Source organism: Trachemys scripta, chromosome 7 (assembly GCF_013100865.1).
Source record: "Trachemys scripta elegans isolate TJP31775 chromosome 7, CAS_Tse_1.0, whole genome shotgun sequence".
NCBI classification, from domain to species: domain Eukaryota; kingdom Metazoa; phylum Chordata; order Testudines; family Emydidae; genus Trachemys; species Trachemys scripta.
In genome coordinates, this window is record NC_048304.1 from 102,643,277 (window position 1) to 102,787,455 (window position 144,179).

Here is a 144,179-nt window from a genome sequence, read left to right on the forward strand (position 1 = left end):
CTAAAGATAGGCTAAAGTGGAAACACCCATGGGAAAGTTCCAGCATGGGGAATGTAGGTCCCACATTTAAGAACATAAGAATGGCCATATTGGGTCAGACCAAAGATCCATCTAGCCCAGTATCCTATCTTCTGACAGTGGCCAATGCCAAGTGCCCCAGAGGGAATAGACAGAACAGGTAATCATTTAGTGATCCATCCCCTCTCGGCCATTCCTAGCTTCTGACAAAAAGAGGCTAGGGACACCATCCCTGCCCATCCTGGCTAATAGCCATTGATGGATCTATCCTCCATGAATTTAGCTAGGTTTTTTTTTAAAACCCTGTTATAGTCTTGACCCTCACAACATTCTCTGGCAAAGAGTTCCACAGGGTGATTGTGTGTTGTGTGAACAAATACTTCCTTTTGTTTGTTTTAAACCTGCTGCCTATTAATTTCATTTGGTGACCCCCTAGTTCTTGTGTTATGAGGAATAAATAACACTTCCTTATTTACTTTCTCCACACCAGTCATGATTTTATAGACTCTATCATATTCCCCCCTTAGTCGTCTCTTTTCCAATCTGAAAAATCCCAATCTTATTAATCTCTCCTCATACGGAAGCTGTTCCATACCCCTAATCATTTTTGTGGCCATTTGTGTTTCAAATTAATTGCCCATAGCACTCTCATTAAAACGAATGGGGTATAAGTTTGAGATATGTTGCGACTTAATAACTCTACAAACGATATAAACATATAAGTCTCAGAGTGCACAACAACCTTCACCTGTCCTGTGCAAGCCTCCCCAATATTGTTATGACCCCTTCCTAATGTTCTCAAGAGATAAAAAAGGTTGATGTGATAAAATACCTCTGGAAACTATTTAGTCATTTGCTAGAGTTAACAGATGCACAAATGTATCTTAAGACAAATGCACTGTGGACTCGGAACTGTCATCACACCAGTCCAAATCACATTTTCATCCGCTCATGTAGTGCACACCTGTGGCTTGTTGACAATGCAGAAATTAAACATTCTGAGGCAATTGAATACCCTGTGAATTCTTGCAGTAGATCAGCACAAAGGTATTTAGCAAAGGTGTTGCTATAATTGTGATCCATTATAAAAATTCACCCTGTTCTGTGGCACTCAAGGTCACACCTCTACTTGGGTGGTACGTAAGGTTGGCAGGAACAGGTCTGCAGAGTTTTAAACCCATTCATAAAAAGAAGGTTTGTAATTTGCCAGCACAACCAAACCTTTCAAGGCTCGGGTTTATTTTTTGAACAGTACTTTTAGAAGGGGGTGGTGAAAGAAGAAAATCTAAATGACCCTTCTCCGTCCTAGGGGCCAGAATAGACAAAAGACAAGTACAAGAAGCATCAGGAAAGTGCGTGAGCATTAACAGCCATAGTGCTTTCAAATCAGGATGGTTTTGTAGCTAAGGCAATGGTCTGAGACTCTACAGATCTCTGTTCAATTCCCAGCTCTGCCACAGATTCTGTAACCTTGGGTAAATCACTCAATCTCTAATCATAGTCCTTCCTTTCTCCTACTCTTTTGTGTGTCTTGTCTATTTAGACTGTAAGCCTCTTACATGTGTAGTACAATGGTGCCCGAATCTCAGCTGGGCCCTGTAGGTGCTACTGTACTACAAATAGTAATTCATAATTCTTGTAAATAAATAAATAATAAAAGTAGCTATGATATTGGGGTGTCACATTAAACAGGAGAATTAATATGAAGACTGGAAGTTGTATGATCAGTAATGAGCCGGTAGCAGGAGGTAGCCTATAGGTAGGGAGCAGGATTAGAGGTCTAGAACAAAGAACCTGTGCTTGGAGCAGAGCTTGGGATTCTTTTAGCAGAGACGAGCAGAGGCTGTTACACAGCTGAAGTGGAGCAGGGTGAGGAGTGCTTGGTTAATTTTTGCATTGCTTTTCAGAGGTTAGAATTCACTAGTAAGTTTCATTAACATTTCTTTGTGCTGGGAAGACTCTTGGCACTGGATGTACATCCCATTAACAGCACAAATACTGGCGGCAGCAGGACTAGCAGCATTGAGCTTCTCACTCATTCACTTCACACAATAGATTCAGATGAAGACAAAGCAGAAACCCATTGGACTGGCCCTAACAGTTTGGGCTGTGACTTTCTTTTTATTCTTCAGTGTACATGAAAGAATGAGAAACTGAGATCACAACCCAGGAAGCCCCAGAACATTATTTTATTCTTCACGAAAGAATGTATTGCTGCCAGCTATAGTTCTAGAAAGACAATCTAACACAAATCTCTCTGTAGCAAATACTTTTATAAAACTGAAGGACCAAATTTTCAGGTCCTTCATCTCAGATGATATGTGTTTACACTCAACACTAATCTGGGGATACACAGTGTTTTGTGAACCCAAAAATTCTGATTTGTGCGCAGGGACCACCCCGCTCTATAACTAGTTTCTCAATGTTAAAAATGAATACTGTATTTCCAATCAGTTGCTGCACTGATACTAGAATGTCTCCCTCTTCTGTGAATATAAATAACGCCTGTTTGATACCACTTTGTTCTAACTATTGTTAAATGTTGACTTTTTAATGTTGCCCATTGTACTTGATTTGTTCACGCAAATGCCCCTTGCACCCTGGGCAAAACTTGGGCTTCCCATTTTGGATGAAAAATGTAACTATCACCTTATATAATTGAGCCTTAACTTTTCTAACTTCTCAAAAAAAAAACCCCAAAACTCTCACAATAGTATTTCAAAATAGTTACTCATTGGCTTGGAGCCTGATGGGAAAGGCATACTGAAAAGCAACCACAACATTAGCCCAACATGTTTATATATAAGACTCTGTTTTTAGGGTGTTCTTCAATCTTGAAACTTAAGTTTAGAGGGAAAAAGAGAAAGAGAAAAAAGAGCCGCCTTTTCCCCAGAAAACAAAACTCTATAAATCAAGTCACTTCCTTCTGAAAGCCAGAGAATATGTGCAACATGCTAAACATATGGATAACAAGAAAGTGGTTTCTCCTGAATAGTAACTATGCACAAGCACTCCTTGTCCCCTTTCCCATATGGTGTTTTAGCTGCTCAGACAGTGCAGGTAGCAGAAGGAAGCACTAAGAATGCAGCCTGATGTTAAAGCACATGAATCTTGGGAGGGTCTGACTGTGTCTCATCTGTACTGTTTGCAAACTGTGGAATACCAGCAGCAGTGGCATCTTGTAATCCAGAAAATCAGTTGGCAGAGTTTTAATTTTTAAAGTAGTTTTGAACATTTTTTTCCCCAGCACCACATGGTGATTTTTGTCCTTCTGAGAGCCAAAGGCAAATACAGACATGCTCAACATACATAGTCAAAGGGAGTGGTTTCCTAGCAACAATAATGATATGAAAGGAGCTGAAGCTTCCTTTCCAATCCCTTATGCGATATTAAAGCAATCTGCAATATACAGGAACTGAAGAAGTAGTATCTAAGAGATCTGGCTGTGCATCTTTCCTGAAATAGAAAGGCGAATCAGGTGTCAAATTTTGCTAGTACTACAATTGTCCAACACTTTTAAGTGCAGTATAAAATACAGAAGTAAGTGAAGCAAATCCTGTAGTCTGCTATTCATCCTCTCGCTGAATAATATACTCTGTCTCACTCACTCCCCCTAAGGGCCATATACTGTCCTTGATTCAAATCTGAGGAGCTAAAGGCAACAAAATTCTCCCTAATGAGAGAAGAGCTATCACCTTTGCCATTTCTCACAGCTTGTTCTCAAGCTACCATAACAATTTGTCTTATCTGGATTAAACTGCAGGCAGTTCACTTTCATCCAAGCCCAATCCTGACAATATATCTGGAATGCTCAACTGTACCAGCTGGATTCTCCAATGAAAATAAAACATGGACTGGAGCACCCTCTACATAGAAAACACACTGAACATGCCACCTCAATAGCTCCTTTCACAGCATTACACACATCCAACAGGAGGGATTCAGAATGACAACCTTTGGTATGCTAAACAAGAGAGCCATTGTAGCAAAAAAGCAGTTCCATCTAAGGCCTGGCTCTGCAGCCATGTCAGCACACCTTGTGGTCAATGCTCTCAAAAGTGGCTGATAGATCAAAGAGAATCAGATGAGCACCTGATTTTTTTTCTATGGGCAGCAGTTCATCGGTCAGGAAAACAGGACAGGGTCCTTACAGGCAGTCCTAAAACCAGATTGGCAAGGGTCAAGGAAATAAGAGGACTTTTGCAGAATTGTTTTGAAACCACCTTCTCTATAACCCTCCACCCCCAACAAAAAACAACCAGGAAATTAGACACCAGGTGATAATTAATGAGATTATCAATGTCAAGAGATGTATAAAAATGCTTATTCAAGAAAAGCCAATACCCTGACCACACCAAGGAAGGCAAAGAATCCTCTCCAGTAATGCTCCAACTAGGAGCAGTACGGGTCCAAGGTGTCTCTGGTAGCCCAAAGTTTCCATGTACATCGTGAATCTAATACAGAGAACACCCAGCATTTGTCCTTTCCAGAAACACCATTGTTGGTGCAAGCCTCTCAGCTCTGGAATTTGCTGCCTATTTTCATCTACCAAGGCCCAGGTCCGTTTGTTTATAGGGCACAGTGCAGGATATCTGTTCATTCTGGCTTTTTAACTGAAAGGGGACTTATCTTTGACAAATGGGAATTTGGGTCAGGAATTGGTTTAAAAAAAAGAAGCAAATAAAATCTAATAGTTAACCAAGTTGTGTTGATGCTTTTGACAGATGAGCCCTTAAGTGCTCTCTATGAATGTAGCAGAGAGTAAGGGATTATCAAAAATATTGGCGGGATGAGACCTGACCAACTGCATTCCACGCTTGGCCAAGTAGGTTATTTTTGTGTGTGCCAACTACACTATATATCACCAGGACAGAATAGGCCAGACCAGCTGGTCACAGGGCAGAGGAAACCAAAATAAAAACATTGCTAAACCAGATGAAAATCTTGAAAAAGATTCAGAATTATTCTGGAGGATTTCTTTTTTTAAAAACCTGCAAATTACAGTGGTATTCATCTTTATACATATTTTACATATAAATATTTTAAGTTGACAGCAATAACTGTGCTAGCTCAGATATCACTCTGTATTAACTGTTGGTAGCTGCTGACTTTTTAATGGCAGCTACTGTATTTAGTTTGAATTGATATGAAACCATACAGTATGGGTACAGTATGTTGCCCAGATCCAAATAAATATAACTTTAATGTATCCAGCTTTTGAAGTTAACAAAATCAAAATGTATTCAAGAAATCTAAACATTTACTTTAATAAAACATTTACATTCATTACCAAGCAAATGTACTGCAAACAAGTCTGTATAAGCAAATTTAGTTTAACTCAGGAGCTGTGCAGGCTAATGACTATGCTGACCAGCTTCAAAACTGTATTAAGACTACTTATTATTTATTATAAAATGCTTGCACAGAGGGAGAGACCTAATTGTCTGATGAAGATCTCAACCCCTGTGGGTATCACAGCATACTATACCTGTAAGAGTCAGGGCTCATTAGCCTAATCACAAAGAATAATACTGGGAGCAGAGCTGTTGAAAACTACTGAATTTTTGCTTCCTGGGAGTTTCACAAAAACATCAGCTTTTTTATTTTTGGTAGAGTTTCTGACCAGCAGCAAATAGCCTTCTCCCCACAATCTTCACTGCAGACACCAGCAAGGCCATGAATGTTCAACATCTCCTACTGTACCTGATTAATAACACCCATCCCTCTACCACGCATGAAGCCATAGTGCTTGCTGAAGCAGTAGCAGATGAGGTTGGTCAGCAGATGGGTGGGTGGTGGGGCTAACGAGTGATCTTTTATTTTGCATTAATCTTCCACATATAGGCATTGATGCACTGTGGATTTCTCAGTCCCTGTAATATGTACCACTAGTTTATCAGACTAGAAGCCTCTCTGCTTTATTGGCTTGGAATATAAATACATATATTCAGTATGCATTTCTCTTTCCCTGTAATTCCTTGGTTCCTTCCTATTTGGAATGTAGATCCACGTGGTATAAGATCTATATGTCATTTTAATTTTTTCTATTTCCCTTACATTATGCATGAAGTTTTCAATATTCTCTAACAATTCCTCCTCCTCCTACCAGCCCTTTTCACTTTCTTCTACAAAGCAGCACTGGACAAAGGTGACAGCAACCTTTTGTAGCGAGAAATATTGCAAGACTTCTTTAATCAGGTCAGTTATATATTTGTGTGTAGGAAACATCAAAAATTGCATTTTGCACCCTTTCCAGCACAGAATTATAAATTAGAGATAGAAAATACCCATTAGGGCATCTAGATCACTACATTATCAATGAAGGATTTGTTCTCTACAAACAGATTTTACAGTGCTTTGTCCAGTCTAGCTTTTTAATGGGATAAAAAGTTGGGGCTTAGTTTTAAATGGCACAAGTAATAGACTCCCTTGAGAGACTATTTCATATCTTAAAAGATTTCACTGTCAGGAAGTTGTTCTTGACAATCAAAGAAAGCCTGTCCTTTCTTAATTTCATTCCATTATGCCTAGTTATAATCGTCCCTCCACCCCAGACACAAATAATTACTCTTTCCTTCAAATATTTAAAGACTTATGTCCTTTCCTTCTTCATTTAGTTAGATATCATTCTTCTTATCTTTCCTCAGAAAACAGCCCCCAGCCTTCACTTCCATAATCCTTTTTGTTTCCCTTCTCTGAACAACTTCCAATTTGTCAATACTCTTCTGCTGCCTAGAATATTCGATTTAGAGAGGGACTATTACCAGTACCTCTCAGCTCTGTAATGTGATGCATCTGATACGCATCACACAATCATCTAAGTTTCTCGTACCCTTCTGCATTGCAAACTCATTGTATGGTTGTCACTATCACCAAACCCTCAGTATTACTGTTTTTCAGGCTCCTCTCTGATAAATGGTATTTTGAATGATTTTTCAGCAGATGGAGTCACTTGTGTTTTCCCCAAATTAAAACTCCATTTGTTTCTTTTAATTGTTCTTCTAAGCTCTCTAGGTCCTTTTGTATTTATTCACTGCGATCAATAGATTTGGAACCTCTCTCAATTTCATAAGTTCTGTGAGTTTTGCTAATATGTTGTTTATAGAATCACAGGACAGGAAGGGACCTTGAGAGGTCATCAAGTCCAGTCCCCTGCACTCGTGGCAGGACTAATTATCGGACATTCCTGGCAGGTGTTTGTCCAACCTGCTCTTAAAAATCCCCAATGATGGAGATTCCACAACCTCCCTAGGCAATTTATTCCAGTGCTTAACAACCCTGACAGTTAGGAAGTTTTTCCAACCTAAACCTCCCTTGTTGCAATTTAATCCCATTGCTTCTTGTCCTATCCTTAGAGGTTAAGAACAACAATTTTTCTCCCCCCTCCTTGTAGTAACCTTTTATGTACTTGAAAACTGTTATGTCCCCTCTCAGTTTTCTCTTTTCCATATTAAAGAAACTCAGTTTTTTCAATCTTCCCTCACAGGTCATGTTTTCTTGACCTTTAATCATTTTTGTTGCTCTTTTCTGGACTCTCTCCAATTTGTCCACATCATTCCTGAAATATAGTGCCCAGAACTGGACACAATACTCCAGTTGAGGCTTAATCAGCGCAAAGTAGAGTGGAAGAATTACTTATTGTGTCTTGCTTACAACACTCCTGCTAATACATCCCAGAATGATGTTTGCTTTTTTTGCACCAGCGTTACACTGTTGACTCATATTTAGCTTGTGGTCCTCTATGACCCCCCAGATCCCTTTCTGCAGTACTCCTTCCTAGGCAGCCATTTCCCATTTTGTATGTGTGCAACTGATTGTTCCTTCCTAAGTGGAGTACTTTTCATTTGTCCTTATTGAATTTCATCCTATTTACTTCAGACTATTTCCCCAGTTTGTCCAGATCATTTTGAATTTTAATCCCTCTTTGAATTTTAATCTTTTATTCCCTCTTCTAGTTCATTATTGTAGCTGTTAGATAAAATGGGACCTAACTAGTTCTGGATGAATAACATTTTTTTCAGTTTGCTTGCAATTCCGAAGCATTGAAAAAAAAATTCAGTTTGGGATGAACCAAAAACAATTTTTTTTTTAAATGGGCAAACTGAAAAGTAAAAGAAAAAGTTAATTTTATGTTGAGCATTTCATTTGACCCTAAATGTTTCATTTTAAAAATGTCAAAACAAAGCATTTCAATTAAAAAAAAAATGGTTCAGTGTTCCCAAATCTGCATTTTCCACTGAAAAAAGTTTTGGATGAAAAGTTTCACCCAACTCTAGATCTAACCCCAATTCTGATAGTACCCTACTAAAAGATTTCTCTAGATTAGATTTGCTAATTTTATCCTCTATATTTGCAGATTACTCAAAATACACAAGCTTCCTTTCTGTATTTCCTGTCATTTCCTGTTCAGCTTCTGATTTACATTTGATTTATATTCAGAACCAAACACAAATCAAGTTCAGTATTTACTGCCTGAAAGTTTGTAGTGAATGACTCCATTTGGTGTGAGTTTTCATTTAAATACAAAATACAGCTCTACTGGCAAATAATACAGGGAACATAGTATACTTGCAAGGTAATGCAAACTGCATGATATACATTAAAAGCATGCATGTGCACGAGGCCTATAACATTGTGTTCAGAACAGCTTGAGAAGGGGCATGCAAAGATGGCCTGCACTGCTCACCAAACTAGAGCCACAAATTATGCCATCTTGCCAGCATCCCCAAGAGGTCAACATGGCAGCTGGTGATAAGCAGAGAGTAGGGGATAACTCTAGCAATAGCCTCTTTCCTCCAGCCTAGGGTGACCAGGTGGGTGTCTCAATTTTTGGGACAGTCGTGATATTTGGGGCTGTCTCTTATATAGGCCCCTATTATACCCCACGCCCGTCCCGATTTTTCACACTTGCTGTCTGGTCACCATACACCAGAGTAAGGGAGTCAGGTGTTAGATGGCATAAAGCTCATACACACTGGAGTGAGCCTCCTATGGTCAGAGATGCACTGGCTTCAGGGACAGTTCATACAGAGGATGTGAACCCATGTGGTGCTTTTTCACATCAGAAAGAGGAGACAGCACCAATGAACTGGTTTCATGATATATAAGAAGGACTTTATCAAAATTTACCCTGTCACTAAATCATTAAAGGAAGAAATTCAGAATAGGAATTTAGAGAATACAAAGATGAGTTTGGGGTTTTTATTTTATCTAAATTAGTTCAGCCAGTCAAACACAATCAGCCAATTTCATTAAATATATATCCTATTCATTAAATATATATCCTATTCAGCCTATTAAAATATCAGTTTGATGCTGTTTCCCCATAGCCCAGATAAACCAGCAACAGCTGATGTGCTATTTAAATTTTGCCAGTTGATCTTAACTAAATTCCATTTTAAAAGGAAGGCACCAATTTTATTAGTGACATGTATCATTCAATACTGTATGGATATCAGACCTCTGCTTTGACTCAAAATATATGCCCAGAGGCTTGAGGATATTGACATTAAACAATACTACTTAGCTCTTACATAGTGCTTTTCATCAGTAGATCTCATTAGCAACCACAGGTCTAGAAGTTGTGAAGATACATAACAACAATATTCAACCAGGACACATTAGAAATGCAAACGGCATATATACTCTTTTAGTTTTAAGATATAAGTACTTTTTACTCACAGCTTTTTGGAGTTCATGATACCCAGATTCATGGGGTAGCTATAGCAACATGTGACAAGGTTGTAATCACTGCCATGAAGTCATAAAAGCGAGAGTTTTTCACATATAGCCTGCTTGCAAATTCAGCTACCCTTAACATTTACAAAATGTAGGATTCGTTATCTGCCAGGAATAACTATGTGTGCACCTCACCAAAAAATACTGGGAGAAGAGGTATACTCACAATTTAAACCTTCCCAAAAACAGAGGAAAAAATAAACCAAGGCTGTCATCATTATTGAACAACTCAGAGAAACCAATACAAAATCATGCATACAGTCTGTGAGAGGGTGGACTAGGCTCAGAGGCCCCCTGCTGGAGGCCTTAGGGTCCTACCGCACCCTGTTCCAGAAAGGAGCAGAAGAGAAGTCCTCCAAGTGGCCTAGAGTGGTTGCAGGGAAGCAGCTGATGAGGGAAGCTGCAGGGAGCAGCCAATCAGGGCCCATCTGACTCTCATAAAAGGAGATGCAGGGTCAGAGTGAGTCAGTTGCTGCCTGGTGTTGGGGGAGTTAGGACTGTGTGCTTGCCTGGCTGAAGAAGCAGCAGGATCATGGACAGATCAGTTGCTGGCAGAGACTGGGGAGCAAAAAGAAACTCCTGGCTGGCTGCTGGGACTGAGCAAGGACTGAGCCCAGGGAGGGCTGCAGAAAGACGGTGTCTGCAGAGAGGAAGCTTTGGGGGTATACCCCATACCCAGGGCCAGGACTATGTAAGGACTGAGCCTGGGAAGGGCTACAGAGATACCATCACGGGGGTACTGGGATAAGTCCCTGATGGACTGCATATCTGTTTCACTTACAGACTATGTATGTGTAGACTCAGCTAGAGGGCTGAGCCACTGAAAACCCACCTGAGAAACCCACCACAAACTGAGAGAGTGCAGGCACAAGCACTTGACCAGAGGGTGCTCATGAGAGGTGTGTGCCACCCCATTCCACGGTCCCCTCCTTTAAATATAAATGAAAGTTGCTAAGAGATGTAGTTTTCTCTTGTTTAAATCTTGGTATACAAGATTACCATATTTTAGCAACCTCCAGTTGTACTCAAATTAACAGTTACATTAGAATGAGATAGGCTACAAAGACCCAATTCATTTGGACATCAGACTGGGACTCAGGAGACCTAGATCCTATGCCTGACTCAGACACTGACTTGCTCGGTGCATCGAGCTGAGTTATTCCACATGTAACCCTTCTGTCAGGAGTCAGCAGCAACAAAGGCCAGGTTCAATATCTAGGTGTTCCTCTTAACAATCTGGGGAAATGAGACACCACCCCTGGATGCCTATAAGAAGCAATACTTCCCCATTCACAAGCACTGAATCTATGTATAATAAAAGAACACTTTTATTAAAAAGAGAAAGGGAACACAACACAACCACATTCAAAAGCATGGAACCATAAGCAAATACCTACCCCACAGTATGTTGGGCAGCGTTCTTTGCCTCAGTTTGTCACCTAGTGGTGTGAAAGTCCAAGCAAATGTCCCTCTAACAGGCCACTTCCCTTTATCTCTGCTGCATCCTAGAGTTCAGATGTGTATTCAAATGGGTCCACCTCCAACTCCTAAAAGGGAGGAAGGTATCAAACAATGCTTCCACTGTTGCCAACAACCCTGTAACTGGCTCGCTGCTGCTGCTGTCTCTGCTGCTGCTCACCACTGCTGCTGTTCGCTGCTTGCTAATGGCGTTCTGTCTGCCCCCACTGTCCACTTGTTGCCACTTCTGCGATGCAATGTCCTGAGGTTTCCCCCACTTAGCCCAGCTCTTAGTGATTGTCTTTCACCACAACATTGTCCCCATACCAGGTCTCAGGTTTAGCCACTAGACTAGCGCTAGCAATCACGGAACAGAAACAATGATTCTCAATTGAGTCCAATCATCTTTAACACTTTAAACATTGGAGACTCAAATAGTGTCCAGGACTCTTTAGGCAGAGTACACACCATCATGTACAAATACCTGTCCCTACCCCCTTTTCTTTTCCATTGGCATTGGCATCCTTATCCTCTGCTTAGCAGGTGAAGTTTAGTTTAGGGTGACACCTCCATCAGGGCATACTAAGTACAGTTCTGCTGCCCTTTACTCGTACAATAAAATTAACAATATTTCATTATCCCTGCATTCAATACTAAAGTAAGTTGTAACCCAACACCAGACAAAATTGGTCATTTTGGCAAAGCAGGTCTGTCTGCTGAACACCTAGGCAAAGTAGGTGAGTCTATGGTCTGCTCCTGAAGTCTTTTCCCCCAGTGTATTGCTAGAGGTCTTGGGAGAGCTCACTCAGACCCTGCTTACACAAGAATAATTTGGTCCAAGTATGAAGGGTACAATGGGGACACATTCCCTAAGTAAGAAAACATTGTTAAAAAGATTTCAATAATAGGCCGTTTGCCAGGAGATGCAGAAGTCCCAAAGGTATTAGGAACATCTCCAACTACTTGATCCAATACCCATTAAAATTAATGGAAAAATTTTCAAAGCCTTGACAGGCATTGGATGGAGGACAAGGAGGCATCTCTGGCAAAATGAAGAAGTGGAAAGGAAGATCAAGGAAGACCATGCAATAAATCGACTCTATAAAAAGACAAGCATTTTCTCCACTGGTTGCCAGGAAGGCATCCCTTAGAGGTAGGGATTAATCTTGGTTTATAAATTCAGAAAAGCACCATGTACACTTGAGAAGGTGTAACAATATAAGTACCTAATAATTATTATCATCTCTATTTGTTGAATATTGACTGTTTGGTGCAATACGGAGTGCAGAGTAGTGCATGAGAGTTGATGTAGAATTTAGCAAAATGCTGCAGTTCTTACTCCTACTGAGTTTGGCACATGTAAGGACTGTAGGATCAGGCTTTTACACTACCCAGAGCTTGAAGGATGGTAGTGTGTACATTACGCCACCTCCTTTTGTGGAAGCAGGAGCTTATTAGTGTTTATTAACTCCTAATTAATCTACAAATACAACCTACCCTGATGGTCCATTTTAACTCAACAAGAGCCATATAATGCAAGGCCAGGGATAAAATTCTATCCATAATACCTCAGTGCATCTAGTTATTTCTACATGTGATTATATCCATGTGGTTTTCAGTGATGGCCCCCCAATAAAGTTGTTAAAAGATAAAGCTTCCACTTTAATGTTAAAAGCAACAGAGGGTCCTGTGGCACCTTTAAGACTAACAGAAGTATTGGGAGCATAAGCTTTCACGGGTAAGAACCTCACTTCTTCAGATGCAAGTAATGGAAATCTCCAGAGGCAGGTATAAATCAGTATGGAGATAACGAGGTTAGTTCAATCAGGGAGGGTGAGGTGCTCTGCTAGCAGTCGAGGTGTGAACACCAAAAGAGGAGAAACTGCTTCTGTAGTTGGATAGCCATTCACAGACTTTGTTTAATCCTGATCTGATGGTGTCAAATTTGCAAATGAACTGGAGCTCAGCAGTTTCTCTTTGGATTTTGGTCCTGAAGTTTTTTTGCTGTAAGATGGCTACCTTTACATCTGCTATTGTGTGGCCAGGGAGGTTGAAGTGTTCTCCTACTGGTTTTTGTATATTGCCATTCCTGATATCTGACTTGTGTCCATTTAACCTCTTGCGTAGTGACTGTCCAGTTTGGCCAATGTGCATAGCAGAGGGGCATTGCTGGCAGCAACCATTCACCAGCAACCACGCATCGCACCATAACAACTCTAACTCAGGAACCAACCCATGCAACAAACCTCGATGCCAACTCTGCCCACATATCTACACCAGCAACACCATCACAGGACCTAACCAGATCAGCTACAACATCACCGGCTCATTCACCTGCACGTCCACCAATGTTATATATGCCATCATATGCCAGCAATGCCCCTCTGCTATGTACATTGGCCAAACTGGACAGTCACTACGCAAGAGGATAAATGGACACAAGTCAGATATCAGGAATGGCAATATACAAAAACCTGTAGGAGAACACTTCAACCTCCCTGGCCACACAATAGTAGATGTAAAAGGGGGGAATTCCTACCTCAGCTGTCTCCACATGGACACTGTCCAGGAATTGCTCATGGATTCGGATGCTCCTGAACCTAGCCACCACCTCCTGTAGCTCTCCCACCTGCTGCCTGAGAGATTGTGGAAAAATTGGAAAGAGTCCAGCGGAGGGCAACAAAAATGATTCGGGGTCTGGAGCACATGACTTATGAGGAGAGGCTGAGGGAACTGGGATTGTTTAGTCTCCAGAAGAGAAGAATGAGGGGGAATTTGATAGCAGCCTTCAACTACCTGAAGGGGCGTCTGTCTGGCTACAGGTGCAGGTGGAGGAGACAGAAGCAGTGCTGGCACAGGTGTTGTAGTAAAAAGTATCTGAAAATTCTTACTAACACTTCATACTTCTATAACTGAGAAATATTCAGGCAGAGGTATACTCTTTAAAGAGGGGGGATGGTATTGCTGTGCACAGAAGTTGGTGTTACCCTCAATCATATTCATTTAGTGGATATACAAAGTAAATGGATCTGTTGGTACTTGGCTCTTGGGATAGGGATTTTCGCTTTTTTTAATATTTGTACAACACCTAGCACAACTAGGCTCAACCTGGTTGTGACTTTTATGCACTACCATAATAGATATGTTGAATATCAATGAGAGTAATAATAGGAGCCCATAACATGGGTGAAGGGGCTGTACAAATATCCCCATCCCCATGCAACTCTGACATTGCATCTTATTTCTGATCCAAATCACCAGTTAATCCAGTCCTAGTCCACTCTGGAAGCCAAAAATTGCTAACACAATGATATTTTTGTCCTGTGGACAAATATTCACTATCAGCCAAAATTAACACATGCAGAGCACTTGCACAAGGCTTATGTCCCACTCAGGGCTCTTTGAGTTTCAGTGGTACACAATGGTGCATTTCACCCCAAGGAGATGATTAGAGAAAGTACATAATGAAGTGGATTGCATCTTCTACTATCCATTAAAGAAAGCCAACTCCTGTAAACTTTAATAAATTTATCATTTGTTTCCTTCAACTATCATTCCCACGCACCCAACCCTGCAGAAAAAACTTCTGTTATCAGTCTTGCAACTTTGCCAGGCAGGGAAAATATATTTTTTATAAAAAGTAGACAACTTCAGATTTGACAAAAGTCTTTTTCTTCATATTGATACATCATTTATCTTACAAATGGGTATTGGCCCTACAACACATTCAGGAGATCACGGGATCTCAAATCCATTGGGAATCAAAATAACAGAACAATCCTCACCTGCTTCACTGATGATCAAAGATAACCAAAGACAGGGCAGCACAGCCTACAATGTATCAGAAATAAGAGATTTTCAGTATATTACACACACACACACACACACAGAAGCACCTTTAAGCTTATATTTTCAAAACTTAGAATTTAAATACATACATACATATATATTCTGAAAATCTCTTATTTGTGTCACACAGAGAGAGAGAGAGAGAGAGAGATCAGGATTTGTAGGTGCAGAACATGGGAGATTTCTGTATTATTTCTATGAATATTGTGTGCCTCAGTTTACCTGTTTGATATTATTCTATCTGATTACATGGAGGTTCTTATGGAGAAACAAACAGAAAATGACACAATGACCGAGTAAGAGATCTCCAGAGAGAATACCAAGGATTTTCAGCAGAATAATTGGGGCACTATTAAATGGGAAGTGCTCCAGCCCCTGCCAAAGCCGTATGGTCCCAGCTCCAGCCATGGCCGGGGCAGGGCAGGGGCACACAGCCCCAGCTGCAGCCCGGCCAAAGCCACAGGGGAGGGTGCACAGTCCTGGCTTCAACCCCAGCAGCAGCAGTAGGAGGGGTGCACAGCTCTGGCTCCAGCTCCTGCCTAGGCTTCAGCACTGACAGCTGAAGCTGAAGAAGTCACAGAGGTCCAATAAAGTCACAGAATCTGTGATTGCTGTGACCTCTGGGTCTAAATCGTATCCTTAACCATAGCCATAGCAGATCAACAATGCTTGGGAATTTGATATAGTTAGTTTGGCATATTGACCAATGACCTGAGCTTCTCTCCAGATTTTTATTGGGAGAACTCAAACATACTGATAGCTCAATCTTCAAATTGGCTTGTTCTGCAAAGCTTGAGTTGAAATTACATAATCTATATGCAGATCCAAATCACTGAAAGTAATTGCCTGATTCTCAAACCAATAGATACATTTTAAAATGGGTAATCTGTATTCCCTAGTTAGTAACATCAGAGAGATGATAAAAAACACCTCTTGACTCTGAAAGTAAACCCAATCAGATGTGGTTAGGGCATTTGACTCTGCCTTTGATGAAACAGCATTTAATGAAGAACAACTATGATAACCTTCTGACTCTAGAAAAATGATAAAATGAAGCTCAGCAAGAATTCCTGATTGTTTTACTTTACCTTCTGACTCAGGAGTTCAAAGCAGCAAGGTCTTTTCAAAGACAGATGAATATATTTAGATTTTGGTCAGTGATCATAAGTTTCCTGTAAGCTTACATATTCATCCCAATGGGGAGGAGATCACTGACAGCAGCTGTAATTGGTCTAGAGGCATTTTGATTAACTGAAGATTACCCACTTCCTAATGCGAAGAAGTATCTGTCAAGTTGCTCCACAGGATTCCAGAGAAGTTTGAGTAGGAAACTAGATATAGGGTGACCAGACAGCAAGTGTGAAAAATAGGGACGGGGGTGGGGGATAATAGGAGCCTATATAAGAAAATCGGGACTGTCCCTATAAAATCGGGACATCTGGTCACCCTAACTAGATATTATTATGAGGACTTCTGACACCAGATCTCATCCACCATGTCCACTTAGAACTATGCAAAGTCGTGGTCTCAATGCTTCCATGCCTTAATTAAATTTGAACTACTGAACAGAAAATAAATTGCTGAATACCATTTATTACACACAGATTTAGACCACAGTCCTAATTGCAAGGGTTATGCTAAGACCATGGCATCCTGCAAGAGTATTGCAGCTGGAGAAGTAAGGTGATTGAAGGTTCAGAGACTGGAATCATGAATCATATGCCATATTGTACTGGCTGTTCCAGTTTATTACATTTTAGTCTTTGGTCGAGTTTAACAAAATGGCTGAACGGTGATTTTCCATTACAGCATAAATCATTTTATCAACCTTATTTTTGTGATATTTTAAAATTTCAATACATTTGCTTTCTTCTGAATATTCAGATGCTTCAAAAGGTACCCAAAGGATGCAATTAGACCCTAGGGAAATATGCTATTATGTGCACATATCATGTTTTGCATAGGCTTTCCATCATCTACATAATTTATGTTTTTCTGCATAATTTTTCCTTTTTATGTTTTCTATGTGTTTGTGAGATAATGCAGAAGTCAGTTTCCTACCACCAAAAATACAGAAAGAACTTAAGTCAGTATTCTTACTTCACCCAATCTGCTTTACTTCCTGTGAAACCCTTGGAAAAACCCCTTGAGAAATCCTTTCATATGCACCAAACATCAATACATGAGGAAAAAAATTAGAAGGTTCAGGAAGCTTTCTGAAATGAAATAGAACCTTGTCCATTCTCATAATCATCTGGGTATTCAGAAGTGCCTCTGATGAATAATGTTAAAATGTTAACGCTTTTAAACTGTTTATAATCCTTTCTTTGGATTTGAAATATACAAAAAGTAATGCTCAAAAACTTTAAAGTTGTTTTTTTAACTTAGTGCAAGTTGCAAGTTTGTCTTTCATACAAAAAAAAGCAGGGAGAGGATATAAGTAATATTTTTGCTACATTACCCTTTATAAACTGTTAGGAAGTGGGGCTGGGAGGTTGTTTGTTCAGGGCTTATTTTAATACAGGAAAATTAAGATCTGGAAAAGTGTCCTCCCCACGTTCTCTTACTTAAGCAATTCAAATCATGCACTGTCCCACTGGTTTTGTGACAGAAATGTCTCATGGGACAACAGTGACACCTAGCAGTGAGGAATGAGCTGTTTGTTGGACTGCAGGGGTGAAATCTTGACCCCTTTGAAGTCAGTTGGAGTTTTGCCATTGACTTTAATGGGGCCAGGATTTCACCCCAGAACTCCCGTAGTTTTTTTCTACTTTACAATTAACATCCAGAAGAAATCCAAAATCTGGGGGGAAGGATAGCTCAGTGGTTTGAGCATTGGCCTACTAAACCCAGGATTGTGAGTTCAATCCTTGAGGGGGCCACTGAGGTACCTGGGGTAAAATCAGCACTTGGTCCTGCTAGTGAAGGCTCCAGGGTTTTGGCCGCCCCAAGCAGCCAAAATAAAACAACAACAAAAAGCCGCGATCGTGATCTGCGGCGGCAATTTGGTGGGAGGTCCTTCGCTCCCAGGTGGAGTGAGGGACCGTCCGCCGAATACCTGGACGTGCCGCCCCTCTCCGGAGCGGCTGCCCCAAGCACCTGCTTGACAAGCTGGTGCCCGGAGCAGGCCCTGAGGCAGGGGGCTGGACTCAATGACCTTTCAGGGTCCCTTCCAGTTCTATGAGATAGGTATATCTCCATATAAAAAAGACTAAATTCAGATTTCTTTACCTCCACTAGAAGAAATACTAACTTGATTTTAAACTAGAAACACAGCAATGATGGTTGATATATCAAACTAATCTAGTGTAATACAATATCTGTTTTCAGTTTAATACTCACTATATCCTCTAACATATGTATATTATGGAAATTGTGTCCTTTATCACCAGGGCAATGAACTACACTATCACATAGATCTTTTCTATTATTGCTGCCTCTCACAATTTTATCTTGAGTCTCACATTATTTAGGCTTTTTCATATATCTCCAGCTCCTGGAGTCACTGGATTGTGTGAGAACCTCAGCTCTAATCAAAAAGAAGTACATTTCTACCCTTCATGACTTCAAAGAAATGCTTGAGAATGTGAATCCTTAACACCCAAACCATTAAGTTTCATATAAAAGAATTCAAATTTATTATTTTACACTCATTATTTTAAGCCAGTCTCATGATTTTTTGCTAGGATAACTCATGATTTTTGAACACATGGGGTTGGCAATACTGCTTCTTTGATTTATAATCAAATGGGCCACTGTTTTCTTACAGATTTAATATGCATATAAATTGGCTAACATTATACAGATATTTGTTCGGGTTTATGTGGCTGTACTGTTTGGGAAAATATTTCTTTGCAAGCCCAAATATCTAAAAAACAGTGTGTGTGCGTGTGCGCGGGCGAGAGAGAAATGACCATCTAGATGTTCATATTTATCAAATCAGTGCTTCCTCCATCCCCTAAAAAAAATCCTATAAAGAGATATAGTCCCTAAAATATTCCTTGCAAAAGAAATCTGCTAGAAAGTGGGACCAGAGAGACCACTTCCTTTGCCACTTATCCTCACCCTCAATATCACAAAGTAACCCACTTAGGTAATAGCTACCCTTGATTTCATGGACCAGTAAGGAGAGGTTGCAATATGCTTTCCCCCTCATATCATAACAGCCCCCAAGAAAACAGAATATTTACTTTATGAAATGCACAGTATGAAATAGCAGGAACAAAACAATCTGATAAAATTTCAAGATTAAATTTTTTTGTAGAATACGTGAGAACACCTGCTGCTTTCCTTATTTTTTATTTATCATAATTAATATGTTTAAAACAAACAGCAGAAAAAATAATGAATACTTTTCATTAAAAAGTTCATCTGAAGTTGAAAAAAAATGTATAATCAACTGATCACAACAGAATCTTGCTACATAAAAGCCTATTGACATATGTTTTTAAATCATTCATATAGCAGTGTAACTACCAAGGAGGAGCTTTGACAATCAAAGTTATTTATAGTCCACACTAGAATAGTCTACCTGTGGTAATAAAATATTCTGCAATATTTTTTAAATCACCAGTCCTATTAAACAGGATGAGAGATATGTGGTGGTTGACTGGTGAGAGATAACTTGTATTAAAATCAAAACTACAGACCAGCAGAGAGCATTTTAGTTTCTTTCAATAACTCTATTTCTTTGTTAAAGTTAGTATAGCAAGCACTCTCTCTCTCCATACCTCACACCCACACAGTGTAACCAAACAAACACACATGTAATTAGATAATCATTCAGTATAATTAACTTAAACTTTGAAAACAAAGTTTCTATTGATGCAAATTAAGATATTCTTCCACTAAAAAGGATTTGGTATTTCGAATTAATGTTCTAATTTAAAATCACACACAGACTCTGGACAGCATTTTATACAAAAACAAAAAACAGAAAAATGAAACCCACAAACTCTGAAAGGCCATCTACAATACCATCAGAAATCAATGAAGTCAATGAGAAATTTGCCTGATAAGAGGATATGGCTTTTGTTTTGTTTTGACCTGTTTTGCTTTGATTGTTTTCGCTGAGTGAAGACTGCAGGATTTGACTGGGATAAAATTAATTGAAGAGAAATGGAAAATCTTTATGAAAAACTTAAGCATGCTGGGCCAAATTCTGTCCTCAGTCCGGTTAAATTTAGGTTAATAAATATAGGTGAGTTAAATATGCGAGATAACACTTCCTGAAAAATATAGACATAAAAAGATCATTTTGGGGCTCAGGTGGAACAGATATTGTGTAAAATGGGTCCCACAGATTAAATCATTTTGGCCCTCAAAGTATTTTCTAAGACTCGATGCTTAATTATAGGCAGCAGTCTTTAAAAATGCTTCTCATTGTATGCTGTGTAAGAAATAGCTTATTCTTCAGCAGTGCCTGGCATTTCAAAAGAGCCTAAAACCATTTATACTTAACTGTTCAGCCTCACCCTTATGTTTTTGAAAGGAATCATGCCTAGTTATGACAGCATTGATTCCTTCTGTCTTTATGATATTACTGCAATCTAGAAATTCAAAGAGGCTCTATGATACATATGCTGTGTCATTCTTCCCAGGGCAATATAAATATTAAAAGCAAAAACAAAAAAGCTCTGCAGGATAAACAGCCCCTTGCTCTCAATTTTAATTTCTTCATATTTAAGGCAGAGATGGGCTGCCCATCCAATAGCTCCAATTGAAGACATTTTTCACTGTGTGGGAGTGGGGATGGAATTAGGTAAAAAAGAATACCCTATATACAAACCACCTAAACATCTCTTTCAAGTACATATTTTATGATTAAATTAATCTTTAAAAGGCCATCTGCGGGCAACTAGCCCCAAATGTGTGAATCAGAGATCAATCTAATTGTGTTCTTATGAGAATGAACACAGCTTTGTTCCTTTCCCTACACTGCTTCTTGGGAAAATAGGGTCAAGGCCATAACATGCTGCTCTGTTGGGGGGCTCCCTGCACCCCAGTATACAAAAACAGACTAAGGGAGGAATACAGTCTGTATGGATCTAGGGCTATTTAGAGCCACACACCATTCTCTCTCGTGCCATGTGTGATGTAGCACATACCTGTCAACATTCTCAGAGACAAAACAAGCTTTTAGAATTTTCAGAATTAGAAATTCTGAATTTTAGAGCTTTTGGGATTATATAAAATCTGCATAAATTTGAATACATCTGCCTTGAGATACCGAGAATGGGAGACAATTCAAGGGAGGAGATTGTAAGACATTTAAGCATCTCCTTCCTTCCGCTTGCCAACCTCCCCTTTCAGAACATTACATACATTTCCCCCCATTGCAACATCAGCATTTCAAAGCAGTCCCCCAAACCAGCTTTGCTGCAAAACAAAAACAAAACAAAAAACAAGAAGGCAGCCAAGCTAACTCATGGAGGGAGTGGGGGGGGAAAAACCTATCAACTCCTGTTGCATAAAAAACACAAACCAACTCCACTGAAAAATTAAATAAAAATAAAACGCATGGGGGAAAAGTTTTAAATTTTTCATGAAAACTTTTCATTGAAATTTGTAATTAAAAATGCAACCCTCAGCAACGATATAAACTGGCCACACAACAAGGGATGAGGGGAGGAATCTCAAACAACTTCTGCAAAAACAAGTAGTCCAAATTTTTAAAACTCAGACATTTGTGGCCCACTCTAGTCTGCAGGAATCACTGAACGGTCCACAATAACAGCCTGAGACCTACTCTTTAGGTACTCCACAGGATTAAAAGAGGAAATCCCCAATACATAGCCCAGTTACTCAACTAGCCATTTGCCCCTCTCTCCCAGGCAGCTCTGCACAGTACAATTATTCTCCTCTCCCCTCAGCCCTCCTTCTTTCTAGGGCTCCATCACATTTACATTAAGATACTGAAGCCCTTTGAAAGAAGCCTTAATCACTTTGTTGCTGGTCCAGTACTCCATCTGTTTGGCTCTAAGCTGGCATCTGCTTGAATGAGTGGGTGCCATGCTGTACAAAGAGCATCCATCACGACTGAGGGGTATTTTAAAGTCCTGAGATGCGTCTGTCAGCACCAGAGTGCATTGTTACAGCACTGAGGTGTAGCAGTCAGCTTAATATTCCCAAAATGTTACCCTTGTCTTGGCAATATGACTTAGTCATATGTTTGTCTGTGGCCCACTGAATGCACTTTAGTCCTTTTGATACTGTTTCCAATCCATTTTGCTGGCTTTCTGAATTCAGTTCAAAAACCATAAGCAGCCTTGATGGGTTGGATTGCTGATTTGTTGCCCTCAAATGGAGCAGTCTGGGGAGGGAGGCAATGTTTTTAGTCTGAGTCCAGAGAAACAGAAAGGGCTAAGCATGAAGTATGACATATGACTGACAAAAAATAGTTAATGTGACAAGCTGACATACTGATTAATGGTACTTTGAAATGTTTCTCTTTTAAATCAAACACATTTTAACTGCTCATTTGCTCTCACACCTGGCTGGTATTCAGATTGCTCTGTGTTATGTTTCAATAGGTGACACTAGTTGCTGATGACACCGTAGTAAAATAATTCCTGTCTGCCTCAGTCTGAAAGCATAGCTGGAACTAATTTTAACTCTTCTTTTGTTATTCTGTTCAGATCCCTACTTCAGCAAGATTGAGCATTTTCTCCTCCTCAAAATGCTTTTTTTTAATGTTAAATGTAATTTTTTTGTCATTGTAGGCTAGGAGGCTGTTTTTTGATGGACTTTGTGATGGGCTAAATGAAAGGATCTCTTGGAAGACTGGTGGGAAGAGCAACCTGAGACTTCATATAGGGACAGTCAGGAAGTTCCATTTGGGAGATTGTATGCAGTTTCCAATCCTGCTCTATACCACTCCTAGCTGATCCTTACCGCCAGACTGCATGGAAAATCTTCTACTCATGCTCTCACCTTCCTCTATGTTGCAAATATCCTCCACCTCCCAGTGAAGTGGCCTGGCCCTTTCTCGACCCCATCCCAGCTGCAACTTTCCTTTTGCCTTCGCAAGGGACAGTTCCTTCCTGGGAGCCTGGAAAAAGCTTCATACAGGCAGACCTGAAGTTCTTTAATACAAATTTGACAGATCTGGATTTTTCAATACTCCCCTGTTCAACACTGTTTGGTTGGTGTGTTCCCCCTCTTCTTGAAATCAGAGGTACAGAATGGGTGTTTAATCCATTGGTGACAATGTCCATGGCACCATTGTATTGTGTATTTGTCATTTACATTGAACTTTACTGTCACGCTGCTGTGTACCCCGCGTGGCTGACTTAGTCTCTTCTCTGGCTCTCTACCATAGAAAGCTTCTTTGCTAAAGTCTCTTACAGAACATTAGAAGGTTGTTTCATTTATTACAATCTAAGAATGCATTATTGCAATCCTCCATCTGAAATGTGATCTTAAATAACAGCTTGTACAATAATTAAATGTAGTAGTGAGAACATTGTTAAAATCAATGACCCAGTGCATTAGCAGTTTAAACACATTTTAAGTTAACTTGATTACGGTGAATGTAATTCAGGAGAAGTTAAATAAGTGCGAACAATGTGTATGAATGTCTAGAAGCAGTATCTTCATAGTTCTGAAAATGGTCTGTGAACTTCAAGTAAACTGATCTCATATCTGTATTGTAGAGGTGCACCCAATGCTTTATCAGACTTGAGTTTGATTACAATTATCAGTTTAGTATTTCTGGAACACTTCACAAGTAGTACAAATACATAAAACTCATTACCACAAATAGTTTAAAGATAGTATGAAGGAGAACAACAACTTTACTCAATATTATGACACCTAAAGCACTGAAAATGGAGGAACACTGAAATATGGGGAATGTTAGAGTAGCTGATGAGCCAATTCAATTTGTACTAGTTAGGTGAATGCTGCAATATTTTTCTATGAGCGTTTTTCCTAATTCAAAAGTATTCCCTTCAGCCATGCTCACACTCTTTGTATGTTTCCTGACTGTGAGCATTCTAGACATTGAGTTTTATTCACACTAGTGCTCGCAGAAAATGAAAGTTAAGCTTGCATGCTTGGATATTTGCATGGAAAAGGGTACATTTTATATGGGCGGGCCACTGTTAGATACAGCAGCAGGACCGTGTTCCCAAAACCCCTCACCAGAGCCCTGGCTCAGAGGAAATTAAATTAGCCAGACGAGGATTTGGCCACATCCTTAATAATTATGGTCTCTGATACTATTGGGTTTTGATAACTGCAATAAACAAAGCATTTTCCTCTAATTCTTTGCAAACTCATTTTGGGGAACTTGTATGGAATAGTCACATAAAGGTTACAGGGCATTTGGTATTAACAGACTACTGTGAAAATGAGAAATGAAGTGAAGCCCCAAAGCTCAGATCAGTACACTTAGGTCATACAGTTCTTAAAATAGGCCAGCCCTTTCTTTAACTCTTTAATTAATGTGTATTCCACGGCACTCAAAGTGCTGTAAATAAAGTATGTTCACTATAGAGAAATAAGGCTAAGTGAGGGGGAAAAAAGCATCAACCTCAATCTGAAACCCAGAAGGAGGCAGTCTGTTAAATCTGTTTTGATGAAGAATTCCACTGGGTGAATATGCAACAAAACAGGCAACCAAAGACCTTTCTGAACCATTCAGTGGATGCTTAAGAGATTCTCAGAACTTGAACAGCATATTCATGGTAGAGAATAAGGTACCCACAGGCCCTGGAGTTATCCAAGATCCAGACCATGGAGAGCAAACTACAATACAATCGCTAATGCAAAACATAACCTGGAGCAAATGCAAATTCTGCATACTGAGGACAAGCATAATCCTAGTGAGAAAACAAGAGTTTTGCACAATTTTAAGACATTCCCATTTGACTGGTCTTTCCACAGGGCAAATTCAATTATTGTAGTCTAAGCATGAACAAAGAACACAAATCAACACTTCCAACTATCAGTTAGGCACTACTGATTTCAATATTCTTATCTTCAGATGCAAAATTATTGTTAAATACCTATACTATTGGGCCAAGTTCTGCCCTCAGTTACAAAGGTGCAACTCCCACTAATGCCAACAGGAATTAAATGCAAGTGCATGGGGTAGAATTTGACCCTATATTATAATTTCATTTCAAAGAACAACTGAGTTGATCCAAATTAGACAAAATTCTTCAGGGCTTTTCACCTTTGAGTTTAGGATGTCATGTCCCCAGGAAAGATATCAAAAGTAGAGCTGGCCAGGAAATGATGTTACTGTCCCTCTAAAGTTTCAGAGGGGGAGGGGAAAGAGGAAGTTTCTATCCAAAAGTGGGACAAAGTCAAATATCTCAAAAAAATTTCATGTACCAATAATCTGAATAAAAAATTTTGATTGAGTTAATTGAAACATTCTGGTTTGATAATTATTACCTCTTTTTAACATTTTTAATGTTCTGATAATGTTCAAACTTTTAACGAAAATTTGAAGAGGGAAACTCATCAAAACCAACCCTTTCTTGCAAATTATTTCAGTTTTAACAAATCAACATTTTCCAGCAAAAGACATTTTGTCACAAAAATTATAACAAGTGCTGATCAAAAATTAGTCTAAAAACCCAAAGAGTAAGAATCCAAAGATTAAGAATCAATGGCTATGACAGAATGCATTGGTTAAAGCACAGTTTTTGTATTTTGGACAACTGCCTGATATAGCAAATCCACTATTATTTAGGATATACAGAGGTATATCTACCATACACTTTATGTAGTATATAAATAACATTCTATTTGTTAAAGGCTTAGAAGGTTACAGGACAAATCCCAAACTTTCTTTACCTCTGCTATTTAGGGAGACCTTTGCTGGCTAAGAGCTTGATCCCATTTATGGTAAATAGATGTATTTTCTCACTCAACATTTTATTTATAAGATTCTCAAAAATAAATAATATGTTTATAAGACGTGTCACCATTTTAAAGGAACTCAAACATGATAAGTTTTGGACTCTATATTTTTAGATTTTGCCCTTATTAAAATACTGTTCCATAAATATATTTCTACAAAGAAAATAGAAAACTGTCACACAAACATCACAACCTAAATCTGTATCTTCCAAAAGTAAAAACTCACATATATGTGCCCTTTGAATTAATTGAAAGTCCTGGTAGATGTCAATTATATTAATAATGCCAAAAAGCACCTTTATATTTTGTACCAAGGAGCCAGATGTCATCACTGAAATTCCCTTCTTATCTGCTGGAAGCCGAGACTGTCTGAATACAAAAGAGTAGTTGAGTTAATAAGAACAAGTTCGTTCAGCAGATGGCAAACTATCATTACCCTTCTAAGCAGAGTATCAGTCATAAATTTGCCATGGAAAATAATAATGATATATTGTATTCATCTACTGCCTCTCAACCCAAAATTTTACAAGCTATATTTGAAGATAAATTATTGGTTCATCCACCCCTAAAATGTAGCCACTTCTGGGGTGGTCTATAGTACTGGTTAAAACAGCAAATATTTCATTTCTGTTTCTGACATATATTGAAGAATATTACTGTAGTCTACTGAAATTGCAATGGAAGTTTAAGTAATCAAAACATAATTTTAAACGGACATTCTTTAGAACACTAGAGTAAATTCCCCCACTAACTCTTGGAAAAAAAGCCTCATAAAAAAACCGATACCCACGAATGGGAAAAAACTTCAGCTCTACCTCTGATCCAAAAAACTACACTTTCAGCAGTGCATTGCCTCTTATCTAATAGATCATAAATAGACAGCTATTTCTCACCAGAATATTTATATAAGGAGAGGCCAAACCTACAAATATGAATATCTGCCTCTGCTCATCACTCGTTACTCCTGCTCCAATGCTTGGTCTTTCTGTTCTATTATTCTCTATTCTGAAAGCCACTGCTGCTGGGATTTTCACTTTTCTCCCTGGTAACTATGGTGACGGAGACTGCTGAGATCTTCACTCTCCACTCATGAAGACCACAAAGAGGGGAACTTCCAGTATCTTCAGCAGAGGACACTGAAAGAGAACTCAGGTCTAAGAACTCTTGCATCAGAGAAGATTAGTGGTGGTGGAAGACTTCTTGTCCTATCTGTTACTGGGGAGGCTTCTTCCTCAGAAGACAGTTTAAGGGTTCCTTCTCTTCTCTGAGTGTTGGGTAGAGGGAGAGTGCCTGACCTGTGCTGGTTTAAACACCACTGGCTGAGCCAGGCATAATTAGGAACAAATTGGCTCTGCCGGGTCTAAGACTCGAGCCCTGATCAATAAGTTCCTAGCTCAGGCCGGTTGTTGACAGTAACTTTTACTATCTGTAACAATAAGAAGCTGAATAATAGCATCACAAATATCAGCCAATATTAGCTACAGTTGGCAGAGCACATATGGACAATATTTGGCATATTCAGAATTTTTTAATTCATTTCATCCATTCCTTACTCTTCAAATGAAGCAACAGAGAGTCCTGTGGATGACATGCATCCAACGAAGTGGGCATTCAGCCACGAAAGCTTATGCTCCAATACATCTGTTAGTCTTAAAGGTGCTACAGGACTCTCTGTTGCTTTTTACAGATCCAGACTAACACGGCTACCCCTCTGATTCTTAAAATGAAGTTATTTTTTGCAATGGTCTTTCAAAAAATGCATTGTGGGATTCCATGTTCATTGTTTCTCTCTCTTAGTGACTCCAGATCAGATGTTCTCAGTTTGCCAGTTAAAAATGTTTTGTTTTGCTTTTCCTATCTGCCAGCCCTACAAACTCAGCCTGGGATATGAGAGATAACGTGTACTGTTTTTGACTTGCCCATCATCACAAGGAATAATGATTCTGCAAATTTGCCCATTTGGTATAATCAATGTCCAGTGCTTAAAAGAAAAAACACACATACTCGTGGAGACCATTTTGATTATATATCACAAATTGTAACAGCTCTTACCCTTCTGATTATTCAGTAAATCTTCATCTACACATGCTGGGTCATTCATCATTAATGACACACCTGATAGAAACAAACATTATGCAACTTTTTAATAGGATTCCACACTGACCATTATTATGCTCAAAAAAGCCTGTGCTAAGAGGTACTCTTAGCATTATCAGCATCAGTTGAGCCAGTTGTTATAAATGAGAGTGTGGGGGGGGAGGGAAAATAAAATCTTGTAATTGATTATTTAGTGCAAAAGAGGAAGAAAATTATCACAGGTGGTGATGGCAGATGTGACAACCTGGGATACTTGGCAAAATACAGAGCACTTTTGACTACTGATATGGATGTTTCTGTGGGGTTGACTGTTCAACTTGTTCTCAGTTCTTTCCATGGGAATGAGTTATACACTAAAAAAAATTCCAGTTAAGAGCATTTTTTCCCATTTTTAAATACCTAAATCATTGACATCAATAGCAGCTGCTGTGTGAAATTAGATGGTTAAGTAAGGCTATAAAATTCCTTCAATAAAACAATAGCACCAATTAAATGTTTAAAAACTGATCATCACTGTCAGATCTCAAAATGGATGCATGGCCACATGAAAGATAGCAGCCATACATGTTATAGTTGGCACAGGGCCAACACTACTGTATTTCCAGGCAGTGATTCAAAATGTTATTATTATAGTTAATTAGCGTATGCTAATTATTTTTATGAATTTTATAGGGGGCAGGGTTCTGCCTCCAATATTCTAAAATTTTGTCTGGTGGAATTTCAGCAAGAAGCACTTGTTCCCAGTCTGTATGAAATATTTACAGAGAGTCTGTCAGCAGCTGCTCCTATCCAGCCACCAAGGTAATTGGAAAGAATATTCCCAGACCCTGCTTTTAAAATGGAAGAGAGGGCAGTGTTAAACCACGGACCCAGTCTCAAATTAAATGGGTATGAAGATTACTTTTTGAAAAGTCAGAGTGGAGATCTATTTGTTTAAAGATTTTTGAAAAGTTACTTTGTGGGTGAGAGCAACACTTTAAGCATGGCTGGCAGCTAGTCCTCCTGAAAGGAAGCATTAACAAGAGTCTTCAATAATGGACTCAATTTTTCTCTGCCACCTTTAATCATCCATGAAGGACATGGATTCATCTCACACGTGGTTAGTCACACTCACAAAACCTTAGTTAGCAGAACTCTGTGAAAAACACAACCAGTTCCCCATTTCAAGCTTTATTACGGTCAGTGGATGACAATTAAACAGCATTTTCAAAGTGAGATAAAAGAGGTATAAAGTTATCTGTGCACCAGTCAATTGGATGGGTATATCTCGGCTATAGGAACATACAAATTGTTATGCTGGATCAGACCATCCAGTCCAGTATCCTCTCTCCAGCAACAGTCAGCACTACACATACTTTAGAGGAAGGTATAATACAGGATAATCTGCCCCCTCACACACTCCTCCTCATTAGGTCTCATCCTAATCTCTAATTATTAGAGATCAGTTTGAGCCCTGAAGTATGAGGTTTAATATCTCTTCCATATTTTTTGTTAGGAATAACCATTACAACTCTGGATAGTCCTGTTATCCATATAAATGTCCAATCTCTTTTTGAATCTCATTAAATTCTTGATTTCAACCAGTTCCTGTAGCAACGAGGTCCACAATTGGCACAATTGCCCCCACTACTGCAGATACACAGGACCATTTTGCAATGGAGCTACCCAAGCGCCGTACAATGCAGGAGTTTCAGCTGAGGGAGGTGCCTGAAGATCCATTTCTACATGGTTCCTTTGGTTCTTCACTATGTTGCCATGGACCTAGGGATGTAACCAATTAGAATAACATCTGCAGAGTGGCTCCACAGTTTAAGTAACTTGCTGGGCATTGGGCAAAAGATTTACCCCTCAGTGTATATATTCTTCAGTACAGTTGGGCAGGAAACCATTTTCCCATCCCACAAAAATTTGAGATATCAAATATTTTCCCCATCCCAAATCAGAGCAAAAGGTCAAAATCTCAAATGTTCATGAACAAAATATTCCCTCCCTCCCCCAAAAAATGTTGTTTTGATCAATAGAAACATTTTGATAATTTCAAAATGCTTTATTTAGATTTGACCATTTGAATATTTTATTATAATTAGTTTAAATTTCTAAACAAAAAAGTCATTTATAAATGGAAAAGCCAGATGTTTTTGTCTCAAATATCAAACTGAAAAAAAATGTGAAATTGTCAAAAGATTTGATGTTGAAAAATTCAGCAAAACTAACCCCATTCTTGTGAAAATTTCAGTTTTGACAAATCGGCATTTTCCAATAATAACATTTGGTCAAAATATCCTTGACCAGCTCTATTCTCCAATTAATTGTCTACTGTATACATTTCACTATACAGTAAATATTGGTATAGGTTTTTCCCATTATATGCAAGTGTATATGTGATTTTGGAATGTGTGATGCATGTGTTCATGGATTATGGATTATGTCCCCAAATATACCCCAGAAACCATATCCCTCTTTTGCACCACTTACAGACTTCCTGAGACATGAGCAGATGAAAACAAAATTTCTTTCAAGCCCCTCTTTAGACTACTTATTTTTGGGATTGCATAAATATTACCAGAAGATCATAGCCCAGAACTGAGGTAGAGACAAGCTTTTTCCGCCTCCACCCCCTCCTGCCCCCCAATTAATTTAACCAGAATTCAAAGACAGACATATTATTCTTTAAGAAATATCACCAATTGTACATGTACTGAACTCAAGATGTTGGCTGAAAAGGCGTTATAATGATTTAAATGAAGGCAAAATATTCACCTGGGGTATGTAAGGGAGATGGAAATGTAATCTGTATGCTGGTGCATTTGATCTAAATCTTGGGCTTGGGAATGTGGGGCGCACTGGCAGAAAAAAGGGGCATGGCTTTTCCAAAGGGTCATTCATACAGAGGTGATTTAAGATGCAGTAAGGGCAATTAAACTCAGTGTCTAAAAGTATCACTTCACACACACACAATTTAACTTGGACATAGCACTGCCTTTCAGGAAGTAAGTAGTGTCTGCACCAGCAATGTAAAGCTGAGAACACAACATATAGATTCTTTGATGAAGTTCCCATCCATTGTGTGCTGCAGTTGAAAAAAAAACAACAACAATAAAAACTATGGGCATTGTTCAACATTTCATACGACTTAGTAGATAAACAAGATTTATGAGGCAGATTGACTACAGAAATTTAATTGCTTTCAGTAATGTGCCTTATTTAAGACCAGTTTAACTAGATTAATTAACTCTTCATACACCCTATTTATGTATCTGCATGCAGAGTTCTGTAACTTTCAAAGTTTCATATTCAAGTGTGTATATTATTACATAATGTTAATATAATCATTTTGTTATTTTAAAGGACACTTTTTTGGCTCGTAGATTGGCATAGATAGAGCACATATCCAAAGCATGAAAGCATCCTGCAAGCAGTAAAGGAGACTTAGGCACAGAGAATATAGCACAACAGTCTCATGGTGAGATTAAATATCTGGAACCTCACATTTTAAAGATAAACAAAGAAAACAAAGAAACCTAAAACCACTCCCACACATGCACACAAACTTCATTTATTAGCACCCACATAAAGAATGAATTGCTGCCCCATATTAACCCTCCCAGTTCTACCTTCACAAAGATCGCAATACACACAAATGTCACTGGTATACAGAAAAGCTCCCACAGCTACATCAGACTCAGTAAAAAAATTTGTTCTGTCTGAAAGAGTTCATGAATGGCTTCCATGCCTCATATCAAATCTTATACAAATCTCCTTATATTGAGGGCCTTTAGACAAAAACAGTGGATTGAACACCATAAATCTCCAGAGAGAGACAGAAGGTGGATTGTCCTGAATCCAATATTAAAAGCTACGTGGTCAGAGATCATAAAGGCCCATGCTCGCACCCTTTTTCACTGAGAGTCTCTATTTGGTAATTAAATGGGACCATTCAGCAGTATGAAGAAATGGAGATCTGGAATAACCATACTGAAGCAATTAGATTGTTCTAAAATAATCTGGGCCCATGAGAATCAATCCCTCTGTGTTCCCAGTAAGCAATCCCGTCCTTGCATTTTAAACTAGAACTAGACCTAGAAACAAAACTATTATATTAAGCTGAAGTGAATTTCCTATGAATCTATTGCTTCAGAAGCCTGATCACACAACTGTTAGGAAGCTGGCCAAAGAGAGTGGTGAAATGCAAAGAAGATGATGGTTTATAAAAAGGGTGGGCAAACTACGGCCCACAGGCCGGATCTGGCCCACGGGATTGCCACCCCTGTGGCACCGCAGGGCTAAGGCAGGATCCCTGCCTGCCCTGGCCCCACGCCACTCCCAGAAGCGGCTGGCACCACATCCTTGCAGCCCCTGGGGGAGAGGAGACAGAGGGCTCCGTGTGCTGCCCTCGCCTGCGGGTACCTCCCCCGAAGCTTCCATTGGCCGCAGTTCCCCTTGCCCTGAGCCCTATCGTGTACCTGCACCCCTCCTGTGCCCCAACCCCTTGCCCTGAACCCCTTCCTGCACACCACACCCCCTCTCACAGCCCACACTCCCTCCCACATCCCAATCCCCTGACCCAGCCCTACATTCATGGCCCTGCATGCAATTTCCCCACCCAGATGTGGCCCTCTGGCCAAAAAGTTTGCCCGCCCCTGGTTTATAAGGTAGCCATCCCCCAAACTTTGTACAGTGTTTTATAGATTAAAGATGGTTCCTTGAATTGCATCTGGAGACAAACTGGTAATGAGTGCAGGCTGCAGAACCCAGGGGTAATATGGTCCACATAGGAGGCACCAAAAACTAAACAGACTGATGTGTTCTGCACTAGCTAAGAATAAACCCATGTAGAGCATATTGCAGCACTTACAAAGACATAGATAACAGTGGTGAAGTCTGCATCTGTGAGGTCAACATCAGAGAGGAGATCTTAAATCTCCTACCGAGGCACAGATGAAAAACAAAAACTCTTGGCTACTCAGCTGTTCATGGATTTTCAGATAGCAGCAATAGAGGACCCACAGATTGAGAAATTCAATAGCAAGGGAGAGTTACGTGCCTTCATTAAAAAGAGACGTTATCACATCTTTACCATATCTTCTAAATGTTTCCCTTTCCCCACATCATCACCTCAATTTTGTATGAATTGAGCTCACTGCTGCCTAATTCAGTCAAATACTGAAAGCAAAGACACATCACTGTCCAACCCCCAGGAAATGAGGCAAGGATTATTGCCACTTTCTCAATGCCGATGGTAGGGGAAAGAGAAAACTTAACAGCATCAACAAGAATTAAGTTCCTCTAACTCATGCAACGCCAATGCAAATCAATTAGAGCCAATGTTTAAAACCAAATTTAAAATACTTGTACAGAAGGAACTTCTCACTAGCATTAACAATGAGGTGAATGGTTCAGAATAAAAACTGGTCTGAAGTTCAACTGAAATGAATGGATCATGAAACATTTGTAAAAGATGATGTAGTCAGAAAAGTAACTTGGTGAAAAAGAGCTCTCATTACTGCAAACATTTTCCTTCTGTATGGTGTGCAGCACTAGATAGGTCTCTTTAATTTGCTATCAAAGGGAGGATTGCAATATTGTTAGGCCTGGACAAAAAACAATCAAAACAGTTCTCTCATGCATTATATTCTATGCACTGTTCTCTGTCAGCATCTTGAACCTGCATTCTATTCTGTCTTCTGGTACCTACATTTTGAATCGAACATCTTTATGGTTGTTGAAGATGTAAGAAGGTATTTGCAAATACCAGCTTGAGTTTGCAGTTAAGAAAGTCTTGTTTTGCTCTATGAAGTAAGGCATTTTTAAAGGGAAGTATTGCGGTGGGGGAGGGGAGAGGAATAAATATGGAACCCAAACATGTCATCATTTTTATAGCATCACTTTTCTGACCCTAACTGCACTTTAGGTTTTTCATTTTACTTATTTACAACTTTGATCGTTTGCACAGCCTCAGGAGCTACAGATCTCAATTTGTGAGGGACCCAGGGGGACAGCCCTCGTACCATGTTACTCAAGCATTCTTCTGTACAATACAAACAGTATAATCAGGACAGTCAATCTAAACTAGAAGACAACCAACAACAATGAGCAGTCACAATTTCAGTTGATTTTAGACCAACAAGGCTTCTTAAGCTAAATGATTTAGGATATCTTTAAACCAGATAATGTTGGGTGCCTATTTGCAATGGAACAGGCAGATCATTCCAGTTGTTGAAACTTGAACAACTTTCACACATCTCCACCTCATCCCCAACACCTTTCCTGATATCCTGACAAAATCCATCAATAGATCTTAAGCAGGCTATGCAATGTTAGCTGATGTCTTCAAATCTAGTGTACTGTGGAGCCTCCCTGATATCAGGGTTGTAATTCATTCTATGGCACCCTTTACATTTGAAAAGCCATGGGAACACGAAAGAGTTAACTGAAAAATCTCCTGAGATAATGTAATAGACACAGAGATAAATAAGAACTAGACAGACACCACATTTATCAACAAGGAGTACAATACTGTGTTAAACTGTTATCTTTTCCTATACTTAAGGCACATGCTTGTAAATATTATCCAGATACTGTATGTTTAATAAACCAAGAGCATCACTTAACTTTGTTGCATTTGTCTAATTTCTGCCATATTTTGCTTCCAACTATATCTAATGTATTCACGTACATACTTATTCAATAGATAAACATTTTGTGATGGAAAAGCAATTTGATACTAATGGATATGTAGTGAGTGTTAAGTGGACACACTAGAAATAGGAAATGTTCAATCACATTTACAATTAGTTGAGAAATGGCATGAAACTATATAGTAATCAAATCAGTGCTTCAGCAGGTTCTGTACATTGTTAACTAAGTGCTCACAGAGAGAGAAAAGAAAGAAAACAAGTAACAAATTTCCCTTGTATATGAATAAACAACCAGTTTTCTACTGCCCACACTATGAGATACAATTCTGTGCTGTTAAATTGCTATAATTGACATACAGTGTCTTAGTAGGAAGTCAATTGGGTTGAATTCTACCAGCCATTACTATCTATTTGAGTAAACTTCCCTTTCTGATGCTTCCAAGTTGACTACCAGCTCCCTGAAGTATAAACTTTTCCGCGTGCCTATTGCTCAGTGCACCTATTTCAGAGACAAGAACAGCTGGGTCAAATCCATTTAGTAACAAGGCAAAAATTATTGCTATCTATTAAGACTATATTCCTACTCCCTGTCACGAATTTCATGTGGAGAAAAAGAGAGCAACAACTTTTTTTTCCCTTACAATGCAGACTTACAACCTGCCATTTCTGCCCAAGCTTGTCATTGTCTTAAGAACTCCCTTGCCTGCCTGGGGACTTTATTGTATAGAAGCAGAGGTAGTCCTTTCATTCCTCTATAATTCCTCCTGCATACCTGCACTCTGCTAGGCACTATTCTTCTTACTCAGATGCCTTTAAGAAATCCTTGAACGGATTAGCTTAGTAATACACATCAACATGGATGCTGACATTTTCTAAATACAAATTCTTGTATAATCTGTTACATGACCATTTCAACAGGATTTTTCCCCATCTATTTTGAAGTGATTGTGTATATATCTAATTCTATATCTATTTACAGTTTAACATAACAAAATTCCTCAGAGGGAGGTAACAACATCCTATGATCAAGCAAGTCCATTAAAAAGTCACCATTAGGTAGCATCCAAAAGGGCTGTAAACCCTTATTAACTCCAGGCTCAAGAACATAAGACTGTGAATGACATACTCTAGATTTTGAATGACATACTCATTGCAGAAGCAAAAAAAAAATTTCAATTTTGCTTCCTTTTATACAGGGTGTAGTGTATATTTACTCTTGTCCTCCCTGACCCCACTCCCACCCATTTTACACAGGAGATTTCCAGGCTGACCAGTAGGCCAAGTATTATGGGAAGATCACCCTCCAGCCTGGCCAACACATCTGGTAAATTTTGACATTTTAGTTCCATAAATGCAGTGATGCTTTGCAGAAAACTTCCTCAACATACACGACCTGAGAGGTTGTGAAGAGACTCAGATGAAAACTAGACCCCAGTAGTTGCTCTCCCCTTCCTGTTTCCAGTGAAGTGAGTTTAATAGTATTAACATAGTATGATATTGGACTATCATAATTTAAATCCTATAAATATAATTCTAATTAAAAATACTATTAAGACAAACTGAAATACATTGATTTATATTCCAACCCAATGCATCTTCACCAACAAATCAACAATTAGAAATTCTGAACACTACTGTAATCTGACCACTTATGTTGATTCAGTAGAGACTTAGTTAGCACAGGGGTTGTAATTAGTATTGTGGACCTGATTCTGGCTGTAGATGGCCAGCACAGAACTTCCTTTTGCAAAGGCATATACCTGGTGGTGGTTTTTGTGCCAGCCATCCCTTTCATTTCATTATAGGAGACAGGGAGCGAGGTGAGGAGTGGGATGATGATGTGGCAGACCTGCACTCTGTTAAACTGATCTCTACTGGCGTAAGTTAGAGCATCTCCCCGAGCTGTTCTCAAATTGCTTCCAAGGCCAAGTTGGTGCTAAATCAGGGACCAGTAACCAGGCTTTTGAAGCCCTACAACGTTAAACCCTGTGCTGAATGGAGATTGGACACATATACAGTTATTTCTGAGTCACCATAATAATGCTTAGCATTTATATAGCATGTTTCATCTCCAAAGCATTGAACAAACATTCATCTGCTTAATCTTTAGAACTTCAATCCTTCATAATGCAATGGAGAAAATTAAGCAGAAAGATGAAATGACTGCCCAAGGCCACATAGAAAATCAGTGGCAGAACAAGATTAAAACTCAGGACTTGGAGACTCCTAACTGTGTGCATATTGTCCTAGATGATGTTGCCTCTTGTTTTGTAACTGAAATCATAGAACACTATCTGCATGTATCAGGTCTGAATTTCACTCAGAAAGATTTGATCTGAGGAATGTTTATACCTAAAAATGTCCTATACTGTCAATTGTCTGGGAGCAGAGCTGGGCAAAGAACGGCAAAAAGTATTTGCAAACATTTATCAGTATTGCCAATTTTCTGATCTATCATGAGTCTTATGATAGAACAGATGCTAACTGCATTTTGGGCTGTATAAGTAGGGGCATTGCCGGCAGATTGAGGGACATGATCGTTCCCCTCTATTCGACATTGGTGAGGCCTCATCTGGAGTACTGTGTCCAGTTTTGGGCCCCACACTACAAGAAGGATGTGGAAAAATTGGAAATGCAAAATTGGATTCTATGAATTTGAAATGCAATTCAGGATTAGCAGTATTTGCCAACCCCAAGCGTTCAAAAATCATGAGTCAGGGCCTGCAAAATATGAGATGGGTTAAAAATCATGAGATTTTTAAAAATGTGTTGCTTTTTTTATTTGCCTTCTGTTTTTTGAATATTTAATGTGCACAGGGATAACATTTTCAAGCTTTTTTTCCTGCAAACATGATGGCTAGTAACTTACTTTTTTAAAATGAAAGATGAGATTCTCATGTAACTGCTTGCCTTCAAGAGCTGGAACTTTATGAAAAATACCTAATATCATAGAATCATTGAATATCAGGGTTGGAAGGGACCTCAGGAGGTCATCTAGTCCAATCCCCTGCTCAAAGCAGGACCAATTCCCAACTGAATCATCCCAGCCAGTGCTTTGTCAAGCCTGACCTTAAAAACCTCTAAAGAAGGAGATTCCATCACCTCCCTAGGTAACCCATTCCAGTGCTTCACCACCCTCCTAATGAAAAAGTTTTTCCTAATATCCAACCTAAACCTCCCCCACTGCAACTTGAGACCATTGCTCCTTGTTCTGTCATCTGTCACCACTGAGAACAATCTAGATCCATCCTCTTTGGAATCCCCTTTCAGGTAGTTGAAAGCAGCTATCAAATCCCCCCTCATTCTTCTCTTCCGCAGACTAAACAATCCCAGTTCCCTCAGCCTCTCCTCATAAGTCATGTGCTCCAGCCCCCTAATCATTTTTGTTGCCCTCCGCTGGACTAATGTTGGCATCCATTCCTCTTCATTTTTCTTGAAGTGAAGTTTTAGTCATACAAATGTTCATGAAAAGTAAATTTCATACCCAGAGCCAAAAGTCACTTAGTCGAGAAGCCAAATTCATTTACAGACTAAATTTCAGGCAAAAGCTGAAGTATTTTTTAAAAGGTTAGGTTATTCAATCAGGAACCAGAAACATTACTGTGAGACTTAAACAACCAAATTCACAGCTCAAATAATGAATACTAAATATTATTCACTTACTATGCCCACTTTGATGTATTTTCAAACAACCTGTTGGCTGAAATTTGTGTGCATAAAACTATTCAATCAATTTCAAATGGACAATTGAGAACAGAAAAAAGGAAAATTCACCATAAGTACTGCTCACAAAGAATAGCCAAACAATTCTTTCTGTGGAATGATACAAGAAAGGTGGTGAAGTGTACTTCGCACAAGAATTTGTGGGAGAATATTGGGGTGGGACTACTGTGGTGGGAATATTATGAATTGGGGTCGTTGATAATTTTGGCATGAAACTCAATCTCTCTCTATCTCCCCCTACATCCAGATTTTAGTTTAGAAGATGGAAAGAAAAGAAAACCCAACATTTGTCTGAACAAGAGATTTCCAGATTTTAGATTTGGACATGGAATATGTGACTCAAAACTCATGTAAAAAGAACAGATTTTGGTACGCACAAATACTGAGCTGCCTGAGATGGCCCATAGTGAAAGATGAAGCCAACCTATCTCAATGTCTATAGAGTTCCCAAATTTTTTATTTAACAAAACATCATAAAGTCCATATTTTGTATCTAGGACTGTCAATGGGAAGCACATAAGCACATAAGCATTCATGAGAATAAAGAGGTCGTAGAGAAAGAGGCAGAGTGAGCGTGACATGGACTGCATGGACCGGGACAGTTACTAAAGTAGCTTTGGATAAAATGATAGAATATTACACACTGTGCATTGTTTTGTTACTAAAAAAAGAATCATGATACATACAAATGTAAACAAAATTAAATTAGTTTCTATTGTAATAGCACAGTGTCTAGGAAACCCTTAGAAACCCTGCCTGCTCAGGCCCAACTCTATGCTTGTCCTGAACAGGCACTAGGGAAACATGGGATGGAGCTCTGTTAAGCACAGAAAGCTTAGTTGTTTCAATGACTTTTCATGTAGTGCTGGCAGGCTTCTTGCTTAATGTATACTGCTATGCTTCCTGGGATCTGAAGTGGTACATCAAGACCAGCTCTGATAATTCAGCCCCAAGGATTATAGGTATTCCAGAGCTGGACACCAAGAGTGCCAAAAATCTCTTCTTGCCGCCTATGTATCTTGGCTGATTCCTGAATGGCTGAACTAAAATGTCTTGCCCTTTTTTATCTTTTTTTTTTTTGTCTTTATCAATTCATAAATTCTACAAATCATACATATTTGCAAGGCCCAAGTGACAAAAACCCTTTGAACGAGCATAGTTGTGTGTTCTGCCAAGTCATCTCTGTGTGGGCATTCATCAGCAGTGGCACAGGCTGGTTGGATGTCAGGGGAAATCTAAATTTGGAGACTGGAGATGCCTGGAAGTCATTGCCTCCTGGCTCACCTCCAGTAATCCACTAAAAATCAGTATTGGTAAAGTTCACACCATGAGCACTGAGATGTGTTGTGAAATGTAAGGAAAACATGGGAAATGTTATATCTGTGGGGAAGTAGTTTAATAAATGTTTAAGGAAACTATTGCTGTTGGGATCCAGTTCCTCTTCATAAAATTGTGATTTTTAGATTTTTGTTATTCAACTTGTTTGTTCTAAAACTGGAGCTGTCTCTATGTATTTGTGTGGCCATGTGTGATTTTCACGTGTTTATATATAGTGTGTTGATGACATGTTGCAATGTGATTTATCTTGAATCCTCTCTAAGCTTCGTCTATTGTCCCTCTGCAATGAACATGGAAAACATTTTTAGCTGAATGACATGTATTTTAAATCAGAGTAAAGTTGAGTGGTTCTGATGACCCCATTCAAAATGCAAATGGAACAGTATTTTTGGAGATGCCTTTTATATCTTCTTCTTGAAGTATAACTACACTACACTATCTGCACAGCTTTTTGTCTACAAATAAAGAGACATAAGAGTTTTGTTACATTTGCTAGTAAATGATGCTCTAAAATCCACAAACACATCTGACTTGTGTACCTGATGCAACTCCACCATGCACAATAGCCTGGATGTATTTGATTTGAGAATATACAGAAAAAAAGCTGAAAACCCCTGGCAACAAGTTAACCCATGGTCTATTCATTTAAATTGCTCATACACAGATTGTGTCTCTCCCTCCACTCCCCATCTTGAGAACTTTCACAATAGGATTTGTATGAGCAATACAAGAGAATTATCGATCTCACAAATGTCTCCTCTCCAATTATCCCATCATAGAGAATATCATAAGAAACACTAATGGAAGACCTTTTCTTTTCAATGTGAGGATTGAGATAATGGTCCTAGCTATTGAGCCTTTACCCATAGAACAGAAGTTTAAATACAGAAAAAGGTTAGTCATGGCCAAAAGTTATCCGATGGCTACACAATGGACTGTGTGAAGAGAATTGATGGTTTTAGTCCAGGTTTAAGTGTCCAGCCCACAAAAGCCACTGTGACAACTGATGCTAATTGGACTCCTTGTTGGCAGGCTCCACGGCATGGTCAAGAATGGGAATTCCCATTTGATCTCTAGCACATATTCTTTTGTCACATCCAAATTAATCAATTCAGTTAAAACAAAACTAGTTTCCTATGCAGCTTAATGGAAATCAGTAGAACAAGCTCCTTGAATTTACAGAAAGAACATCAAAAGGGAAAAATTAAAATTAGTTTAATTTAAAAGATAACATGGAACATATTGGATGTCTGCTCCACTCCAAAAATGTGGATTTACGACCCAATCCGGCAAGATGCAAAACACCCTTTGGGATGGTGAGTTCCCCTAATTCCAATTGATTGATTCATGCAGGATTTAGTGACTTAAGCCCAGATTTGTAAAGGTACCCAAGCGTTGCTTTGTTCAGCATTGCAATGCCTAACCATTAGGGATCCTGCCCCTTAGTTGAATCCCCACCCCAAAACTAGATACCAAGGCTTCCCTTGCCAGGCATAGGGAGAATTAGGCACCTAAGAAAGAGATCCTCAGAAGCCAGAAAGCTGACAGGGGAGCCCCCGAAGATAGCCAAGATCGAAAGAGGGGTTAGGAGAGGAGCAGGGTGCTTAAGCAGCTGGTGTGATGTGCCTCGCTGATGGGCCAGATATAGATGCCTCCCTCCACAAAGGATCCTTAGCCACAGACTCTCTCCTGGAGTTAGGCACCTAAGCAAGACCATTCATCTTTCTCAGATACATAGATTGCAAGGCCAGATGGAACCATTGTGATCATCTAGTCTGACCTCCTGTATAACATGGGCCATAGAACTTCCCCAAAATAATGCCTAGAGCATATCTTTTAGAAAAACATCCAATCTTGATTTTAAAATGGTTAGTGATGGAGAATCCACTTGATCCTTGGTAAATTGTTTCAGTGGTCAATTACTGTCACTGTTAAAAATTCACGTTATTTCCATTCTGAATTTGTCTAGCTTCAACTTCAAGCCTTGAATAGTGTTATACCTTTCTCTACTAGATTGAAGAGCTCATTTTTAAATATTTGTTCCCGATGTAGGTACTTATATAATCAAGTCACCCTTTAACCTTCTTTTTGTTAAGATAAATAGATTAAGCTCCTTGACTCTATCACTAAAAGGCATGTTTTCTAATCCTTTAATCATTCTTGTAGCTCTTCTGTGAACCCTCTCCAACGTATTAATGTATTCTTGAATTGTGACACCTGAACGGGACGCAGTATTCCATCGGTGATCACATGTACCAAATACAGAAGTAAAATAGCTTCTCTACTTCTACTCAAGATTTCCCTGTTTATACATCCAAGAATTGTGTTAGCCTTTTTAGCCACAGCATCGCACTAGGAGCTCATGTTCATCTGATTATCCACCATCTCCCCCAAACCTTTTTCAGAGTCACTGCTTCCCAGGATGGAGAGTCCTCCATCATGTAAGTAGCCTACATCCTTTGTTCCTAGATCTATACATTTACATTTAGCCATATTAAAATGCATATTGTTTGCTTGAGTCCAGTTTACCAAGCAATCCGGATTGCTCTATATCAGTGACCTGTTCTCTTCATTATTTACCACTCCCCCAATTTTTTTGTCATCTGCAAATTTTATCAGTGATGATATTATGTTTTCTTCTAGTTAATAAAATAATTAAATTAATAATAAATATTAGTGCTGTCAAGCAATTTCAATTAATCATGATTAATCACCCGATTAAAAAAATTAATCACGATTAATCACACTGTTAAACAATCAAATACCATTTATTTAAATACCTACATTTTCAAATATATTGATTTCAATTACAACACAGAATACAAAGTGTATAGTGCTCACTTTATTTTTGATTACAAGTATTTGTATTGTAAAAAAAACAAAAATAGTATTTTTCAATTCACCTACTACAAGTACTGCAGTGCAATCTCTTTATCATGAAAGTTGAACTTACAAATGTAGAATTATGTACAAAAAATATTGCATTCAAAAATAAAACAATGTAAAATTTTAGAGCCTGCAAGTCCACTCAGTCCTACTTCTTGTTCAGCCAATCGCTCAGACAAACAAGTTTGTTTACATTTGCAGGAAATAATACTGCCTAGTTCTTGTTTACATTGTCACCTGACAATGAGAACAGGTGTTCTCATGGCACTGTTGTAGCCAAAATCACAAGATATTTACGTGCCAGATGCACTAAAGATTCATGTGTCCCTTCATGCTTCAACCACCATTCCAGAGGGCATGCGTCCATGCTGATGATGGACGCAAAGAATAATCCAAAGCAGTGCGGACCGACACATGTTCATTTTCATTATCTGAGTCAGATGCCACCAGCACGATTGATTTTCTTTTTCGGTGGTTCGGGTTCTGTAGTTTCCGCATTGGAGTGTTGCGCTTTTAAGACTTTTGAAAGCATGCTCCACACCTCGTCCCTCTCAGATTTTGGAAGGCACTTCAGATTCTTAAATCTTGGGTTGAGTGCTGTAGCTATCTTTAGAAATCTCACATTGGTACCTTCTTTGCATTTTGTGAAATCTGCAGTGAAAGTGTTCTTAAAATGAACATGTGCTGAATCATCATCTGAGACTCCTATAACATGAAATATATGGCAGAATGTGAGTAAAACATAGCAGGTGACATACAATTTTCCCCCAAAGAGTTCAGTCACAAATTTAATTAATGCATTATTCTTTTAACAAGCATCATCAGCATGGAAGCATGTAATCTGGAATGATGGCAGACGCATGAAGGGGCATATAAATGTTTAGTATATCTGGCACATAAATACCTTGCAACATTCGCTACAAAAGTGCCATGCAAATGCCTGTTCTCACTTTCTGGTGACATTGTAAATAAGAAGAGGGCAGTATTATCTCCTGTAAATGTAAACAAACTTGTTTCTCTTAGCAATTGGCTGAACAAGAAGTAGGACTGGGTGGACTTGTAGACTCTGAAGTTTTACATGGTTTTGTTTTTGAGTGCATTTATGTAACAAAAAAAAATCTACATTTGTAAGTTGCACTTTCACAACAAAGAGATTGCACTACAGTACTTGTGTGAGGTGAACTGAAAAATACTTTATCATTTTTACAGTGCAAATGTTTGTAATCAAAACTAATATACACGTTGATTTCAATTACAACACAGAATACAATATATATGAAAACGTAGAAAAACATCCAAAATATTTAATAAATTTCAATTGTTATTCTATTGTTTAACAGTGCAATTAAAACTGTGATTAATCGCGATACATTTTTTAATTGTGATTCAATTTTTTGAGTTAATCGCATGAATTAACTGTGATTAATCGACAGCCCTAATTAAAATGCATATTGTTTGCTTGAGCCCAGTTTACCAAACAATCCAGATTTCTCTGTATCAGTGACCTATTCTCTTCATTATTTACCACTCCCCCAATTTTTTTGTCATCTGTAAACTTTATCAGTGATGATGTTTTCTTCTAGTTAATAAAATAAAATAAATTGCCCAGAATCAGTGTCAGATGAACAGGCCTATAATTACCCAGGTCATCCTGTTTACCCTTCTTAAATATTGGCATGACATTAGCTTTCTTCCAGTCTGCTGGAACATCCCAGTGTTCCAAGACATTACAACACAAGACAACATTAATGGCCCAGTGAGCTCTGGAACCAGCTCTTTTAAAACCCTTGGATGCAGGTTATCTGGACCTGATGATTTTAAAATGTCTAATTTTTGTAGCTGCTGTTTAACATCCTCCTGAGATCCTAGTGGAATGGAAAGAGTCTTATCGTATGATATGATTACATCTGCTGTTTTTTCTCAAATGCAGAACAGAAATAGTTATTGAATGCTTTTGTCATTTCTTTATTATTATTGATAATGCTACCATTTCCATCTAGTAATACACCAACATCATGGTTAGGATTCTTTTTGTTCCTGATATACTTGAAACCTTCTCTTATTGTCCTTAACTCTGCTGGTCATAGATTTCTTCTTGTGTCCCTTTGCTTCCCATATCAATTTCTATAATTCCTAGCAATGAATATACATCAGAAGCTATTATTTAACTATCTGCTTTCACTTCCCTATTAATCCAGGTCAAAACAGCCTTCTTCCTCAACTGTGGGACTGTAGCTTTTGGGACACCTAGTGAAGGGCTCTTAAACAATTCCCAATGATCATTCACATTTTTCTAATTAAATTCTTCCTCCCAACTGATTTGGCACGTAATTGTTTTCAGCTTTGGTAGCTCATGCCCTAGCAACCAAAATCATCTCTCTCTCTCTCTCTCCCACCACCCCTCCTGTTCATGCTGGATACCTCTCTTATTCTTGTGCCACATTTCCCTCTGCCCCAGCTGTCTTTTGTGGGGGTAATGTGCTGCCACTCCTTCCCCCAAACTTTTGGTGACCTATCTCCAGCCCTCCTGCAGCAGGGTCTGACAAATACCAGGGCCCTGAGCATGCCTTCGACATCGGGCCCTGCTGGCAAAGTGCGTGTTCCCTTCCCACGTTTGAAGAGTCCTGCTTTGAAGCCTCTGGGGCCTTGATTTGAGCTAGGTATCTAGGAGTTTATTAGCTGTGGAGCAAAGCTGGGACTTAGGCAGCCTTGTGAATGCCAACTGGCAGAAACTTGGGGACTGAGGTGCCTATGGGGTTAGATGGCAGCTGAGAAACAGTTTTGAAAATGATGGTGGTGCCTAAATGGTGGACTTAGGAGCCTAAAGAGGCAGTTAGCCATCTAAATACTTTTGAGGAACTGGCCCTAGGCACTTAGGAGCCTAAGTTTCACTAAAAGTCAGTAAGACCTTGTCTCGCATGACCTGGGCTCCTAAGTCAGTTAAGTGTTACAACACTGAGCACAGCAATGCCTAAATACCTTTTAAAATCTGGTCCTTAGGCATATAGTAGAGGTGGAATAAAATATCTCTATCCATCTTATGCTCTGATACCAAAATAAGTCACTATTGGGGACAAATTATGTATATTTGACCAACACAATACAAGACTGCCCACTGCAGGAACCTGAAATCCTAATTGGGCATCTTATTTAAATAATCATGGGTGGAAATATAGTAAATTGATCTACATTGCGCTGTTAATTACAAAGCTTTTAAATGCATTTCTAAATAATACTGTATTAGGGATTAACATGTAGGAAATTACTATTTATGAAAATGTAATTTAAGAACCACAAAATGACATGACATGTTTTAATTGAAATATGGTGAGTTATATAACCTTCCAGAAATGCAAATACAACATACTTTTCAGAAAGTTTAAAACATTTTTTTTAAATGATTGGTGATGTTTTCGGACCAGGCATTAGAATAGTTCAGATCTGAAGAGCTATTCTTTTACTTCTTCTTGCTCCCTCCCTCCGACCCCCCCAGTCTCTGTCATGTCTATAAACTTATCTAAATCTATGGAGCGATATGATTACCACTACAGACAGCAATATGGTATTCTTCCTGTATGGATACTAAGTGATATATGCTTACTGTTTAGTTATTGCATCATTTATGCCATGAGAATATTTATTGGGGAAATGAATCAATGGGCCAGAAGACTGAACTCACCTCTAATCTCTATAATTAGTCCCCTCCAGATCAATCTTCAGGTGCATGGGCAAGGCATTATGGGGAATATTGCACAACCTCTTTGCATGGTGCCTGCTCTGAGGATGAACAGAGGGTTTCAATCTCTAGGAGTACCAAAATACACTGGCACATTTCACCAGCAATAAATCCACAAAAATAAATTCAAGAGAAAACAATGTATAGCAGGCTATCTTAAAAACATATACTACTCAGTCCATCCATTTTTAAATATCTTTGCTACTATGTATCTTTTCATAATGAAGAAGAAAAAAAGACACCCATCAGGAAGACAGAACATAGTAATTCTTTGTGAAGAACGTTCCTTATGGTAGAGTAACACTACAACTGATCACAGCTGCAGATATATCAGGGCTATACGTTAAAGTTATAAATTACCAGTATAAGGTAGATTGTGAATTTAAAATGCTATAGTTATACTGGTATAACTCCCTGCATGGACACTCTTATTCCAGGGTAAGAGTACCTTTTTTCAGTTCAGCATATGTCCCTTTGGAAAGGGCTCAAGCTAAACTGAAAAAAGCCACTCCTACTCTAGAATCAGAGCACCCACACAGGAGTATGTGTTATATCAATTTACCTACACCAGCATATTTAAGCTGGTACAACTTTCCCATGTACATACGCCCTCCACTTCTATTTAAAGCTTATTTTAGAGTTTATAATTCAGCCCATGAAAAAGTCACCCTGCAACTATGCAAGGAGTTAACTGAAAGCAATGGGTGACTGTTTTTTAAAATAGATTTTCAAAATATTTATCAGCTTAGCAGTTTTTGAGCTACAACTATGGATGGAGGAAAGACCAGAATTTTACCAGAGTCTCTCAATTAGTGTTCCTATGCAGTGCTTTAAAATAGCTTCTTGCTTCAGAATGGAATTTTGCAGGCTCCTCTTGAACTGACACTCTAACTCATCTCAGCAATAAGTGAATAGAAAGACTGAATTTAATGTTTGGCCCTGTATGAGCAGACCCAAAAAAAGCCCTAGCTTAAACCAAAACAAAACAGCATGTTACAAAAGTACCAGTAGTTTACCCTTTATAACAGAACTCTGTGTTTTGCAGCAAAACTGAGAGCAAGAGAAGGAGTACCCTCCTTTCCCTCTTCTATAGCGAGGCTGCATTGAATAATGAAGTAATTGGCTTCCATGCTTCCACTTTAGCACAGTCACTTTCCCACTTAGCTGTGTCTTCTCCCAGTTAAGGGCTTACTAGCCTAATTAACAAAGCCACATTTTAATATGGCCAGCTTCTCCTGCAGGCCAGTCCATTAGGGCAGCAATCTGATGGTGCTCCCCTGTTCAGCGATAGAGAGCTTTCCCTTCCACACACAGACTTCATCTCTACAACTGAGTTGGTCTAGTGATGGATTGTATAGCCCCAATTATCCAGATTACGGATTGACACCTGTCAATCGTTTTTTAAAAAAATAAACAGGACTTGATTTATATATATATCCTGAATATGCACTTTTATTTTTCTTTAATTTAAGGGGATACAATGACACATCCTGGATGGTCTGACCTACAATGATAGGCACTGATATAGTATTCAGTACCTGCATGAATAATATATGTCTGGAAGTTCATAAAGGGGAATGATCACGTCCCTCGATCTGCAGGCAATGCCCCTGCTTATACAGCCCAAAATGCCGTTAGCCTTCTTGGCAACAAGGGCACACTGTTGATGCATATCCAGCTTCTCGTCCACTGTAACCCCTAGGTCCTTTTCTGCAGAACTGCTTCCTAGCCATTCAGTCCCTAGTCTGTAGCAGTGCATGGGATTCTTCCATCCTAAGTGGAGGACTCTGAACTTGTCCTTGCTGAACCTCATCAGATTTCTTTTGGCCCAATCCTCTAATTTGTCTAGGTTCCTCTGTATCCTATCCCTACCCTCCAGCATATCTACCACTTCTCCCTGTTTAGTGTCATCTACAAACTTGCTGAGGGTGCAGTCCACACAGTCCTCTAGATCATTAATGAAGATATTGAACAAAACCGGCCCCAAGACCGACCCTTAGGGCACTCCACTTGATACCGGCTGCCAACTAGACATGGAGCCATTGATCACTACCCGTTGAGTCCGATGATCTAGCCAGCTTTCTAGCCACCTTATAGTCCATTCATCCAGCCCATACTTCTTTAAGTTGCCGACAAGAATACTGCGGGAGACAGTATCAAAAGCTTTGCTAAAGTCAAGGAATAAAATGTCCACTGCTTACCCTCATCCACAGAGCCAGTTAAATAAAGTTGTATAATAGTACTATAATTGTTGCAGTTATGCAGTATTTTTCATTAATGATTCCCAAAGCACTTTACAAAGGTGAGTAAGAATTATTATTCCCATTTTGTTGAAAGAGAAACTGAGACATGAAGATATGAAGATATTCTTTCTGGCCCGCCCAGCCAGGGTGGAAGGAAGGGGCAGAGCCCTAAGGATGAGCTATACCCCTTCTGTCCCCCCTCGGGCTGCACTGTTACATTAATCAGCCAAAGACACAGTTCTGCTAAGAAAGGAGTTCTCACTGGGTAATCCAGACACTTGCAGCGGGTTCTCAGATTGGCTGGCTAGGATACAGAGGTGATTCTAAGTGGCCTCCACCACAATATCCCACCCCTTTCCCTCCGTCTGAATGGTTATTCATGTTGAATATTAGCAAATTTGGAGTCTGTCAGTTGTGGTTCAGGTTTTACAAGAGACTGGCTCTGTAGCTACTGATTTCTATGAGTCTTGGGGACAGTGGGTTTGTGTGGTGTGGTTATCCATTGACTTGAACACTAACAACTTGGATATTGAAGCACTTGGAGAAATTGCACGTGCTCCAGTGGGATTTGAGGATTTGTGTGAGGTAGTTTGAGCACTACTATTTGTTTGCTAAATCAGTATGGGTTTTGCTTGGTTTATCAATATGTTGTTGGTTTTACATGATCACAAACTTAAGTGGTAGACCCTAACAGTGAGGTGGCAGTATGGTAATTATTGGGGTTAGTAATTGCCTCACCCCAACTGTGTAGAGGTCTGAAGGCTTAGGGTTTAAACTACCATCCCCTTTCCATGCAAATTAGATAACAATGCACCTTTCTCAGGAAAGCGAACTTGATTTTCAGGGAAGCCTGAGCACTCTTATAGAGTGTGGTGGTTTCAAGGGCAATAGGCTGTTCTAGATTTTAAGTATTGGGCATGATGGAGGCTCTGAAAGACCCTTGGTTTTACACAAGTGGATTAAGCCCCAGGACTGCATGATGCTCTAGACTGGAGCATCAAAAAGGGGAATAGCATTTTATTATAGTACTGTCACCTTATCCCTTTCATTGCTGCGAGGATAGGATGCCATGAGAAGTTATCCTGTCTATGGAATTAATATATTTGCAGTCACTTGGCCAAAAATCCAACTATCTTCACCCATCCTCATTGGCTCCCATTTTCAAGGGACATGATTACAATTGTACTGGTGTAAATATGAAATAACTACACCTCTACCCCGATATAATGCGACCCGATATAACACGAATTCAGATATAACACGGCAAAGCAGTGCTCCGGGGGGGCGGAGCTGCGCTCTCCGGCGATCAAAGATATAACACGGTTTCACCCATAATGCGGTCAGATTTTTTGGCTCCCAAGGACAGCGTTATATTGGGGTAGAGGTGTATATTAAGATTTAAAACAGATCATTCAGGATTTAAAAAGGCAGACAAGGGGGTAGAACTGGGTCAAAGATGTTTGTTCCACAAAGTTTTCAATTCATAGCAATTACTTTTAAAAATGTGGACAAGTTGGAAGCATAAATTACTGCTGCCTCCAGGTATCTTTAACTTGCATGACCAGCACTTGTGTTGCAGAGGTCATATGTCTTCTTGACCTTGGCAGCATTAGAGGGTACATATTTTTAAACAACTGCATTGTGCCTGAACATCTCCACTGTGTTAAGGCTAAACCTGCTTTCTTATAACAGCAGACGTGCCTCGTTTCTCTTTTTACTTATTTGTTCTTCAACAAACAGCTATTGGTACCTCAGGAAGGAAAAAACTCACTCTTCATTCATCCTGGAGTTTCTTCGAGTCTTCACATAGTAACACAGGGTAGCAATGCACTATGAGATTTTGCTCCTCATTCATGTATATTTATTGTTTTTTCCAGTAGTTGTTCCTTTTTTGTTCGGGGGACTCAAACATTTTTTTTCATTTGCAGATTTCTTCAGGAAATTGGGTCAAATCTGCTGAATTAAAATAACATGTGAAAGCCTCAGAGGTGGAGGTTTTTGGATGCATGTTGTGTTGATTCTATTCATTTATTTGAATGGCAGTGTGTTTGCTGGCACAAAAATATTATAAAACCTACCTGATAGAAATGTCAGCAAATTGTTATGGATATGAAGGGCTTATAGCATTCAATGACTATAACTATTCTACTGGGGCTAATGGCTCTAGCCATCAGTTCTACCCAGCTATTCATTATTATTATTTTTACAATATTCCAAATTGCATTACATACTTAATCACTATGAATGAGGTGGAAATGTGGGAGGCCAGAGAGAAAGTGATTGAAATGGTCAAGGAGGGAAATGAATAAGATACTAATTAGCATTTTAGCTGAAAAGATGGAAAAGGAAGAGACAGATTTCTGAGAAACTGGGATGGATTTTCATGCTGACATTTTTTGGATAACAGCCCTCCATGCTGTTCACCTGCAAACTCATCATTCATTCCTAACACTTGGAATTCAGACCTGCTTACTAATTTGTAGGTGCATTAAAATGAATACTGCATAATATCCTTGCAGCATGTAAACACTTGACTATAGTTGTATAGCAAAATGTGAGCCATACTTGTGAAATAAGAATAATGGTGCACAAGCATCCCACAATCTTAACATTTTATTGTCATTTAATAAAAATTCCACTATATAAAAATCTGACAAAAATATCTAAAGGACCTTTCCTGCTGTGGTAAAATTGATAATAGGAATACCATACTTCTCAGCTCTCTGTCAGAGTTTAGAGAAGTTAATGCAACATATGCAAGAGAAGTCTTACAATTAGGAAGAGAATAGTTATCTCTTCATGGCTCCTCTCCCCCTTTTCTCTTTCCTCCCTTCCACTCCAATCATGGGATCTCACTTACATTGCAACTTAATCTTTCCGCACTTTTACTTTTTTCCATTAAGGAAGCAGGGGTTTAATATTCCGTGATAAACGTCTGCAGAACAAGTAAGGTATCTAGCATATAACTGAAAAACTCTTTCACCTTTGAAATTCTCAAGGGGCAGATTTTCAAAAGCCCAAATGGCAATTAGGCACCCAGCTCACATGAATTTTTTGATAGGAGTTGTCCTAGCTGCCATTTGGGCTTTTAAAAATCTCCTCCCAAGTCACTGGATAATTTGTTACATAAAATATCTCTTAAACACAGAGCAAAGTAAAATTTTACTTAAGGTTTTCAGAGTATTTCTCCAAACAGTGACGACGGTGAATAAGACCATTCTAAGTTTTACTGAAATTGGGCCAGATTCTGCTTTCAGTTATATCCCTGCAACCCTATTAGTTTCAGCTAGGCTAAACAGGTTTAACTGAAAGCAGAATTTGATCCATCATGTGCAGCCTCCTCTTAATCCTTCACAACGAATAAGATATAAAAGTTCTATAATCTTCCACTCCTCAGAAGTTAAAACATCACATTCACGTATACCCTCTGTAGTCACTTACTGCCCGATCCAAAACCCAATGAAGTCAATGGACTGATTTCAATGGACTTTGGGAGCAGGCCTTTACTGCTGTTCTACCAGAATTTCTAGAATGTCACAAACACGTTCCATCAAGTTGGTATTTTCTCTTATTTGTGCCGTTGTGGATTGCTTTGTCCTGCTGTTCCCAATATGTTTTACAAGATTTTATGGAGTAGGTAAAATGGGTGAATATTTGCACGTCTCTACCAGAATATGTTTAGTACGGTCATCCTTCTCAAAACCCCGATGCTATATCATGTTCAGACAACTAGCCCTTTCAGATAGTATTTTAAATATATCCCAATAGCCCTTTGACACTCTTTTTACAATGTTGGCCCTTTTGCTTCTGATAATAAAATCAGAAGAAAGACGATGCAAGTAACACTGGACATGTAATAGAGTTAGAACATGTGATAGCATGGTTAGTTATTGTGAGAACTTTGCAAAAGACTGATACTTTTGCTACTGTACCAGATTAGAGTGATTTGGGGGTGAACCAGAAACACTACCTTAATGTCTCCTCTTCTTGCCATAATCACTGCACTAGCTAGGACAGGGGTCTCAAACTCAAATGACCACGAGGGCCACACGAGGACTAGTACATTGGCCCGAGGGCCGCATTATTGACACCTCCTTCCCGCCGCCCTCGGCCACGCCCCCACTCCAACCCTTCCATAAGGCTCTACCCCTGCCCTGCCTCTTCCCACCCCTTCCCTGCCCCCATTCCAACCCCTTCCCCGAAATCTCCACCCCAACTCCGCCCCCTCCCTGCCCCCAGGGGGTGCAGGAGGGGTGTGGGCTGTGGCAGGGGTTCAGGGCAGGGAGTTGGGGTGTGGGGTGCAGGAAGGGTAAGGGGTGTGGCAGGGGGTCAGGGCTACAGGGGGAGCTCAGGGCAGTGGGTTGGGGTGTGGGGTGCAGGAGGGTGAGGGGTGCGGCAGGGGGTCAGGGCAGGGGATCGGGGTGCAGGAGGGGGCTCAGGGAAGGGGGTTGGGGTCCAGGAGGGGTGTGGGGTGCGACAGGGGGCTCAGGGCAGTGGGCTCAGGGCAGTGGGTTAGGGTGCAGGAAGGGTTGAGGGGGTGGGCTCTGGCCCGGTGCGCACCGGGGACAGGGCAGGTTCCCTGCCTGTCTGGCTGTCTGCTCTGCCCCACCCCCGCGCCACTCCAGGATGTGTGTATTGCTGTTGCTTCGGGCATCGCCCCCAGCATCTCCCGTTGGCCGGGAACAGGAAACTGTGGCCAATGGGAGCTGCTGGGGGCAGTGCCTGAAGCAACATCAACACACACACCAATGTGTCCCCCCTTCTGGCCGCTTCCCAGCGCGGTGCGGGGGCAGGGCAGGCAAGCAGGGAGCCTGCCCTGCCCCCGGTGCACATCGGATCGGAGCTGCTCTAGGTAAATGCTGGGGGAGGGGGGGGGGCTGCGAGGGGCCCGTGGGCCGCATGTTTGAGACCCCTGATTTAACTCATTAGATGCAGTGTACTCAGAATCACTGTAACATAGGAATTGCCATACTGGATCATACCAGTGTTCCTTCCAATCCAGTGTCCTGTCTCTGGCAGTGGTGAGTGTTAGCTGTTTCAGAGGAAGAACCCTGCAGTAGAAAGTTATGGAATAATCTGTCCCTAGGGAAAGTTTTTCCTTAACCCCCCAATATTACAGGTTGGCTTATGCTCCAAAGTTTGAGCTTTTCCATCCCTTTAAAAACTCCTGCTTATTTTTTAGAAATATTGGCAATTCAATGGTCAAACCTTTTACAAATATTGTTAATCTCTTGGTCTCAATGTTATCTTGTGGCAATGAGTTCCACAGAGTAACTGTGCAGTATGTGGGAAAAACATGTCCTTTTATCAGTTTTGGATCTGTCACCTTTTAATTTCATCAAATCCCCCTTTGTTCTTGTATAACAACACTGGGTGAATAGAAGTTACCAATCTATCTGCTTTATACCATTTGTTATTTTGTATACTTTTACCTTTTACTCAGCGACTCATTGGCTGCATTAGGCAGCCTGACTATTGACTTTTTCTGGGAGACTATTGGGCTGACAATGGATACTAATCAATCCGCAGCCTCAGTAGCTTTCCCTCTTCTTGCAGGTCTTGTGCAAAACCAGGAATTACATCACTTTCACCAACTCCAGGGGATACGAGTATTGTTACTCACTGCAATGCTATGAGCCCTAGTCATGAATCAGGCCCCCATTATGCTAGGTGCTATACAAACATAGATCCAGAAGTATACATTGTAGGACACCCATTTGTGAAAATATGGAGCTATTCTAAGGAGATTGATCGCACATTGTTCCTGGGTGACTGGAATAATCTCATTCAGTGATTCCCTGACTAGGTTTGCCTGAAGACTAACATCACTCCCTGTTCTCCCCGGGAAATCACAAGGCATGCATATAAGTGAAAAATATACACTTACCATGCTCAAAAATGGGTGCTTTTCCACCCCAGAGATGATCACAGTTCCACAGTGTACATGGATTGGGTGGCAAAGGAGTGTGAAATTGCAGAAGCATCTAAGGAAATCAGGGAGAAAAGTATGATTGGTAACAGGTAGGTTATCTCCAAGCACCTGTCAAGGACTCAAGCACAATCAGATAGACACAATTCAGCAATAGCCACCCTCTTTCTATACCCACAGAGTTTAATGCCAGAAGGGACCATTGTGATAATCTAGTCTGACCTCCTGAACATCACAGGCCACACAATCTCACCCACCCACTCCTGTAATAGATCCCTAACCTCTAGCTGAGTTACTGAAGGCCTCAAATCATGATTTAAGGATTTCAAGTTACAGAGAATCTACCATTTACTCTAGTTGAAACCAGCAAGTGACCCCATGCTGCAGAGGAAGGAGAAAAAAAACGACCAATCTGGGAGATTCCTTCCCGACCCCACATATGGCAATACCGTGTTATGCTTGTGATGTGAGATTGTTATGAATATCATATAAACATTGTTTTGAAAATTCTTCTCTTGGCATCTATGGACACAGGAGTGAGCACACAAAATTTAGGACAGTGTTTTTTAAACAAAATTAGGCATATAAGATGTTCTTATATTAAATTTTGAAAACTACTGTGGAATAATGAGTGGCCAGGCTCTGGCTGCCTACTAGAGCTCAGCTATGCACTTTTGAAAATTCTGCTCACTAGAGAGAGTTATGCAGAGATATATCCTTTTGTAAGGGAAATCGCATTTGTGTATATGTGATGCTCAGTGAACAACTCAGCTTTAATGGTCTTTATGTCACATCTAATTCAAATAGGTTCACAGGAAAAAAATGCTGTTTTGGGGATTCCTCTTTTCATTTCTCAAAGAAAGACTGAAAATCAACACAGAAGGGCTCAAACAAGCTCTGTTCCCATTTAAACCCCTAAATGAAATGGCCAGATTTTCAAGAACTCAGCCATTCCCTCCTTGTTGGGGGGTAGATTCTCCAGTCTTATTACTGGGCGCAGTTGAGTGTTGAGCACTTATGAAAATCTGGCCTGAATTTTTTCTTTGGCTCATTTCCCTCTAGCCTGTATAATGTTAATGGATTTAGAGGACAAAGGTCTTCCCTGATGTATTCAAAGAATTGAACCACTGATAGGGATCCACTAGTTTCTTCCACATCTAACAGTCTTCCACACCAGATTCCCACTTCTTCTGTTTTTGAAACTAAACAATTCCAACTGTGGGCTATTTGTGGAGCATGTATTACCACCACAGCAGCGATACCGGCACACCTGTAACTTGCATGCTACGTAACTGGTCACGTACATTTCAGTTGTACATATTCGGTATCCATCTGCTTGAAATAGGCATGTGCAAATATATTTGTGCAATTCTACCTAACTTTGAAATTCTGGCCATTAGTTTTATCTGATTTTGGACACCATGTGTGAGAGAACCAATAGAATAAACGCTGCTTATATAAAATGGGAGAGAGGGCTGACACATTATGATGTGTCACTGCACATCAGTAACTTGGAAGAAATGCTATGTTGCAGTGCTTCTTTACTAGGCAGTGCCATACCATGAGCTACCATTTACCATACATGCCACAGCCTAAGTAGCAAGTCTTAGCAAAAGAAAGCAGGCATTTGACTATATCTTTCATTTTACTGGCATCATGCCACCCCTCACAAAACTCTGGAATGTCTTTCTTTTGGAATCTAACCTGTTGACAGTAAACATGACTTGACTGAGGGTTCATCTGAAGTAATAAGACCTTTGTACAGCCCCTCCATCCCTTTTTATACACACACATATACCCATGCCCCCTATTTCTGAAAAATGACATCTGCAATAATCTTTCTGGGATCTATCTCTGGAGCATAAAAGTGTTTCAGAACATTAGTCCCAAGTAGGATTACCTTCTGTTTAAATTCAAATGAAAGAGTTATTAAAGAGCTTATTCTTTTTGGAAATAGGAACAAAATACCTACAAAACATCAGTACTTGCTTCAGTTTAGAGGTCACAGATCTGAGAGCTAGAAGACCTGGCTTGCATTCTAGACTCTGCCATTGACTCACTGTGTGACCTTGAAAAAGGTCCTACACCTGGCCTGTGCCTCACGTTCTCCATTAGTTAAAAATAAGTGGATGTAACAACACTTACTTTTGTGAAGTACTTTAAGATCTATGAACGAAAAACATTATATAAATAGCAGGTGCTATTAATTAATAGTATAATATTAATGTTAATGTGCAATATGGGGCCAGTTGTTGAGCGAACAACATGCTGTGTGTTTCAGCACTGCAGATCTGTAAGGACCTCCCAGAGCTAGAATCAAACAGTGAGATCCACATTGCAAGGAGTGAAAACTTTGGATTGATTTTCACTGGAATGATCTGCAGCTAATTGGAAGATTTGTCCACATATCTCCAAAACAGTAGAATTTAGCCATTAGTCTCTCAGACATTAAAGCTTAGACTTTAACGGTATTTAGGTATTGCTTCACTCAGTGTTGCAACGTTTATCTTTGTGACCCTAAATCTCATTTTCAAAAGGTATTTAGGCACCTAGGAGAAAAAAATCCCATTGACAGTTGATGGGATCTAGGCTCCTAAGTGCCTAAATCACTGTTGAAAATGTCTAGGTTCCTAAATCAATTAGGCTTTGCAATGCTAAGCACAACAATGCCTAAATATCTTTATAAATCTGGGCCTTATTGGGGGAGGGGAAATAATTGAAAGCACTGTTTTAGTGCTGTCAATCCCCCCTACCCTTCCTCCCTCTCATATTCTGAAGTAGTCACTGGTCTGGCCTCAGGCTCCCCTCACTTTGCAGTTGGTGGGAAAAATAGTTTGCTGAAGCTCTGGTTATAATAAATCCTTCAAAAGAGACGCTCATAATGGAAACTCTGACAGATTCTTACCTACAGCAGTGCTAGCAACCTCTACAACAGCACTGGCTTACACAAGGCTAGGAATCCATTGTATAGGAACTGGAAGCGCCTATTATGTGACAAGCTTGAAAAATCACAGTAATCACCCAAGCCATTTGGGACTGCCCATTCAGGATGGTGGAGGTGGGGAAGAAATCACAGGGCTTCATATAAACATCGCAGGAGGAAGAGAGACTTATTTCCAATTTGATTTAATTGAAAGAAAAATTGTCACAGCCTTTATACTCTGTCTAACCTACCTATCGCATTTCAATATCAAGCAGATATAACAGAGGGCAAAAACCCATCACCTATCAGTCACTTCACTTGAAAACTTTGCATACTCCTGGGAATGTTTATCTACCATAGTAAAAACTTTGAGAAAGACTTGTAAGCACTAATGATTTTCAGATTTTTGCTGTGCAAGCTATGGATTTGACTGATATCATTCCATGGTTTAAAAATGGTCTCTAAGCAACAAGCACTAAAATGTTTTCAAATCTTTTTTATTTGACCCAGGATTTGTGCTGAGTTAGATGAGTAAACACTGGCATGATGTGACATTCTTGTTATTTATGTTACATCCAAATAAGTGGAAGATAACCTAGGCAAATTTCCATTAGCTAATTATAAAAACCTTCTCAAATTCCCATGAAACTAATTTTATTTTGATGAAACACAGACAACTTGGAAATGGATTTCCTATGATTCAAGAGATAAGATTAATTCTCAGTATGTTCTCAATTTACCAATGACTCCAAAATTGGAGGTCTCTATTAATAAACATCACTAGTTGCTCATGAAGTTATTTTATTTTATTGCACACAAAAAAGATTGCTAGATTTGGCCATTTCTGTCCTACTATCCACAGGCTCTCTCTTTTCCTCCCCCTGAATGCAGTATTAAGTGGTTTCTTCTGGGCGGTTAGCTGCAGCATGCTATTACCTGACAAAGCCCCTGTGGGGAAGCAAATGCAACGTGTACCTTGGCAGAAGATAGTTGTGCTGAAGTGCTGTATGACAGTCATACAGATTTAAAATATTGATAATAATGAATTAACTAAATTGTCTTTCAAGCACCGAATCAAATAATTATGGAAACGTTGTTACAAATACAATTTACAGTGCAATTAGCCATGAATATAACAAATGATGCTATGACTCATATTACTTATTTTAGGGCCCAATCCTGCAAACCCATACTAATGTGATAATATCAGTGGCGTTACCTGCATGAGTAAAGGTTAAACTGTAACACTGTTTTCAGAAGAGTATCTTCTCTGTAATTTTTACTTACAAAAGGGAAGCTGTACCATTGCTGTAAATAAGGAACAGCCAAGGAAGCACCCGATGCACAGTAAGCATTTAGCAATGCAGAGCTGGGACTGACCACTTTTACTCAAAAATAAACAATACAACCTCCAGAGTTCCTGAAAAATCTAAGGGGAAGATTAATTTAGCTAATCAGGGTGGAGTGGGGGGACAGGGAAGTTCTGAATCCCTGTGGCTCTCACACATATTATTTATAAAATGCATTAATATTTCATTCTTTTCATCCCCAAACAGTCTTTGAGAGGAAAAAATAGCTTGAGACAGGGAACGTTAATTGAAATTAATGGAAGTAGTTTGATTTTGCCTCTGAGAATATATTTTGGGGGTGGGGGACAGCAGGAGAAAAAAATCTTAAGTGTCAAAGGTAACCTGAGAAGTATGAAAAAATGTGGGTTAAAAAGAAAATCCATTTCCCTGCATTTCACTAAACCTGACTCTCTGCTTATCCTTACCCTCTAATAAGATACATATGAAAATAAAGGCTGATTCTGAAAGGTAACAATAAAGATATATTTTGTTTGCTTTTTTTTAATATTGGTTGTTGGATGCATGGGAAAATAAAGGTTCTTTGGATCAGATATTGTCCAGACAGCTGTATTACAAGCTTTTCAATGCTGCCTGCCAATGACTTTAACCTTTGACTTGGAACATTAAGTATAAGAGGTCTTTATGCTACCTCTGTGCTGAGCTAGTCCTGGGCTGCTAAGTGTGCCAAATTAATGTATGATATAGATTGTTGTCCACTGAACACTTTGCTGACTCTCCGTTGGACTGTTTACAAGAGGTTTGCCAAACCACTGAGGCACTGAGGTATTACCAAAACTGGAGGTACTAGCCAACTGTAGGGATAGTTTCATTGCTACCCTTTTTATTCATCATCCAAAGATAATGAGATTGTGAAACTAGATATATTAACCCTTTCTGATTATAATTTTGGTCAAATTAGACCCCTAGAATCTTCTAATATGTTTTGCATACTATAACTGCAAAGGTAAAAGCCGAAAGAGAGAAAGAGAGAGCACAGCCTAAAGTTCTGCTGAAAGAGGATTTGGGGGAAGGAAGTGAATGGAGAGTAATTTCCCTTAAGGAGTTCAACCCTAGGAGATGTGTACATTACATGAGGGCAGAGGCAGATTAGGGGTTTTCCAGAGCAAATCGGGACCCCTCCCCACCCCTTCCACCTGGAGTTCCCCCCGCTTCCCCCCACACACCTACCAGCGCTCCTGCTGGGGAAGTGGGGTCAGGGTGCGGGGGCTTGCCCCACCCAGCGCTCCTGCCAGGGAGTGGGGGAAGCCCTGGGCCCCAATCCCGCTTCCCAGTAGGAGCGCCAGGCGGGTGGACAGAGCTGGGCAAACCCCCCAGGCCCCGACCACGCTCTCTGGCAGGAGCACCGAGCGGGAAGAGTAGGTTGGGGTATGGGGGTGCATACTTTTCTGGGGGCCACCCAATTGGCTGGGGCCTCAGGGAATGGGCCCCGTTGTCCAGCAGCTAATCCACCACTGTATGAGGGAATTGTGAGTCTGAATCCCGTTTAATTACTATCCAGCACTTTTTGCTTTTGAGAAACTTTAGAATGCTTTGAAAAGAGGTGTGCCCACTTCATTTTAAGTAGGCTCCTACAACCTCTGTGAAGTTTGTCCCTTGCACCAATAGACGTTGGTTCTACACAAGATATTACCTCACCCACCTTGTCCTTCTCATATCCTGAGACCAATATGGCTACAACAACACTGCAAACAACAATGGAAGATTTAGAATGTAAAGACCTTTCATTTCCTCAGTCATCACTACTTGATATACTGTGTCATACTGGATCCATCAGACTTGGTTACAGCTAATGAAACAACCTGAACACTAACTTATTATACTGGAAAAGAGTATGATGTCCTGATGATGAAATGACTCTTATAAGCTTTCTCACTTTCCATTTATAGATAAGCTTGGGATAGTGAAAATGGAAAAAAATCATTTTTCTCCTGAGTCAAAAATATCCAACATTCAAGCTAGGGGAATACTGATCATAATAAAGCACAGAACTGATACTGACATTAAAGTGCCTGTAAATAGCTACATTCACATTCTTTTTTAATTTGACTGTGCCAACTAAATGGATCTTCCTCATCTATTCATGGTTAGTCAGTGCAGGGCCACCATTTGTTACAACATTAAAGTCCACTTAATATTTTTTTTTTATCATTTCACATCATAGTCCCAGTAATTATATTCTCAGGAGCAACCTTTCCTCTTATATCTGTTTTTCCAGCATTTCTGGCACCTTTTGAAATTTTGTGGCCTGAATTTTTTTTTCTTGCATTACAGTTATGAAATGGCAAATGCTGCTGGTCCTGTATCAAGCTCTAGTTTGATCATGACTCACTCAACTCACTGTGTTATCCAAATCACATTTTGATCTTTGTCAATTAGGCTAAACCACTTTGGGCATGCTGTGCCATTATCAGGAGAATCATGGTCAGTGTCAATGGTGCAGGGAACTTTGGAATCCCTTCCTTCACCTTCTTGGGGTGCATGTTTTACAATTAGCACATTTTTCTGTACATGTCCCTGTTTCTGCCACTTTGTGTCCTTAAACCAAAAGTCACTTAAACCCTGGAGATCTCTGCCTACCCACAACATAAACAATCCATCTTCTGTTTTGCAAATGATTTGGCCTTGGTTTTGGTTCTGCTAATTTTTCTAGATTTATAATTTATTCTGCAGTGGATTTGTTTTTATGTTGGTTTTGCCTATGGGGAAAGAAAAAACACCATCAGGAAATCTGTGAGTGTGACACTAAGGATTTGTGTAATGTTTCTAGAGTCTCTTTGAGTGTTTTGTCAGCTGGTTTGTCTGCAGCATTTAAACTGAGCAACAAATTATACAATTTTATGCCCGTCACATCCAATAGACTAGCATCTACTTATCCACTGTGATACCATTTGCCTTAAAGTGCTGTTCCAATTTTTTCAATCCAACCCCTCAGCAGCATTGCCAAAGAAATTCATTTTCATTCTCTTATTTAAATTCTGGAATTGCATTTTAATAAGGGTGCTAAGTACTCTGCATTCACAGAGCAGTCACAGATTTTGTTTTGCTACCCTGGAAATCAGATCAGTTGAAAATTTTGAGGCAGCGCAGGGCAGTGCAAGAAGAGTCCTGCTTTTCCCCAGCATCACACTTACAGATAGCATACACTGCTTACTTACCAAACTTGAAACTCCTTTGAAGCACCAATACTTTCCAATGGGAGCCTTCATTTAAAGGAAGATGTCCTATTGGCTGATGGGTATTACAGCACTGGAGCCTCAATTCCCCATCTCACTCTCCCATAATTGTGTGCCAACTCCAAGGGCTGGTACATCTTGTGTCTCAAAATTACTGAAGTCTCTTCTCTATTAATGTTCAGCATACAGAAGTGCTGCAATAGCACCCTAGAATCTATGCTTGCTTGTCAATCAACATTTCAAATACTGTCTGTGGAGAGGGTACTCCAGCATAGCTAAGTTTGAAATTCAAAGAAGGCATGACACCAGACCTAGCCAGATTCATCAAGAAAGTGTGCAAAAATTAAATTGTTAGAAATAATACTTGAGAGGGAAAGATGATACTTTGAGATAATCAGTTAAATAATATTAATAAAATCTAAAATACATCATTAGAGAAAACAAAAGTATACTAAGGTAAAGTAAGACAAATAATGGCTAGGGCTTTAAAAAAATAATACTGTGAAAATTTACAAATAAATGTCAATACTACTGAAAATCAAATATTATAGCAAGCAGAAGAAAACTCCAAAAGATATATATTTTTCAAAACTTATCAAACTTACTATGAAACAAAGGGAAAAATAGTAAACAGATATAGAACAGTACATAAAACATGCAGTATCACAAATACATAAAACAAATCAGAATAAATATGTCATAGCACTATATTTACTTCCTTGTCCCTCTTACGCTGGCTGGCTGAGTTATAAATTGAATATGGATGAGGCGGAAGGTGGTGAGCTTAGGTAACATATCCTGAGATTTCAAACATAAATATGTAGTTGTAAAATAAGGAGAACAAACCCCCTCCCCTTTGATAAGTGAATATGTCCTGGAAACATAAGGTATAAACATGTAGTTCTAGCTTGACATTTGAATCATTTATAGCTTTTGAGGGGAAATGGCACAAGTCTTATTTTTTTCTAGGACAGGACCCACATGTCTTTATAAGCAGCTAGACTGTCATTGATAGTGCTCATGAGTTTTTCCATATCTGCCATAAACCATGTGTTTTGGAGCCAGTGTGCTTTTGCAGAGAAGTTATTATTCAGCAATGTCCTAATAAGTGTGCACGTCATACTAACAAGCCACAGTCACTTTATTTCCCTCTTCCTAGGGATACAGTTTTTGGCAAATTTCCATTCATCATAATTATGTTCAGGTTAAATGAAACAAAGTTTCCAAGTGCCATTATCACACTTGAGTTCCTTTTGCTAGGTGGGTACAATCTTTCCTCCACTTTTGTCATGCAGCAAAGGGGCAGAAATAGCTAATTAGATACATAGAGCCCAACATCCTTTACAGTCTAGTTTCTTCCCACTTGGATCTTGTTGAGGCTTTTGCTGTTGTCTAGTGGTAGCAAAATAAACCAGTATATCTGGGATGCACATTCTTGCTTGATCCCTTGCTGTTCAGTTAGCTGACAGGGCATTCAACATACTGGGGAGTGAAGGAAGCAAGTCAAATGCCTCTCTAACATCTCCTCTGTCCAAACCAGAGGTGACTATGACAAGATTTTCAAGGAGCCACATCTATAGTAAGTAGCCCTTGGCTGAATTTATGGTTGGTCTGATGCAGTAGTGGGGTAGGGAAGTAATGTGGGGGAAGACCCTTGGGGATCTGCCTCACAGAGTGCTTTTAGGCAGGGAGACAGTCTCCAGATAGAAAAAGCAGAAAAGGTTTTGTGTGGGAGAAAAATTTGCCGCACAATTTTTCTAATGAGGGAGATCTCATTTTAGTGGGTACAGAAACACTCTATATGGGAGAGGTCACAAAAATGTCTGCATTCAAATCCCCTTTTCAATTGTCATTTTGACAAACTTTCAGGCTGAAATTTTTCATACTTGGTGTTGGCTGAAAAGTGTTTTGTTTCGTTTTTTTCATTTAATTTGAGCAAAAACTGTTTGGCTGCTTCCAACCACAGAGAGTGAGAAAATTCACTTTTCTAATTTAAAAAATAAACTTACCATTTCCTAAGGCTGAGATTTGAAAGGTGAAATTTGGCACAGGAACCATCCTCCCTTGAAGAGTATTACAGAATCTTATAAGAAGTGTGGCAACTGGTTTGGATTTGATTGCCTTATGAGGGTTTAAAATTTGGGGCCTGATCCAATACCCATTAAGGTCAATTAGAATCTTTCCATTGACTGTAGGGGACATTGGATCAAAGCCCTGAAAAATACATAGTTGATTTTTTTTTTTGCCAAGTCCATTCCACGCCTTATTCAACGCACACTGAAGTCAATGAAAAGACTCCTGTTGACTTGAATGGTCTTAGAATAGTGTTCTAAATGAGCACCTAAATTGGCTTCACTGTAAGCTAGCTAGATATATAGGACCAGGGCTAAGGCAAGTCCTCTTTAGGATTTTGTATGCTACACAGGGGCTGAAATGTGAGAATTGGATTATGGAATTTATATACCACATTTTCAAAGCTGGTAGAGTTTCAAAGTCTTGAGGTGAAATCCTGGCCCAAATGAAGTTAATGTGAGTTTTGCCATTGACTTCAGCGGGGCCAGGATTTTACCCCTGAAGACTGAAGTGTCTTCTATTAATTTATTTTCCCTTTTCTGCCTCATCTTTTAAAAAAACCTAAAAAATACCATACCAAAAACTATATTGAGTGTGTTAAGGTCACACAGTTAAGAACTCAAAGAACAGGAAATGACTACATCAGAATATAGACATATCAGAATATACATGCAGCCTTAACTTTCTCCCCTTGTGTACATATATTAAGATATTACTTCTCAAATACCACAGTGAATGTAGGAGTTCATCATTTTTGATAAATCCTTGCTATAGTTTGTATCCTTCAAATAGGACTTGAATATTATTAATAATGTATATAATGCTGTAAATTCTCACAGCTGCTACGTAAAGGCATGTCCCACCAATAAGAGTTTACAATAAACCTGTACAGTAAACCTGAAGTCAAAATAGTTTAAATCTATTTGAAAGAGAGATCATCTTCTGAGCTTGCACCAGTCACCGTGTGAAATTCACTCCTGGCCAGAGACAAGTCCTCCCCACAATTTTAATCCCACTTACACTCCATTTTGAGGCCTTAAGTGGTACTTTGCCCTTTTGCTGGGCCGCTGCACCAGGATCAATGTCACCCTGTGTAGTTTATCCTCAGTATTCCAGCCAGGATTGCATTTATAGAGTGAATATCTTTCTAGATCTGTACATGGACAGATGAGAGCAATAAATGCAGCATATGACTCATCCAAATGTAAGACTAAGCTTCTCACACACCTGCATATACTAGTATGAATACGTTTTTGAGAACAAAGCTACACTAAAGGCAACTTCCAAGTGTCCAAGTGGAACTCATTAATGTGGATGCCAAGATTTTAGGATGGTATGTAAAGTGAAAGAAAAGGACCTTATTCAACTAAAAAATATATTTTATTTTCATTTGACATGTGTTTAAGACATCTAGAGTTAAAAAAACATACATTAGATACCAAAAACTATGTTAAAGTAATATTATAGGTCACCAGCTACCGTGGCCTGAACTCACAATTTCTTACTTAGTTTGCCAAATGATCTGCACAGTTGTTTCAGTGTAATCATTTCATTTTTAATGTATTGAAAATATGGACATTTTAATCTATACAATCTTGTAATCAGATCCCCACTCACTAACCCTTATGCCAGCCTAGAGTCCCACCGAAGTTAATGGCACTCTACAAGGAAGCAGGGGTCTGTCCACCAGATATGTTTATAGAACCAGGACCATGTGATAAATGCTGCTATTACATCAGTGTAATAGATTTTCCATTATACATATAATACCAGTACTTTGCAATTTCATCTTTGCTGCAACAATTGACACTTTATAACCAAATTCCATAATGTCAGCAATTTCCTATTGAATGTAAAATACAGCGCTTCTGTTTGAATATTTGAGCAGCAGTATGGTCTAGTGATGACAGTAGAGTCAAGAGATCTGGGTTCTATTCTTGGCTCTGCCATCAATTTCTTGCATGACTGCACCTCAGTTTCCCAATCTGTAAAACGGAAACAATAATACTTATCTTTCACAGCGTGTGTTTCATTCATCAATGCCTGTAACATGCATTGGGACCCCTGGATCACTATGTAAAGGGAAACGTGGATTTTTTTATGTATGTTCTCATACAAATTGTGAGAAAAAATAAGTCAATAAGGCTGTTACTAGCCACTGGTAAAATAGGACCTACATTAATTGGATGGTTTATGCTCCAGTGCTCCATCTTCTGCTGCTCTATATTAGATGGTAGTTAACCACAAGAAATAGATTTACCTGTATCTGCATGGATTCAGTGGTAATCTTTAGCACCTAAACTATTTCCAAATCTGCAACATATACCATGAAATGACTAGATCCTGTTCCCAGTTTCTCCAGTCGGAGTAGAATGAAAATTCCTGGCCTCATCAAGTCAATAGGAGTTTTGACATTGACTGCGATGAGACCAGTATTTCATCCTAAGACCCTGATCCTACAATTGATACATGTACCTTTTTTTCTGTGCAGAACAACACTAAAGTCAATGGAACTCCATGCAGCCACAAGTATTATCCATACTGATCTGATAGCATAACATATATTGCTCAAATGACTATCAAAACTCAGAAGAAAGCAATATATATATATTGCTAAATGGAAAAGGAGGAAAATTTATCGTATCTTGGGATATTACAAACTATAAATTATAAAAAGTTAATATCTTGGGATATTAAAAACTTGTAAAATAAATTTTAAAAAGTTCTTAAGTGTTTTTTTTAATATTTGCCAATTTTTTTCATTGCGGATAATGGAAAATTAGCTTGAGCCCTCTAAGGTGTTTCTAAAGGCTTTTGAGTTTCACTTTAAAAAATATTTAGTATAATAATAGAATTTTTCTTCCTTTATGTAGAGATTTCACATATTTAAATTTGAAGTAGTTCATATCCATATCTGAGATTTTGAATTCAATTAAAATCACATATGGCACCTAGCTGTACATTTAAAATGTATTAGTGTATAGGAAGAAACAAATACCATATGAATTTACATCATTTTTGGAAAAGGTTCCAAAACTTGCAACAAGCAAACCCTTGCATTAAAAGAAATATTGTTCTGTCATGCCATTCATGATAAGATAAGAATCTTGGCTCTCTGGTTTTATTAGGATATGAATATGAAAACATTGCTCATCATTAACAAGAGCTTTATCATCTTCCATCTGAGTCTCATCATTGACTAGGACATCATACAATCCATTGGAATGTGCAACAGGAAACAATGTCACGTGCCTCTGCAGAATGGCATTTGAGTTGGGAAATTATAGACTTAACAGAGCTCTGCAAATCTTACCTGTTTTAGTTTGCTTGGTTTGGACTGGCCTTTTCACAAGTTTATGTGGATTTTCAACCTTTAGGTTTTCCTTTAAATTTTTAGTTCATTGGCACTGATTATGAAATTCAAAATCAAATAGTTGAGTTCCAATAAGCTGAATGGATTATGAATGACTTCCTGAATTTTTGTAAGGATTTGTTTGACCTAGAAAACCTATCATGAAGGCTGTATTTGTTCATGGAATCTGGGCTATTTTTCATGGAACAAAATAGTAAATTTTACAGGCAATATTTCATAGTCACATATTTTAATGACAGTAACAACCAAACATTGATTTGTAGAGGAGAGTGTTAAAGTCACTGAACTGGGACTCAGGAAATCTGGGTTCAATTTTCAACTCTGCCACAGACTTTATCTCTGGCTATGGGTAAGTCACTTAATCTTTTTGTGCCTCATTTCCCCATCTCTTAAATGGACATAATAATACTGCCTTTCTTTCACTCTTTGCCTGTCTTATCTATTTAGAATTTAAGTTCTCGGGGCAAGGATTTCTCATACTGTGTTTGTACAGAACCCAATACAATGTGCCAACTGCAACCTTTATGTGATTGGGTCTTTGTCTGACTAACTGGAAGAAAAGGAGGAGCCATTAAGGGCTCTCTTACAGCAGGTGGGGAGAAGGGAAAAGTTTACAGAGAGGGACAGGAAGTATTTGGGGCCAGGTCAGGATAAGGTCACTGCATTGCACTTCCTGCTGACCAGAAGAACAGGGGAGGGGGTATTTATACCCAGCCAGTCCTGTAGTGGCCCTCTTTACCAGGATGGGGGTGGCAGCACAATAGGGCCTTGTTCCTATTTGGGGCCTCTAGGTGTTATAATAATACAATACAAACAACAAAAACAACAAGATGCTAAACAGACTTCCATGAAGAAAAATTTAGCCTATTGGAGTTTCACTTTGAAATATCTCAAAATCAAAGAATAATTTGTGTATCAAATACTCCCATTTACAAATTCAAAATTTCCTTTTTCAGATATTCTATAATATTCATTTAATCATTGTTCTCATGAAAATTCTTGTTAAAAGGTTGGTTTTCTAGAATATTTGTGGAAAGTAAAGACAGAAAAGTGTGTAGATGCAATCAAAGTGAATTCATACTAAAAGTCCAATGAACATTTATGAATTTTTTTTTTTTTTGCAGTATTCACCCAAACCAAATATACCATAATAAAAAAAAAAAGTGTTGGCTGTTTGGAGTTTTTTGTGAAGTTGCAATCTTAATTCCCATAAAGCAGCATTCAAATACATGCATGATTTTTAATGAGCTTTAAAACCAATTAAGATCAGTGGGCCTAGTCTTTATTTAGAGCTTAAATCAGGCACAGCTCCCATTGATGTTAGTGGCAATTTTGACTGAATAAGGATTGCAGAATTTGGCCTAAAATTTCTAAAATTTTGAAAGCAAATTTCAAATTCTTTTTTAGAAAACATTAGTAATAAATCTCTAAAGAGCGTAAATGGTTTGGTTTTGCCCTGGTATATTCAAAATATCTTGGACCCTATTACAATTCCTTTGTGCTGCTCTGGCAGTGCAAATGGTAACAGAGAGATAGTTTAATTATTACCTAAGGATTCTCTTAGCATGGACAAATCACTGGGTGTAAAATAACAGTAGTGTCTCTACATCCCATTTACAGACCACCATGTAGGAAAAGGAGCCATGGGAAAGGGAGAAAGGCCAGAATGCCCCTGCACTCCAGAGATTTTTGTCTATTAGAATGGTCCTTGAGGTGTCTGGCAGCAGAGCGTAAATTAAAGCAGCCCTGAAACTGCAGTAAATTGCACATGGGGCTGAACTAACCCCCCAAAAGTCCCAGGATATGGAAGAGCATCTTTCCCTCCCCGCTTCTTACCCCAAATATTGGATCGAGCACAGCTTGCATAGACCAAAGGAGCCGAATACACTGTTTCTGCAATTGTGCAAACAGTGACTGAATCATATCTATGTGAATAAGAAGCTACAATATGTACATCTGAATTTCAAAGTGCACCTATGTTAGTCTATTACTAGGGAGGCTCATACCAGGTTGATTTGCTTGGTATTTTGCAGAAGATAGCAACTTACAGTAGGATATTCTCACCTTAATCATTCAGAGCATGTCACTGCAATTAGTAAGATTAAAGCAGTTGGAGATACTTCGGAACCATTTGGCAACTCTAAACAAAACATAACGCGAGATATGTGTGAAAATAAAGCAGAATTTGCTCTTTCTTCATGCATTATTAAAATTAAGGTTTTAAAAATTAAAACTTTATTTTTCCTTTAAAAATGTAACTGATGTATGTGAAGATAAAACTAGTGACTATACCACCTTGTGGAAACTATTTTATAGTTATGTTAAACAGTTATGTGAGTAGAGTGCTATGGAATAACTGCATGTATCAGTCATATCTTAATTAGGAGAATCTGTATATAGCTGAGTTTTATAGGCTTGTTCAGGTTTAACAGGGTATTATAGTTACTGAATGTGCTGGAAAATACTATGGAGATCACTGCAGAATTCTACACATTTTTGTGTACATTTGTTGGGAGTAGGAGGCAGGGCTGGTTTTGTTTTGTTGTATAGCTATATTAATACAAAAATCAGAACAAAGTTGTGAAACCATGCAAATCATAATCATCATAAATCACAAGGTACTCAGCAACAGACCATAATTTGAGTGGGGAAAAGAAATTATAGACTCATAGATTTTAAGGCCAGAAAGGACCCTTCTGATCACCTAGTCCAGGGGTTCTCAAACTTCATTGCACCGCGACCCCCTTCTGACAACAAAAATTACTTCATGACCCCAGGAGGGGTACTGAAGCCTGAGCCCGCCCAAGCCCCATTGCTCTGGGTGGGAGGCCAAAGCCCAAGACCCACCACTCCGGGCAGGGGGGCCAAACCTGAAGCTCAAGGCTTCAGCCCCAGGCAGGGAGCCTGCAAACTGAGTCCTGCCACCCAGGGCTGAAGCCCTCAGGCTTTGGCTTTGGCCCTGGGTAGTGGGGCTCGGGCTTCTGCCCCAGGCCCCAGCAAGTCTAAACCAGCCCTGGCGACCCCATTGAAAGAGGGATGCAACCCACTCTGGGGTCCTGAGCCACAGTTTGAGAACCGCAGATCTAGACTGACCTACTGCACATCACAGGCCTCACCCACGCACTCCTGTAATGGACCCATAACCTCTGTCTGAATTACTGGAGTCCTCAAATTATTATTTAAAGACTTCAAGTTACAATGAATCCATCATTTATTCTAATTTAAACCAACAAGTGACTTGTGCCCCATGCTGCAAAGGAAGGTTAACCCCCCCAGGATCTCTGCCAATCTGACCTGGGGGGAAATTTCTTCCTGACCCCAAATATGGTGATCAGTTACACCCTGAGCATGTGGGCAAGACCCACTAGCTAGATACCTGGGAAAGAATTATCTTTAGTAACTCAGAGGCTGCTGCACCGAGTGTCTCATCCCTGGTCATTGGGGATTTTTGCTACTAACAGTCATAAATGGACACATGCCATTGTAGGCAATCATCATACCATCCCCTCCATAACATTATCAAGCTCAGTCTTTAAACAAGTTAAGTGTTTTTGCCCCCACTGCTCCCTTTGGAAGGTTTTTCCAGAACTTAACTCCTCTGATGGTTAGAAAAGCCATCAGTATCTGTGGTTCTTCCAATCATGCCTAGTTATTAATATAGGTGTACTGAATATATAGAATATTAAGAAATAAATATGTGGTCTCAAATCTAAATGGTGAATCCTGCAGCCCTTACTCAGACAAAATTCCTATTGAAGTCATTCTGCATTTTGTCTCAGGACTGCAGGTCAGGCCCTGAGAAAGAAAGATTTGGGTGAAATGTTTTTAAAAAGCAGAAGGGTTGCCTGCAAGCAAAATCAACACAGAATAAAATTCAGTACTTTTCATACAGTTACTCAGTAATCACATCATAAATGGTCAAATCCAGTTTATTTTACTCATATGAGTTATTCTATTAACTTCAATGAGACTACTCATGTGAGTAAGGCAAGGAAGGTTTGGCTCAATCTTACCATACAAATAAAGTAGACCTGAACATAAATCAACATGGATAAGGAATCCTTATGGCTGAAATATATACCCATACTTTATACAATTAAGATATTTAAAATATAACATTTACTTTGGGAGATATAAAATATATCAGCAACAAATCACATTTTCTACAATAAAAAATGTGAATTTGTGGACTAATATTTTCCCAGTTTTCACAAACATCAGATGCCTCCTATCATAATCTTGTTTTTCTGAGCAGCAAATACAACAGTGAAAAATAAATTAATGTTGAATTCGGTTATAGTTATTATTTCCCTTTTGGGGATTTATTAAACATGTGTTAGGAATTAGGTCTAAAATGAAATTGTTGTTTTTCTACATGGATGTCTTCTGTGACTCTCTGTAATATTTCATTAAGGTGTTGGACTTGATATTGCAGATCAAAGTAATCCCAAGAGATTAAGGAGACCCTGCTAATTGACTAAGGTCATGTACTGCACTTCCCACTGGCACTTTGGCCTACGCTGACAACAGAGCAGTAGTCCGATCTCAAAGGACTATTCTATCAAAATACCATTTTCTTTATCCATAGTCCAGTTTTCACACAGCTATGATAACAAGGGATTTCAGAAGTCCAGGTGGACTGATTGGAGTTTTGAGTATGTAACTTTCTGAGTAAAAAAATATACATGATACTTTTGAACAGTTCTGACATTTTATCTTACCCTTTAAAACTCCCGGGAACATATTGCACATTAGGTGTTTAAGTATAAAAAGTGTCAGCATCTATATCAAGTTCCATCATTCAAACCAGGCAATCAGAGGATATTGAAAATATTGCTGTTAAACCATTAAAACCATCTAATTTACAACCAGCAAAGACATTGTTGCATGAAGTTCCAACTTTGTCAATAATTAGGCCCTGATGTGGTAAGATAAATTTCCTGAAAACCTTTTCCTCTTGATTAATATGTAAATAATTGTAACTCCCTGCTGGACAGGGATTGTCACTATCCTGTTGCAATACTATTGCCGTAGGAGTAGCTATAAAGAGGTGATATTACTGCTGTATATGAAAGTGGAAGGCCGTTGTATTGCTCTAATATTGTGTCCCATTTTGGTGTCTCCTACGTTTTATGAAGGATTTTGAAAAATTGGAGCAGGCTCAGAAAAAAAAAAGACAAATTTGAGTTCTGGGCAACATACCTTATAATGAGAAACAGTTAAGAGAAACTTAATCAAGGTTTACAAGTGTCTAGGAGAGGAACAAAACAGTTGATACTTTAGGGCTCTTTAACTTACAAAAGCATGATATGATTCAATGGCTGGAAGTTGAAGCTATAAAATTCCAAATTGGAAATTAGGTACTTTTAAAAAACTGCAGGTAATTCACCATTGGAACAATTTACCAAAGGATGGAGTTTATTCTTCACCACTTGAAATCTTTAAATTAAGACCTGATGTCTCACTAAAAAATATGTTCTAGTTCAACCACAAGTTATTATGTTCGATGTTGGGAAAAAAGCACTGAGAGTCTGTATTATGCAGGAGGGCAGACTAGATGAGAATAATGGCTCCTTCTGGCCTTAAAACTTATGAATCTATGAAACGCCTCAGAAAAAAAACAACTCTGACAAAGGATCATCTTTCTGATTCTTATTAGGGTATGTTTTTTAGCATGTCTGTAGAAAATGCCTTCATAAAACCCAAACCCACTGTAATCTTTTTACAAGAAGTGGCTGAATAATTTAACACCTTTTATGTAATTTCACTGGCTGGCACTACCTGTGATAGGAAACCCTTATCACCTTTGAAAGTGTCCTTTGGAAGCAAGACTCCAGTCTCCTGAATCCATAGTGCCCTAAAATGTAATACACTTAGTAGGTCCTCTGACTTTTTCCCTACTAAGGCAAGGAACTCCCATATCCCTAGAAACTTCTAATATGTCAGACTGTTCAGGAGATGCACAAAAATAAAATAATGGATATAACAGAAGAGTGATATTAACTAAGATGTCACAATAGCAGTGACCCATTACAAGAGTGAATTAAGGCCCAGATTTTCAAAAGTGGCTTTTAAAGTTGGATGTTTCAATGTTTGAGTGTCCAAGTAGAGACACCTGGACATTTGGGCTTAACTGTTTCAAAAGAAGGACAGATACTTTACCTGCACAACCACAAGCATAGATGTCTCCAAAAATATGCATTTAATTAATTCTTCCACATTTTCTGGAATTTTACCAAAATTGTTACATATTCAATTAATCTGAAACTACACCCTTGCAGAGATTATAGTAATTCTAGTTATAGTCTGATGGTGGGGAAGCTTTAAATCAAGGCTAGGATATAAAAGAAGAAAGGGTGATAGTATGGACATTTAACTAGGGTGACCAGATGTCCCAATAAAATCGGGACCGTCCCGATATCTAGGCATTTGTACCGCGTCCTGACCGATGTTTGGTTGGGATGCAATTTGTCCCAATATTTCACAGTACTCCACCTTTTTTTTTTTTTTCCTGCTCTACCGGTGACTCACCCCCATGTCCCGATATTTTCTTCCTCTCATCTGGTCACCCTACATTTAACAGAATCACAGAATGGAAAGATTATAAATTCTTTTGTTTTTTTTTAATCCATATCCCTCCATCACTTTTTTTTAATATGTTGTTGATACTACAATTGAATAATGGATATACTACAATTGAATGGATATACTTCACGCTCCTGTGATGGTCTAATTAACATTATTTTTGTAAATTCCCCTAGTGTCCTGCCTAAATTTTACCTTCATCCCCTTTTCTAAATACTTCCCCTTTCTTAATGTTGAAGTCATTTAAGTATGGTTTGATTTGCCAAATCACCTGCTAAGAATCTTTTAGACCCATTTTTAGTCTTTCCTTTCAAACCTTTCTTGTGTCATCATCTATCATTTACAAATAGAGCTAATAAAAATTTGGAGTTTCCATTTGGGAAATTTGTGATATTTCAAAAAAAAATTTTGATCTGAATTGAAAAAAAATATTTGAGTTTCCTATGCAACTAAACTTTCAAAAAAGTTTTTGTTTTGTGTCAAATGATACATTCTGTTTTGATCAAATTGAAACTTTTCATTCTAGTTGATTTTTTATTTGATGTTATAATTTATAATATAAAATAAAAATAAAATTTGAAATGAAAAATTGTTTTGGAAAAAAACCCTAAACATTCTTTTCTGACAGAAGTCAAAAAGTTCCATTTCAGTTTTATCAAAAAACTTTTAAAAAAATATTCTAAATAATATTATATTGAAATTGACATGTTCACAGAAAAAAACCCTAAACATTCTTTTCTGACAGAAGTCAAAAAGTTCCATTTCAGTTTTATCAAAAAACTTTTAAAAAAATATTCTAAATAATATTATATTGAAATTGACATGTTCACATGGTAAATTTGACCTCACTGCACCTTAAGCAGGAGGGACACTGTCCGGGCTTGCCAGAGGAAGGTTGCAGTGCTTTGGAGTGCAGGGCAGAAGTTGCTGCAAAAAGATGGGTGGAGGTCAGCGTGGCGACACTGACTCATCCCCTGGGAAGGTAAGTGCAGAAGGCTTTAAAAGGGGGCAAGCCTGGGCGTTAGAAGCCCTTTCTCCATGCAGCAGGCAAAGCAACCCACCCCTCCCTCCCTCCTCTCAATGTGGCAAGTTACAAGGTTTGCTTAGGACCTGCTCTGGGCATTGCACTAGTCGCTCCTTTTAGGTGGGGGTTGGGAAGGATTTTTCCCTCACCACCATATTGGCCTAGGTAGAGTGGAGGAGTTTTTCACCTTTTCCACAGCAGGTTTCAGGGAGGACTTATTATGGTGAGGAGAAAAGGGGTTAGGCTATATGTTGCAACTTATTTTGGAAGTGTGAGGCAGATGTCCAGTGCAGGTACGCGATATGAAAGCCATCCAGTGACTGGATAAACGGTTTGGTCAAGGGCTTAAAAAGGAGGTGTTGGTTAAAGGAATAGAACAGAGGTGGAGGTTTCAGGGCTCCTATGATTGGCATAGCAGAGAACCAACGTCCCTTTCTTATAGCCCACCTTAACCCTCCTATGATGCGGGGTGGATGGTAAGCTCTAAGCAATGGGTTGGCTGGGAGACCTGGATGGAAAATGAAGGGAAGCTGGTGGAAGCCCCTGGGACAGTTACTGAATGAATGTGGAGTTGCCTGCACTGTACACTTTTATCTGCCGGGTAGTCCCAGACATCTAATACTAAAGTTGCAGCCTGATTAAATCCATATGAAGTGTCTCCTCTCCTCCTTTCGGTACAGCTGACAATCAATTTTGACATAATAGCATTTTCTGATGGAAAAACACTGTGTTGGAAATTTTTTGACCAGCTCTAATTTCAAACCCTTCATCATCTATTTTCCTCTAGTTTGTAAATATCCTTCTTGCCCTGAACTCCCAAACTTCATGTAATTTCAGAAACAAAATGGTTATATTAGATAAATGTTTGAAAAGATATTCTACACTTTCAGTGGAATATTTGCAGTAAAAACTGTCTGTATTCTCATAAGGTGAAATTTACCCCTTTGCTCTAGGTCAGTTCATTTACCCCTAGGTCAGTTCAAGGCCTATGACACCTTTAACGATGGCCATTGCAGAGGGGTGAATTTCAACCTCAAAGTCTAGAAGCCAACAGATTCACAGTTTCCATTATATTCACCTCCAGAGTTAATTTAATTAATCATCAAGGGCTCATTTCTGCCACTATTCATACTTAATACCTTACTCCACTATTCTTACTAAATACCTTACTCCAGTAAGTTAAATGGGACTTCTTGAGGAGTAGTATTATTCTGTAAATAAGTGCGGCAGAATTAGGCAGTTTCTGAACAGGATTTTGAGAAATCTCTAATTTAGAAAACTCAGTTCTGATTTACTCCAAACTAAACTAACAAAAAAAAAAGTGAATACATTATTCAACGTACTTTGCAGTTATTAAATGAATAGCATTTAATTAGCTATAGAACTGTTTAAATACTCCAACATAAATAAACTGTTGAATAAAGTTTTTGATGAAAACAGGTATATGCCCCAAATAAAATTTGATTAGCTCTCATATTCACTCTTCCAAATTTCTTTTCTTTTGCAAGTTGGCAGGGAAACTCTTTAACTCACTTCTTTTGTAGAAAACTGAAGATTTTAGTTCTTAGTATTATTAAAGGAATTAGCTGAGTTTAGGGTAAGCCAGTTTTCACACACAATACACAGGAAAATAACATGCTTCCAATGTTTAATATAGGTCCACGTATTTAGACGTGTTCCTGATCATGGTATCTGTGTGGTATCTATCCATTAACAGCTTTTCCTTTCTCTCTCTTCATATCCAAATGGAACTTCCCCTCCACCCTTCATTTTTCTTCCATTACAATCTTTCTGAACTCCTACTGTAATTACAATTTCACTTAGATACAGTATTCTTCCTCACTTTTTCCCTAAACTCTAGTATAATGGTCGTAGGGGCATAAGAATCCCGAATTCCCAGGTTCTAAATGTGACGGACACTGTCTTTTGTTGGTGAAACCCATAAACTCTTTGTGCCTCAATTTTCTCCAACTGTAAAAAAGAACTAATAATATTTCCTCACTCAGAGGAGAATTGTGAGCATTAATTGATTAATTGTAAAATACTATGTAGATGGTATTATTACTATTGGTTTTTTTACTACTGCATTCAGTGATATGTGAAGTGATTCTGAATTATAAAGGAGTTTTTAAAACATTTTCGCATCTTTGGGATGAAATGTGTTAAAATAAAGATAATATTCTTAATTTCCCTCGTCCATTATTGCTATGATCTTTGGCAACTCCTACTGGTGGTAAAAAAAAAAATGGTATAGCCACATTACATGTATGCCCATATCATTACCTCACAGCCCGTCACCCAGACGCACTGTATACCAATTCAGTAAGTGAGCTTAAAAGTATGAAGTTAAATTTATAAAAGAAATTGCATTGGGTTCATTGTCTCAAATTATTCTTTCATATTAAAATCTTTACTTTTGCATTGATTATACAAGCACTTGAGGATACAAAGTTGCAATTTTATGCAAACTTAATATAAAGAGACGTTTGTACAGAATGTCTCCTGTACTCTGTCTAGTAACAAGGTCTATTGAACAATAATATAAATAACCTCTAGATACTTAATAAAATCCACGTTTTTCTTTTGCTATCCAATACTCTCTTTTACATAGCATAGCAGTAAGGCACTGTATTGTATGTGAAAGTCTGTAAATCTGCAGTAACTGAAAAAAAACAGAAGGTGCAGCAGCATTCTTTATGTTAGTCTATATTGATCGGCTCTAATGAGCACCAGTGGAGCTGTAGCTAATGGTGCTATGTCTGGTGTTAAGGGCAAATGTGGGAGAAGATTATCAACCCAAGGGGTTTAACAGTTGCTGGACTGCCCTCAGCCCTCAGGGCAATGATGCACTTGAGAGGTCACTGTATCAAATGAGGGAAAACATTCAGCTTGTGCAGCTGGAAGAAATGCAGCAGGAGCTAAATTTTAGCTGAGACTACAGGCATCAACAAAACAGTTAGTATATGCTGTTCATTCCCCACCCCTCACCCCCCAGTAAGGCCGTTGTCTACCTGGTATTGCATTTCTAATTAAGAATCATAACAGCAATCTGGTAATGAATAACACATTGCAGTTCCTGCTGATTTAGTTTTTTACTCAGGTATGCAAAGCATGTAACTCAATATAATCAGTATAAGAGTCTTGTGCAAAAACCAAGGAGAGTGACAAGTTATAGTTTGTAATGCTTTTATACCTGATGTCTGTTTATTACCTGGAGGGTCATGCTGCCATTTGATCTGAATTTGCTTGATATTTCATTCACTGTGTTGCTTGCCACCCCCTTCAGAGATCTGAAAGAGGTAAGATGAGTGACCACAAGAGCAGAGAAGGCCACTGGCCTTCAAGGGAAAGTAACTGGCAGATACTATAGAATGCTCGCAGTAAAATGTTAGTGTAGAAAGGAAGCTATAGGTATTAAAAAAGATAAAATGAACAGAGAAATGCCTTAAGGTGTGAGGCATGTTGCACATTCTGTGCTTTAATAGCATAATGGAATAATTTTAACTGTGTAAGACTCTAAAAGATACCAAGAAGACTCTGTTGAGACTCGAGCACGAAATTTCAAACCTTTACCACAATAAATACTCAGATTTTTTTTAAACCAACAGAATGCTTAATTAAATGTTGTAAATAAGCAAATTAAATATTATCCTAGCTCTAAAGTAACATGGTACCCTGTGGTTATGGCAAATTATTTATTAGGTCTTTAAAAATTCTAAGACATGGATTCCTCTGTTCCTTAGAGACCTTTGATGGGTCAGATTATTTTTAAAAAAATATTTACAACTCTTTTTTTGTTTGTTTTTTCCAGCACTAATATACTGTAGGGCTGAATCTAGCATTCTTCATTTAGACCATTGACTTCACTGGGAGTCTTGCCTGAGCAAGGATGAAGGAGGGCAGGATTTGGTCAACAGTGAAGAATGTCTAAAATATTACGATAAGGGTGCTGATGCAAAAAGGGAAAATAACTTATATGTGGTGGGCTTGCACTGAAGTTGGAAATATTTGGCACATTCATTTATTGGGAGCAATGGTGACATAAATGAGGCTTAATAAATCATATTAAATGTTGTCCACAAAAGGACTGGTAATGGGATTTGGAGCCAGCTCAGGATTTTACTATCTGATGGTGCCCACCAGTTTCCAATAGACAGACAGCCACACCGGAAAAGCCATGAGTACAAGTGACACTAACCTGTTCCTTTTGTTAACACCAGAGAATCCAAGTCTCACCAGAGACCAAGATTTATATGGCCGTAGAAATGAACTACTCTTCTATCCAGATCAGGGTTGAAACACTCTGGCAGAAACAGTGTGAAGAAGTCTGCATTCCCGTTGTCTATGCTGTATCTGGTCTAGATGAACAGGAGATTTCAATCTACAAGTCCCAGTGCAGCATCTTTCACAGGCACTAAATACAAAAGAAAAGTATTGAAATACTATTGATGTTACCTTTTGAAATCGGGGGCAGGTCCAAAACATTGATCATTTCTATAGCGAATGCTGGTACCCAAAAGGCAAGATTTCTACTGACAAATATTTGCCTCTGTTTTAATTTTTCTGCAGTTTCCCCTTTCATCACATACATTTATACATTACACAGAGTACAAAAATAAGCTGGTTAGTCTAAATGATATTTTAGTAAAGGCAGAGCAGAACTGTATCTTAGCATATTCATGGATACTTTGGGGTGATTCCTTTGACATGAGAATGCCTAAATATGGGTGGCATAACAAAATTCCCATTAAACATACATCTTTATATTTTCAAAGCACTGAATGGGATCTGTCCACACAACTCCCACTGTATTCTAAATGCATCACTGTCTTCCATAATAATACATGGACTATGTGCTGTGTGAACATACAAGTCATGTGGGCAAGCTTGTGACATCTCACCAAATTTGGACTCTAATTCAGAAGCAACTTGAATGGGCATTTGCTTCAGAATTTGCTCTCAGTTTGAAATACCGCACTGCTAGCCGCTGTATGTCTTTGGAAGTAGTCTACCCCATATGGCAACCAATTTCATGGAAATACTGTTAGGATATACATTACTGATTAACAAATCTGGGAGGGGGAGGATTTTTCTGACTAATAAAGATCCTGGAGCACTGCCAGGAAAAGGAGGTGAAGGTGAGGTTGCTTCTCTTCCTGATCCCCTCTCCAAAGTAATAGCTGACTGAGGGTGCAGAAGCCCAGAGGAGGAACCATGGCGGAAATCCTCAATGCAGCAGAATAGCAAGTAGAGACAGGAATGGATTGTGACTAAATGGAGTCCATACCAACCAGAATTTCAAGACTCCTTTCCTGAAGTTTCTCACATGGATGAGTGGCTCCAAAAGGCCACCAGATTGCTGTGCTGGGCCCATTGACTCGTTTTCAGGTCTGACTTTTCTAACAGAGGTAGTTGAGCACCAACCAGCTTGCTCAGCAAAAGAGCAGACAGACCCAAATTGGGAGATATAGCTCCCATATTGAAGATGGCAGAACCTGAAAGACTAGTGTTCACTGGATCCCCAAGCTTCAATGTTCCTGTCTTATTCCACCATCAATCAGAGGAAAGTGCTTCATCATACCAATGAACCAAATGAATTTCAAATGGCTCTCCATCCCCTCTTGGGTAGTTTTTTTTTTTAATATATTTACCCACCCAGAGGCCATTCCCACTCTTAGGGCTGTATAGTTTGGACTATTTTCTATAGGCCCTCCTGCTGGCTTCATGACCCCACTGATGAGATGAGGGATAGACAGCTTCAGTTTTCAAGGCTGGGATCTCATTTCTATTTAAATAGCTATGTGTCCTCCCCCCCCCACCCCATCATCATGATAACTGAGTATCTTTGCATGAGTTCTCCCAACAGCCAAGCTACTTTTACAGCTCTCTGCCACTGATCTGCAGTGTTTGGGAATATTTGGTTTAATGTCTCCTGAAATCAAATTATGGATTCGTTTTCAGAGGCCGTTTTTAACCTAAAGATCAAAAATTATCATCTGACTCCAGCTCACTATGGAGTCCCTTGCTGTAACAAACATGTTTAGTAATCAACAGTTTTCAAGTATCTTCTAAAAATACTTACTTTTTTTAAAATTCGAACTTGCAGTTTGGCTGACATTCCGCATAAAGGGTGAGAAGAAGAATACTGAGTAACAATTCATTTTCATTGCTTACTTTCTCAGCACTGTAATTGTTACTTTCTGTGTTGTCTTTCTGTGAAGGAGATCTCTAGTTTGGGATTTTTTTAGTGTTTCATTATTTTTCTGAATTTATTGTAGTTTAAGTCAGATGAACATGTAGAGTTTGAAATCAGTCCTTATTAGTTTAGCTGAACTGACAAGAACATGCTGAAAAGAAAACAAGTGTTGTATCATTTGATAGTTCAACAGCTGTATCTGTTTGGTTTTACATAAGTACAATGTGTACATATGTGAGTTTCCCAAAGTCAGTTGAAGAATCAGTTGGAAGTGCACCTATTAGAACTGACAGGATAGTGAGTGTAAGCTGTGCTTAGCTGAGTCTATGCTATGTTAACCCATATCACGGCTGTTAACTCTAAAATCCAATTCATCCCAAATGATCCTTCCAAACAAATACTAAAATGTAGAAGAATTCAAACATTAATGTTACCACAAAACTAAGCACATAACTCAGTGCCCCTAATTACATTTATATAATGGTGCAAGACAGGATTGATTTGCTTAGGCAAGTATATAGGGCTTGATTCTGTGCTCTTGACACCAATGGCAAAACTCCTATTGACTTTAATGGAGTAGGATGAGGGCCTAGATGGGAAGCTATCTGGTATAGTCAGTGTTGACTAGCCATTTTGTAATGTTTGCTTTTCCACTTAGAAAAGTATAGGATATTTACTTATTTATTTTCCTTTCCCTTTAAATACCAAAAATAAGAGATCTCACTCCTGTTCTAAGCAACCTAGCATTACTTTAAAAAAATAATAATCCATACAAAGGATTGCTGCCCAGCAGCATAATAAGTCCCCACACAACAACATTGAAATATATTTTCATCACAGTAACTTAAGCAGCCAAGAAATATACCCCCCACACACAAACCTTCAACTGTCCCCAAAAGCCCTATCAAGAAGATGGTCTTTATAATCTATGGCACAGATAAAATTACTCTAGTATTACATTTCTTCTACCATATGCATTTTCCCCCAGTTAAATGAAACATAATGGTATCTCAGTTTTTTAAAGCAATGCACCTAATTTTGTTTCTGCTAGAGACTTTTCATTTTGCAGTAACCTAGCCTTCACCATTTAAATGCCACTAACTCCCACTAGTGTTCCCAAGACTATGCTGTTTAGTGCAGTCCTATCATTGTCAATGATGCAGGAAGTACAGCTATGTGAACCTTTCTTATCCACACTTGAAAACAGAGGTAACTTTCCAGGTTTTGAGCATAGGCGCCGACTTCCACTGTTCCCGGTGGGTGCTCGACCCCCACCCCCGCTCCTGTCCCCACCCCTGCACCGCCATTGCCCCACCCCCATTCTACTCCTTCCCCAATGTCCCTGCCCCCATTCCACCCCCTTCCTCCAAGTCCCCACCCCTACCCCGCCTCTTCTCCGCCTCCTCCCCTGAGTGCACCACATCCCCACTCCTCCTCCTCCCTCCTGGAAAGTACTAAGCACTGGGAGGTAGGCAGAGGAGCGAGAAACCGGCGCGCTTGGGGGCTGGAGGAGGTGAGGTGGGGTGGGGGGCAAGGGGAGCTTGGCTGCCGGTGGGTGCAGAGCACCCACTAATTTTTCCCTGTGGGTGCTCCAGCCCCGGAGCACCCACGGAGTCAGCGCCTATGGTTTTGAGATGAACCCAAAACTCAGAACTCTCTACACCTCAGAGAACACTTGTGCCAGTCTGAAACTGCCCTGGGATCTTCCCTATATCACCATAAATCTCTTTTCATATCCACAGGTCCCCTGGAAACCTCTATCCTCAGGAGTCACCCCCGCCTGTCATTTTAGATGTGGGGAGGGAAAGGTTCCATGTTCTACACCCTTCTTCTCCTGTTGTCTTCCAGACGATGCAGATGTGATGCTTTTCCTGTTTGGTTCTTTGGAGAAGCAGGGCTGGTTCCAGCAGGGAGTTCTGGGAAGCAAGCTGCCTTCCTAATCTCATTCACAATAGCAGTCAAGAAAGGTTCTTGCTCCTGATTTTTTTTCTGCTTTGGGACTTGATCCAGCTTCCATTAAAATCAATAGGAACCTTTCCATTGACTTCAATGGGAACTGAACCTGGCCCTTGTTCCCAGGGGGTCTGCTCCCTGCACAGGACAGTCTGGGGTTTCTAAAAAGCTTGCAAACTGAAACTGCATGTTATGCTTCACTGAAACCATTAAAATCCAAACCAGCAAGCTTGACATACAGCATTAGCAGCAATGTAGTTCTACCATCCAAGGCCATGCAAGAGCTGTTTGCTGAAATTACAATGCCTTTCCCTTTGATCTGTGGAGCTATGTAGGTGGCAAGTACATTTAGAACAATGGCAGGAATCTTGCCAAACCTTTGAAATTTTTCAAATAGTTCTAATGTTTCACAAAACATTTAAAATGTTTCAACTGCCCCCGCCCCCCTTTGTGTGTGTGTGTGTGCGTGTAGAGTGGGTTTATAATCTCTTGCCCTTTAAAGTGAAATCACAAGGAACCAGTCAATCAGTTCAGGTAAAATAAGAGGCAGCCCAAAGCTTCCATACTCCCTCCCTCCATTACACAGCTTGTTTGAGGTTTGGAAAAGTTTGTCTCACCTTTTCAAATGTTATTCATATTTGCACTTCTCTTGCTCCAGCCAGGATTCAAAGCAGAAATGAAGCATACAAGTTAGAAAGGTTCTTCTTGCTGCATTATTTCCTTGATACAGGAGATAGCAGAAATCTCATTCTTGATAGGAAACCTGTTCTTTTGGGATTTCGAGTCTAGCTTTGCTGATCAAAGAGATTTACTAAACATCTAGGGTCTGATCTTCAGCTGGCATAAATCAGTATAGCACATTTGGCTGCAAATAAGACTAACAACCATTAACCATACACAATTAACCATTACCAACTGTCCCTCTCTCTCTCTTTTCTTTTTTCTTTTCTTTTATTTTTAACATTATAGCTGGGCTTCTGTCTCTCTCATTTGTTCTTTCTAGCAGACTCTCTCACTTTATAACTTTCAGTTTCATTGCTTCATCCATCCTAGCCCCATTTTTACTTCTTGTCCTTTCCTTGTCTCCTCTAAAGCCTTCTTCTAGATCAATAACGCTGCCTCACTAGTCATTTGTTCTACCATCTGGCACCTGACTGCATTGCTTTCATGCATCTAAATTTTACAAATATATAGCTCTGCCCTAAAGCTGCTGAAAGCTATGCCACTTGACCACTGCCTCTTGGTTTTAGGGTTAGTTAACTGTCATTCAAACCTCACCTCCCTGCCTATTCTTCCCAGCCAGCCAGCAAGATAGGCCAGTACAAAGAATCCTCCAAAAGAACAAGCCTATGCTATTGAAATGGATGCTTCAAACCTTCACTAAATACACTTTTGTCCCTGATGCTAAAATCCTGTTTTCTGTTATAGCTAAAATTGAAGAATAAAGATTTTGTTAAAAAAAATTACAGCAACAGCATCAGTGGCACTGGTATGAAAAAGAAAATAGAGATAATGAACTCAACATGGAGAAAAGTTCCTTGACTGAAAAAAACAAAAATGTTATAATTTTATTACCTGACTTCATAAAATCATTAGCAGTAAAAGGAGAGCGTGGAGAAGAAAATCAAGTGCTGAATCATAAAAGGAGTCAGCAGATCAAGATCTTTCATCTATGAACTCTTTAGCAGAAAAGAAATGTTCAGATATTATTTCCAATTATTTCTCAAATTAGGGCAAAGAAAGGGGGGGAAATACACAAAACCCTCCCTGACTTGGTGTTACTTCATTTTGTAGCTGGAAGGAAAGTCCTTGCTTATATTGAAGTAAAGTTCTGAAAATAAGCAAAGAACAGATTTATTGATTTTTGGTGAAGTCTGGGTGTAAAAAAGAGAAAGAATAAAGAAGTGCTCTTTGCCCGCTATGTCCAAATGACATCCCAAGTGGCCTTCTTAATGGTGGGGGAGGGGAGGGGGCAGGTGTCTACCCCAGTACATGGATAGAACTGCCCTTAGGCTAGGGCTAATGGTATTGGCTGAGCCTGCTGTAAGCCTCTCTTTTCTAATAGCCAACTTTCTGTGTGCGAGAAGACAGACAGATATTGATTGGTCCAAATGCCCTTGAGTTGACAACGTCTGAAATGAAAATCCACAAGGCTAGCACAAACTTTCTGCAAGTTCAATTTCTGGAATCTGATTATGAGACTGGACTGTGAAACCATTCAGACATGTAAAAGGTCTCCTTTTTTTCTTTGATTTTGCACATATAATTATTGTGAGGTAAGTGAGCTCATCAGATCTGCTAAACAAATGGCAATTTTAAAGAGGCAATTAAAAGATAATAGCGTTTTGATTAAAAGAAAAATGAAAACCATCTCCATTGTCAGGTTTAACAACAAAGGAACTAATTCTGAAAGACACAAGTCACATTTCCTGTCTTTAAGTAGTAATTAGGCATAAATAAATAAAATATTCATTCTCTTTTCAGCTGCTGCTAAAAGGGGTGTTTTTAAAAGTTATTTAATGATGATGGAGAAAGATATACACATTTAAAAGAGTTCATCTTTTAGGAAAGTTGGTTAAGCTGTGCAAGGTCTAAGTTTTAAACCTGCATTTTCTATATGCTGTGCAAGTTTTATTTTCTAATTATTTTGTGGATATATTTTTCTAGAATTAAAATGCTGAAGTTACAATTCACAAATGCCAAGCACTGGGAATTTTGAAAGCTGTAGGAGTTTATTTGTGTCGTATTACACATTCTTCTGTATTCTACAAATTCCTCCTAAATCAATACATTGATGACTGTATAAACCTTAAATAAAGCATTATTAAACTGGAAGTAGTGTTCATGTCTTAGTGGGTTATTTAGAAGCATAAAATATACACTCAAGAATCAGACTCATGCCAAGTAAACTACAGATGGAATACACATTAAATTTATTCAGTCATTGATTTGTAATGTTGATCCTCTCTGGCTTCATGTTTCTTTCCTCATTAATCTTAGTTAACCCTCTCAAAACAATGCCAGCATTGTCATTTGATGTATTGAAGATCCAACATCCATAGGATGCTGCTTTTCAGGATTGTGATTCCTGCCATCAGTAGGTCTAAAGTCACAGTACCAGAGAATCCGCCTTTTTGATTTTATATTAAAACCTAAAAGATTATTTTCTTCCAGAGACTAGTCCAGAGGAAGGGAATCTGAATGACTTGGCCACAGAATGTTAGCAGATCTGCAGAAGGTCTTCTCTGAGGCAGGTGACAGGCTTGTTGGGGCAACCATAGCCAGTATGAGAAATAGTCAGCATCCAAAATGACATCTCTTCACTGATAATTTAACCTGAGTTAGCACATGTCCTTGTGCAGTGAAGACATACTCTATATGGCCTAGTAGTCTAGTGCTATGGAACATTCCAACTTAGCAACCATACAGTATCACATTAATAGTTACTCTAGTCAGGCCAGTTCTTGAAAGGTATGAGCATGACCCAGTAGACAATACAGATTTCAGATATTCTTTTCATTCCCCAATTAAGGGCCTGCTCCAGCTGTCTCTATGTCAATGGGAGTCTTTCCATTAACTTTAACAGGAGCTGGATTGAGCTCAAGAAATTAGAGTGTGTACCACATAAAAAGGAATTGCTATGTCCAGACTTCATCTGATTTTAATATGTATTTTGCATGTAAACAAAATGGCACCTATACAATGTAAGACAAACATTTCCCCTAAACCTCTATTTTCTCAATGAATTATTCATATACTATAGGAGCTCTATATCCACTTTTCATATGCATGTGTAACTCTCATTAATGTCCACAGGAATTATCCTTGTGCAACGAGGAGAACATTTTTAATTGGAGAAATACTAGGCGATAAACATTATCAGCAAACACAAGTCTTGTTTTCAATAAATCCATCCCTTGAAACAAGTATGTCCTTCAAAACCAAATATTCTTTCCAAAACTTTTGTATTTTCAAATACTATTTTTAATATTAAAACAATGATTCACAGCGAAATGTATTTCTGGGAACTTCCTACAAGAGCTGGCTTTGAATAAGAAAGTGCAATTGAGTTAAAGCTGTAGGAGAGCCTGCAGTCAATCAGTTTTGTTGTGATCAGTTGACCACTTCCCAGTAGGTATCTCTGCAGTCAATGGCAATTACCAAACACCATTTCAAGGAATATGGGGGTAATTCAGCCAACCAAAAAAACAAAAACAAAATAATCCCATCCTTAAAATATGTTTTGTTTTTAAAAATAAAAGACCTATTGCCATCTGAAAAGTAGAAATCTGTTAGCCTGCTTTGAAGGCTTCCTGGTAAATAGTGCTATTTAGCTAAGTAGAACCCAGATGGAGACATTTTCTAATTGAACATACTGATTGTGAATCCCACTTCTTTCTGCAAGCTTTGAAATCTTTCAGAGATAGAGGACATGCAGAGGTGGCACAGTTTTCAATATTTAGAGTTTGTCACTCCATTCATGCAAGCATGTCACAGCACTTTAGAGCACAAATAAGGCATTATTTGCGACAATTCTGAGACGATAATACAAGTGAAAAACTACTAGCTACCAGCTAAAATGTGTGTCAAATTTGCCTGCACGATGAATGATTCTATATGGTCTGTGACGGATTTTTTGCAGAAGTGCACAGAAGGCTTTTGTAGTCTATGCAGCAATTTTTCATTATTTGCATTAGGTTTAGAACATATATTAGCATATTGAATTGCACGTGGGTGATAACAACCAGGACCCATTACTACGCTAATACAGCTGAAAAGCATGCAGCTATGAGGTATAAAATTATTAGGTTAATTGTCTTTTCAGTGAGTTACAGTCTCTGATCTATCACCTAAGAAATGCTGTGAAAATTTCAGCAAGTCTTTTCATATCAGCCACTGTCTTGTAAATATACATGTATTGCAAAACTGAATGAACATTATCTTGCTAATATTCTTTATCTGTATTATTACTAAAACAATACTCTTCCACCACTATAAAGAATGATAGGAAAGACAAGCTGGAGTAGCTGCAGGGGATCCTATGCCTGTTGACTGCCAAAGCTGCTTACTACTTAAGAACTGATCAACTGGCCCCCAAGGCAACAGCTTAACAAGCCCCAGTAGAAGTGGACTCAAGATTTCTTCCTCAGCAGAGAAAATGAAACCATTTACCTGGTATGACCAGTATCTAGAAATCAAGTGTAAATACCAACACTTCAGCTCCCTATCCTTTATCAGGGGCAGGCTTTTATAAAGCTGGAATTCATCATGCAAAGAGGTAACCTATTAATACTGCAATAGACTGAGTCCACAAACTGTCATTTACTATAGTACATGTGTAGCCTTTACATTTGAGCATCCAAGGGCAGAATTTACTTCTATATACTGTGTGCACATCCAACCTAAAACACTGCCTGTGGGAGGAACAGTGTATGTAGACCTGAGGGAAAAATTTGGCCCTCTATATATATTTATATAAATAAATGATTCACTACTGAAATGTGGCAATTCCTCTGAGGTGAAATGTGGCAGCTGCTTAAAGCACAATGCAATTCCACGCAGCAATTTAGGACAGGAAATGAAGAATATTGTATTCAATTGAAACTATAGTGGTGATTTTAAGAGGACAGAATTTAATTACCCAAGTTGGAATTTGGCCAGGACACCAGGGTTAACACCTCTGCACTTGTGAAGAATGCCAGGGATCTTTAACAGTAATAAATGGCCAGGAACTTGGATTTATGTCCCATCTGAAAGACAACACCTCCAAAAGCATAGTGCTCCTTAACACTACTTAATCAAAATCTTATCCAAACTTCCTTGTCTTCACAAAACTGAACTTGAGATATCATGAAAACAAGTTTCCTTGTGAAATTTCTGGTATCTTAGGTCCAAAATACCTCTAAAAGAGGCTGCCTTGCAGTACTTTAGCACTTTTGTTCTGGTTCCAAACAGAAAAGAAGTGCAGATGTGTGCTAAAATGAAAACAAAAATTGACCACAAATTTTCAAACCCGGTGGGAAATACAGTTTGGTTCCTACGTTATCCAAACTAGTTGCTTCAACTCTATATCTGCTGATAAGCCTGAATCATTCATAAGTGGAACATTCCTGTATATCCACCACTTCTCTGGTGAATAAATAGTCTGTATATCATGGTCTTTCAAAATAAGCTCCAGGACCCTTTCTTCAACATGCTTCAAGCAGGAACTTAAATTTTGCTTTAAATACTGCGCATATCCCACATAGCAGCACAATTGAAATGACTGAGAAAAAGCAGCCCAGTAAGAAACATCTTTCACTAGTTGTCTCATTACCTGAATTAAATGTTTCAGAGGTTTGCCTTTAAGTTTTCCCACAAAAGCTATCAGGCACTGGGGAGGTAGGGAGAAAAGGCTTTATAAGCAAAGTTTGAGTGACCTGTTTACAACTCATCTGTTTTAATGTAGTTTTATTGGCATTGTGTTACTTGCACCAGATGTTCAAACTTAGTCAAAAAGAGACAAGACTTCAGCCTTATAAAATCCAGTTAAGTGCCCACAAACTTCCTAATATCCTCCAACTTTTTTTTTTATGTCAAGAGGCTGCCAAAATTTCCAGGTAACTCCTAACAGTTTGCAACAACTCTTGGAAGGTTTGAAGAATTTGGAGTCTTCAAGAAGAGAAAATCATGTAGACTTATGATCTTAAACCATGTCATGTCAGTCGACCAGATGGAGATTTTGGCAATACCAGCAAGTTCCTACTGCCTCCCATGTGTATGCTTAAACCCCTATGGTTTGAGCAGACCAATCTCCGTGGTATGTTAGAACACAGCTGGATAGATGGTGGGTAATGAGAGTACACTGGGATCTATCTCAGAGAGTAATCGCATTTAAGTAATGAGAGGAAGCCAAGAGTACCCTGAACTAGAAGCATGAAGCACAGTGTCACTAATTACAACCATACTAGTGGTTGAGAACCGTAAGTCTAAAGATTGAGAGAGGGGACACATGGTTTTAGAAAACCATCTAAATGCCTAAAAATGAGTACGGAACAAATATAGCCTATATATTTACATTTAACAAAAACAAATCTTCAATATGAAATTCTGGGCATAATAGCTGTCTATGTTCTGTGACAATAAATAAATTGTGAACTCCATGTCTGCTTGCACCAGGAGGATTTCCTTATCACAAGCCCTCCTGGTTTCTGTTGCCTCATTGCAAGATCCTCTGACAGAAAATAGAGCAATGGATCAATGTAGTCATTGACTCACTGTATGGATAAGTTAAGTGATGCACATTAATGCAGTCCAAACTCACCCAGAGTGTTTCTTGGAATTATAACTAGAGGCATAACAATCCAACCTCCAACTTTAACCTGTGGCAATAGCTGTATTAACTTTTCCAGCTCTGTGGGACCCTAGGGGGAAACAATATCAATCTTCACAGACCCACCCTGCCTCCACGCCTTTTCCCTGCATTGACCCCAGACCATAGTAGGCAGGTTTTGCAGAATCAGGGGGAGAAAGTGCCACATAAGACTTTAAATTCCCTTCCACATGAAGGAAGGGATTTCCTCATAGGAATTACCCCTCCAGTCATTCATCTAGGCCAGTAATAATACAGTACATTGCACTTTTAAAGCATCTCATGTTCATGGATCTGCAAGCACTTAATGTCTATTATTAAGTCTCATAACACTCCTGTGAAATAATTATTAATATTCTCATTTTATAGATTAGGGAAGTGAGAAACAGTGGTTAAGTGACATACCCAAGGCCACACAGAGCTTTTGCACAAAGTGTTGCCTCAGGCGCAGCAAAGCAGAATATAAAATCCTGAAGTGAAACTGTAGGCTCCCTGAGGTCCATGGCAAAACTCTCATTGAGTATATGGATCCAAGATTTCACCCCAGGTCACCTAACTGCCACAAGACTATCCTTTCAGTAAACTACAACCAACACAGCTGTGAAGAGCATGTATTTTGGGTCTTTTCCCCACCTCTTTTATTCTACAAAAATATTTATGATAGTCCTTGAACAAGGAATACTCACTTTAACAGTCCAGTTCTGCCTTCTGATATGCGAGCATGCATTGCTGCTCATCCTCTAAAATTAACTACTGCACATAGATACATATTGCATGTGCAGTAATTAATTTTATGGTCTGTGTAGAAAAGATTGCTTGTGTATTCAAGTGCAGACTCAGGCCTTAAGTGTTATGCTGTTCATTTACATGGAAAACTTTCCAGAAAGAGGAAATCCCTATGCCCACATATGAAATCAAATGCACCCGGCAGCAAGTGGGCAGCCATTTATTTTAGATGTTCTTTGGGCAGGATACCAGGCAACCAATAAACTCATCCTGCCATGAAGAATATTCTGAGTAAACAAAAAATGAGTCAAATACCAGTTTAAAAAGCCAGAAACAAGCCCTATATATCTTCTTTCTAAATGTTCATCTTAAACGTTGATTAGCTTAGTGTTCAGTCACATTTTCTGCATAAAATCATGGGAAAAGTAATTGTTCTGTACCTTAGGGAATATTTGTAAAAAGAAATAAGATCAGATTTACAGAGGGAAGTTTAACCTTTCAACAGCCAGAATTTCAGTAAACAAGATTACTAATTGAATTTTCATGTTATTAACTCATATCTTTGGACTCTTACTTGATATAGTTCTAGAAGTAAATATTCCTAGCTAATGAATAGAGGGAGTAAATTACAAGAATAATGTGAAATTCAATTACCCATAGCACAAATACTCAAAAAATATTATTGCTTCAGAATTTCTTTATTTGTTAAGATACGTGTTTTCCATGTTGATTTATGATGCCATTTGGCAAACAATACATGCATAAGAATATTTTTGTCAAAATAATGCTAAGCTCTGAATATAAAAAAATATGCTTTGTACTTCAATTAAAAAGAGCTTTTTCATTCTCTCTCTTGCTTTATATTGAGAGGAGTAAATATTCCCATTAGAAAACAGAACAATCAAAAGATTCATTTCAACTACCAAGTTTATTTAGCGTGGGCTAGTCCTAAACTTAAACCCCAGGGAGACCATTACTTTTTGATTCAAAACAAAGCCGATCAAAATTTAAGCCAGAGTATAAAACATAACCTGGACCTTCCTGAATTAAACCTGAACTTCTGCTGTGTTAATTTATTTAGCATACAATCTGCACAGGTCTAGAGGGAATCACATTTTCATGTAGGTCCTCTTAACCATGAGTTTATCAAGTAATAGTATATGCATGGTACAAACATCAGATCCATTATCTAAGCTGCTTGACTTTGTAGAAATGTTAAGAAATAATTTAGTAGGAATGAGCTGGAGTGCTGATGAGAAGCGCAGTCAGGAAAGTAACTAAATACTGTTTTTTCTAAATGGACAACCTATCCTAAATTCTCAATTACTGAGGGACAATCTTCACTCATTGATATGTTTTGGTTTCCACCACCAACTCGCCGTATAACTTTTTTCATGAGTAATGTACCCAAATACTTGGATGCTCAATATCTAAACTGTATTCTTAAATTAATTCACCTAAATTTGGGTCATTGCTGATTATGCACTATATTTATCTTATGACTTTAAAACCAAACTTTGTATTTGTTGATAATCTAAGCACTATACCCAGATGTACAAACACTCTTTTCTCAACCTGTATATTAAATAATTTTAACATTAAGCTTTAATAAAATTCTTAAATCTGTTAAAATAAGCCACTAAAGGTTTTATTTAAAAATCTAACAAACCAAGACCTTCCTATGTTCCCCAACTTCAAATGCGCATTATACTGTATGCACGTCAGAAACTTAGATTGATACATCTTGTCAGGTACTACATTGTCTCTCAGAAATAAGCCAAAATGATGTCATACAGGTGAATTGCAAAGTAATAATTTTAGTGGTTAGTGCTAAATTATATCAGCCTAATTTACGCATTGATATAAAACAATGCACCTTGTAGGCAGTAAAATCTTGATAGGATCACATCAGTTAAACTCATTGTTTTGTAGATACACAGTTTTGACCCAATCTTAAATTAAATTTGAATTATTAAAAAACTGCAATTTTATTAACTATAGGCTCTAAGAAAAAAAACAGGTTTTGGGTGACAGATACATAAAGTTTTGTTTAACATCCCATACAAACACATACTATACAAATATACTCATATACACACATATATGTATTTAAGTAAAAAATTACCCACTTATCCCTTGATACTCTAGCAACTATATCACAATTAAAAATGACAGGTCACCTCCAAATAAAGTTATACTTTTTTCTTACCCTCTAAGGCCCCTATAAAAGACATGCTTGACTGAGATGGAATTACTCATATTTAACATTAAACATAAGTCATTGCGGGATCAGGGCCTAAGTCTAGGCAAGCCATTTTTTCAAATAGTTATCAGTTCCTCTATTAGAAGTCCCATGTACTGGCAGAAGATATATTGGCTTGGTAAGAGGATTGGTAAGGAAGAAGGAAAACAAACAAAATAAATAAACCTGTTTCTAGTTAACAGGGATCTAACGAAGCAAGCACATACTTTGACAAATGGAGATGATCTTTTTGGAAGAGATTCTACAAAAGATTTAAAAATACTCCCTTCCCTTTTAAGTACAAGTATCCCCAATCTAAACTAAGCCTTACAAGCTTGGACAGTTTGTTTAGCTTTCCTGGGAGCTTGTTGAGCTTAATTTCAGTGCAGGTGATCCCAAGAGCATACAGCTTTTATAATCAATTCCACATGTAGTAGCTTATTCTTAATATAAAGATGACTGCTTGCCACATAATAGTGTCAGTTTATCAGGATTCAGATCAATAACAATATTTGTTCTCTAGATTCACTATGACATCCATTAATTTGATAATTGTATATTATGCATACATACTTAAAGGAACAGGACCAACCAAACTCAAAAAATTCTTCTGGTAGATGACTAATTTCTGTATTGAAAAATATTTTTATCACATAAAGGCAGCAGGCTCAATTACTAAACTCTGCTTGAAATATAAAAGTTACATAGTACTTCAAATGTTTTGGGGAAACGGAGAGGGTTTTTAAAAAAAATCATTTTATGTTTTTTAGGATTTAAAACACAATAGATGCAAGCTGGTATCTTATAAAACAGCGAGTGTACGTTCTTCCTCTTCTAAGACAATCTAAAGAAATATGCCCTGGCTTCCCCTAAAATATATATTTTTATGCGTCTAGCAGATGCACTATGACCCATTGCAAGTCATCTTTAAAGTAGTCAGCTCTGTTTGGTCTAATCAACTAGCTGCATGAACTGGAGCACCGAGGGATTGACAACAGTCGGGAACAGCATTTAGCACTTTGCTGACCTTGAGTCCACCTTTTCAAAACTCCTTCTGGAACCAAGATTTTTTCCAGCCATTTTCAAGTGATTTTTCTACTTTCTCCAGAGAATAAGACACCTGATTGACCAGTGATGTTAAGTCAAATTCTCTCACTGGAAAAGAGAAATTGTTGATAGTCCTAGTCATGAAAATATTCCTTTATTTTATGGTTGACATTAAAATCTTCTGAAATGTTTTCAGCATACTCAATATATGTCTAAATATTAAATGTAGTCTATTTTGGAGTTTTTCTTTTGCTAATAAACAGACAGACATAAACACCTAAAAATAGATATACATTTTAAAATGTACTTTAATCTTCTTGATCCTGAAGCTATCGTCCCCTTCATTCACTTAGTTGTCAGTGTGGAAAATATCAGCATTGTAAGGATTAATACTTCATTACGCGCTGTAACTACTAAGTATTATTTATGATTATGTTTTCATTCCTCTCTAAACAGTGCATAAAATTACTCATGTGCCTATAAATCAGCAGAATCGTGGCCAATAATTAGCGTATTTCTTTTATTTCTTGCGGGCATTAATCTGGGACCCTCATTATTTGAGACTTTAATGGTTTTATTTGAAGATAAAGTTACCTATTGCTAGAACTGTAAAATGTACAGAGGATTTTGGATGAAATCTCTTTGAAGTTAACAGCAAAACTCACACTACTTAAACGAGCCAGGATTTCATCTGGTCTGCTTAGGGTACCTAAGGCCCCAGTCCCTTAAATGCTTATGTATGTGAATAACTTTACACATGTCAGTATTCCCATTAATACAAAACTATTACAGTGGGCCTAGTATAATTTATTACATATTATATTATTCTAGGCCCTGATCTTGAAAGTAGATGGGCCGGTGTGGATCTATGTCCCCTCCCTCCACTTCCCAAGTCCTTCTAGTATTCTGTGTGAGGCAGGAGTCTGTGTTAACTTATCTTCTTAAAAGAACATCTCTCCAGTTTGGGTATGTGGACCACATGACTTTAAAAACAAAACAAAACCAATTATCAATAAGAAACAAAGTAAGAAAGTGATGGTAACATTGCTTAAAAAGGACCAAAAATTAACTGCTGGAGTAAGAAGGTGCTGATTTCAACAGAGTTGTGCTCACTTCACATAGCATGTAATTTGACCTAGGGATTGCGGGCCTAAAACGTGGATTCATTATAGTCCTTTTGCCCCACTTCACAACCATAAGGGGCCATAAAGGGTCAGATATGACCACTGGGGAATACTCTGGCACAGGAAGTTCCCAGAGTAGCATAAATCTGGTGTAATGGCTCTAGACAACCCCCCTTGCAGCCCCAGGCATAGGGAGGGCACGTCCATGGGATGAATGAAACAAGCGGGGTGGCTTCAGTATTGCAGTGCCCTGGCTATTCTCAATTGGTAGAACAGTCCTTTGTGGCTTCGGCAGCTGAATTTTCTTTATAGACACTCTGGGATAGATTTGGCTCTGGGTTGCCCAGGAAATCAAGGAAAGCAAAGGCAGTGGAAAAAAAGCCTCCTTTTCTCCTGCCCCCTAGGCGCTGTACTGAGTGAAGCATGGTCAAATCCATGAGGTGGGCTTTGTACATATACAGTATGGAACCACAGAACTAACTTATTAAAACAATTATTTAAAACTTATGATGATTCAGGCCATTTAATAAAGTTATTTAGCTCACATTATCACTGATATGGCAAACCAGAATTTTAAGTTTCAGTTCTTCCATTATAGACATGCCAAAAATGATACAATACAGCTATAATCACTTTTAGAGGGTCACACAAAATGAAACCCAGATCTGAACCATGGTTAATGTTTGTAGATTTTCAACAACAACAACAAAACTTATTTTATCTGTTACAGAGAGGTGTCCTTCAGTGGCATAGAAAGAGAGCCTCGGCAGAGTGCAAAAAATTGTGGGGAGAATACTAGTTGTTCCTGTGCAAAAAAACAGTCTTCTCTGGCCCAACTAGAGTTTCTGTGTTGCTGGATGTTCACAGTCTAATATGATTTCAGTTGGTATGGATTCTTCATCACTTGAACTCTTTAAATCAAGGTTGGGTGTCTTTCTAAAAGGTACGCTATACCTCCACCAGAAGTTCTGTACTTGATTCAGGAATTACTTTACCAGATGGAATGCTATGGCTTGTGTTATGCAGGAGATCAGACTAGATCGGGGAGCAAACTATGGCCCGCGGGCCACATCCGGCCCATGGGACTGTCCCGCCCGGCCCCCAAGCTCCTGGCCCAGGAGGCTAGCCCCCAGCCCCTCCCCCGCTGTCTCCCCTTCCCCTGCAGCCTCAGCTCGCTCGCTCCTCCACCGGCGCAATGCTCTGGGCGGTGGGCCTGTGAGTTCCTGGGGTAGCGTAGCTGCAGAGCCCAGCCTGACCCGCTGCTCTGTGCTGCGTGGTGGCGACAGCAGCAGTGTGGCCCAGCTCCAGCTGGGCATCACGGCTGTAGCGCCACCAGCACTCCAGGCAGCACGGTAAGGGGGCAGGGAGCGGGGGGGGGTTAGATAGAGGGCATGTGAGTTTGCGGAGGTTGTCAGGGGGCGGGCGTGTGGATGGTGGTTGGAGGGGAAACGGGGTTGAATGGGGGCAAGGGTCCCGCGGGCACCGTCAGGAATGAGAGGAGGGGTTGGATGGGGCGGCGGGGGTACAGGGGCAGTCAGGGGACAGGGGTCCCAGAGGGGCCATCAGGGAACGGGGGGGTTGGATGGGGCAGGAGTCCCGGGGGGGCAGATAGGAGGTGGGGGCTGGGCCACGACTCCCTCCCCTAACCAGCCCTCCATACAATTTATGAAACCTGATGTGGCCCTCAGGCCAAAAAGTTTCCCATCCCTGCACTAGATGACCATAATGGTCCCTTCTGTCCTTAAAAATCTATAGGTGAATGAATTTATGAATTTGTGATATAATTTGGAAGCCTCTTTTCATAGATGCACTTGAGGTTAAATATAATTGGTTAGCTTTAATGATTTTAACATCTAAGATTTGTCAAGCAAATTACTCCAATTCCAAACCATGACCAAGGTTACTTTTCACAGGGTCAAATTGTGATAAAAACTTGTAATTACATAAACTGTTAATAAAATTAGTTCAATCTGTTCCAAATGCTTTGGGTTAGTATTAAACACTGAATTGTCTGTTTATCCTCCCTAAGGGTTTTAATCCTCAGTAATGTTTTCCAAGACCTGAGGAAATGGGTCCACCCACTCATAAAATATAGGCAATATAGCCAGCTACTTAGGACATCAGTTGATCCAGTAAGCATGTGCAGGGGAATTCATCAATCAATTGCCCTATAGAGAGCCTTCCAAAAGTGAACTAAAAAATACATCTTTTTTTGGATCAGCTTGAGAACTTAATTAAAAAGAAACAAACAAACACAAAAACAATAAGATAAATCAATAAGACATTTATCAAGGACAAGATACCTGAAAGGCAGGGAACCAGAAATTTTGTTTAAATAAAAAAATAGTAAAAATGTAGGCACATAACTAACTGGCTTAATCTTGATTTCTTAAAGATCTCTTTGCTGGTAAAGAACTGACCATTTTTGAGTTTTGTGAATCAGATGGGGAAAGAATTAGGGATGAAGGAAATGTATTTGTATGAACTCTATCCATTGTGCGGGCTTCATCTGCAAATCTCCCACAACAAAATGCTTCCACATCACAAAAGATCTTTGAAAGTGTGGGCTGAATGGGTGCAGAGCCAGTAAATAAGCAAATGCAATTATCTGTTTAGTAACAGAATGTTGTGTTAAAGTGGAAAGTTTAGAAACACCAGTGTTACATTAGATTTCATTGATAGTCATTATTGTGAGAGTGACCATAATAAGTTGAGGAGGCAATACTATTTTCAGTTGCTCATATAATACACTTTCCACATTATTAAAAAAAATTCCAATATTTTCTCGAACTGCTCCAGTGCTGAACAGCTGGGAGTAGAGAGCTGAAATGTAGCAGAAAATAGACCTCATTGAAAAGAAGTGCTGTTGAGTGTTATAGTGAAAGCTGGGTTTGATTTGAGCAAGTTATGAACGTTTGAAAATCACGCACTATGCATGCATAGTACATTTTTCTATGCTGCAAATGTATGCTTAGTGAATTTAACTGTGAAATGAAAAAATTAGGGGAAAAGACTGATTTGGCAGCAGCTCTTCCTTCAGTCACTGTTTCACTCAGAAAACTCTACAGACTCAGGCATCTGTGGCAGAAGTTGGGCCAGATGCTAGTCTAGAAGGAGGGAAGGAATCCACATAGTGGACAGAACTAACCAAGTGACAGGACTAACCTCCATGAAGATTTGCATACTACAAATTAACTATAACAAAGCAAAAATGAAAATTTGCTTTCCACTTTTCAGCGAGGCTGCTTTGTAGTTAACTGCTTCCATTCCCAAATAGTACCTATGGAATTCTGTGCTACTGATAGAAAAGAAAAGGTAGAGTTAACTGCTATATGATAAAATATATACCTTAGAAAGAAGAAACTTTTCATATAAAAAGTCTAAGTCAGAGGCAATTATAAACAACAAAAATATTGTAAGTATACAAAAATAAAAATGTTACAAGACCTTAAACATAGGTATTTAAGATTGTAAAATAAATGTTTTACACAGAGAGATAGAGAGAGAGAGAGTCTTAGTTGAGAAATAGTTTATTATAGTACAATTTAAGAATGTATTGTAATGGATATGTATGAAGGGGCAGAGTTAAGGTTGCACATGTAACTTTACTTTCATGATGTCCTGACTTTTGAACATGATCTTAATTTTCTCTTAATGTTGTTTTGCTTCTAGTGGAAAAAACACATATACAGCTGATAGAAATGTATACTCAAATATAAAGTGCACTTCGGATTAGTAGTGCTTCTCATCACCTTTAAACTTTCTTTGTTGATTAAAAGTAAGGTGTTTCAGTGTAGGACAATTGATGAGATATGGTAGGTCATTTTCTGGCCTCAACCTTGACAGTGTAATCACATGCATGGCATGTTTAATACAGGTCAGCTAATACAAAGATTAAAATTAACTGGAAGTCAATAAGGGAATAATAAAGGAAAATGATCACCCCTTTCCATTCCTACTTTGTAACCTTATATGACAGGCCAACAGTAAATAAAAAAAAATTAGTAAAGAGTGCTTCAATAGGCTTTCCATAAGCCCTCCAGCAAACAATTTAATGATTTCAGGTACCCTTTAAACTAAGTGGCCAATCACTGTTAATTCCTTTGGTATTCATTGTAATAACATTGATCATGATGATCTCTTTTGGTATTAATGTGAATGTAATATCTACCTTTTTAATTATAGCACAAGAAAATCTAATTACCCCTTTGCCTCATCAAAGCTCTTTGCTAGCTATGACTGTTTAAACATACATTATAAAACATTTAAATAAAAGAAGACATTTGTGCAAACTAAGGGCCAGATCCTGCTAGATGCTGACCATCCTCAGCTCTCAGGGATTTCAGCTGGGGATGACAGTGGTAAGCACCTGCAGGAGATGCTCAGCACTTTGCAGGGTCAGGCTCTCATATCACAGAGCATTATACAATATTTAATGATGAGCTTGAGGATGCCATTGACTAAAAAGCCAGAAAACATGTGTTTATATAATAGAGTGGTGGCTGCCATGAATAGCTAAAATGATTAGTTTGGGAGAAAATAATTTAGGCAGCAGCAAAGGGAAAAACAAGACGGGAGTACGTTATTTTTGTTTTATCCTATTTGCCATAGCTTAACCCTTCACATTGTCAGATTGGCATCATCTAATGCAGGGGTTCTCAACCTTTTTCTTTCTGAGCCCCCCGCCCTCCATGTGCTATGAAAACTCCAAGGCCCACCTGTGCCACAACAACTGTTTTTCTGCATATCCGGTTGATTAAAAGCCAGGGCAGGCTTTATGGAGTAGCAAGCCGGGCAATTGTCTGGGACTCCACATCACAGGGGGGCCCAGGAAGCTAAGTTGCTCATGCTTCACCTTCAGTCCCGGGTAGTAGGGTTCAGGCTTCAGGTTTCTGCCCTGGGCCCCAGCACGTCTAACACTGGCCCTGCTCTCTAGTTTATTTTGGCTGACCCCCTGAAATCCGCTTGCTGCCCCGCAGGAGGTTCCGGACTCCTGGGTGAGAAGCACTGACCTAAAGGTTAGTTTGTATACCATCTCTAGCAAGCAAGGGATAGTCTAGCTGAGCTATGATTTGAAAATGTTCTTTAGAGAAAAACAAACAAACCAACACAAGGGACCAAATCCTGCTGTTCCTATCTAGTGCTCACACTGGGAAAACTCCCATGAATTGAGTAAAGAGCGCAGGATTTAGCCCTAGAGATATAAGAGCAACATTACTGCAAGCTCTCTGGGGACAAGGTGTACGTTTATGTTATGTGTTTGCACAGTGCCTAGTAAAAATGAGGTCCTAGTCTGTGACTGAGGCTCCTAGATGCTACCATAGTACAAATAATAAACACCACCACTACCACCCACTAGTATGGCAGTAGTACAGGAAGTGCCAGTATTTCTGCTATAAATCCCATTGCAGATACTCAGCTGATGTAAATCAGCATAATTCCATTGAATTCTATGAGCCAGACATTTTTAAATCACGAGAGCTCAGTAGAAGCCAACAGAAATTTGCCAATATACACCAGTTGGGTATCTAGCCCTCTCATTGTCAAGAGGTCATAATTTAGTCATATCAATTAGCATAGTGGTTCTCAAACTTTTTTTTTCATAGACCACTTGAAAATTGCTGAGGGTCTCAGTGGACCACTTAATGATCTTCCCAAATGTTGTTTGTACCATTAGCTAACTATTGTAAAGTGATTTGGATAAAACCACTATATAAAAAAAACCTTAATAATAATTAACGTTTTTTGTTCTACAAATAAAAGCACACAATTCATATTTTAATATCAGCAGTCTTACCTTTCTAATGTGATGGATCTGCCCTCTCCCCCGCTCAGGGCCAGCTCCAGGCACCAGCTTGTCAAGCAGGTGCTTGGGGCGGCCACTCCGGAGAGGGGCGGCATGTCTAGCTATTTGGCGGCAATTCGACGGACGGTCCCTCACTCCAGCTCGAAGCGAAGGACCTCCCACCGAATTGCCGCCGCAGATCGTGATCGCGGCTTTTTTTTTTTTTTTTTGGCTGCTTGGGGCGGCCAAAACTCTGGAGTCGGCCCAGTGCCCACTGCGACAGCCCTCGAGCTGGGGCTGGGAAGGAGAGCCATCTTTTCCCAGCAGCCGCAGTCCTAGAGCTGGGGAAAGTCACCTCTTTCTCTGGCCGCCGCAACCCTGCATGCCCCAAATTCCCCCCACTCCCTCTTCTCACCCCACTGCCCCCAAGGCCGCGACCTCACCTTACATGTGCATCTTCTTCAGGGTCCAGGCACCTAATTAGTGGAGCCACACCTGCACAGATCCACTAATTAGGGGGGTGGCCCTTCATTCTCTCATGTGCGGCTGCCCACGCACGCACCTTAGAGGGAACTATCCATGGACCACCTGAATGGAGCTCGCGGACTACAGTTTGAGAACCTCCGAATTAGCATTTGCCTGACTGGCTGAAATGTCACAGAAAGTCTCAGGTTCAGAGTTATTCCTTTCCCTCCCTTTCAAAATTTTAAAATACTTGGTTTAGTCATTTTTAAATCACAAGAGAGCAAAATAACCCTGGTATTTACTGCTGTCAGATATTAATAAGACTTTAAATAGCCTTTTTTCATTTTTTAATGAAATTTTGTAGTATGCTAGACCATTTTGATCCTGAATTCCTAAAGTGTCCGTTAAAGTGAATGGGAATATGTGGATGTTCAAGGAAGTATTATTTAAGTATTTAAGTATTTTGAAAATGCCTATATATATTTCCATTAGAAAACCAGATGCAATGCATGCACAGTAACTGTTTTAAATCCCAGGTTTCCCAACTAACGTGTTTAAAGGACCACAACAGCCTTGAACTAGTCCTTATAGCATATTATACAATAACCTGGATATTGAGGACACCCTAAAATACTCAACAGATGGCGTTTCACCTCTTTGGGATGCATTGGTCTATTGAATGACTCGTTCCAAATGAGCTGTAAGGTGGATGTTGACACTGATCCATAATTTAAACATTCCTAATTATGCTCTTACTCAGTAGATCCTATGTTGTATTGGGTTAGTAAAGTGTGCTTCACAAATACGTATTTATACTATTAATCAAGAGGGAACCAATAGATAGTGTCAATTAAATACTTACCTCAAGGGCTGCTGTGGTCTTTAAGAAGTTCCAAATCAAGCATTGCTCAATGATAGAATTTCATTAGTTCATAGCAAAATATTGGGGTTTGGTCAAATACATTTATAATGGCCTCTCACTAGCAAGTAGCCTGACTCAGCCTCACTTCAGAGGTGATTTATTTTATTTTATCTTGGCCATGTCTGCAATTCAGCCCTCTATAAGCAATGCTTATTTGAATGAGTCTTTTTGATCTATAGGGTCAGCAACGTAGGTTTTAAAATATCCCTAGGGATGCAATATGAAATTTTAGTGAATTTATTTTCTATTTTCTGTTATTTAATTTCAGAACTACTATGAAATCTGCACACAAAAGAAAATATCATGACAATATTGTAGATTAATTTTATCAGTCGCCCCGATGGCAAATTACTAAGGAGAGAGCATGGCGTACTGTACATAAGTAGATGTAATATCAGAATGAATATCAAATGAATTACATACTGCTACGATATACAAGTACATTTAAACTATGCATGCTCTTACAACAAAATAGTATTATAATCAGGTCAGACTGTAGTTTGTAAAATATCACTAAACATTTATGAACTAATTGTCTGATATCTGTATCTCCATTCCAACTAGAATCTGTTAAACTTGAAAGTAGTAGCCAAAAGAACAATACCAGATTTTCACAATGTAAAATCCTACTTTAATGCTACATGAGGCAATATAGAATTAATAAAGATATTTTAAATATATTAAACATTGGTCTTTCTCCAAAAATTACATTATAAATACCTTTCTTACACATTATTTGAATAAAGCCTCATTACTCACAATCCAAAGAAGTTCATTAGAAGAAGATCACTTTGGAAAGAATTCAACTAACTAGCCTTTCTTCTCAGCAGTGAATTACATTAGCTACTTCCTAGTTATTTAAATCTTGAAATAAAAGATGTAAACGCTACAGTGACATCTTAAGATCATTGGTAAGGCAGGTCTTGCATGCACAAAAATGCCCAGCTGGTCTGGAGATAAAACAGATTGATAATTAGTTGCAAAATGTAACATTTCATCAGGAATATTTTGAATAATCCAATTTATCTTTGTCAGATATGCAGCACATATTTTTCTTTGGAGACTCTTTGTTCTTTAACATAATATTATAATTTCAGCCTCCTAATTAAAGCACCAGTCGGTTGGACCTGCCTTGATGTCATGCTGCAGATCGTAGACTGACTGTACTGCACAGAGATAAGGTGCATGCCCTAAGCCACATGCCACCACTAACTACTGTGGTTCCTGCTGCCTGCTTACCATCCTACTGAGGCTTTAACTAGTTTGATATTGATGAGATCAAAGATAGTCAGTTTGAAGGGAGGAGGGCTTCACTCTGCTGGCTAGTTTGAGTGATTGGGGCCAGTGTACAGCAGCTGGGACCACTATTTCTTTGCACTCTCAAAGCGGAAAGCAGCCCACCAGCATGAGCTCCTACTGGCTCAGGTTTCTAATTAACTGATAAAAATGCATTGTCCCTCCTTACTGTCTGAATGTAGCCAGGGAGATAGAGAAATCCGACTGGATGTCCCTTAGCTGAACCTCCAACTCCCCTGGTGAACAAATGTACAGGCTTTTGATGTTCCTGATTGTGCTGTGTTAATTCCCCTCAGTGGCAGTCTATGGGGTGAGGACTACATGTCTTTACAGGGAGAGAAAGGAAAAGTGTTGGGGGTGGGGGGAGGGCGAGAGAAGTGGAAGAAAGCAACAGCATTTTGAATGACACAGGAGTGGTTGTAAATACATCTTAAAAAGCTGCCAATGCCATCTCTACAGATCCCCTAGTGACATGAGACAGTTATTGTCTCCCATGCTGATAATTCCTTTCTTGTCATAACTTAACACTTTACATAACGCCTGTTTGAAAAGAGGAAAGTTCAGTGTATTTACGCTGACTTGTAAGAGCTACTTAACATTTGTTATGGGATCTGCAATGCTTTTTCCCCCGGAGTGAAACTTCTTAAAAACAAGGTAAGACTGGACTGCCCAGTAATAAACATTCTGGCCCTGGCTAGAGAACAATCAGTAATATGGACTTGCTTCAGGCAATTCTTACGAAGGTAAAAACTACCATTGACTTCAGTGGAGGTTTCACCTGAGTGAGGACTGCAGGATCGGAGCCATCGATATATGGGATAAAATCCTGGCTCCACTAAAGTGAGTGGTAGAATTCCCATTGGCTTTGGTGGGGCCAGGATTTCACACATGTACTATAAGGAATGCTTCTTAAGTAAACACACTTCTTAAATAGGCACAACATAGGGCTTAACCATATCATCAAAATTATAGAGAACAAAATCTCATTAAGATAGAAATTAGAAAAGTTGATTAAAGGTTTGAACGTTTTAACTACATGAATTGCATTTTCCATTCATGTGTGAGTAATTGCTCCAAGCACTGCAGATTCGAATCACCACGTCATAACTAAAAGGAAGTGATTCCAGTTCATATTTTAGCAAGTCATTGTCTCAAAGATAGTACAATATCTGAACATCTCATCTGGCAGAAACAAGGTAGTAAGCTGAAAGGTTTTTCATTAGCTCTTATGAAACAGAAAGCATTTTCTGCTGCCTTGCATCTTGAGTAGTCTTTTACATTTGTGGAAGGTGAGTGGGAAGTGCCACTAGAGCAGAATGCTGGTGTATTAGAGAGTCCTGGAAAAGGTGTAAACAAGCATACAAGAGCCTAGGCAGTGGAAAATCAGGACCATCAAATTTCTTCTAAGACATTCACATTGTTGGTGATAACTCCACCTATACTATTCTTGAACAAATTCTTCTTCATATTCAGTTAGTGATTTTTTTATTTCAACTGATATTTAAAAAAAAAACAATTAAATCTGTGGACCTAGATTAAAGTTTCTTGTTCAGCATTTCACAAACTATCTTCAATAAAAGACAGAAGTCATCTCCTCTTATCATTTTGTACCTCTGATATGATAATGATATCTATACCTTCCAGAAAGTAGGTCACAGTAATTCTTCATAGCAGTTTTTGTAACCTACTCAGGGACTACAAGGCCAGCTATTTTAAAGATAATCTGAATTTCTTTAATAAGATTTTATTGGATTCAGATAATTGATCCGATTATTGAAACCTGGGGAAAGTACGATTGACCTCAATACGAATCATTAGTTCCCTTTTAAATGAATTTAGGTCATTGAAAACTTATTGCCTGTGCAGAATGTCAGGAACAGCACTGATTACAGTCTTGATAAACATGCGAAGTCCATTTCACATTTTCATACTTTATATATGAACACAAGGCTATGTATACAGGCTATACACATGACATTGCAAACTATACAGTTGACTCATTCCTCACTATTTTAAAATGTGTCAAATGCTTTTAATTCGGAGCTAATGTGAGTAGAACTTGTTTCAGTTATAACATTTAGAAACATATGTGTTGCCTTCTCTAATATTTTCTCCTGTAGGTAATATCTGTAGGAGTCTAAACAGAGCTGGCACTAGGTGTAAGCAGACTAAGCTATTGCTTAGGGCCCCAAGCAGCAGAAGGGGGCCCCCTATTAGCTTTTCATTATGTGTTGTGGCGGGGGGGGAAATATTCCTGTTTATGGCTCCTAATGGACTAGCATCGCCTCAGACTAAACCACGCAAGTCGCCTCTTCTAGATGATCTCACTTCCTGACTGATCTTGTACTGTGCCTCAGCTTGACTTTCCTGCTGGTTTCCTGGCCCATCTGAAGCTTGGAGTCTGACAAAATGTATTGGTCCTATTCCTATTTCTTTTCTACTTTGCCCTTTACATAGGCATTACTCCAGATCTAACCACCTCTAGGAGATTTTCTCCATAATTTTGGTTTGGGAAATTTTTTATGCAAAAACTAACTGAACTGGACATCCTGCCCTCACTCTCCACTTGCTTGTTTTTTCTTGCCGTGAAGGAGAAATGCGGACTGTAAGCCATTTCTAATTACATCTCCTCATAGTCCCACTTGCTCATTACCTGCCTCGTTGCTCAATCTATTTCAGTGTGGTTATGAGGATGCAACTGCTTCACTACATCCTTGTGATCACCAACCACTTAGGGTACGTCTATACTTACCCGCTGGTTCGGCGGCCAGTAATCGATCTTCTGGGATCGATTTATCACGTCTTGTCTTGTCTAGACACGATAAATCGATCCCAGAAGTGCTCACCGTCGACGCCGGTAATCCTGCTCTGCGAGAGGAGTAGGCGGAGTCGACGGGGGAGCCTGCCTGCCGCGTGTGGACCCGCGGTAATTACCTTTATGTTCGAACTAAGATACTTCGACTTCAGCTACGTTATTCACGTAGCTGAAGTTGCGTATCTTAGTTCGAACTGGGGGCTTAGTGTGGACCAGGCCTTAGAATTCCCACCACTGGTCCTGCATTAACACTTGGATCCCAAATACACATTCTTGACCATGTGAGGTGGTGTCTAGAGGATTCTCTAGTAGGATTCTACAAGATCTTAAAGGTTTTTGTAAAGGCTACAAAATTCTGCTAGGTAGCTTTGGGTAAGCTACAGTAGACATTGCACAATGATGTTTCAAGCTGTGACACCTGCTTAGCGTAAGTCACTGTGTGTAGAATCCTGCCCGTCCTTACATTTATTGCTTGCTCAATGCTATTCAAGATTGCAAAACAAAATACAAAAAGACTTTGGCCATTGAAGAGAAAAGGTAATTTTCACTACTTTTTGTAGTTTATTTAGTCTCAGTTTGGGATAGCTAGCCTGTTCTACTTATCTAGGTATGTCCCACTCTCATAAACACTACTGGCAGATTTTCTGAGGCCACACTGTTCACTCTAATTTTGCTCCTTAATTCATTGCACTTGATAAGATCTTATATACCAGATGCAGCAGTGATGGGCATGATAGAAATATACACCCACACAGAAATTGGACATTCCACAGTTTTCTCATTCCCACTGGTGATATGTTCTTGGAATTATTTGTACAACCAGTTCTTGGACCTACCTCTATCATTCCAGCTCAGTTACTGGGTAAAATAGTACATCAGATACAGAAGAAGCTGATAGTCAAGCAATTCATCATTTTTCCTTCTTCATCTGTTTTATTTAATATATTCATTGACCTTTTAACCCTATTTTAATTTGATTATACTCATGAATTACTGTGTTTACTTTTATTGTATTTTTGCATGTAGCTTTTTCTTTCTTTAGTCAAAATATCACTCATGCCAATTTCAATATCTTCTCTTCACCCAGTTTCTTTCCTGCAGTCTGCCTTCACAAACTTCCCCTAGATCATCTGATTTTAGTACTCTAGCAGCTCCAAAGCAAGATCTAATCCAACCTTTCATACACTGATACACTTCAAATATCACCCTCTCCTAAACAACTTCTTCATATTGATCTATGGTCATTATAAAAGTGATTTTTGTAAATATCTATAAACATATCCTCAGGCATTTATGAAGCCTGAAAATTATATACAGTATTGTCTATCTCATAGCAAAAGTCTGTGACCTTCATTAATTGTTATATTTGATATGGCTCAACTACACATACCGGGGGGGCTCTGGCCAATCTAATACAGACCTCACAATTGTCGTCCACACTTTGAGCACCTCCAAGCTAGACTCTTATGATGTACTCTGTTTAGAAATACCCGTCAAGGCCACCAAGAAGCTGCAGATAGTTTAGAATACTCTTCAAAGCCACCTTTCAAATGGAAATGATATGATGGGAGCACAGCACATGTACTCAGGTCTTTGTATGAGCTTCTTCTTCACTTTCAGATGCCATTCAGCATGATAATGAAAATCTTGGCCTGGGACAAAGTTAATTTCAGAGGTTGCTGTATGGCATGTAGGGGTGAATATCACCCTCCCATCAGAAAACATGTCAATTATGAAAGAGATTTAAGGAACCAATATTCCTTTAAACTTAAAAATCAAGGCAACAAAAGTAAGAAAGGAAAAATAACTAACTTTATTTTATATATAATAACCATAAAAACACAACTTAAAACTAGAGCTGGGCAAAGTTTTTCAGGCAAAATAGTTTATTAAACAAAAAATGCAATTCTGAGTCTACCAAAACTACACACAAATTATGATCAAATAACTTGGGACCTTCACTAGGACCGAAAGGAGGATTGTCTGGAGGTTGAAAAAAATTAAGTAATTATTTAAAGTAAAGTCTGTGGATCCCCTCCATCAAAAAGGGTAGCAAGGTTTTGGAGATGTGGCACTTCACAGCTAGCACTCAGGAAGTAGAAGGAAGAAATGCTAAAACTTACCAGAATGCATTACACAAGCTTCTGCTAGCAGGGGCTCTGGAGGTTCACACAGCTCTAGATTAGAAAGCAACATTCCCAGAAAAAAAAGGGGGTTCATGTTATCCAGGATGGTGAAGCAGAAGAGAACTAGCTGCTGCTGAATGGCTGGACACAGTTTTCTGCAAAGCTGAATAAATGCGAAAAAAGAGATATTTATTTTATACTGTGTTGGAGAATTGACTGTTTCAATAAGATAGTTACATCCTGTTTTGTTAAAAAATTCCTGACAAACTCTAACATTTTGTTATTGGAATATGCCAATTTGTCAAAAACAAAACTTTTCGTGGAAATTTGTTGGTATCAATTAAACTTTCATCTGGAAGATTCCTTGAGTCCACGATGGAATTGAGAGAGAGAGAGTAAGAGTACAAGCCACCCTAGAATAGCTAATAGCCCAGTGATTAGGGCTCTCACTCGGGTTGCAGGAGACCCAGAATCTCTCTTGTTTGATTTGGAGCAGGTACTTGGAATCTGGACCATAGAGTCAGACTTTCTCTGGCCTATTGAATATTTAATTATTTATATAAAGTGGAACAGCTTCAACAGGAGAGACTGATTGAGAGAGACACTGACTCTATAGCCTGGTGGTTAGGGCACCCGCTGAGCTGTGGGAGATCCATGGTCAAGTCCTGGTTCTCCCTGAATCAGAGCACCATGCCCCCTAACCACTAGGCTGCTGGCTGTTCTGGGATGGGTGTCTCTCATGTTTATTCCATGGGAAATTTTGAACGGATTCCATTTCATTCTGATGCACTGCCAAAACTAACGTGAGACAACTGAACTTTTCACCAACCAGAATTCTTGTTTTCTGGCCAGCCCTAAATCTGTGGTCCTGCAGAATAACCTTTCAGCAGCACTTGCAAGAGGGAAATGCCCCTGTGATGTCACAGAGTACATTTTAACAGGATTTGTAAAAATCTTAATTGCCAACTGAGCATGCTCGGAGAAGATTTTTTTTTATTCACAATTTTGATTGTTAATTTTGTTTTCTTCCCAGATTACAGAGGCTGTAATCCTCTTTAAATGCTATTTATGTGCAACATTTAGAGCTCTTTTTCTAGATTTCTTTTCCATGCCTTCTGCTAGCTTATTCTACCTCAGGGCTGTCACCAGCATGTTCCCAGCCCCCTTTCTGATTGTCAGGATCACCACCATGATGAAGGTTTGGGATTTTGGTTTTGTTTGGCTTATTGTTTTTTAACAGTCAAAACAGTTAAATCTTATTGAATTTAATAGTGGTGATTCCTATAAGTTTCTAAATAAATGTAATAGTTTTCTATTTAAGTTACTCTAAAAACCTAGAGAACTTAATAGAGAATGGTAACATTTATGTAGGGTATTTGGTTTTTAAATCCTGCAAAATCCTACAGCAGGATAAAACACTATTAAATTGTATAGGATGATTCAGAAATCCTGTAGTTAGGTTTGAATTTTCTATTATATTGCATAGGACTTTTCCATTAAGGAGTTTCCTCAATCCCTTCCCACCGCACACACACACAAAAAAAATTACCTCTGGGTTGAGGACCAAGCCTCAAAGGTGATTTTTTTCAGAAAGTTAGGAGTAGATGAAAACAAGGGTTAGAATAAAAGTCTTGACATAACCTTAACTATGGCTTTCCCTACAACAAAATATATAGCATATGGGCATTTGAAAGTTGGTTCTCAGCATCACTGAAACTAGGGAGAAAAGATCAGATTTGACAAGAGCCGTTTTCACACATCGTAGATTTGAAAATTCAAGCAGTGGATTTGTATTCCAGGCAGTGGAATCTATTGTTGTGGAGAGACAGAGAAAAAAGCCAATAAGAAATTGGGGGTGAGCAGAGAGAAACAAATACAGAAAGATTTAGTAAAAGGAGTAGAAGGAGGGGTAGAGGAAAGAAAGACAATGAAAAATACTGTATGTTATTGTTGGCAATATATATAATATGTATAGATCTTCTATCTGTCCCAGACTAGCTTTTGAGGGGTACTTCTGGACATAATGCATAGTGGACATCCTCTTACCTAGAAAAAAAGAGGGATTTTTTCAGTTGAATCACTTTTGAGAAAAATAGGTTTAGTTAAAGATACATGAATTCTAACTAGATTTGTCTCCTTTCACCTTCCCTCTCCCTTCCTCCATCAACCCACACCCTCAGAGCCTAATTTGAGAGACTTGCCAGACCTCATTCTCCCTGAGATCCACTCATCCCTACTTAGACTATATACTGTTCTTACAGAACTCCTGCTAATGTCAATGAGAGTTACATGCACAAACTGAGAGCAGTATATGGTCCCTCATGCTTAACTTTGCCACAGAAACAGAGTTCCTTCACTTAGAACATTCTTACTGAACAGCCATCACATTACTTTGCTAAAGAACCTTTTCCACTGGCTTAAACTTGTGTTTCTGTTGTTATTGGTTTGTGTGGTTTGGGTCTAATCCTGAGCTTTAGATCTGCTTGAATGCTAAACTAAGACTATTCTGGATTATTTGTAATTAGGATAATATTTAATTTTTATTCATAATAGTTTCCATTATGTAATATAAGATTTTAAAATAATCTTATTCTGGGTTACCAATAACCAATACAATTAGCACAGAAGGTAAATCTGTTGCCATCTTTAACTATAGATTAATTTGCTGTGAAACACATTTGTAAGAAATATGACAATTCCTACTGTCTGAAGTCTAGTTTTTGGCTCTATTTTGGATAATTTCTCCTATTGAAATAGTTGAAAGTAGAGCTAAATTTTTGTATAACTAATATCATCCTGCTAGGATATTCCTTCTCCAAAAACAAATTGTTAACTCTTATTATTTAGCATTCTGTAGTTTCTTTAAACCAAAAATAAGCAAGGGCAACTACAAAAAGTATGCTTCTCTGTATGCATAAAATGATCTTCAGAGAGAGCTATAGATTATCTGTGTATAACATGATCTTTCATCACAGGTTTATGTTGGATGTGCTGCAACATTTTATATAAACTGTAAATGGTACATAACTCAGCTGCATGCTGAGATGTATTGTGGAGTTTGCAGATTAACAAAGTAAATGTATGAGTAGAGGAAAATGCCACTTTGTCACTAGATGAGAAGCTATCATATTTTCATGGAGTGAATAAATATATCACCTTCACTCTGAAAGCCACCATTTCAGTGGATTCTAAAAGCAAAAATAAAATGGCACCACTAAAGAAAATCACAATACTGGAGCCTCTTCACAATATTCTCTTAAAAGCTCAGTTTTCTCTCATGGCTTGGCTTCACCCATTTCAGCAAAGTCAGGTTTTAATCTCTCTCTCTCTCTCTCTCTCTCTCTAAAAACAAAACAAAACAAAATCAAGAAACCCCAAATAAAGATAACTCCAGATATTATAAATAAAAAATAGGATACACATTTAGTATTACATCCACATTTTGTGAAGAAACTAAAATAGTTGTAAAATAAAAACAGATTGAAGTCAGTACAAAAAAACAAACAACCAAACAAAAACCCTAAATTAAATCCACTGTTTCTCTCCAGCAATTTGGTCAACAACTCTGACTGTCATCAGGGGATAAATCAATTTGCAGCAGCTGTGGACAGCTATTTAAGTGTGAACCCTGAACAGCTTAATTGGGGAAGTGTGTTAAAAGTTAAAGGACCATAGTCATATTAAGTACATGCCATTGTGCTGGGAGGGAGGTTGTGGAGGGGGGGTTGTTTAAGAGAAAATCTGTTTGCACTGAATTCCTAGAATCTTGCAGTCATGATATGCTTCTTGTTATTAATCAATGAAATGCCAAGTCTTGGTGTTTCCTGAGTTGCTGCACTTTAATTTTGCAAAAAGATACAAACTGTAGCACACAAGGGTTATCTAAAGTCATTTACAAACAGCACAGAATTTTTTAACATAATATTACCACTTGTCTTTATATCTCTGACAAAGGGGAAGTCTGGTTTCTTCAGTGAGGATCATGACACTATGGGGGAAAAGAAAGGATATCAGATCAAACCATGGGTCCTTCTAGTCCGCCATACTGTCTCTGACAGCAACCAGTACCAGAAGCCTCAGAGGAGGGTGCCAGATTGTCTAGCTATGCCAAAAGGAGGACAGGAGACATTTGACATGGGTTTAATCAGGCCGCAACTTTATTATTAGATGTCTGGGACTACCCGGCAGATAACAGTGTACAGTGCAGCTAAACCCCCCATGTTTATTCTATAATTGCCTGGGAGGCTTTTACCAGTTCTCCCTCTTTTTCCATACCCCGGGTGAAGGGCTGCCACCAGCTCCCCCTCTTTTTCCCTCCCAGTCTGTCAAGGCTGTGTTCCCACTTTGAACTTTAGGGTACAAATGTAGGGGCCTGCATGAAAACTTCTAAGCTTAACGACCAGCTTAGCTCTGGTCCGCTGTCACCATTTCCCAATGGATTCCCTCCCTGGGAAGCCTTGAGAAACCTTCACCAATTCCCTGGTGAATACAGATCCAAACCCCTTGGATCTTAAAACAAGGAGAAATTAACCATCCCCCCTCCTTCCTCCCACCAACTCCTGGTGAAAACAGATCCAACCCCCTTGGATCTAAAACAAGGAGAAATTAACCATTCCCCCTCCTTCCTCCCACCAACTCCTGGTGAATACAGATCCAACCCCCTTGGATCTAAAACAAGGAAAAATCAATCAGGTTCTTAAAAAGAAGGCTTTTAATTAAAGAAAAAGGTAAAAATCATCTTTGTAAAATCAGTATGGAAATTAACCTTACAGGGTAATCAAACTTAAAGAGCTCAGAGGACTTCCCTCTAGTCTTAGGTTCAAAGTACAGCAAACAAAGATAAACACTCTAGTAAAAGGTACATTTACAAGTTGAGAAAACAAAGGAAAACTAACACGCCTTGCCTGGCTATTTACTTACAAGTTTGAAATAGGAGACACTTGTTTAGAAAGATGTGGAGAACCTGGAGTGATGTCTGGTCCCTCTCAGTCCCGAGAACGAACACACTCCCAAACAAAGAGCACAAACAAAAGCCTTCCCCCCCCCCCCCAAAGATTTGAAAGTATCTTGTCCCCTTATTGGTCCTTTGGGTCAGATGCCAGTCAGGTTACCTGAGCTTCTTAACCCTTTACAGGGAAAAGGATTTTGGAGTCTCTGGCCAGGAGAGATTTTATAGTACTGTACACAGGACAGCTGTTACCCTTCCCTTTATAGTTATGACACAGTCCCTCCAGCAAATCCATTGTCGGGACCTTACCCTCCACCCCTGGCTTGTAGGAGGGTTAAGGTGGGCTATAAGAATGAGGGTTGGCTCCCAGCCGTACCAATCATAGGAGTCCCCCACCCCCCGATTCGTTCCATTCATAAACACTTCTTTTTAAGTCCTCTTCCAAGCCAGTTATCCGGTCACTGTATATTTTTCCTATGGAGTACCTGCACTGAACATCCACCACAAGGAGGCACCAGCAATTAGCTTGGCTACCTCCTCCCCACACCCAGTTGGGTTCCCAGACATCTCCTAATGCCCTCTTTTATATCAGTTAAAAACATGATGGCACCTAAGTTGGGCAGATGAACCCCATCCTCCCGAAACAACTCTGCTGCCCCATATACTATGCCAGGATGTGAAATGACTGTCCCTCCTATGGTCCCAAGGAATTTGGCCACCTCCCTGTTCACATACCTCCTTTCCTTGTCCACCCGGGAAAGGTGCGGGGGGGCTCATGGCTCCCCTGCCAGACCCTCCGCTGAAGCATGTCTGACCACATAAAGTTAACTCCTGGAAAAAGTTCAAGGATCAGCTTTGAGCATTAGTTCCGCCCCTTTAAGCATTCCCAAATCGTTTTCCCCAAGATGCATCACAATTATATCAGGGGGATGCTGACGGGCCTGCACAGCATACAGCATTCGTATTAGTTGATCCCATAATATGCCCCTCCTTACATGCCAACTGAGTATCGCTTCGTCACCGAAGGCCAGCTGCAAACCCTCAGGCAACCTAGCTGTGTGCCTATGGGCCTGGCCCAAAAGACAATACTGTGCCCGCAGGGCCACACCACCGTCTGCATAGCCGGTTGTCCAATATCTGTAATGAGATTACAACAAATTAATGCTGACTTACCACCTCAGATCTTGCATACATTCAGTACGCGTCCAAATGCCAACACCCGATTGTCTGGATTGCTTCTGCTCCTATACCTAGCTCTGCCGCTGCTGTTGTTGGCCCAATTCTGAATGAATGGGAACCAAATTCAGGGGCTGGCAGCCCCAACCTCAGCAGCCCCCGTCACAACACGGTAACAAATTGATATGCTGTGAGGGAACTCCCATCACCATGCGTGTCCCCTTCAGCCATATAACCATGTAGGCCTTCAAAGCCCGAACTGGGCAGACCTCAGGCTCACCACCCTGCTAGAGGATCACAGAGTCACCCCGGCCGACTTGATCCATCTTTGACTGATGCAAATGTAATATCACTGAATGCTCATGCCATTGTATATCCCGCAGATGCACAGCCCTTCCTGATGAGTCCCTACCAGACCCAGGTACTAGCTCACCGATCCTGAAAGCACCAAAAAATGCCATCAAGAATACAGTCCTGAACAAGGCCGCCTCCTTTCCACTATGACATATGGCACCAAGGATCTGCACTAGATCTCTGAGTATTAAACCGTGATGGGACAACGGGAATCCATCCTGGGGCCACCAGTACGCGACCACCCAGCCAAAAACCTTCGAACTAAAAAACCACTGCAAGGATCAGGAGAAAACATTTAGCCTACTAGCGAATGTAATGGCAGAAAGGCAATTCGAGATTGTGGAGGACACCAGTTGACGGGTTGCCAATGACAGCATGTACCGCAGCACCTGTTCCTCTGTAATGGGCCATATTGCTGACCGGCCTTCCTGATCCTGAAATTGCATGAAATTATTAAAACTTTTCTCATAACTCTGCCATGTGCACAGAGCAACTGATCTCCGGACCACACTGACAACCATTCTACGCGAAGGTTCCATAGTGCTAGTGGCATCTGACTGGGTCCCCGGCTGGTTCCTGTTGCCAACTCCAGAAATCTGTGGACCTGAAAATGAGACAAGACATGTTCTATGCCACTGTCAACCCCAGAGAGGTTATGAAGCAATGTAATTCCCTGGAGCCTTTCCGGGGGCCAAGCCTCGGGGTAAAACACACAAGTTGTGCACAGGCAATTGGTTGGATGGCCCTGCCACTGTACCCCCGAATTCATCCTTGTGGAATTATTGACTTAACAACATGGCCAAATCTCACCCTTAACTTTAATCATTATTATTTTTTATAAAGGAGATAAGAACCCCCATTAAAAAACCCATCTCCCCCTACCCCCTGCCATAAAGCACTGTTCCCTTCACTCAGCCAGACCAGCCAAAAAAATCACCCTGCTTAAAGGTGCAGAGCAGTCATTCTAACTATAAGGAATTTTTTTTCCTATTTCCCAAATAGTGGCTGGCTTACTCCCTGAAAAGCATGAAGTTTTATATTTCTTTTTTATTTTCTCATCTAATGTAAATGTGGATATTCTCATTCAAATAAATGTCTAATTCTTTTTTTTTTAATCCTGCCAAGCCCTTGACCTCAGTTATATCTTGTGGTAATGAGTTCCACAGCTGTACATTGTAAAGCATGTCCATTTATCCTTTAAGATCTGTTGCCATTCACTTCCATTGGATGTTCCATTGTTCTTGTATTATGAGGAGAAAGTAGGAGCATCCAATCACCATCTCAATGATATTGATTATTTGATATACCTCTATCATTTTCTTTCTTATTAGTCGCCTCTCTAAACTATCCTACTCTTTTCAATCACTCACTACACAGAAGTCTTTTCCTGTGTCCAATCATTTACATCAACTGTCTCTGAACCTCTTATATGTCAGCTGTATCTTTCTGGAGATGGAAATGAACACAGTATTCAAGGCAAGGGTGGATCATTGATTTATATATCATCATTAAAATATTTCTGTATTACACCTCTATCCCAATATAACACGACCCAATATAACACGAATTCGGATATAACACAGCAAAGCAGTGCTCCGGGGGGGTGGGACTGCGCACTCCGGCGGATCAAAGTAAGTTTGATATAATGCGGTTTCACCTATAACGCAGTAAGATTTTTTGGCTCCCGAGGACAGCATTATATCGGGGTAGAGGTGTATTTTATATCCTATTCTTCAGTCACCCCAACATGTGGTTTGCTTTTTCCCCCAGTGCTGTATACTGAACAGATGTTTTCTTTCAAGATAGAGTGGTCTGATGATCAATGCCGGGCTCAGAGGTTCTCTTCCACTCTCTGCTACTGACTTGCTGTGCAACTTGGTGCAAGTCATTTAATCACTGTTCTGCAGTTTACCCACGCAAAGATGATATGAAAGCTAATTAGTGCTTGTAAAACACTTTGGAATCCCCAGGTGTCAGGCACTAGAGTGCTCTGCATTATTATATTATTGATGGTGAGCCACATTTTAACTCCCAAATCTACATGGTTTATAATGTTACTTAAAGAGACTTTTGAAGCTACTTCCTTATCGGTTAAGAATAGCAATAAAATGGTTATTTTTTCTAGATATGGAGAACCTCAATAATATATAACACCAATCTCCCGGCCATAAAGGCATTTTATAACTAAAGCAGAGAGAGTTCTTTATAGGTTAGATGATGTTGTCCTACTGTACCACAGCTTGTATTCTGTTCATACAATATGTGTCTTCTCTACTTAATTTTTAATGTATGTATTTGTTTTTATATTAAAATTCAATATCAGTTTAATTATAAAACATAACATATCACACTGAGGTATATATCTGCAGAGTGTCACATCTGTGGTTTTACAACAGATGTGCATTTCTCTGCAGATATATACGATGCTGATTTTGCGTCTAAAAAGAATACGTATCCAGCTTGATTCCATTTCAAAATAGACGGTAGGCCCAGGCACAATACAACTGCTGTGCTGCTCAGAGCATCTTAATATTCCACTATTCTCAATAAAAAGTGGGTAGGTGGTGACAGGATATAAGTTGAAGGACCAGCAGCAAAACAGTTAAAGAAGAGAGAGAATAAAAGCCTTAAGAAACTAAAGGAAATGGAGAACTAACATACGTAATTGCCTTTTCCACAGATCTGTTTTTATAAGTACAGGTGGTCCTTGATTTGTTTGGTTTTTGCTATGATCAATTGAGAACATCTCATTTTTGCCTCGCTCACCACTTTTTGGATTGTTCACCCTTTCAGTTTGCAATGGGGTAGACAGACATTTTCCATTAGGAATCTTGTGGAACACGTACACTTTTTGTCCCTGATCCTGCAATGTTATGTGCCTGGGTGGATCTTCATGTCTGTACAAGGCCTACCTACTTCAATAGGGCTCTGTGGGGATGGAGGAGGTCCGTCTGAAAGCTTTCGGTTGCAAAATGATGACAGTGATTTCCCTACATTTTTCATGAAACAAGGCCAATCCTGCTGCCATTGAAATCAGTGGGTCTATGTTCTAAAGAGGAATATATACAATATACTTGTCATGATCAGGAACTCAGTTTTGGTCTGAATCTGCACTTAAATTATTTGGGAGGAGGGATAGAGGCTAAATAGAATAGTGAATGGTAATACTCCACTGGGCTGATCCAAAGCTTATTCAAGGTAATATCTATTCTGTGCCACAATGCCACTATAGGGGTGGGAATTGCAGCGTACACCACAGTGCTGCACTGTAACTGCCTGGGTTGATGCTGCTGATGCAAACTAAAAAATGCCTACTTTGCATTAACGAAGTCAGCCTCAAACAGGGCTACCGTAACACGAACCAGGCACCTTTTAGTTTGCACCAGCAGCATTCACAGGGGCAGGGCCGGCTTTAGGAAGTGCGGGGCCCGATTCGAACAGTTTCGACGGGGCCCCGGCAGGGATGACTAAAAAGAAAAAACACGTAAAAAAACATGTGGGGCTTGTACTCACCGGGCGGTGCTTCTAGTCTTCGGTGGTGGGTCCTTCACTCGCTCCGGGTCTTCGGCGGCACTGAAGGACCCGCTGCCGAAGTGCCGCCGAAGACCCGGAGCGCCACCGGGTGAGTAAAAATTAAAAAGGAGCCTCTAGCCAGGGAAGGGATTCTCGGCCACTTCTTTCCCCCTCCCCTCCGGCGGCCCTGCCACTGGGAGCGGGGCCCTCTTAGGCGCGGGGCCCGATTCGGGGGAATTGGTGGAATTGGCCCAAAGCCGGCCCTGCACAGGGGGCAGCTACAGCACAGTGTTTTGGTGCATGCTGCAATTCACACACCTATAGTCCAAACTGCAGGGCTGTATAGACAAGACCCAAGTCAACTGCTGTATTTCCATTGATTTCAATGGACTTTGGATGAGACCCCACATGCCCAATTCTTTTCTTAGATCTTATAGTTTGTGCCAAGCTGGGATGTCAATCTCCCCCACACTAGCCTGCTACAGACTAACTATCCCTATAGATCCTGCTGATATACATTAACAGTTCACTAATATGCTTTGATCTAGTCCTCTTTGAAACAGGACTAGGTGAAGGCGCATTATTGAACTGTTAATGCATGTCAGCAGGGTTCAACGTGGACAGTTAGTCTGTGGCAGGTTAGTGCAGATTAGATTCATAGCCTCGCTTGCCATAAACTAAATGTTAGTGTAGACAAACCCTCAGTCACATGGGTGTAAATCAGAAATAACTTTGTTGAAACCGGTTTAAGAGGTGAATCAAGCCCTACATTAAGAGAATTTTTCAGACAAAAATATTTCAAAGCACGTCACAGCCTATGCTCCAAACAGCACTCACAGTTATACTAATGTAAAAATCTGGATTAAACCCCAATCAACTCACTCTGTACTTACTCTGATGGAACTAGGAACAAAATTTGGCCCAGGATATACAGGGAGCTATTATTGGAATGCAGCCCCACTCTGCACCATCGACACTGCACAACATTTTAGGGAGGAGGGCAGTGAAAATCAGCGTATCCCATTGAAATTATTGGGGGAATTCAGGTAGACAAAGTAATTACTGGAGTTGGAATCTGGCCAGGACACCAGGGCTCTAAAAAGTCCTTTTTTCAGCTCTTTTATCTATCTTATTCTGTAGCAAAGCTTCCATTTTTCAGTGTACACTCTAACTTAGAATATGGAATATTTAAATTCTCAGCTGAATACTAAATAAAAATAAATCCTTATAAATTATCCAGAGGAATATACTGTAACACACTACAACTTGTTTTGCATTACTGTGTGCACATATTAAATGCTTAAATTGGCATCTTAGACTTAGTACATTAAACATTTCCTGCATTTTCTTTATATAAAGATGGAATTCAGATTTAGAAATGTAGAAATATTTTCCCATTCATTGGCCACATCATAAGGCTGACCCATATGTTAAGAGAGAAGCTGAAATCTTAACCAAACTCCACAGAGATTACATATGATATTGTTTTAACTGTTTGCTGAACTCTTTTTATTAATTATTATTATTATTTGTGCTTAATTTTGATGAAATGAATATATAATAATGTCCCATTTGGGAGCATTAAATTCTAGGAATGAGTCTTTAGCAGTGCAGCCGTTCTTAGAGGGAGGAAAAAATCTGACTCTGAGTAGAAAGGTCTGCAGGTTGTCTACACCTTTAAAATATTTATTCGTTGGCAATCTGCCTACTCCAGACCTTACAAAAAATAATTAAAAAGCATATTATATAGAGCCAATAATATTAACAACTTGAGAAATTGCAAGATGATCCCTTTTTCAGAAAAATCCATCAGCTTTTTAACTCCTAAAACAGAATTAGTGTTGGGGTAGAGGTTGTTTTTTATTTTTTAAAAAAATGAAATATCTGTTGACATTCTTGAAAGCTAGGTTTAACTGATTGCTAATGATCAGTTTCTGTCATAATTGCAGCAAGAAACTCCAGCTAAGTCTCTGACTTGGCAGTATTCCCAAGGAATACACACACAAAAAGTAGAAAAATATTCCTCCTCAAACTTTTGCAGATGATGCAGATTTATACTACCTATTAGAATCCAGAGTTATTTGCAGTCTTTTCCCTTTAAAAATATCATTTTATTAATAATCTTGGCATTTTCTCGCTATGATTAGCTTTTTAAAATAATAAATGTAACCAATGTAATTTTTAACATCATGAATAAACTTAAACCATTATGCCTCAAGAATGTAGATGGTATTTGTGAAGAACTTACCCTTTTTATTCCCCTTTCTCTTTTCTACCAAAGGCCTAAACCTGCTGTATTTTAACACTTTCAAATATGATAGAGACAAGGTAGGTGAGGTAATAACTTTTATTGGACCAGCTTCTGTTGGTGAAAGGGAAAAGGTTTTGAGCTCTTCTGTTAAGTTTTAAAGTTCACTTTTTGTGCCACTTTATGCCAAAATAGGAAGAATAAGACCTAATTAGTTAACTTGATTTGTCAAAGAATTCAATGTCACATAACTTTGGGTATTGAACTCTGGAAAATGTTTGAAACTAATGCACATGTGTGCACATGGTAGCTATATATCCGGGATAGTTTGGCTCCTAGCAGCAAAATAGGCTGGTGGGATGGGGGAACACTGCCAGAAATTGAATTCTACATTACATAACCATGATAAAATCATAACCATGTGTTGCGTGCTGGGGCTGACTTTTTTTAAACTTGTCATTCACGTATGGGGGGATTTTGTTTTCTTATTAAAGTCATTTGGGGCTCTAAAAGAGCCGTGACTCTGTGCTGCATTTCCCCCAGTACTTCCACTAAACAGGTAATAAGTGAATCTAACAGACACCCCAACCCACACCAAGTCCCATAAAATCAGGGTGTGAAGCATAAGGGAGAGAGATTCACATTAATAATTCATTCCAAGCAACCCCCTGGAGCAGTTTTACTATGATATGCTATAACGAATGCTTCAACATGCTAATTAATATTTTTCAAAGTGTTCCATGAGTCCCTTTTAAAAGCACTTTTGCCATCCATTGTACACTCTGCATTTTATAAGTAAAAGATAAGTCCTGTTCTCCAGACTGACTGCCAAGCTGCCCTCCTCAAGTAAGAGTGAGAAACAGAGGAGGAGATTCCATCCACACAGAAACAACCACATCCATCATACTAGTACTTTGTTTGCACTGAAGAGTCCCTGCCACATTCCCCCTCCCAACTAACAGAGAAATAAAGATACTGTAAATAACTTAATATTTATACAGCAGTAAATCCTTCCTATGAGAAGTAACCATGGCGGCTTTCAAAGAGTGTGCTCTTGGATTTGGTGCATATTCTACCATATGCTTACCCAACAATAAACCCATTAAATTAAAGTAGAGGGAAAGTTATCACTGAAAACAGTGGAGTTAGGGTCAAATTCATTCCTGGTGTATCTGTGTACATCAGCAGAAAAAATGGATCTCTAATAGTACCTTTGTACACCATATGTACAAAGGACTGGTTGTTGTTTCTACTGAATACACAGAGAGAGACAGAAGATAACCAAGCCTATCATAATAGACATTGAGTGGAAGACCATTATGCTGGAAGACCATTGCTTTAAGAATTCGATGGAATATTTCATATGTAATTAACTTTGCTAAAAGCTAACAAATGATCATTTCTTGCTTTATACAAATATTCCCCTTCATGTAAGCCCGGCACTCAAAAAGTTCAGGAAAAATTATTTATTACCCTTCTCATGCTAGGAAATGTTTTGAAAAAGTTGGGTGAATCACTGTAAAAATGAGCTTGCAACTTAGGCCTTGATTTTCAGTGGGAGTAATCTTGTGCATAAAGTTAAGTTTGTGTGTGTTTGCTTGCTCAGTTGAGACCCATGAGTCATATCCTCCACAATATCTGTGGAGCAGATCTATGATAAGTAGTAAATAAGTCATCTTCTACCAGCTGTGATGCAATAATGTAGCTTCTCGGCACCCTTTCATGCTCCCCACAGAGGATTTCTGCAACACATCTGCATTAGCCCCAGTGTATCTCACTTTTGAGGGAATGGTGGAGGTTGCTAAAATGGGGTATTTTAGCACATCACTAATACAGATTCCAGATTCTATCATGATGTTTTTGAAAATGCAGATACAAGATCTTCCATTATTTAGATAGATTAACTGCTGCTCAACAGTCTCCACAGATGTGCAGCAAGAGGCAATAGAGTCGCTGTGTTTCTATACACAAATATAAAGTAGATTTACCAATGCAAATATTAGTAACCAAGATCATTATGTCAATTCTGGACATCTTCCTTTGAAGATGCCCTCTAATCCCATGTTGACAGCTTGTAAAAGATGTAATCTCCCATAGATGTATCTCTTTTTAAACTACTCTTAAAGGAGCCCAAGTTTCTTACTCTAGTACTCAGAAATGAACAAAGGATCACCTCTCAGCTTGAAGACACCCAGAAATAGCTGAAAATGACTGAGCGCTGCAGCAGGAATATTCAATGAGGAGCCAAAGGAGGACAAGGGTCTGTGAACCATTGTGCCATTAACATGCACTATCTGTGAGGGAATTAAGAATGTGACAAGTCCCTGAACCAGAATCAATGTATGCACAAATCAGGTCATTTCCTCAGATTCATATTCATACAGCTCTCCTTCAGAGCTTAGAAAAGCCACTGCCACATTTCTCCCTCCTGCTGCTCAAACTGACTCCCCCCACACTTCCTGAATCTTACTCTGGCCCCATAGATCTCCCCCCTTCCCTCCTTCCAACTACACTACACATCCTGCCTTGCCATAAGAGGTTGGATTGCAGCTTAGTACCTTTCAGCACTATCACTGAACTCTTCCCCTAGTACAGCTTCATCGGGGCAGGACTCATCCCCAGGGGATGCACACATGAACAACCTCGCTCAAGATATCCCCCAGTCTTGTGAGAGACAAATAAAAGGGGTGGAAAGAGTAGGTCACATTATGTAGCAAAGAAGTCTCCAGACAAGCTACAGGTTAAAGTCTATCATTTTCAAGTGACCACTACAAAAATCAGAAAAGTTTCCAGGGTTGGCTAAATCACACTCTGCACCACTCAAATAGCTGATGATCAGGAGCTTCCAGGTCCTTTTGCCATGCCACACAAGGTATTATGGAAAGAAAATGCACATCCCTGGATGTGCTGCATGCAGGCAGACGATGCCCAGAACAGGGTAGATTATGCCTGCTGGAATCAGACTTATTTTTCACAACTTTTATGTGATTTATTGCCTGTATTTACAGCTGGTATCTGATTAAATGTAAGGCCTTAGTAGTTGGTATCTGACAAATTGATAAAATGGGGGGGAACTTGTCACCTCCCTAGATGGACCCCCTACATAATAACAGATCCAGCAACAATATTCTAGTCCCCTGGTGGATTTGGGGATGTGCAGTAGACACATCATCAGTGAATTGTCCTCTGATGCACACTATTTTGCATTCATGGGGTCAAAGGATTGCTCCATGTACAATGGCTGCTGATGCTTAATGTCAGTACTTTCTTTCTGAAATGCAATGACCTGCTGCTGTTACCCTAATACGACTGGGCCCCAAACTACTTGTGCTAGTGATCTGGGCTTTGTGGATAGTTTTGTATTGTTGAATGATAATTGTCTATTGTTGGACATAGCTAGATTGGACTTTCTATTTACTAAGATGATCCATCATGGAACCATTCTTCACGCCAAGATCAGTGCCATGAATATCCTTTCTCATCCTGTTGTTAACCATACAGATATAACTGTATCCAATAGTCTCTGTTGGGTAAAATGATAATCTGTGTACCATCAGGTAAAGTATGGAAATAAGGAGCTAGATCTTGTGTTTCCCAGTCAACACACAGAACGTTGTATCAGTCACATATGCATAAGTAGGGTGACCAGATGTCTCATTTTTATAGGGATAGTCCCATTTTGGGGGACTTTTTCTTATATAGGTGCCTATTATCCCCCACCCCATGTCCCATTTTTTCACAGTTGCTATCTGGTCACCCTATGCATAAGTAAAGCCTAAGATATGGGGCTCACTACTGACTGAACAATGACTATGTTACAGTGGGACCGCAGACCTGGAAAATCTTCCCCTAGCCACATCCACAACAGCCAAACCCACCTGGCAGGCAGAGAAAAAGGAGCTGAAATTGCTTCCATGGTCCTGCTGGTGTGCAGTGATTTGCTGACTTTCCAGACAGGCACACACATATCTCCCAGACAGGAGGATATAGCTTTTACAATGACTGGGGGTTAGAAAAAATTGGATTTCCTCCTCCCCTCCCTTAATTTTGAGTGCATTTAGCATTTGTGGAAGATGCCAGATTGTCCGCAATAAAGGCTTGTTTTAAACAGACTTTTGTTACTAACTAATCTATTGAATAAAACTAGCTGCACTCCTGACTTTTGTATAGCTTTGTCTGCATAGAATAAGCCATGAAACAAAAATGTAACCCTTCTGCACATAAATTTCCAAATAAGAGCATTCTCTTTAGCTACAATGTTTATTGCCTTCTTGCCACTTTTTGGTCAGTCTGAATTCATATTTTTAACTGCTCTCTTTCCCTTCCAAACAGCTCCCTTTCCCTTCCAAACAGCTGACCTGATCCTGCAAGGAAGTTAGCTTAGAGTTGAAGGTGTTCAGGATCAGGCACGGAGTAACAAAGGCCCAAGAGAAGTTCAGATGTGATTCTACTCCACTAGGTAGGCCACTGAGATGCCACAGATTAGAGAGGCAGAACATGGGGCTCCGAGGACGAGCAGAGACTGAGAGTCAAAAGACTGGCAGTCTCCAATTGCTAGGGATAACCTGAGAAGTTTAGCTTTCAAGAAGGACTCCAACTTTTGTTCCCCCCCCCCCCCCCCATGTTTCTCTTTAGCTTTTGGCAAGAGGAAAAAAAACAGATTTCACATTCAATGCACTAAGGAAACTGGAATTGTTTGAAAGCTTAAGAGTGCCATCTTGTGGCTAAGAAGAGCAAGTGAACAAAATGTTCTCAGGTGGACATTGAGATTTCGATAGAATTGTGTTCAAGTGTTGTTTGCTGAGGCCAGAATTTTCAGGACTGGCCACTGATTATGGGTGCCCAACTGAAGACAAGTAGAACCTGATTTTCAAAAGGGCTAAACATCCAACATTTCTAATTTAACTGGTATGGTGGGTACTCAGCACCATTAAAAAGCAGACTCAAGGTATATCAAACGGTGTTTTTCACCCAGATATCGAGACACTCAAAATCAACAGCCAGTTCTTAAAATGGTGGCCGTGGTCTCTTGGTTTATATTTCAAGATGGTGCATCCCCATAAAGAAGTGCTATTTGCTACGTAAGCAAAAATCTGATGAAGAGACAGACAAAAGAATTAGAGTGAGATTTTCAGAAGCACCTAAGTGATTAAGGAGCACAAATCCCATTGATTTTCAATAGTGTTTGTGATCCTAAAACACATAGATATTTTTTTTGAAAATCTCACCTGTACTAACCAAATTCAAGCATCTTTCACTCATTTCCTAAAATTCTCTACAGAAAGCCTGCTTTGAGTCCTACCTTGAGTGATATATTCTTCACTTGTGAAATTTTTCATTCTCTACTTTTTACATGATTTTCATGATTAATAATTATTATTACACTTTCTTATTGCTTTAACCTTTTATCTTTTTTGTTTGTAGAGCACACCTTTGCCTAGAAATGTACAAGCACAAATCACCTGAAACTAAACAAACTGTGTTATAGTAAAGCAAGAATAAAGCAAATGCCTTCTTTCTTAAATGATTTCCTCTATGCTTCTGAACAAGATGAATATTTGCATCTCAAAATTTTGTGTTTTACTTAAGTTAATTGCAACCTAAAAGAAGATGAACTGTTTGTTATTTGTTTGCCCAAGTTTAGCACTGTCTAACATGAGACATTATATTTATATTTAAAAAAAAAATTCTGTAAAGCTTCACATTCCATGCATTTTAAATGGATATTAAATATTTACATTATATATTTAAAAAACTGACAAATTTTAAAGATTAAAAAACAAAAATTCCCCCCCCCCCCCCCATGTTTAAAAACAGAAAAATATTTTTTTTTCTTTTGGTGAAAGTGACTGATATTAATAAATGAAAAACTGTTGAAAAAAATTGAGTTATGGGGGCCAATCCTTCTCCCACTGAAATTGATGGCTAGATTCCCAGTGACTTTAGTAGCATAAGTATTGCGTTTTTGTCACTGAGGTTCTGATCCAAGAGCACTGCAATAAAATGGAAAGACTCACATTGACTTCCAGGGCTTTTGGATCAGACCTCAAGGGAGTATGTTGTCAGCCAAGATTCACAGTTAAACAATTTAGGCCCCAGATTTGACCTACCTTAAATCTGTTAATGTGCTGGGGAATATCCTTCAGATTCCAAATATCTGGTTTTTTTAAGAGAACTCCAGAATTCTATCACTGGGGGGCGGGAGGGGATAATTTTTGTAGGACCCATACAAGAACAACAAAATCTGTTGTGCTCCCTCTAATGACAAACACATCATCTCCATTTGTAGGTAGGACTGACATCAATAAAAATGGTGATGCAGAGAAATAATCTCCCTACAATATTAATAAGATGTCCTCTCCTTTTTGTATTTTTGCTTTGCTTCCTCTTAGGAAAAAAAACGCACAGAAAAATTAACAGCACTTTTTTAAAAATGTTTTTATTATAGGGGCTCACTTGACACTCCCCTAGCCTTCTCTCACTCTCTGGTCCTGGCACACAGAGACTGTAAACACCAGGAGAATTCTGTCTCATCTAAAAGTTACCCCATTCTGCTCAGAGCTGTTTGAACTTTTCTGGGGACTCGGAAGCTCAGTGGTGCAATTTTCAACATGCTCTTTATCACAAACCTATGATAGGGATACGATAGGGAAATGTCAGAGAGCACACAAGATAAAGCTTTTGAGCTTGGAGGGGGACTTATTCTCCAGAGTTTGACTATCAGCTCAACAGCTCACTGTAGCTCTGCTTAGTTATTAGCTCGGGTTAGACATTTGGACTTATACATTATAACAACATTAAGCAAAACAGAAAGTGAGGATATTAGGATAGAAAATTGCATCTAATTTGTTTTAAATTCACAGAAGTCTTAATCTTTTGGGAGGTATTTTTACTTTACATATTTGTTAATGTGAAATGTTCTCATTGCCAAATATGCTTAATATGCAAGTGGAAGCAGATTCTGCTTTCGCTTCCTCACTCTTCATAAAACAAAACAAAAATTGAATCTGAGTTTGAATTACGATTTCTCCCCTACCCCTTTTAAATTACCATTAGGGAAGCAGTGCTACAGATGTCATCAGGAGAGGAAATTGGGGTGTGTTTCCCCCCTTATAAAAATGGAGTGCGTCAGAAAATTCTTATACTCTGCTTTTTTATACAGATTTTGTTGTGAATATTGGAGAAGGGGGGAAAAGCCTTTGAAAACAGGGCATATATATTTGGAGTGTTAAATCATAACAGCTAACAGTGGTTGTCATAAATTGCATTTTAAAAACTGACTACACTTTGTGTATTACAGGCTCCATATTGAATAATTCAAATTATTTTTGAACATTTAATGATGCTGCAGAAGGTGAACAGATAAATATTTTGAAAACCTGAAATCTGTCCTTCAACTACAGGGAAAAGAGATATGCCAACAGTGGTTACTGAAGAAGAAATGCATCTCTATGTCAAATAAATACATTCTGCTTCTCCCTGACAAGACTAAAAGAATGGTTTAGAGATCATCTGCCTGGATACTTCAAGTAAAAAGTCCAGTATGAAAGCCACTCCAGACATGTTTAAATTAGTCACTTCCCTAGTGGGCCCAAATCAAACAGTACACTAAGAGCCTAAACAAGTTAAAATACTGTCCTTGCGGGTTTTATCCACTAAAGCAATAGTAACGATGCTAAAATGTCCTAGTGACCCACCACTCAAAGATTTACCTACATAAGACTGGCCTGAAATACAAAGCTATTTAGGGTCTGGCACAAGCCCTGTCTAATATGCATTACTTCTATTACTGCATTTGTCATCAGTCATATGATGGTAATAAAATCTGTAACTGTTTCACTTACACTAGTGGTGCGATTTACCTAGGCTAATAGACAATGCAAATGCTAAAAGGCACATATACATCTTCATTATATAAGCTGGTGCCTGAGTCATTTGCCTCCAGAGACAGTTTTATTCATTTTTATACAATTTGCCTACTGTACAGTGCAGATGGTTTCTATTAAGTAAAATATCTGTTTGCTTCCAAATTTTTAGTTTTCATGATTAAATTACTTTAAAATGATGGTACATTGTATTATCTTTCACGACTTAATTTAGCTCCAATAGCACAAGTACAAACTCTAAAATCCAGTTTCATCCACTCAAAAAATAGATATTTTGACCACATGCTGGGAATTTCTTGGGTCTTTTTTATACTCACTGCAGCATTTCCTTTGCAGCAATTAATTTCCCATAAGCCTTAACTATGTGGATTATTTTCTAAAGATACATTTTAACATAGGATTTAAACAGAAATCTTTGGCTAATATCATGGAAAAAATGTTGTATTATGTCTTTGATTGTTTAAAACCTGAACCATCATTAGTATACAAGCATGTGGTGCAACCCAGGCAATAGAAGAATGAGTGGCTTGCAGTACAATGATATGGAGAAATACATTCGTTACTGTGCTGCCACCACGTGGCCATCTCAGATATCTACAGTCTCCTATACTTGTGATGCTCCTACACTCAACGGCATATTAACCAATTTACCATGGGGAGCCCCCAAGTATGTCAGCTTTGTGGATGCCTCTATGAAAACCCAGTCTTCCACGTGTAGAGTGCATACAGTAGCAAGAATATATTTATTTCTCATTTATTCATTCAAACATTTTATGCACCAGCACAGTTCCATTGTAAAATTTTCAAGAGATTACCAGGATGACTCAGCCCCAGAGTCGTACACTGCATAGTTCTGTAACATACACACACACCAGAATAGTTTAATTGTGTCATACTTAGATGTCAGAAATGGAAGTGAGTCAAAGTGATGAGGGAATAAACGGTCCAAATTCATGATCTGCAATGGCAATAAAAGTTCCTTCTCAGGGAATGGAAGATAGAAGTAAATCCTAAACAAGTGGCAATCCCAAGGAAACCTGATATATTTATGGCATCTTGTACATACAGTAGAACAAACAATTTCTGTTATAGGACCAACAAAAAGATTTCTAGCACATGTGGCAGATCTAACCATTTTGCTAGAATGTGGAAATAGAGATTCATTGCAACTGAGAAACAGAAACACGGATCTGTCAGAGGCCTCACAGTGTAAAATAAAAATCCATGCTCACTGCAGAGTCTTCCAGTGAGAGTGAACATACATGCACACAACTGACAAAGCAAAATGCTGTTGCAAATCGATCCAATTGAGATGTTCATTGAAGCAGGAGTCTCAGTGATTCTTAATGACATACACTAGTAAAGCTAGCAAAGGCACACTTTAACTGCTAATAGAAACAAAAACAATTATAAGCACCACTTATGTGGTACTAGAGAGGAGTGAACCCATATAGCACCCCATTTAATTAGCTGATATTCTTGGAAACATAGGAATTGCCACACTGAATCAGACCCAAGGTCCATATAGTCCAGCATTCTGTCTCTGACAGTAGCCAACACCAGATGTTTAAGAGGAAGGTGCAAGAACACCACAGTACATGGATGTATAGTGTAAACTGCCCCCATATTAGGTCTAAACCTGGTCTCTAAAAGTTAGACATTGACATAAACCCATATGAATAAGGTTTAAAATCCTTTCCAAGATTTTTGTTATAATAAAATCATGATATTCTTGTGCTCCACATAAATGTTCAATCTCTTTTTTGAATCTCGCAAAGTTCTTGGCCTCATTCATCTGGGTAAAGAAATGCCTTCTCTGCAATAAGACTAGTTCATCCTTTAAACTTTATGAAACTTAGTAAAAAGTTTAAACAAACAAAAAGGATTCTCCAAACTATTTCAAACAATTTGAAGGCACAGAACATCTTTAGAACTAGTCAAACCAATTTTAACCCAGTGGCACTGGCTGCCCTTAAGTTAATCACAAATATAATCTTCTACAGATATCTAGTAAAGTTAAAGAAAGAACTAGAGCAACTAGAGTTCAAGCCCAAAGTGATGGTTATATATGGTTGGTTACGTAGGGGCATGTAACTGCCAAATGGAGCAATATATAAGATAAATATAGCTGACTGATTTAAATAGAGCCAACATTTTTTTCAGAGTTGAATTTGATCATACACTTACTATGAAATTCAACTACTTCCTGACTCCCGTCACACTACTGCATTTTCAATGCACACTGGACTTCTGCAAGTGCAAATAGCTAAATTACATAACAGTAATACTTGACTGTATTAAGGCTCTGACCATGCCAAGTGTGAACCACTTATTTTCGAAGCTGTGCAGATTGCGATTGACATGCAGTTAACAAGGGAAAATTATAGAGTTGTAATTCTGCTTCTCTGAAGATATCCTTCCAACAGGATTCAGACTTATGAGTTTCAGTTCCCTAACACAAGACAGGAAAAACTGCCAAGCTTTTGAAGTTTTTTGGTCCCTAAAGGTAGCAGTAGAAAGTTTGAGTGTGAGCCTAGCATCATGTTTTGAAAACTGAGTGCCAAAATGCCAGAGCACTAAAAAGAGGCACTGCAACACCCAGGCAATCACTAGCATGCCAAAAAATAAGGACCAAAGCACTAAAGACCAGGTACCAAAGCAGCCAAGTTAAACATTGAAGCACAAGTGCAAAGCACCCAACAAAACCAAAAACATTGTTAACAATCTGAACCTGCCTGGAAGGCAGAGATATGGTTTAAGGACACAAACTATACTGTATGGCTGTTTAGGATGAAAAGCCAGAACAGTAAGCAGAGAAGTGCAGCTCCTTTACTCACCACAGACAAGAAGGAGATCACTGGAAAGTTCCAAGAACATCAGTTAAGCTCAGAGGACAGCACGTGACCACCAGGGGGGTACTAGCTCTCCATCTGGCCCAGTACTATTGCCCTTTGGGACCAGAAATTTCAAGGGTCATGGGAATTCTGCCTGTCTGACACAAAAGGAGCTGAGACCCAGTAGTAAGGATCACTGCAGACTGTCTCTTTCAAGACGTGTTTTACCGTCTCTGAAATCAGCCTCTCCCTGAATGTTTACTGAACATTACAATAGCAGTAATAATGTTAATTCACATCCAAAGGCCTCTGGGCATCTTAACATAATATAATAAAACATAATTATAAAGGGAATAATGGTATTATACCATCCAATGGTGGAAGAGAAACAATATAAACCCCTCCATTTCTTCCTTTCCCTACACATAAAGTACATAATCAACAGACACACATGCCCAAATTGGGATGGAAACAGAAGAGTCTTCCCCTGAAAGTGAGACATCTTCCAAACTGTTTTTAAAGATTTCAGTGGTAGCTGTGTTAGTCTGTATCAGCAAAAAAAAAAAAAAAAAAAAAAAAAAGAACAAGGAATCCTTGTGGCACCTTAGAGACTAACAAATTTATTTGTGCATAAGCTTTCATGGGCTAGAACCCACTTCATCAGATGTATGAAGTAAAAAATACAGGAGTAGGTATAAATACATGAAAGGATGGGGGTGCTTTACGAAGTGGTAGGTCAGTCTAATGAGATAAATCAATTAACAGCAGGATACCAAGTGAGGAAAAATAACTTTTGAAGTGGTAAGAGTGCCCATTACAGACAGTTGACAAGAAGGTGTGAATAATAGTTGGGAGAAATTAGTATTGGGGAAATTAAGTTTAGGTTTTGTAATTCAGGCCTAATCTGATCTAGTTTGCAAATTAATTCCAGTTCTACAGCTTCACGTTGGAGTCTGTTTTTGAAGGTTTTTTGTTGAAGAATTGCCACTTTGAAGTCTGTTATTGAGTGACCAGAGAGATTGAAGTGTTCTCCTACTGGCTTTTGAATGTTATGATTCCTGTTGTCAGATTTGTGTCCATTTATTCTTTTGTGAAGAGACTGTCTGGTTTGGCCTACATGTCAGAGGGGCATTGCTGGCACATGATGGCATATATCACATTGGTAGATGTGCAGGTGAACAAGCCCCGGATGGTGTGGCTGATGTGGTTAGGTCCTATGATGGTGTCCCTTGAATAGATATGTGGACAGAGTTGGCACCGGGGTTTGTAGTAGGGTTTGGTTCCTGGGTTGGTGTTTTTGTTGTGTGGTGTGTAGTTGCTGGTGAGTATTTGCTTTAGGTTGGGGGGCTGTCTGTAAGCAAGGACTGGCCTGTCTCCCAAGGTCTGTGAGAGTGAGGGATAATCCTTCAGGATAAGTTGTAGATCCTTGATGATGCGCTGGAGAGGTTTTAGTTGGGAGCTGTAGGTGACGGCTAGTGGCATTCTGTTACCTTCTTTGTTGGGCCTGTCTTGTAATAGGTGACTTCTCGGTACCCTTCTGGCTCTGTCAATCTGTTTCTTCACTTCACCAGGTGGGTATTGCAGTTTTAAGAATACTTGATAGATATTCTGTAGGTGTTTGTCTCTGTCTGAGGGATCGGAGCAAATGCGGTTGTATCTTAGAGCTTGGCTGTAGACAATGGATCGTGTGACGTGGTCTGGATGAAAGCTGGAGGCATGTTGGTAAGTATAGCGGTCAGTAGGTTTCCGGTATAGGGTGGTTTTTATGTGATCATCACTTATTATCACAGTAACGTCTAGGAAGTGGACCTCTTGTGTGGACTGGTCCAAGCTGAGGTTGATGGTAGGGTGGAAATCATTGAAATCTTGGTAGAATTCCTCAAGGGCCTCCTTCCCATGGGTCCAGCTGATGAAGATGTCATCAATATAGCGCAAGTAGAGTAGAGGCATAAGGGGACGAGAGCTGAGGAAGTGTTGTTCTAAGTCAGTCATAAAAATGTTGGCATATTGAGGGTTCATGCGGCTTTCCATAGTAGTTCTGCTGACTTGAAGGTATAAATTGTGTAAATATTTTCTGTATCTTGCATAGCAGAAGTCATTAAACCAAACAATGGACTAACACACTTAACAGTAAAGAACTTGCCTTATTTGCTGAGTATCTAAGGTTCTAATAAGAAAAAATGGCTCCACACTGGCCCTAGGCCAATTGAGAGTAGAAAGATTTATGAAAACTCTCAAGAAAATGTTTCAAACAGCTGTAATAGAAAGGAAATCCATGAAACATCTGAATCACAGAATTATTATCCTGCCACTCCATACAGTATTACCAGGGTCCCTCCAGCAACTACATTATTTAATAGACCATTTAATAGTCTATTACAAATCCAGTTGTCTTCATTACAGCAAACAGACAAATGCACAGGTAATGGAGCTATTCTGTGAGTAGAACAACTGTTTGGAACAAAAAGGTGAAATGACACACTGATAAACAGAGAAGTAACATAACTGGCAATAGTGAGACTGCATAATACTGGCCTAAAAGGTACAGTCAGACAACATTTCAGACACCAAACAGCTTAATTCTTATATTTCTTGGAGAGAAAGAAAAAACAAATAAATCACTGAATACAAGGCATAAAAAAACATGTGGCACTAATTACCCAAAATATATCACATTTTAACATGCTTGCCCAGATGTTGAACATTTTTTAGGATGAGTCAAGACTGACTATTTCTTCAGGAGAACCCTAACATCTGTAAATAATCAAGATTGAGACTAGGCCTGGTATTTCACACTCTGCTTACAGAATATGTTGACTTAAATATTTGTAGGGTCATGACTAATTTCCAAATGGACTGAGAAATGATGAGCAAGGGTCCAATCCAGTGAGGTACTAAATACCTACAAGGTTCTAAGTGCCTAGGAAAAGCAGGTGCTGAGGAACTCACGGGAGGTACTTAGAACCTTACAGGATCAGGCCTCAAGATTGCAAAGCAAATGCTTCTGGAACAGATTGAGTTTAGATAGCTGTCATGGCACCTTAATCTGTGATCCTGTCCAGATGTCACTAGCTAAACCGTGTTGGGCTGGGACAGTACTTGTATGGAGATTTCAGAATAAAACCAATGCTAAGTGGGGTGGATAATTCAGTAGATGACACTTCCCTCTGAGGCAGTGTGGAAACAATACCCAAAATAGGGCTAGATAGTTATTTAATAACCAGCCTTGAGTAAAGGGCAGCATATAGCTGCTCCAGGAGAAGGCGAGAGACACTGGTCCTCTGAGGGAATGTTTACACTACAGTAAAATACTGGGTCAGCTGACTTGAGCCCAAATGTCTACATTGCAATTTTATAGCCCTGCATTCTGAACCCGAATAAGCTGGGGCAGCCGGAGATGTTTTATTCCAATGAGCTTTGAGCTTGAGGTGTAATTTCCAGCTCAAGCATATGTACATGGGCTAGTTTTGATTCTGCTAGCATGCTAAAAATAAAAGCATAGCCACAATGGTGGCAAGTGGCAGGATTGTTTCGCCACTGTGGTGTCCCAGGTGGGATTGTATTTGGGGTGACTAATCCATCCCACCACCCACTATGCTGCAGCTACATTTTTATTTTTAACATGCTAACTCAATCAAAACTAGCACGTGCATCCATCTACTGAATCTAGAAAATGGACCTAGAGCTCAAAGTGTAACTGTACGTTAAGAGTCACGATACATCATCTGTTCCCCCTAGTTTCACTAAAATAAGATTATATTTCAATGAAAATTGGGCCCACTTTCAGGAAACTTACAAAATGTTGCATATTTTCACAACAAAATTTCAAGTTTGCAAACATATGGAAGTTCAGGGAAATTTGGAAACAAAATTTTAACAAATCTTTACAAAAGTTTTTCTCAAGAACTTTAAGCATGAATAGTCCCAATGAAATTAATGAGATTTTAAGTCATGTCACACAGACCCTCAGTGAATCAGTGCCCAACTCACACCAGGAGTTCAACTATACAGACTCAAAAAAAGTCATAAAAACCTCTAAAAATGGCCTAAAATAGCTTTTCAATAGCTGACAACATTACAACTTTAAAACCAGATATCTTGGGCCTTTCCACATCTAGAAATGAGTACTGAATCCAGTTAGGAAGGAATCCTCCCTTCCCAGTGATACAAAGCTCCCATGCCAAACCCTGCAGCACTTTGGCGTTTAAGTTCATGACTGACACAGGTATGAGTCTAGCCCCTCTTGGGCCTCAGGCAGGTGGGAATTACATATTTGGGAGGAGCAGAAGGATTTTTTTTTAAATGGCAGCTGTTTGAAAGAGCTCAGGGGGTTGTAACATTAGAACAAGACCACTGAAGTCAATGATCCAAGTTTTCCTCTCACTTATGCTGGGGTAAGCTGGGGCTGGATGCAATGCATCCGAGGATGCTGAGGGAGTTGGCTGATGTGATTGAAGAGCCATTGGCCATTATCTCTGAAAACTCGTGGCAATCAGGGGAGGTCCCAGACGATTGGAAAAAGGCAAATAGAGTGCCCATCTTTTTAAAAGGGAAGAAGGAGAATCTGGGGAATTACAGACCGGTCAGCCTCACCTCAGTCCCCAGAAAAATCATGGAGCAGGTCCTCAAGGAATCCATTTTGAAGCACTTGGAGGAGAGGAAGGTGATCAGGAACAGTCAACGTGGATTCACCAAGGGCAAGTCATGCCTGACCAACCTGATTGCCTTCTATGATGAGATAACTGGCTCTGTGGATATAGGGAAAGCGGTGGACATGATATACCTTGACTTTAGCAAAGCTTTTGATATGGTCTCCCACAGTAGTTTAACTGCCAGCAAGTTAAAAAAGTATGGATTGGATGAATGGACTATAAGGTGGATAGAAAGCTGGCTAGATCATTGGGTTCCAACGGGTAGTGATCAACGACTCGATGTCTAGTTGGCAGATGGTATCAAGCGGAGTGCCCTCGGGATCAGTCCTGGGGCCAGTTTTGTTCAACATTTTCATTAATGAGCTGGATGATGGGATGGACTGCACCCTCAGCAAATTCGCGATGACACTAAGCTGGGGGGAGAGGTAGATATGCTGTAGGGTAGGGATAGGGTCCAGAGTGTCCTAGACAAATTGGAGGAATGGGCCAAAAGAAATCTGATGAGGTTCAACAAGGACAAGTGCAGAGTCCTGCACTTAGGACGGAAGAATCCCATGCATTGCTACAGGCTGGGGACTGACTGGCTAAGCGGCAATTCTGCAGAAAAGGACCTGGGGATTATAGTGGATGAGAAGCTGGATATAAGTCAATCGTGTGCTCTTGTTGCCAAGAAGGCTAACGGCATATTGGACTGCATTTGTAGGACTGTTGCCAGCAGGTTGAGGGATGTGATTATTCCCCTCTATTCAGCACTGGTGAGGCCACATCTGGAGTATTTCATCCAGTTTTGGGCCTCCCCACTCCAGAAAGGATGTGAACAAATTGGAGAGAATCCAGTGGAGGGCAACGAAAATGATTAGGGGGCTGGGGCACATGACTTATGAGGAGAGGCTGAGGAACTAGGCTTATTTAGTCTGCAGAAGAGAAGAGTGAGGGGGGATTTGATAGCAGCCTTCAACTACCTGAAAGGGGGTTCCAAAGAGGATGGAGCTCAGTTGTTCTCAATAGTGGCAGATGACAGAACAAGGAGCAATGGTCTCAAGTTGCAGTGGGGGAGGTTTAGGTTGGATATTAGGAAAAACTATTTCACTAGGAGGGTGGTGACACACTGGAATGGGTTACCTAGGGAGGTGGTGGCATCTCCATTCTTAACGGTTTTTAAGGCCTGGCTTGATAAAGCCCTGTCTGGGATGATTTAGTTGAGGTTGGTCCTTCTTTGAGCAGGGGGTTGGACTAGATGACGTCCTGAGGTCTCTTCCAACCCTAATCTTCTCTGATTCTATGAAGTCAGAACTTTAGTAATTCCAATTACTTCAATAGAACTACATGTGGTAGTAGTAAAGTGCTATACTCAACAATAAGCATTTACTGCACTGGATCTTAAGTAAACAATTTACACATTTTGATTCCCCATGCACTTCAAGTCAACTGGAACAAAATACATGGACACCAGCTCAGCCCATGTGCAAACAATTGGAGAGATAATTAACCTTTTAATTACATGCTATTATATAGTACCATGCAAAACAATCTACTGTGCTCATGCTTACTAAGTAACATATCCAAAAACTTTCATTTCTAACGATGACTAAACTACCTGGAGGAAGAGTCAATCCACTTTTCACGTGCTCCTACCACAGCTGACACATACTTTGGCGTGAAACAAACAGGATTGTATTATTCATATTAAATATGCTAATATAATCTGAACAGAAAATTGGGATCACTAGGAAAAATAAATTCATATGTGAAAATTTTAGCAGAGCCATCATTAATACAGATCAGAATGTTTAATGTAAAGTGTGTGCTTGCAGTGGTCTTAAATGCAAGAAAAAAGCATGTCTTGGTAAATTAGTTCTCAGGAGACCGAAGTTGAGAATGGAATAAGAGTATCTTCATTTTCAGCAAACATCAGTTCCTTTTCATGGTAATATTAAACAATCCTGTCAGTGAAAAATTTCTCAGGGAGTGTTCCATGACAAAAGTACATTTTCCTTTGGGTTTTTTTTTTTTTTTATGATGCCAATTAATCAATAGTTCAGCAATGTTTCACCCATTTAACTATGATCCTTTCCAGAGCATCAAGATAATGTATTAATCCATGGCAAAGTTCAAGGTAATTGTTCCAGTTGCATGTTATTGTCACCTGATGGAGAGTCATTTTTAAATACAACTTTTTTAAACTTTCATTTTGTTGTTAGCAGATAGGGTACTAATACAATCCAGTATGTAACAACAGTCTGTATAACACACAGGGATTTTTTTTAAATCACAGAAATAAAGTTTCACAATGAGCAATAATTATACATTCCAATTTAAGCAACGGAGCTAATAAAAAGTGGTATTTATGTTTACCTTTTAATATTCATTTTGTTGCATAAGGTTAAAATCACATTTTTGCATTCGGTGAGATTTAACAGCATAAAATATTGTGCAAATATAGATGTGTTCGTTTTATCCATTTCCCAGCCAAGACATTTTTCTTCTCTGTGAATTTTTTTGTTAAATAATCTGTTCCACACTGAGCCATGTAAAATTTGAATGTTCACATGTTCGCAGTGAAAATTTATCTTCTGCCTAATTATATTTTTAAAAATTTTTAATTTCAAAAATGAGATTTTTCACTGAAACAAAATGGCAAAAAGAAATTCATTTTGCATGTGAAACTGGATCACTTTAAAAGCAAAAATTTCTGCTTCTGATGGTTTTGAATGTCACTGTGAATATTTCACATAGCTCTAGACAAGATACTTGAAGTAACCTAGTAGCAATGGTTGGTTTGGCGGTCAGATTCACAGCATATGTCACTGCATATTATTTACAACAACAAAAACAACAACATTTAAAATGCTTTCCCAATACACCAATTAACTACAGGGGGGTCTCAGGCCTAAAATCTGTAAGGACCAGGAAAAGTGGCACAAAAGGAGATTATTTTCCAATCCCTCTGCTAAAGAAAGGGGAAGGGCAAGTAGAAATCAGCAACATATGCTTTTATGTGACATGCAGTGGCACATAAGGCCTGATCCTGCATTCCCTAAAATTCCCACTGACTTCCTCCAAGTGCACAGTAGATCTGCAGGCTCATGCTACAAAAACTGTATTGGTTGTAGATTTTGAGTACTTCCGATTACTGGAGTTTTCAGTCCTCATCCTGCAATGTTTAACTTTAAGCATGCAAGCAGTTCTGTTGACTTCAATGAATTACTTACATGCTTAAAAGTTTGTGCGTAAATATTGGCAAGATCAGGGCCTGAAGATAGCCCACTGTAAAGACAGGTGCTATTTGTATACATAGATCCAGGTTTGGGTGTCAAACACCACCAACCATTCAGGTATATTCAGATCTGGGAATCTGGCAAGGACCCAATTCTATATTATATATATATATATATATATATATATGAGCACAACATCTAGCCTTTGTTACCTCAGCGGTATTATTGTTATCTTAAATAATGCAAAAATGGGGGGATGGTGTTTGTAGTTTTGGTTTTTCTTTGTTTGTTTTGTTTCTACATAAAATGAGTATTAAAGGGTAAATGCCACCTCTTAGCAGGACAATAGCTTAAATTGCCATTGTAAATTATCAGCAAGCCACTATTGAGAAAATAATACTTTCATAATTGTTTTCCTGATTCCCTCTCTTGGCATTATGCTATGCAGGCCATTATTACACACAGAGCACCACTAGCACTTTATCTGTTTTACAAATAAGTGAACATCTAGAAAAAGTGTCTTAAAACAACCCACACAGCCAGATGACAAGAAGTTATCTTCAGCTTGTACCTCTAATAGGTTTTCCTTGTAATAGATTGCCTCAGTCCGAAGTGTCCCTCCCTACCTTCTCACAAATCAATTTCACAGAAGGAGTGAGTCAGGCCCTCTAGCTGATGTTGATTCCCAGACAGGCAACAGGAAACCTAGTGAATCACCTTAAGTTTCCGTGGCTTAAGCTCCCGCAGCTTTACCTAAAGGGTCATTGAATCTCAACAAGTTTCAGTTTGTCCGACAGCCCAAAACATGAGTTTTGCCTGGTTTATAAGTTTCACAATTCACAGCTCTAGATTAGATGTTCTCTCAGAGATCCTTTAAAATGACTTATCTGTCTTGACTAGAGGATAAAATGTTTTGTTTAACAGTATAGCACATCCTGTAAAGATGAGCCTGTAAATTTAGTTAGCCAGAGAGAGTGAGAGAGACATTATTCCCACCTACAACAGGAGGGAGGGATCTGAAGTCAGAGAGATGACTACAAAGCCTCATTTGCACCATTACCGCTAATTCTTTAAAATGTCACAATCTAATAAGGCTTGAGAGATCAATTCACTCAATTCAGTGTCTCAGGAACTCTTATTAGACATAAGGGTGGTTAAGAGGTAATGGGAACAAGAGCAGAGTAAGATGGCAAGGAATTATGTTTGTGAGCAAAATTCCTCAGCACCCAGCAACATCTGAATGAACCAAGCAAGTCGGTTCTGAAGCTGGCACGGACAGTACGTATCCAGGGTGCAGATACCAGATAACAGAGTCTAAACAACACTCAGCACTTAAACAGAACATTTTCTTAGCAATTTGAAGGGAGATTGCCTGAGATTACAACTGGGGATTTCGTTTTAACTGGTTGTATAAAACTCCTCTCTTCAACTAACAAAATACCTTCAAAAGATGGGCTTTATTTTTTTTAAAAAAAGGTGTCAATACCACCTCATGGCTAAATGGACTTTCTTATCTGGTCTGTGAAATAAACTTAAAACCTTTTAGCATTTATTCATCCTAGCTGTAATCCAAAAAGTGCTACCTTGTTTCTTTAACATGTGGGACTCATCTCTTTTTGAATGACTCACTGGTCTACAGAAAATGCATGCTGAGGTGCAGATGTGCAGTGTCACACAGACTTAATGGGATGCAAAGGGAACAAATAAAAAGGTATGTGTTAACAATTAAGGGGGTAAGTGCATACAGTTCAAAAGGTGGAGGATTTATATTGTAAATGGATGAAAATCTAGTAAAGTGGTGCAATCATGAGCAAACAGGCCTGACTTTCTCACTTATGCATGCGTATTAAGCTTGGCCCAACTTGCCTGCTCAGAATAATGGGCTGCAATAGGAATGAAAACAGCTCAAGATGTGCAAAATCTACTTAATACATGTGAAATTTAAGTTATTGTCATTTGTGCTGTTTGTGGTGCACATCTCTAGATGAGGTAGCTGTTGATAATTAAAAATTAAATATTAGGAGATGCAAGAAAACATTCACTGAGGAATCAATTTCTCATCATGATAAAAACAAAGAAACCTTTTCAAAAAATGATTAGTTAATACAACTTTGACTTTACAGCAAACGTGTATCTTTACCCCAAACACTCCAAGAAAAGCTATTTCAACAAATAAATCTTTAATAATAAACACAATATTCAAAACCAGAATGCAAATTATATTTAAGAATAATTTTGTATTAGAATTTGTATTAGTAATTCATTACATTCTTAATCTGAAAAATCCTGAAGTAGCACAACTACTTTAGAATTATCATTGATAATTACATTGAATTACTGAATTCCTTTGTATGAATGGTATAGTAGACTTAGAGATAGGACTCTTTGTAAACCTCCTGAGTGTTTGCATGAAGTTTAATTCATTTTGTATCTCCTTTAGTTTGCAAATGTGGTGTTTCAGTATTCAAGTGCCACACAGAGTATATGCCCAGCTCTGTTAAATTAATGGATTGCATATATATTGTCATCCAGTATATCCAATGTCATGTAGTCACCAGTGAGGTCATCCAGTTACTATTAATTATTAAAATGTAGTGAGTGCTGACAGTGTGCTTAGCACTCTATAGATGGCCTGTGTCACTTTAAGTCCTTGTTCTGTAACAGCTCATCATCTCCACTGGGAAGGAAATGCCACATGCAGAGTTACACACTGAAGGTTGGTGGGGAGCAGTGAGTAACTAGTGGTAGAGAGGAATAACTGAGGAACTATGATGAAGACAGGTAAAATCTCAGTCCTAACATTAGGATCTCATTTACCTTGCCCCAGGAGATGAGAGTTCCCTGGGCACATAAACATCAGGATGGTTGATTAATGAGATTAGTATCTAGGCATTTAATTACATTCTTTTTTAAAAGTTTGTTGCTTCTTTTACAAAAATGTTTTAGCAAACAAGTTCGCTAAAGAACTTTTATTGGAAAATGTGGTCCTTGGGCTCCATCCTGGGCTACCCAGGAATACCCCCATCTTTTGTATCATCAGCTGATGACTCTAGTTCCCTGGGTAGTACATGTCTGGTAAATTTTCCAAGAGCTGATCATTAGCAATGTTTTGTATATTTTATTTTCTCATTCTCACTCTATACTGAGGTGTCAGTTTTAATTCATTGCCCACTGGAATTTTAGGAAGGAAAATTTAATCACATTCCTTTAAAAAATGATAGGAGTATGTTGGCACTGATTTTATTAGATATATGGTATGCTGAAGGTGAAGTTCTCTGATTCAATACAAATACATGTGAAACAAGACGACAAGAAAACAGCGCTGAGAACACATAGTAGTTATGAAGATAAGGAGCATGTTCTTTCTGTCACAGCAGGAGTATTACCAGACAAAAGAAAAGACAAAGTTCTGATTTTTCTATTGGTATTATAGGCCCACTGTTTTTTTTATGTATCTACATTTTAAGTGCAACTCTGTTAATATTTTGGCCTGTGCAGTGAGAGTAGAGAATTTGAGCTGAGCAATTTAGAAGTTTTGCTGGCTCAAACTACAAAATGCAACTTTAATCCTGATTTATAGCCAAAAAAACCCCATTCTTAATCTTCTTACTTAAAGGCAGGAAAAGCAGATAAAGTAAAGTATATATTATAGCACGATCACCAAGCCATTTAGCCTAAATCATTTTTATATTAGATCTCCACAATATGATTACATAAAATTAAAATGTTCAAACGTTTCTTTTGTGTTGACAAAATGATTCTGGCAAAAGAAAATCCCACATTAAACCATAATAATTGATTTTTAAAAAAAAATTTTAGTTCAGTATATATTTGCGACATTAAAATATGGGTATTGGCAATTCTCTATCTTATTTCAAATAAAAGTTAGAATTAATTTTATTTTAGCTCTAAGACTCTTGCTATGCTGTGTGGTTATCAGTTTTATGATCTGCATTGAACCCCTGCACCTTCTTTCAGAGGTAATTCCTAGATAAAGGCATTTTACCCTTCAGTTTAGTTCAGTCCAGTACAGTGAGTAAATAGTAAAGTTCCCATTCTCCCCTGTACAGGATTAGCTCACATGTGTTTCCTATTCATTTTTCCATCAGGCATGGAAGAGGAATGTCTCCTCACCTCAAATTCTACCAACTGCAGAAGTAAGACATCTGTAATCCATGGTTCCCACAAGATATGTGGATTTCAGGGATCTGCCACAGGTAAGGGATATCTCCACACTTGCCCCTTATCTCCAT